The 144,179-nt window shown below is 46.3% G+C and overlaps 2 protein-coding genes across 5 annotated transcripts; both read left to right on the forward strand.

Annotated features, from left to right (window-relative positions):
• Window positions 1-8,618: 8,618 nt before the first annotated feature.
• LOC137426430 (AP-4 complex subunit sigma-1-like) lies at window positions 8,619-49,675 on the forward strand. 4 transcript variants are annotated; one of them, XR_013623692.1, is made up of 5 exons: window positions 8,619-8,868; window positions 14,656-14,742; window positions 21,108-21,176; window positions 49,020-49,156; window positions 49,508-49,675. XR_013623692.1 is itself a non-coding variant. In XM_068114966.2 (5 exons), exons 1-5 carry the CDS (start codon window positions 8,731-8,733, stop codon window positions 48,210-48,212), a joined length of 438 nt encoding a protein of 145 aa, XP_067971067.1. In that variant the 5' UTR covers window positions 8,619-8,730; the 3' UTR covers window positions 48,213-48,550. The 4 variants fall into 4 exon arrangements, 3 of the variants coding, with proteins under 3 accessions (XP_067971067.1, XP_078635573.1, XP_078635574.1); XM_068114966.2 differs by lacking the exons at window positions 49,020-49,156; window positions 49,508-49,675 and adding exons at window positions 30,831-30,842; window positions 48,081-48,550; XM_078779447.1 differs by lacking the exons at window positions 49,020-49,156; window positions 49,508-49,675 and adding an exon at window positions 48,948-49,013.
• Window positions 49,020-104,381, forward strand: LOC144892464 (ribitol 5-phosphate transferase FKRP-like). Its single transcript, XM_078779446.1, is given in 6 exon segments — window positions 49,020-49,156; window positions 67,445-67,543; window positions 77,590-77,696; window positions 77,698-77,782; window positions 84,904-85,219; window positions 103,872-104,381. Coding segments are annotated over 6 exon segments (1,038 nt in total). The 5' UTR covers window positions 49,020-49,063; the 3' UTR covers window positions 104,210-104,381.
• The last annotated feature ends 39,798 nt before the right edge of the window (window positions 104,382-144,179 follow it).

A 144,179-nucleotide genomic window follows, 5' to 3' on the forward strand; every position in this document is an offset into this window, starting at 1 on the left:
TACAGACGGACAAACACTGTTCTAGACGGCTTTGCCCGATGCGTTACGCTGTAAAAACCAAGGCTAATTCCTTACTTCCGTGGTTACACCGCTTATCTTTGATTCATGAACCATACACCGCTTCAATCCATTAACTTTCCATCACGACATTGGGATTAAAGTGTTATGGTTATATTTACTATAATAATATTATTATTATTACGAAAACGATACTACTGAAACGATACACGACTGTATTAAGAAACCTGGGCTTCATTTGTATATTGCGGTCCGAAAGGTGAGGCATGGAGCCTAAGGCCTATACGTTAATTTATTAATCAATTATTATACGTTAATTAATCAATTATTAATCATTCGAACCGTATTGTTGGAAGAGCCGTAACGCCGATGCTTTCGATACTTCATGGTCATTTTAACAATCGGTTTGTTTGTGTTTCACACTGAATGAAAAACGTAAAGGTAGGGCATGGCAATTGTGATATATGACAGGTTCGCCGATATGTTCGGCCTGAACGAAATTGGAATAAAAATGGCGGAGTGTGCGAAGTCAGCCGCCGTACCGCCGTAATGACATCAGACGTAATGACATCACCCTGTCATGTGACCAGATCCTCAGCTCAGATTGGTATACGTTTGAGGGGACATACATACATACTGTTATGAATTTGGTAATGCAACATCTAGAGCTAGGTAGATCTGAATAGGTAGGTATTCGGCTGTCGTGACAGGGACTCTACATGTAATAAGTTATTGATGTTCAGGCGGTTGTCGGGGTAAGATGTATGAGTGTGGATCTACCTGGAGATTCGAGTGTTAAATAGTGAGGGATTAAAGGTAACGCCCCTGTGAGTATCACCTAGTAATCAAACCTTTGTCCTTTATGGCACTGCAAACCACATAAACATTAGTTAGGTCCTTAGTGCAACATTAAATAATTCCCTTTCCCTGACATTGACTTCGTAATAAATGGGCACCACCAGGCCAAGAACACCGCCACAATTGGCCGCCACCGTGTACACCTCAAAAGGCCTACAAACCTGGCCGGCACGTGTTATGCCAGGACCGCGGGGTCACGGACGGGAGATGTCAGGAGTCGCATGCCGCAGAGGGCGTGACCTGGGCGAGTTGGGAGGCTTTGATTGGCTGAGGAGTGCGCCAATGTGACGTCATCGGCCACCAATATAGGCGACGGTCGGACGCCATTTCGACACACGGACACACACGTCGATGAGCGATCAAGTCGGAAGTTCGAGTGGAGTCCAGAGTTGAGAGAGTTGAGTCGCAGAGTTCGTTGTTACAGTTCCGTACCAGAGTTCGTGGCAGTTGGCACAGGACACGGTTCGTTGCACAGTTCGTCGGAGTTGGCACAGGACACGGTTCGTTGAACATTCGTGACCACAGCTCGTTGCAGTTGGCAGTTGGCACTCGGTTTTGGTTGCTTCGTGCAGCCCTGCGGTGGACCGTTGGAGCAAAGGAGCTCGTGGTGTGTGTGGGCCGTTGGACCGACGAGGCCTGGTGGCGCTTGGAGGCGGACGCAGAGGGCCGTGGAACTTGGAGCGAGGTGTGCGATCGGGCCGAAAGGAGCGGTGTTGGACGGCAGCCACAAAGACGACGAAAGACCAGATAAGCCCGAATCCGCGTACATTTTGAACGACGTGACGTGTTCTTTTCGTAATTAATCTCCCTCGTTTTGTGTTTGATATCAGTCGTGTGGGGACGTCCCGATTTAGTTATTAGTATTACCGGCGCGTGTTTTTTTCACTGTTATTACTTTTCAATAATAAATCCTTATATTATTTTCTGTACATATTTGAACGCAGTTTCCTGGGTGTTTCATTTTAATAGATAAGGCTGTGGAGCTCGTTGCGTCTGGCCTCCCGCGCGTTTAACTTTGTGTTGAGCTTGAATCCGCCATTGAGTTTTCGCCTCGGGAGTGTAAAGTCTCGCAATCGGTCATCCGTGTTACCCTACGGTGTTCACCAAGGGTAGTCACGCGACAAGTGGTGTCAGGAGTGGGATTTGAACCCGTCGGACAAATTTTTTGTCCGCGGCGAGACATCGACACGGTCGGACAAATTTTTTTGTCCGCGGGGTGACATCGACACGGTCGGGCGTACATTGCGCCCGACGTTCGAACGCAAAATTGTTATAGTTGAGGCGGAGAAATTTGATAATCAATTGGGCAAACGGAGCGCGATATCGCGTCTTCGTCAAATTTAAATTGTTTCAGGAATTATTAAAATAAATACGCGCGCGGGGAACGACCTTCCGAAAAGCGGATGTCGGAGGTCGACGAAATGGAGGTGCGTAGTGAGGCCTCCGTCAGCGTCGGGAGTGAGACGGAAATAAGGGAAATGGAGGATAGCGTTGGAACTTCCCCCGCCGGAGAGACGGCTCCTATAACTTACCAGACCATATTCAATCTATTGAAGGCCCACTATGAAGGAATGAAGGGAATGAGTGATCGATTGGAGGGACACATTGAAGGAATGGGAAATAAAATTGATGGGTTAAAAGGGGAACTGAATGCCCAGAGTGATAAAATTAAAGGATTGAAAGGGGAATGTTTCCCACATTCTGGCCTGGTTGTTTATCGGGACCGTGTGGATGTCACAACACCCCAACCGGGGGATGAATTTGGAATTGTGCAGCACCAGGGCGGTGGTGCGGAGCAAGAGGGGGTAGAGTTTTTGGGGGTCCGTGCAATGGAGCCGGACCAGGTATTTATTGGGGATATTGATCAAAGCCTGGCGGGGCCAGGAATGATTTGTAATAATGAGGATGATTTGATCCAGCGGCTGGAGACCTGTGACAGTCCCATGGAGGTAGAGCTTGTTCAGGCCCAAAGGAGCCTGGGTGATGAGGTGAGTTGGTCCGAGGAGGTGGTTGGAATGACCGAGGGGACGCTCATTGTACACTGCTATTTGGAAACAGAGGCTCCAAAATTGGACAACCAGTTGGGGGAGTGTGTTGGCTCCGGGCTGGATTTGGATCTTGGAGGATCGGGAGATAGAGCTTCTGGAGATTTGGTCCCTGTAGGGAATTTGGATCAACTGCAGGGAGGGGCAGAACAACCGGTGGTAGAGGTTGTTCCCTGCAGCTGCGGTTTGGCAGTGGGAATGAAAATTTGTAAAAGAAAATTTAAAATAAAATTACAATGGGAAATTGATTTGGAGCAGCCATGGTGGGGATTGGTCCCCGGGCTGCGGGATCTGGACATGGAGAGGTCATGGGTGATGGCCTCGGGCCAAAGTTGCCCCTTTCAAAATTTGGGTATGCCAGCCAGCTGGGGGGCTGTGATGGCGAGATTTGGACGTGGGGTCCAGCCTTGGGTGTCGAGGTACGACCTGGGTCCCACGGGGGGTCTGGTGGAGTGTGGCGTCCCTTGTCCGTCGGGGCGCCGTCCGAGCTGGTGGCTCGGGCCGGCAGGGTCACCGGACCCTGGTGGGGGTTAAGACCTCCAGGGAGGTCCGAGGTGGTTTCTCAAGCCTGGGATGGCAAATATTGAGGACCACTAGGGGAAGGTGTTGTGGGTCGCGCTTTGGTGGTGGCACTGCGGACGGCCAACTTGGGACTGATGTGGTGACCACCCGGGCATGCGGCCTGGCACTCTCCTCCAGGGACTCTGGGACAACCAGCATGTGGTGACCTGGCATGGTGGTTGGTCTATGGACGCGGGTCAAACCGAATGGACAGGGATGGAGATAGCCTGCCGGACAACCATTGGGGCATCTGTGGAACGTGATGGTGTGAGTGACCTTCCACAGATGCTCCGTTGTGATTTATGGACTCTCGGGTTGGGAAGAGAGCCATGGGGATGTGAATCGGGAGATGTGTAACGCGCCGAGCATATGGGCCATGCTCGGCTGGCATGTGTATGGCAAAGCATCCTTCTTTGGTGAGGTGAGTGAAATGTGACAAATGGTTGGCATGGGTAATCTGTGGGTTAGATGGAAATTTAAGGGTGGATTTTGAAATGCCATGGTGGACACTGTATAGTGACGCCATTATTGATCCAGGTGTGTAGACCAAAGTGTTGGAGGCTGTGATGAAATTAATAGGGTAGCAAGACACAGCTTTCAACTGGTTGCGGGGGCAACTGTGCTGATATTTGGGACGCGGGATGATGGGGATGTAGTTGTGTAGCCTGAGGGTCAACGTGGTGCTGTGCGTGTCCGAGGTGTGTGGACCATGTCTTCTGGGTGGGTCTCCTGGTGGAGCATGGCTGTTGACTGGACCTTGGTGTGGTCAAGTGTGGGTGAGCACTGGGGGGCTGCAGTTCTGTAGTCGGACTGGGGGATGATGGGGAGGTGCAGGGGACGTGGCTGTAGGGATGCCACGCACTGCGACCGTGCCCCCCAGGGCCGAGGTTGTGTGTGCGGTAGTGTGTGTTGTGGCAGCAAGTGCTCACCACATTGGCCAGCTGGGGCTGCTGCAGCTGTGTTCCTCGCAGGGGGGCCGAAGGATGGATGGTGGGTCGCACCCTTATGGACACTCATGGGCCATGTTGGCGTTTTGACTGCTCACCTTGTCCCGGTGACCCTTGCACGGTAGAGGTGCAGAGCTGTCGTGGCCACAGGTAGTTGTGTAGTGATGATCACCGTTGGATGCGGATCCACATACCTGCCAGTGTAGTGGGGACAAAAGAGAAATTTGGAAGTATTTGGTAGGCCCAATGTGAAATTTTGGGATTGTGAAGGGTGGATGACGCTCTTGGACCTGACCAACCTGCAACTACCTGCACTTGAGGTGAGTGTTTTGAGGAGTACTGTCCCAGGCTTCAGGATTTGCTTTGGGAAATTGGGGACATGTAATTTGGAGTTGGGAGGTGAGAGCGAGTGATGACATGGCCGGTGAGGGGATGGAATGGGAGCCACAGTGTCTTGTGGGTGGCGTATGTTTTTGTATTGTGGTTAGGTGTGTTGATGTGGTCGTGAGAGTGGAACCTGGAGAGTGAGTGATGATTATTGGAGATAATGAGGGGCGATAAATTGTGCTTTTTGGAAATGTGCTAATGGAAATGTGTAAGGATTCAATGATTCGAACTGTGAATGGGATTTCACATTGGCAGGCCATGGCAAGCCTTGTAACACCTTTTACACCATCTATGAATTGTACTGAATTGTGCTGAGTTGTGTGGAGAATTGAATGGCAGCGGGGGAGGAAGTGTGTTTTGGGGACCATGGGTGGGGAAGGTGTGTGTCCGCAGGTACAGAGCAAGCTCTGAGGAGCGATGCCTGCGGGCCCCCCTCTGCGGCAATTACCCCTGGCAGCCGGTGGTAACTGGAAATTGGAGCTCGTCGGTGGAGGGTCTGGTTGGGCGCCGCGGGGTGAGGAAGTCCCCCGGTGACCCGTGTTGCTGCGTGAAAGCAGGAGGCAAAGGAGCCTGGTGTGTGTGGAGACCCTCACCGGCGAGGTAACGGCGGAAAGGGGCTGTTGGGCTGTCACGGGGCCAAGAGGTAAAGGGGGGGGGGCAATGAACTTGTAAGTCGGTTGACTTGTTTTTGGGACTGCGGGCACCACAGCCTGATGCGCCCCCACCATCTTTTTGTGCGGTACCTCCCCGCTGCCTAGTTGAGGAACGCACACACACGTGAATGACATCAATGCCATGGTCCTGCAGGGGGGTGTATTGAAGAAGAACCTTATTGATTTTTGAAATGCCTTGATGACCTATGGAATGAGAATGAGTGGTTAAGGGGTCTGTGTTGCATGAATGTGGGCGAAATCCACCGAGCCGTGTCACTCACCTGTAACATCTGGACAGGGCCCGTGGAAATTTAGGGGGATGCATTGGGGATGGCCCCGCAGGTAAGGTTGAGTCTTGTGGCATCCACCGGGGGACGCGGTCTGTAGACCGGGGTATGTACAAAGGTTAGAGTTTTGAGTTTTGGAAAGATGGTTAAGTTTTGTGGTTAAGTTAGTGTTGTGTGTTGTTGTTTCCTCCCTCCACAGGAACAACGAAGAAGATGTACATACTTGCATGATGGTTAAGGGGTTCAGCATGTTAAGGAAGTGTAGGTAGGTAGTCCGACTCACTTCCCACAGCCCTTCCTGATTTATTTCATAGGTTAATTAAGTGTGTGACAGTAAGTGTTAAGGCTGGAATGGTAGAGCCTGCGGTGAACCTTGCAGGAGCTACGGTTCCAGGGGGGGGGGGCTGTGTTATGAATTTGGTAATGCAACATCTAGAGCTAGGTAGATCTGAATAGGTAGGTATTCGGCTGTCGTGACAGGGACTCTACATGTAATAAGTTATTGATGTTCAGGCGGTTGTCGGGGTAAGATGTATGAGTGTGGATCTACCTGGAGATTCGAGTGTTAAATAGTGAGGGATTAAAGGTAACGCCCCTGTGAGTATCACCTAGTAATCAAACCTTTGTCCTTTATGGCACTGCAAACCACATAAACATTAGTTAGGTCCTTAGTGCAACATTAAATAATTCCCTTTCCCTGACATTGACTTCGTAATAAATGGGCACCACCAGGCCAAGAACACCGCCACAATTGGCCGCCACCGTGTACACCTCAAAAGGCCTACAAACCTGGCCGGCACGTGTTATGCCAGGACCGCGGGGTCACGGACGGGAGATGTCAGGAGTCGCATGCCGCAGAGGGCGTGACCTGGGCGAGTTGGGAGGCTTTGATTGGCTGAGGAGTGCGCCAATGTGACGTCATCGGCCACCAATATAGGCGACGGTCGGACGCCATTTCGACACACGGACACACACGTCGATGAGCGATCAAGTCGGAAGTTCGAGTGGAGTCCAGAGTTGAGAGAGTTGAGTCGCAGAGTTCGTTGTTACAGTTCCGTACCAGAGTTCGTGGCAGTTGGCACAGGACACGGTTCGTTGCACAGTTCGTCGGAGTTGGCACAGGACACGGTTCGTTGAACATTCGTGACCACAGCTCGTTGCAGTTGGCAGTTGGCACTCGGTTTTGGTTGCTTCGTGCAGCCCTGCGGTGGACCGTTGGAGCAAAGGAGCTCGTGGTGTGTGTGGGCCGTTGGACCGACGAGGCCTGGTGGCGCTTGGAGGCGGACGCAGAGGGCCGTGGAACTTGGAGCGAGGTGTGCGATCGGGCCGAAAGGAGCGGTGTTGGACGGCAGCCACAAAGACGACGAAAGACCAGATAAGCCCGAATCCGCGTACATTTTGAACGACGTGACGTGTTCTTTTCGTAATTAATCTCCCTCGTTTTGTGTTTGATATCAGTCGTGTGGGGACGTCCCGATTTAGTTATTAGTATTACCGGCGCGTGTTTTTTTCACTGTTATTACTTTTCAATAATAAATCCTTATATTATTTTCTGTACATATTTGAACGCAGTTTCCTGGGTGTTTCATTTTAATAGATAAGGCTGTGGAGCTCGTTGCGTCTGGCCTCCCGCGCGTTTAACTTTGTGTTGAGCTTGAATCCGCCATTGAGTTTTCGCCTCGGGAGTGTAAAGTCTCGCAATCGGTCATCCGTGTTACCCTACGGTGTTCACCAAGGGTAGTCACGCGACAATACATATGGACGGAAAAACACTGTTCTGGACGGCTTTGCCCTATGGGCTACGCCGTAAAAAGTGAGGCTGTCAATGTTATTTGACTTTATAGGTCAAAGTTATGGTGATAGTGACAATTTTCATCATACCTGAAAGGCTACTGCCTGACGCCTTCTTGTTACTTTCAAAAATCGAAGATTTTCCAAGTATATTGGTTGGTCTTGTGCGATATTCAGTCTGTTTGTTTTGTCTGTTTGTCTTTTTGTCTGTCTGTCTGTATGTCAATCACCTACAGGTCACAATTTTAAACCAATCTTTACGAAAATTCACCAAATGGTAGAGTAGGCCATAAGGAAGAAGCCTATTGATTTTGAGGTCAAAAGGTCAACATAGGCCAAAGGTCAATAAACTTGTCAATTTTTTTTAATCCTCAATTTTCATCCAATTAACTTGAAATTTGAAGAACATTTGCATATCAGGTCATTTGATTTAACCACCAATTATTATTGAGGCCAACATTGGCCAAAGGTCAACAAATTAAGTGGAATTTTTTAAATTTTCATCCCAATGACTTGGCTGTAAAGGGTGTTTTTGATTAATTGATTATTCGATTAATTATTTAATTATTCGATTAATTACTGAATTTTCAAAAAAGTTACAGATTCGGATGAAACAGTGGTGGTTTAGGTATTCTATTAGCCAACTGATTAAGAAATTAATTATTTTTCGATTATTATTTATTTATTTTAATTACACAATTAATCAATCAATTATTATTTATTGATTCTCTACATTTTCGTCATACCTGACAGGCGACCTACCTCGGTCTAAACTCTGTTTACATCGGATAGGGTATCAGTATCAGTGTCACTCTGCAGAGCCTTGCGAGCGGTGTAAGGCACCCACATGTTGGAACACCTCTTTATACAACGCCATTTGGATCACTGTACGAGAGACATTTTTCCACTGTACGATGACTTGGTTTATATGCCTACTGTACCATAAGCACCCTTGGACCTCGACTTGCAAAATAGGTTTTAAAATTCGTCAAATAAATGGCTCAAACGATACAAAACCTGCCGGAACCTGCGTTTATTTAGCGCGTGGCGTATATAGAGCCTAACAGCCATGCTCAATAGATGAGGAGGAGGAAGAAGAAGAAGAAGAAGTATATAATTACGTGAGGGTTGATGTTGATTTTGTGGCCTAAATTCCATTTCAGTAGCGCTCGATTTTATTAATATGATGAAGTTTTGGTTTGTAGTAAATCGACAAGGACAGACGAGATTGACTCGGTATTTTGAATTTGTGGAGGAGAACAAGCGAGCGGCTTTGGAGAAAGACGTTGTCACTGTGTGCTTGGCTCGGCCTCCCAGGCAGGTAAAAAGCGTTGTTTACCTGTTCGCTGATTCGGTTATTTATTAATTTATTTAAATCACGGTTACTTTATTTTTGTAAAAGGAAACGGTTATTGTATTTGCGTAACTTTTGTCTAACGTAGAACAAGCTTGCGGAATGCTGTCATTGAAAGTACCTGTTTTTGCAGCTCTCGTTACCTTTTATTATTCTTTGCTTCCCTTTCACAACCTGAACGTTTTGTTTGATACACCAAACCAAGACAAACTAGAACGGGCACTCGGTAGAGCGCATACCTTCGCCGCAGCTACTGTTCTGTACTTGGCATGGGAGTGTAGGGAACAGAACAGTGAACAGTTTGGTGCTGATTTCATGCAAATCGGATAAGAATTGACCGAGTTATGACAAAAAACGCACATTTTGCAAGGTCGTGACCCCCCCTGACCTTTGACCCCCAACCGCTAACAAGGGTAATGTCTTCACTGGGTCATGTCGTATATCACAAGATCGGGCATTGAATTCTGAACATTTTGGCATTAGTTGCATGCCAATTGGATAAAAATTGACCGCGCTATGGTAAAAATACGATTTTGACCTTTTCGTGACCTTGACCTTGACCTTTGACCCGATTGCTCCCAAAATCTAATCAAATGTGTCCCGTATAATAACCAATCATCCCACCAAATTTCATGCAATTCGGTTGAATACTTTTTGAGTTATGCGAATAACATACACACACACACACACACACACAGACATACAAATAAATACACAGCGATCAAAACATAACCTTCCGCTTTTGCGAAGGTAACAAGTGAATCCTCTTGGATTGCGCTGAGGTTCGGGCATGGAATTTCGAGCCTCGATCTTGTATACAAAAATAATAATAATAATAATAAGAACCTTGGGCCGAATCTCGCGCTTCACCAGTGCGCGTGCGCGAATTAACGTCACGTCGGCAGCGAGAAGGGGTTCCCCAACACGAACCAATCAGGAACTGCCACGTCACACTTATATGATCTCAGAATTCCTGTGACAGGAATTCGCGTTACACTGGCTGGAAGTCATTCGCTAGAGGCGCTTCCTCAGCGCTAATAATCTCTTCATTCCTCACTTACGTTTCAACACTGCTCCTCTTCCACCCTGCAGCTCTTCCACCCTGCAGCTCTTCCACCCTGCAGCTCTTCCACCCTGCAGCTCTTCCACCCTGCAGCTCTTCCACCCTGCAAATCTCCCACCCTGCAGCTCTTCCACCCTGCAGCTCTTCCACCCTGCAGCTCTTCCACCCTGCAAATCTTCCACCCTGCAAATCTCCCACCCTGCAAATCTTCCACCCTGCAAATCTTCCACCCTGCAGCTCTTCCACCCTGCAGCTCTTCCACCCTGCAGCTCTTCCACCCTGCAGCTCTTCCACCCTGCAAATCTTCCACCCTGCAAATCTTCCACCCTGCAAATCTCCCACCCTGCAAATCTCCCACCCTGCAAATCTTCCACCCTGCAGCTCTTCCACCCTGCAGCTCTTCCACCCTGCAGCTCTTCCACCCTGCAGCTCTTCCACCCTGCAAATCTTCCACCCTGCAAATCTCCCACCCTTTTTTTTTTTTTTTTTTTTTGTATACAAGATCGAGGCTCGTGAAAGAGCGAACATTAATCACACAGAAAGTCAAACCGACACATAAAACATATAACATCGGGAGCGGTAGACAAGATGGGGAGAGAGGGGGAAGGACACAAACACAACATTTGAGAGCAGGGACCGAGAGACATGGAGACATCGAGAGATCTGACAGAGCGCGAGGGCTTTGGGGGGGGGGGGGGGGGCATGGGAAGGGGGCGGTGGGAGAGGTATAAAACATATGGACACTGCCAGGACTTCCAGGAAAGAAGTTGGAATTTCAAACAAGGTGGATCTGGGGTGAATTAGCGGGGGTAGAAAAGATCAAGGTTTTGGATGGGGGAAGATAAGAGATGGTGGTGAACAGCTGTTTTAAAGACCTGGAGGGAGGAGTGGGATTGAAGGGAGTGAGGGAGTTTGTTCCAGAGGCGGGAGAAAAGAGGAATGAAAGAGTGAAGGTGAGCAGAGAGCCGAGATTTCGGCAGTTTAACCATCAGAGGGTTGCTGGCAGATCTTGTGCGACCTGTAGGAATATTTGGGGGACAGAGCACAGAGAGAGCTGGGGGTGCAAGGCCGGAGAGGAGTCGGTAGAAGACAGAAAGACCACCTACCTGCCTGCGGTGAGTGAGTGAAAGGCCCTCAAAGATAGCTTCATCGCGGGAGATTCCAATAATTCTGAAAGCTTTGGTTTCAACAGCGTGAAGCCGAGCTAGGTGTGAGGCAGGAGCACCGGCCCATAGGGGAGAACAGTATTCCATTGAGCTGCGGATGAAAGCCTTGTATGTGGTGAGGAGCTTAGGTGTGCCGAGGAAGGACTTCGCACGACGGAGGATGCCCAGTCGGCGACTGGCTTTGGAGGCCAGCTTGGAAATGTGGTTTTCCCAAGAAAGATCATGGCAGATAGTGAGACCCAAAATCTTGAGCGACAGAACTTCTTGGAGAGGATTGTTGAGAAAGTAGATGGGAGGGTTGTCCAGTCGATCTTTTCGGAGAGACATAGTAAGAGTGTGAGATTTGTCAGGATTGAAAGACATGTTCCACTTGTTTGACCAGTCTGTGATTTTGTCCAGGTCTTCAGAGAGTGAGGAGGCAGCAGACTGCCGATCTGAGGGAAGAGGAATGGAGCGGCAGAGAGTGGAGTCATCAGCAAAGAGATAGAGAGGATTTTCGAGAGAGTCAGAGAGATCATTGATGAAGACCAGAAAAAGCACGGGGCCCAGAACACTGCCTTGGGGAACTCCAGCCTGAACAGGAAGAGGAGATGAGAGAAACCCATTCAGGGCCACACGTTGACGACGACTAGAGAGGAAGTCCGCCAGCCATGCGTGGAGATTTCCATGGATACCAAAGGAGGAGAATTTGGTGAGCAGAGCGGGGTGCCAGACCGTGTCGAAGGCACGTGATATGTCGAGGGAGACAGCTCTAATTTCCTGTTTGGCATTGAGGACCTCCATCCATTGTTGAGACAGCAGAAGCAGCATGTCCAGAGTAGAGTGACCTGGTCTGAAACCAAATTGATGATCAGAGATCAAGCCATTGGAGAAGAGGAAAGATTTCATATCCGAAGCAATGATGGATTCCATGACTTTGCTGATAATTGGGAGAAGGCTGATTGGTCTGTAGTTGCTAGGATCTGTTTTTGCACCTTTTTTGTGCAAAGCGGTGATGTTGGCTGATTTCCAAGCAGATGGCAGTTGACCTTGAGCAAAAGAGAGGGTGAAGAGAACAGAGAGAGGGTGAGATAGAGCAGCAGAGCAGGATTTTAGGACCCGTGGGCTGATGCCGTCGGGTCCAGTTGCAGAATCAGAGTCGAGGGTTGACAGAAACTTTTCCACCTTGTCAGGAGGAAAGGACACGGAGTCCAGGAGCAGCAGGGTACGACTGGGTATGGTGGGTACAGAGAGGGATGGGTTTGGGACACAAGATTTAGAGGCAAACACAGAGTTGAGGCATTCAGCTTTTTCATGTGCGGAGTCAGCTGTGTAGCCGTTTGAGGTAAGGGAGGGGATGGAGGGGGAACAAACACCAGAAACGGATTTGACCAGACGCCACCAGGATTTGGAAGAGGGAGACAGATAAGAGAGTTCGGTCTTGAGAACGGAGAGATATTGTTTCCTGGCTCTCCTGAGGGTGGACACACACTTGTTTCGGGCTTTGTGAAAGGAAATGAGATTTCCTTCCGTTGGATTTGCTTTCCAGGAGACGAAGGCAAGTTGTTTCTGGGCAACAGCCTCACCACAAGATTCCGTGTACCATGGACGGGAGGAAGGGTATGACAACTGAAGACGAGATGGGATAAATCTGTGCATGAGAGAGAGCAATTTACTTTGGAAGAATTCCCAGGATGAGTTGATGTCAGAGGTGGTAGAGATGGGAGACCAGTCCAGATGATTGATGGCTGCTTGAAGACCGTGCCAGTTGGCCTGAGTGAAATGCCAGACTCGTCGACGCTGAGCAGGCTCCCTGAGGATGGTCAGAGAGATGTCCACTTTAACAAGGACATGATCAGATGATCCGATCAGAGCAGAAGAAGAGCAGCAGACATTTTCAGGGAAGTTAGTCATAACCAAGTCCAGAAGAGAAGATGTTCCGTTGACTGAGATCCGGGTCGGGAAATTGACAGATTGTGTCAGTCCCAGTGAGTCGCAGAAGTCCTTTGCTGAAGAGCCATGGCTGGTGAGAGAGGTACCCACACCCAGCCAACTGGCATGGTGACAATTGAAATCACCACATATGAGGAAGAGAGAGTTGGGATGAGTAGATAGAAGTTGGTCCATATCATCAGACAGCGAGATGTAGATGGAGTCATCACTGTTTGGTGGACGGTACAACACACATATGAACAAGAGGTGGGAGCGAAGGGGAAGCCGTAGCCAGAGGTATTCCTGGGGGTGAGGTGGAGAGAGTGCAGTGCAGGGCGAGTGAGGAAGAGAGTTTTTGATAAAGATAGCAACCCCGCCTCCAGGACGAGGCTCAGGTCTATCATACCGGAGGAGGGAGTAGCCCGGGAGAGATACTATGGAATCAGAGACATCATAAAGGAGGAAAGTTTCTGTTAAGCAGATCACGTCTGGTTTGACAGAAGCAACCTGTATGGAGAGATCAGTTAAGTTAAGAGATCACCCTGCAAATCTTCCACCCTGCAAATCTTCCACCCTGCAAATCTTCCACCCTGCAGTTCTTCCACCCTGCAAATCTTCCACCCTGCAGCTCTTCCACCCTGCAAATCTTCCACCCTGCAAATCTTCCACCCTGCAAATCTCCCACCCTGCAAATCTCCCACCCTGCAAATCTCCCACCCTGCAAATCTCCCACCCTGCAAATCTTCCACCCTGCAGCTCTTCCACCCTGCAGCTCTTCCACCCTGCAGCTCTTCCACCCTGCAGCTCTTCCACCCTGCAGCTCTTCCACCCTGCAAATCTTCCACCCTGCAAATCTCCCACCCTGCAAATCTTCCACCCTGCAAATCTTCCACCCTGCAAACCTTCCACCCTGCAGTTCTTCCACCCTGCAAATCTTCCACCCTGCAGCTCTTCCACCCTGCAGCTCTTCCACCCTGCAGCTCTTCCACCCTGCAGCTCTTCCACCCTGCAGCTCTTCCACCCTGCAGCTCTTCCACCCTGCAGCTCTTCCACCCTGCAAATCTTCCACCCTGCAAATCTTCCACCCTGCAAATCTTCCACCCTGCAAATCTTTCATCCTGCAAATCTTTCATCCTGCAAATCTTTCATCCTGCAAATCTTTCATCCTGCAAATCTTCCACCCTGCAGCTCTGATGGAAATACCAATATTTGCTGCGATGGCTAATCTATGGGGGAAGAAAAAAAAATGGATTTTTGGGAGAACCTGCTCTCCGTGCAGGGATAACCACGTCGCGTGTTTGCATTTGCAGTTTTCACACATGTATCTATGTACCCATAAAAAAACAAAAAACAAATAAAAACACTTTTTTGGGGCCCACAAACACTCCCGGGAGTTGCCCGAATCCACCGTAGTGAATATATTAGCCAATTTTTTTTTCGATATCCTCTCCACCTCTTTTCTCCTTCCTTTCCATGCCTAATTTTCTGATTTAATGTGTTAAATTGCTCCTTGTGTTTATTATTATTTTTGGCCAATTATGATGCCTGCCTGTTTTTCGTGCAATTTTTGGTGGGACCGTGAAATGATTTTGTTTTTCACATCTTCTCTTTCAGTGTTCGTTTGTGGAATACAAAGATTTTCGTCTAATTTTTCGCTGCTACGCCTCTGTTGTTTGCATTGTTGGCATCGATGAAGACGAGGTCTGACCACACACAGGACTAACATTTGTTGCAATATTCACGTCGGGCTTCTTCAGTTTGTTATCAGTCACATGTTTTCGGCCTGCTCTCTCAATGGGATGAATCACTTTAAAATTCTAGTATCCAGTATCTTCAACAAGATATAAAACCAACTTGTCTGTGATGACAGTGATAGTCCCATAGACTCAGTTTATCATGGGAGATTGAAATTAACTTGAATGCCTTTGTTTCCATGGCAACAATCTGAGCAAAGTATGAGGCAGGGGCACCAGCCCAGAGTGGAGAGTAGTAGCCCATCATGCTGCGGATGAAGGATTTATAGGTGGATAAGAGTTCAGGTGTGCCAAGGATGGATGGCAGAGGATGCCCAGTCAGCAGCTGGCTTTGGAGACCAACTTGTAAATGTGGCTTACCCAAGAAGGATCATGGCTGATAGTGAGACCCAGGAGTTTGAGTGATTGAACTTCTTCAATAGGATTATTTATGAAGTATAACGGAGGTTTTTTGCCAGACGATCCTTGGAGAAAGAGAAATATTTATCAGGATTGAAAGATCCTGGTGTTGGGCTAGCGGCTAGGGTGCCGGCTTAGGATCCTAGGATCCTGGGTTCGAATCCCGGTCGATCGCTGAATTAACGCCAGGGGGGTTGACTCAGCCTGTCATCCTTCCGAGGTCGGCTAATTGAGTACCAGTTCACTGGTAATTCCCTGTTTGTCGTTAAAGGCGGCAAAAAGGGTTGGCGTCAGGAAGGGCATCCGGCCGTAAAACATTGCTTCAAATAGGGGACCGAAAAACAACAACAACCATGGTTCCCGAAAAAGGCCAACCCCCGCTTTGCGGGGAAAAATGGCCTCTAAAGGTGGTTTTTTTTATTTTTATTGAAAGACCTATTCCAAGTGTTTGACCAGCTTATGATTCTATCAAGGTCTGAAGAGAGGGAAGAGGCTTCTGCCTGCCTATCTGAAGAATGGGGCATGTTGTGACAAAGGGTGAAGTCATCAGTAAATAGATAGAAGATTATTTTGTTACAATTCTGAGTTATTCAGTTTCATTTTTGGAAACAAATTTGGCCAAAAATTTCTGAAATCCAGTTTTCCTTTCACCAAATGGGAATTGATGCTTTCAGTTGTATGTTGTACGTTGATGTTTCAGTTGTAATTAAAGGAAGATGGAAAAGATATATGGAAATGCTGTTGAATACAGAGAATGAATGGGATGGCAACATAGAGAGTAACCCAGTTTTAGCACTAGCAGAGAAGATAACTGAGAAGGAAGTTGAGGAAGCGATAAAAGCAATAAAATAAAATAAAAACACCTTTAGAGGCCATTTTTCCCCGCAAGCGGGGGTTGGCCTTTTTCGGGAACCGTGGTTGTTGTTGTTTTTCGGTCCCCTTTTTGAAGCAATGTTTTACGGCCGGATGCCCTTCCTGACGCCAACCCTTTTTGCCGCCTTTAACGACAAACAGGGAATTACCAGTGAACTGGTCCTCAATTAGCCGACCTCCGAAGGATGACAGGCTGAGTCAACCCCCCTGGCGTTAATTCAGCGATCGACCGGGATTCAAACCCAGGATCCTAGGATCCTAAGCCGGCACCCTAGCCGCTAGCCCAACACCAGGGTTTGGGAACCAAGCGATAAAAGCAATGAAGAGTAGAAAAGCGGGAGGGCTGACGGGAGTTGTGGGAGATATGTTGAAGGCAGCAGGAAGTTGGGGTGTGAAGAGAATGACAGAGATCTGTAATCTGGTGGTGAAAGAAGGCCGCATTCCAGTGGATTGGGAACTGAGTACCCTCGTCCCTCTATACAAGGGGAAAGATGACCCTCTGGAGTGTGGCTCGTACCGAGCGATAAAGTTATTGGAGCATGGAATGAAGGTATTTGGAAAGGGTGTTGGAGAGGAGGATAAGGAAGAAGGTGAAGATCGTCGAAATGCAGTTTGGATTTATGCCAGGAAGAGGAACGACAGATGCGCTCTTTATTGTGAGGCAGTTGCAGGAGAAGTACATGGAGAGGAGGAGGAAGAAGTTGTTTCTTGGGTTTGTTGATCTGGAGAAAGCATTCGATAGGGTTCCACGCAAAGTATTGACATGGGCATTGAGGAAGTTAGGAGTGGAGGAATGGTTGATCAGAGTAGTGATGGCAATGTACAAAAGAGCGCGCACAGCTGTAAGGGCGAAGGACGGGAACAGTGGTGAGTTTGAGGTGAAGGAGGGAATGCATCAGGGGTCGGTACTAAGTCCACTACTATTTGTAGCTGTGATGGAGGTGCTGGCTCAGAACGTAAAGGAGGGTTTACCGTGGGAGTTGTTGAATGCAGATGATCTGGTGTTGATTGCAGAAAGTATGGATGGACTGAAAGAAAATATGAACAAGTGGAAGGAATGTATGGAGACAAAAGGTCTGAACGTGAATATCAGAAAGACGAAGGTGATGGCAAGTGGTAAAGCATGTGGTGAGGTGGAAAGAACTGGGAAGTGGCCATGTGCTGTATGCAGGAAGGGTGTCGGAGTGAACTCCATTCAATGTACAATGTGCGCTGAGTGGGTTCATCAAAAATGTAGTGGTCTGAGAGGGTCATGAACCAGTGTGGCAGCTACATTCAAATGTAAGGTGTGCACAGAGGGAGCTGCAGATGGAGGAAATGTTGAGTTGGATCTTGGAGACGGCGTGAAGCTGGAAGGTGTGAAAACATTTTGCTACCTCGGAGACATGCTGAATGGAGAAGGTGGATCAGACTCGGCAACGGTTGCTCGAGTGAGCTGTGCATGGAAGAAGTTTGGGGAACTGAGTGGCGTGCTGATGATGAGGGGAGTGTCGTTGAAGCTGAAGGGAAAGGTGTATGCTGCATGTGTGAGAAGTGTTGTGATTTATGGGAGCGAGCCATGGGTAATGAACGTAGAGCAGCAACGAAGGCTGGAAAGGGTGGAAATGCGAATGGTTCGGTGGATGTGCGGAGTATCGTTGAGAGAGAGGAAGACAAATGATGAATTGCGAAAGATGATGGGAATAGAGCCTGTGATTGATGCTGTGAAGAGGAACAGGTTGAGATGGTTTGGTCATGTGTTGAGGAAGGATGAAAGTGACTGGTTGAGAAGAGTGATGGAAATGAATATAGAAGGCAGTAGAGGACGGGGAAGACCGAGAAAGACTTGGCTAAAGATGGTGGAAGAAGAAATGCGGGCAAGGAGGTTAACAAGGAGAGATGCAGAAAATAGGGCAAAATGGAGAAGATTGTCATGGGGACCGCAAGGCTAACCCCCCCTCTAGCAGGGAAAATGGCCTTTAAAATGCATGTTGTGTTGTGTTGTAGTTGTACGAATTCATAAATCTGCTAACAGTGAATTGCAGTCATATAAATGTGGCATTATAAGAACATTAACCGAGTTTTAGTATTCCTTTGAGTTAAGCATTAGAGGATTTGTGTAATAATATCCAGATGGAAAGAAATAGATTTTCAGCTGTTTTATAATACCGTATCGAATATACAAAGAAGAATGTTTGTTTGTTCGTTTATGCATTTGGACCCAAAGGAAGCAGTGAAACCTAACTTTGCATGGCCTCCTCTTTCATCCAGAGAAATGTCGAGCACTATATTCTGATTTAAAAAGATTGATCCCAGATAAAACTAGATTATTGGCCTTTAAGCCTTGATCGGGTGTTGTGCTTGTACACTGCCTGGGTTTTTCTCTGGGAGCGATCAAGTAATATGTATTGTGAAGATCTTATGTTGAGGTTTTTGTCATTTGTTGTCATCAACACAAATTTAATTGTTATAGTGTTTATACGTGTGCCTGTTGTGAAAAAGATTTCTTGACAGGTTTATTATAACACCTTCGTGGTCAGGCCTCGAGTGAGTATGTTGTTTATGCACTTCCTGGCTTTTTCCTGGGAGCGATCTATTAATATGTTTTATGAAGATCGTATGTTGAAGTTGTGATTTTTATTTTATTTTATTTTTTTAAATAAAATTAACAAAAAGAAGGGAAAGTGGTCCAATAGCATTTTGGAACGCCCACGATCAGTAATTCGTATGAAACCATAAAGCCAACATTCCCCAATTTATCATGCTGGAAATATTTAAAATACATATTTCATTGAATTGCTCAGGCAATGCCAGGTACTTCAGCTAGTATGGAATAAAGGAAAATTTTGGAAATAAAGGGACTACTAAATTTGAAGTAAGTGGAAGCAGAGGTCAGGTGCCAATCCAAAGTTTCACTGTTTGGGCGTTGAGGCCTTTTAACGCCTATTTCTAATGTTGACATGAGAATTAAGTTGGTAGTGGAATTGTCTTGACAAAAGAATACACAAGACACCCCTTGGTGCTGTCATAAATAAACCTGGTTTTCCTTGTTGTGAAGGTGTTCTTTAGAAATAAACTACTGTGAGTGGGGATGTATTTTAGGATAGTAGCACAAGAAAATTAGTAAGAGTAGGCCATTGGAAACTGCGCTGCAGCCTCCTGATTGTGTCCAGTAAGTGGTATATGTGTACTGTACTGTTTCCATAGTGTTGGCATCTGGTTGTTTCCCTAAACCTGCTGAGTAACACAGTGCTGGCTGGTTTTGCTATGTTAAAGAGAAGAAGAAAAAAGATATTTAGACTTTCATATGCATTTTAAAAAATGAATTGCAAAGCAGGTCCTTGATTTTTTTTCTCCCCGCCCCCACTCCCCTTCCCAGAGAAAACTTTTGACCCATTAGATTTATAATTGGAATCCTGTCGGCTTAAAAATTGCAGATCCGACTGTGCAGCAGATTTCAGCATTTTTTCTTTTTTGTGCTGAAACTTAATTGATCCAAATTTTAAGTGGTAGAAAGATAAAGCGAGCCAGATAAGTGAGTTTTTGCGGATGTTTTCTCAACAAATATAAAGCTTGTAAAAACTGGAACGGCACCTGGAGAGCACAGTCTCGCCTTGCGTGTTCATGCTGAACAAAAATACTATCGTTAACTGAGCACGCTACTATTATGGGCCACTGCTATTGTGGCCCGTATACCCGTATCAACTATTATGTCAGTTTCTTGGCATTGGTTATGAACGTCATAAATATAATTCTTCACTCACATCTTCTTCTTCACTCACTTCACGCTAACCCCCGCTCTAGCAGGGAAAATGGCCTTAAAATGCATGTTGTTGTTGTGTTGTGTACTCACATCGGGTCATAGATCAGATATATGACGTTTCCGATTTTTCGGATAAAGATTTGAATTCAACCAATTTTGGCTGTAATATCACTTCACTGATGACATCATCGTCGTCACCCTATGTATCCCATGGGGAGTTGATGACATTAGAAAATGTCCAATTTTTTCCCTTTAATCCAATATGGAATTTTTTATTTTTTATTTTCCTTTAATCCATACCATGTGACCTATGATGTCAGAGTTAGCAATAAAATATTCTCCATGGGGAGTCCCTCCTATGTTTAAAGTTTTCATATGATGCTGTTTTTGTATTATACAATATGGAGATTTTTGTAACAAATCTATTTTAGATTTTAACAAGTGTACAGAATCTAGATATATGTTATAGACTGGCTATTCTTTTGTACGTGCATCTTGTCCTCCAATACTCATTCATTGTGTGACACCCCCTACTCTGATATGTCTTTTATTTAATTTTTTTTGCTATGCTCCTTCATTCAGTTACTTGACTCCCTCTACTGGATTGTAAACACATGCGCACATTTCTTTCTTTACCAATGTGCAGGTACTTTTCAAAAGTGTAGAGAGACCCTGTGTCCTTGGCTTCAATGGGTTATATTACGACATTAACTTATTGCTACCGCCCACCGATGTTGGACAGAGGTTATGTTTTTCACCTCTGTCTGTTTGTCTTTGTGTGCAGGATATCTCAAAACGTTGTGGACGGATTCGGACGATACTTGGTGGACACGTTGGTTGTGTCACAAAGACGAATTGATTCAATTTTGGTGAAGATCCGAATTCGGATCCAGAAACTATAATTTTTTAAGTGATAGGACTAAAAACGATATCTAGCACGATATCTCAAAAAGTTTATGGATGGATTCGGACGAAACTTGGTGGACAGATTGGGTGTGTGACAAGGAGGAATTGATTTGATTTTGGTGAAGATCCGAAACTGGATCCGGCCTATCAGTGATATACAAATTGTAAACTAATCGGCCTGGTGGAGGTGTGCGCTCTACCGAGTGTTGTTCTAGTTGGTCATATCATGACAGGCGGCTCACAGTTGGTGTAATTGCAGAAGTGTTAATGTTTTAGCACTTTAACAATGACAACTATTGAGTTAACCAATTCTTCAGATGTCATTGATTTGCATGTATTAATTATTTGTAATGCAAACTTTTCTTTACTTCTGATGCATTTTTGTTTTTCAGAATGAACTGGCAATTTATGAACTGATTCAAAACTTTGTTGAAACGCTGGACAAGTACTTCAACCGTGTGGTGAGTGCTTTGATGTTGTGGCATTGCCTTGTTTGTTATGATACTGTTATGAATTTGGTAATGCAACATCTAGAGCTAGGTAGATCTGAATAGGTAGGTATTCGGCTGTCGTGACAGGGACTCTACATGTAATAAGTTATTGATGTTCAGGCGGTTGTCGGGGTAAGATGTATGAGTGTGGATCTACCTGGAGGTCCGAGTGTTAAATAGTGAGGGATTAAAGGTAACGCCCCTGTGAGTATCACCTAGTAATCAAACCTTTGTCCTTTATGGCACTGCAAACCACATAAACATTAGTTAGGTCCTTAGCGCAACATTAAATAATCCCCTTTCCCTGACAAGGACTTCGTATTAAATTGACAGGAAACCAGGTCAAAAACACCGCCACGGCTGGCCGCCACCGTGTACACCTCCAAAGGCCTACAAACCTGGCCGGCACGTGTTATGCCAGGACCGCAGGGTCGCGTAACGGGGGAGATGTCAGGAGTCGCGGGAGGCTTTGATTGGCTGAGGAGTGCGCAATGTGACGTCATCGGCCACCAATATAGGCGACGGTCGGACGCCATTTCAGTTGTTGAGTTGAGTTCGTGGCAGGCACTGGGAGACGCAGGCAGGCACCAGAGAGTTGAGCGGTGGTGGAGAGTTGGAGAGGACACGCCATTCCAGTCGCAGTTCGAGTGCAGTTCGGGTTGTAGGGAGTCGCAGGAGACACACGAGAGCACACCCAGTTGGCACTGAGCAGTTCGTTGGCACTTGGCTGCCAGCACTCCCGCGTCGAGTCGAGTGGAGTTGAAAGGAGTCCTTCCTGTCCCTGGTCAAGTGGAGCCGCTGGCCTGCGTCGGACGCGTGGTGCTTGGAGCGAGGGGCCTCGTGGTGTGCGATCGGGCCGGAAGGAGCGGTGCTGGACACCAACAATACAAGACGACAAAGACAGATAAGCCCGATCTCCGCGTATATTTTGAACGACGGGACGTGTTATTTTCGTGATTAATCTCCCTCGTTTGTGTTTGCTGTCAGTCGTGTGGGGACGTCCCGATTTAGGTTTATTAGAATTATTAGATTTACCGGCGGGCTTTTTCACTGGCTTTACTTTTCCTAATAAACCCTTATATTACTTTTTGTACATAATATCTGAACGCAGTTTTCCTGGGTGTTTGATTTTAATAGATAAGGTTGCGGAGCCTTCGCTGCGCCCCGCCATTCCGCGCGTTGGTGTTGAACTTGAGTCCGCCATTGAGTGTTCGCCTCGGGAGTTAAAGTCTCGCAAATCGGTCATCCGTAACTGTGGTGTTAATCACGGTTACGCGACAAGTGGTGTCAGGAGTGTAGGATTTGAACCCGTCGGACAAATTTTTTGTCCGCGGCGAGACATCGACACGGTCGGACAAATTTTTTTGTCCGCGGGGAGACATCGACACGGTCGGGCGTACATTGCGCCCGACGTTCGAACGCAAAATTTTTATAGTCGAGGCGGAGAAATTTAATAATCAATCGGGCAAACGGAGCGCGATATCGCGTCTTCGTCAAATTTAAATTGTTTCAGGAATTATTAAAATAAATACGCGCGCGGGAAACAATCTTCCGGAAAGCGGATGTCGGAAATTGATGAGATGGAAGTACGCAGCGAGGCCTCCGTCAGCGTCGGGAGTGAGCCGGAAATAGGGGAATTAGATGCAGAGGTGAGCCTTGGAACCTCCCTCGTCCCGAGCACCAACTTATCCCCCTCCCCCACCGGGGAGTCGGGAGCAGTAGGAACGGCCCCGACAACCGACCAGATGTTGGGTCAATTGCTTCGAAAAATTGACGGGCTGGAAAATAAAATGAGTAAGGAATGTAGGGAAGGAATGAAGGGAATGAGTGATCGATTGGAGGAACAAATGGGACAAATGAAAAGTGGGTTGGGAAATAAAATTGATGGGTTAAAAGGGGAACTGAATGCCCAGAGTGATAAAATTGAAGGATTAAAGGAGGGATTGAAAGAACAAATCAAAGGGATGGTCAGCAAAATCGATGGATTGGAGGGAAAAATGGAGGTGATGAATGAACAAATGAATGAACAAGGGAATGAAATAAAGGAAAGGAATGAACAATTGGAAGGAAAAATTGGGGAAATGGCACAGCAGCTGGGGGAACGAATTGATGGCATAGAAGGGAGAGTGCAAAACCAAATTACGGACAGACTGGGGAAATTTGAGGGTAAAGTAGAAACTCAAATGGGGGCACAGGAGAAGCCAAAGGTGGCAAAAATTGAATCGGAACGGGGGGAAGCTAGATTGGGAACAGGAGAGAGTACGGCCCATGCAGATGTGCACGGGGCTCAGGAGCCGGGAATGGCAAAATTGGGAATTGCACAGGGAATGGCAATTGAAGTAAATGGGGAGACCGCAGGTCCACAGGTGGATGGGGAATGTCCACAGGTGGATGGGGAATGTCCACAGGTGGATGGGGAATGTGTACAGGTAGAGGGGGAATGCCTGCAGGTAAACGTGGAGAGTCCACAGGTGAGCGGGGAAGGAAATTTGGAATGTGAGAGTTGTAATGGGGAATGTTTCCCACATTCTGGCCTGGTTGTTTATCGGGACCGTGTGGATGTCACAACACCCCAACCGGGGGATGAATTTGGAATTGTGCAGCACCAGGGCGGTGGTGCGGAGCAAGAGGGGGTAGAGTTTTTGGGGGTCCATGCGATAGAGCCGGACCGGGTATTTATTGGGGATATTGATCAAAGCCTGGCGGGGCCAGGAATGATTTCTAATGATGAGGATGATTTGATCCAGCGGCTGGAGACCTGTGACAGTCCCATGGAGGTAGAGCTTGTTCAGGCCCAAAGGAGTCTGGGGGAAGAGGTGAGTTGGTCCGAGGAGGTGGTTGGAATGACCGAGGGGACGCTCACTGTACACTGCTATTTGGAAACAGAGGCTCCAAAATTGGACAACCAGTTGGGGGAGTGTGTTGGCTCCGGGCTGGATTTGGATCTTGGAGGATCGGGAGATAGAGCTTCTGGAGATTTGGTCCCTGTAGGGAATTTGGATCAACTGCAGGGAGGGGCAGAACAACCGGTGGTAGAGGTTGTTCCCTGCAGCTGCGGAATGGCAGTGGGAATGAAAATTTGTAAAATAAAATTACAATGGGAAATTGATTTGGAGCAGCCATGGTTTGGATTGGTCCCCGGGCTGCGGGATCTGGATATGGAGAGGTCATGGGTGATGGCCTCGGGCAAAAGTTGCCCCTTTCAAAATTTGGGTATGCCAGCCAGCTGGGGGGCTGTGATGGCGAGATTTGGACGTGGGGTCCAGCCTTGGGTGTCGAGGTACGACCTGGGTCCCACGGGGGTCTGGTGGAGTGTGGCGTCCCTTGTCCGTCGGGGCGCCGTCCGAGCTGGTGGCTCGGGCCGGCAGGGTCACCGGACCCTGGTGGGGGTTAAGACCTCCAGAGGGGTCCGAGGTGGTTTCTCAAGTCTGGGTTGGCATTTATTGAGGACCACTAGGGGGAGGTGTTGTGGGTCGCGCTTTGGTGGTGGCACTGCGGACGGCCAACTTGGGACTGATGTGGTGACCACCCGGGCATGCGGCCTGGCACTCTCCTCCAGGGACTCTGGGACAACCAGCATGTGGTGACCTGGCATGGTGGTTGGTCTATGGACGCGGGTCAAACCGAATGGACAGGGATGGAGATAGCCTGCCGGACAACCATTGGGGCATCTGTGGAACGTGATGGTGTGAGTGACCTTCCACAGATGCTCCGTTGTGATTTATGGACTCTCGGGTTGGGAAGAGAGCCATGGGGATGTGAATCGGGAGATGTGTAACGCGCCGAGCATATGGGCCATGCTCGGCTGGCATGTGTATGGCAAAGCATCCTTCTTTGGTGAGGTGAGTGAAATGTGACAAATGGTTGGCATGGGTAATCTGTGGGTTAGATGCAAATTTAAGGGTGGATTTTGAAATGCCATGGTGGACACTGTACAGTGACGCCATTATTGATCCAGGTGTGTAGACCAAAGTGTTGGAGGCTGTGATTAAATTAATAGGGTAGCAAGACACAGCTTTCAACTGGTTGCGGGGGCAACTGTGCTGATATTTGGGACGCGGGATGATGGGGATGTAGTTGTGTAGCCTGAGGGTCAACGTGGTGCTGTGCGTGTCCGAGGTGTGTGGACCATGTCTTCTGGGTGGGTCTCCTGGTGGAGCATGGCTGTTGACTGGACCTTGGTGTGGTCAAGTGTGGGTGAGCACTGGGGGGGCTGCAGTTCTGTAGTCGGACTGGGGGATGATGGGGAGGTGCAGGGGACGTGGCTGTAGGGATGCCACGCACTGCGACCGTGCCCCCCAGGGCCGAGGTTGTGTGTGCGGTAGTGTGTGTTGTGGCAGCAAGTGCTCACCACATTGGCCAGCTGGGGCTGCTGCAGCTGTGTTCCTCGCAGGGGGGCCGAAGGATGGATGGTGGGTCGCACCCTTATGGACGCTCATGGGCCATGTTGGCGTTTTGACTGCTCACCTTGTCCCGGTGACCCTTGCACGGTAGAGGTGCAGAGCTGTCATGGCCACAGGTAGTTGTGTAGTGATGATCACCGTTGGATGCGGATCCACATACCTGCCAGTGTAGTGGGGACAAAAGAGAAATTTGGAAGTATTTGGTAGGCCCAATGTGAAATTTTGGGAATTGTATGGGTGGATGGCACCTTTGAACCTGACCAACCTGCAACTACCTGCACTTGAGGTGAGTGTTTTAAGGAGTACTGTCCCAGGCTTCAGGACTTGCTTTGGAAATTGGGGACATGTAAATTGGAGTTGGGAGGCGGGTGAGAGTGATGACATGGCCGGTGAGGGGATGGAATGGGAGCCACAGTGTCTTGTGGGTGGCGTATGTTTTTGTATTGTGGTTACGTGTTTTGATGTGGTCGTGAGAGTGGAACCTGGAGAGTGTGTGATGATTATTGGAGATAATGAGGGGCGATACTTGTGCTTTTGGAAATGTGTGATGGTTTAAATGTGAACTGGGGAGGGGGATTTCACATGTGGCAGGCCATGGCAAGCCTCGTAACACCTTTTACACCATCTATGGAATTGTACTGAATTGTGCTGAGTTGTGTGGAGAATTGAATGGCAGCGGGGGAGGAAGTGTGTTTTGGGGACCATGGGTGGGGAAGGTGTGTGTGTCCGCAGGTACAGAGCAAGCTCTGAGGAGCGATGCCTGCGGGCCCCCCTCTGCGGCAATTACCCCTGGCAGCCGGTGGTAACTGGAAATTGGAGCTCGTCGGTGGAGGGTCTGGTTGGGCGCCGCGGGGTGAGGAAGTCCCCCGGTGACCCGTGTTGCTGCGCGAAAGCAGGAGGCAAAGGAGCCTGGTGTGTGTGGAGACCCTCACCGGCGAGGTAACGGCGGAAAGGGGCTGTTGGGCTGTCATGGGGCCAAGAGGTAAAGGGGGGGGGGCAATGAACTTGTAAGTCGGTTGACTTGTTTTTGGGACTGCGGGCACCACAGCCTGATGCGCCCCCACCATCTTTTTGTGCGGTACCTCCCCGCTGCCTAGTTGAGGAATGCACACACACGTGAATGACATCAATGCCATGGTCCTGCAGGGGGGTGTATTGAAGAAGAACCTTATTGATTTTTGAAATGCCTTGATGACCTATGGAATGAGAATGAGTGGTTAAGGGGTCGGTGTTGCATGAATGTGGGCGAAATCCACCGAGCCGTGTCACTCACCTGTAACATCTGGACAGGGCCCGTGGAAATTTAGTGGGATGCATTGGGGATGGCCCCGCAGGTAAGGTTGTGTCTTGTGGCATCCACCGGGGGACGCGGTCTGTAGACCGGGGTATGTACAAAGGTTAGAGTTTTGAGTTCGGAAAGATGGTTAAGTTTTGTGGTTAAGTTAGTGTTGTGTGTTGTTGTTTCCTCCCTCCACAGGAACAACGAAGAAGATGTACATACTTGCATGATGGTTAAGGGGTTCAGCATGTTAAGGAAGTGTAGGTAGGTAGTCCGACTCACTTCCCACAGCCCTTCCTGATTTATTTCGTAGGTTAATTAAGTGTGTGACAGTAAGTGTTAAGGCTGGAATGGTAGCCCTGCGGTGAACCTTGCAGGAGCTACGGTTCCAGGGGGGGGGCTGTGTTATGAATTTGGTAATGCAACATCTAGAGCTAGGTAGATCTGAATAGGTAGGTATTCGGCTGTCGTGACAGGGACTCTACATGTAATAAGTTATTGATGTTCAGGCGGTTGTCGGGGTAAGATGTATGAGTGTGGATCTACCTGGAGGTCCGAGTGTTAAATAGTGAGGGATTAAAGGTAACGCCCCTGTGAGTATCACCTAGTAATCAAACCTTTGTCCTTTATGGCACTGCAAACCACATAAACATTAGTTAGGTCCTTAGCGCAACATTAAATAATCCCCTTTCCCTGACAAGGACTTCGTATTAAATTGACAGGAAACCAGGTCAAAAACACCGCCACGGCTGGCCGCCACCGTGTACACCTCCAAAGGCCTACAAACCTGGCCGGCACGTGTTATGCCAGGACCGCAGGGTCGCGTAACGGGGGAGATGTCAGGAGTCGCGGGAGGCTTTGATTGGCTGAGGAGTGCGCAATGTGACGTCATCGGCCACCAATATAGGCGACGGTCGGACGCCATTTCAGTTGTTGAGTTGAGTTCGTGGCAGGCACTGGGAGACGCAGGCAGGCACCAGAGAGTTGAGCGGTGGTGGAGAGTTGGAGAGGACACGCCATTCCAGTCGCAGTTCGAGTGCAGTTCGGGTTGTAGGGAGTCGCAGGAGACACACGAGAGCACACCCAGTTGGCACTGAGCAGTTCGTTGGCACTTGGCTGCCAGCACTCCCGCGTCGAGTCGAGTGGAGTTGAAAGGAGTCCTTCCTGTCCCTGGTCAAGTGGAGCCGCTGGCCTGCGTCGGACGCGTGGTGCTTGGAGCGAGGGGCCTCGTGGTGTGCGATCGGGCCGGAAGGAGCGGTGCTGGACACCAACAATACAAGACGACAAAGACAGATAAGCCCGATCTCCGCGTATATTTTGAACGACGGGACGTGTTATTTTCGTGATTAATCTCCCTCGTTTGTGTTTGCTGTCAGTCGTGTGGGGACGTCCCGATTTAGGTTTATTAGAATTATTAGATTTACCGGCGGGCTTTTTCACTGGCTTTACTTTTCCTAATAAACCCTTATATTACTTTTTGTACATAATATCTGAACGCAGTTTTCCTGGGTGTTTGATTTTAATAGATAAGGTTGCGGAGCCTTCGCTGCGCCCCGCCATTCCGCGCGTTGGTGTTGAACTTGAGTCCGCCATTGAGTGTTCGCCTCGGGAGTTAAAGTCTCGCAAATCGGTCATCCGTAACTGTGGTGTTAATCACGGTTACGCGACAATACCTTCCAGTTGATTTGAAATTGGACATGCTGAATGATTAATTTGCGTACTTTTCTTGTTATCCTTGATTATGTAGTGTGTGTTGTGAATGATTAATTTGCGTACTTTTCTTGTTATCCTTGATTATGTAGTGTATGTTGTGAATGATTAATTTGCGTACTTTTCTTGTTATCCTTGATTATGTAGTGTGTGTTGTGAATGATTAATTTGCGTACTTTTCTTGTTATCCTTGATTATGTAGTGTATGCTGTGAATGATTAATTTGCGTACTTTTCTTGTTATCCTTGATTATGTAGTGTGTGTTGTGAATGATTTATTTGCGTACTTTTCTTGTTATCCTTGATTATGTAGTGTGTGTTGTGAATGATTTATTTGCGTACTTTTCTTGTTATCCTTGATTATGTAGTGTATGCTGTGAATGATTAATTTGCGTACTTTTCTTGTTATCCTTGATTATGTAGTGTATGCTGTGAATGATTAATTTGCGTACTTTTCTTGTTATCCTTGATTATGTAGTGTGTGTTGTGAATGATTTATTTGCGTACTTTTCTTGTTATCCTTGATTATGTAGTGTGTGTTGTGAATGATTAATTTGCGTACTTTTCTTGTTATCCTTGATTATGTAGTGTGTGTTGTGAATGATTGATTTGCGTACTTTTCTTGTTATCCTTGATTATGTAGTGTATGTTGTGAATGATTAATTTGCGTACTTTTCTTGTTATCCTTGATTATGTAGTGTATGTTGTGAATGATTAATTTGCGTACTTTTCTTGTTATCCTTGATTATGTAGTGTATGTTGTGAATGATTGATTTGCGTACTTTTCTTGTTATCCTTGATTATGTCGTGTGTGTTGTGAATGATTAATTTGCATACTTTTCTTGTTATCCTTGATTATGTAGTGTATGTTGTGAATGATTAATTTGCCTGCTTTTCTTGTTATCCTTGATTATGTAGTGTATGTTGTGAATGATAAATTTGCATACTTTTCTTGTTATCCTTGATTATGTAGTGTATGTTGTGAATGATGAATTTGCGTACTTTTCTTGTTATCCTTGATTATGTAGTGTGTGTTGTGAATGATTAATTTGCGTACTTTTCTTGTTATCCTTGATTATGTAGTGTATGCTGTGAATGATTAATTTTGCCTGCTTTTCTTGTTATCCTTGATTATGTAGTGTGTGTGTTGTGATTGATTAAGTTTGCCTGCTTTTCTTGTTATCCTTGATTATGTAGTGTGTGTTGTGATTGATTTTGCCTGCTTTTCTTGTTATCCTTGATTATGTAGTGTGTGTTGTGATTGATTGATTTTGCCTGCTTTTCTTGTTATCCTTGATTATGTAGTGTGTGTTGTGATTGATTGATTTTGCCTGCTTTTATTGTTATCCTTGATTAATGATTATGTAGTGTGTGTTGTGATTGATTTTGCCTGCTTTTCTTGTTATCCTTGATTAATGATTATGTCATGTGTGTTGTGATTGATCGATTTTGCCTGCTTTTCTTGTTATCCTTGATTAATGATTATGTCATGTGTGTTGTGATTGATCGATTTTGCCTGCTTTTCTTGTTATCCTTGATTATGTAGTGTGTGTTGTGATTGATTGATTTTGCCTGCTTTTCTTGTTATCCTTGATTATGTAGTGTGTGTTGTGATTGATTAAGTTTGCCTGCTTTTCTTGTTATCCTTGATTATGTAGTGTGTGTTGTGATTGATTTTGCCTGCTTTTCTTGTTATCCTTGATTATGTAGTGTGTGTTGTGATTGATTGATTTTGCCTGCTTTTCTTGTTATCCTTGATTATGTAGTGTGTGTTGTGATTGATTGATTTTGCCTGCTTTTCTTGTTATCCTTGATTATGTAGTGTGTGTTGTGATTGATTGATTTTGCCTGCTTTTCTTGTTATCCTTGATTAATGATTATGTAGTGTGTGTTGTGATTGATTGATTTTGCCTGCTTTTCTTGTTATCCTTGATTATGTAGTGTGTGTTGTGATTGATTTTGCCTGCTTTTCTTGTTATCCTTGATTATGTAGTGTGTGTTGTGATTGATTGATTTTGCCTGCTTTTCTTGTTATCCTTGATTATGTAGTGTGTGTTGTGATTGATTGATTTTGCCTGCTTTTCTTGTTATCCTTGATTATGTAGTGTGTGTTGTGATTGATTGATTTTGCCTGCTTTTCTTGTTATCCTTGATTAATGATTATGTAGTGTGTGTTGTGATTGATTGATTTTGCCTGCTTTTCTTGTCAACCAAAATTACTCCCCTCCCGCAGTGCGAACTTGATGTATCCTTCATCGAGATAATCTGGTCTGGAGAAACTAGAGGGTCTGGCAGCTTATGTGTTTCAGGACTGACTGGTGTTTTTGAAATGGATTGATAGAACAATGCTAACTAAGAGAGATACATTTATGAGACATTTAATTATAAGTCAAGTGAGGGAAGAGGTGTTGGTAAAATTGTAAATAAGAATGGGAGGAGGAGAGCACATTATGGGAAAGTAAGGGAGTGATGAAGTGTAAGGGAAGGAAGGAATTAATTTAATTAAGTAATTTGAATGAATGAATGATCGTTTTAAGGCCATTTTCCCCGCTAGAGTGGGGGTTAGCCTTGCGGGCCCCATGACAGTCATGGTTCCCTGTTTGAGGCAATGTTTTTATGACCGGATGCCCTTCCTGACGCCAACCCTTAGGCGCCTCTTACGATGCGCAGGGATACGGTGTACCTATTCTAAACCGGGTTACACACCGTGATCATTCATCCCAGCAAGCTGGTACTCAATTTGCCGACCTCGGAAGGATGACAGGCTGAGTCAACTCCCCTGGCGTTAATTTAATTAATTTAATTAAGTAAATTAAGTAATTTAATAAATTAAGTAAGGGAAGGAAAGTTAGGGAAGGAAAGTAAGGGAAGGAATTCTTTTTGAAAGAGAGAGCTTTGAGGGGATAGAAGAGAAGAGACTTGCATAAGCATATAACGGACAGGAAGTGGGGGGGGGTTGGGGGGGGGGGAAGGGGAGGGCAGGGGCAGAGCGAGCAATCCATATTTTTTGCGTAATTAACAGTTGCTTCTGAAGGACATTATAGCTTAAGTTATTTACAAGCTGAGGTATAATGGATACCTAGATAGCAGACAACATTCTGATTGGTGTTTAGTATTCTTCTGTTTCTTGAGTTTTCAGGGTAATGTAAAGTTTTCGTACCAAGGTCACTGCAGTATAATGTGTTACGCTGTGGGCTGTAGTGAGCAACAGGACCTGCTCTGTCTACCTGTGAATGGCTCGCAGAGTTTGTCTTTTAATGCCATTTGTAATACTTTATTTGATAGTGTGTGCGTGTGAAGGAGCGGTGCTCCCACGTCGATCGGAAGAATGGATGCGAGAGGGGGCATGCCCGGGCGTCCCGGACGCGGCCTGGCAGGGCGTGGCCGGGCGTGCCCGGGCTTCCCGGCCGAGGCCTGGCAAGTTGAGCGCGGGCCTGCCCGGGCATACTGGACGAGCCCGGCATGGTGATCGCTCCACGTCCTTGGTAGGTGCAAGGCGATTGTGAAAACCCAGCGGTAGCCGCTACACACGTCCCCCCAGAATCGACTTGCACCGGCAGGGTCAATTTGAGGGGGGTCCTGATGACCCGGCCGAAGCGACCCCTGGCGGGTCGTGGGGGGGGGGGGGGGTCCGGTGTGGTGGTGGGCGGTCGAGTGGGGGGCACCGTGGACGGGGGGCGGCCTCGCCGCGGCGGAAGGGCCAACCGTGGCGGTTGGTCGATGTCCACGTGCGCCGGCTTGAGGCGGTCCACCACAATCCGGTCCGACCTGCCGCCGATGTCGATGACGAACGACTTGTCGTCCCGTCGCAGGACCCGGAAGGGCCCGTCGTACGGCGGCCGAAGTGGCCCCCGATGTGCGTCATGACGCACAAAAACATACTCCGCTGTGCGAAGTGCTGGGGGGACGTAGGACTGGGGGTCACCGTGGTGGGATGTTGGCACGGGGGCAAACCGTCGGGTGGCCTCCTGGAGGTCCGAGCGCTGGCGAGCTGCGGACCAGGGACTGGTAGCGTCGGGCACGAACTCGCCCGGGACGCGTAGCGCCTGGCCGTAGACAAGCTCGACGGTGGATGCCCGGAGGTCCTCCTTGGGGGCCGTGCAGAGGCCCAAAAGGACCCACGGCAGCCGGTCGGCCCAACCGCCGCCCTGAAGGCCGGCCATGAGCGCGGCCTTCATGGAGCGGTGGAATCGCTCGCACAACCCGTTGGCTTGGGGGTGGTAGGCCGTAGTACGGTGGAGCTTGACCCCCAGGTTGCGGGCGACCGCGCCCCACAGCTCGGAGGTGAACTGTGGTCCGCGGTCTGACAAGATGTCCGCCGGTGCGCCGAAGCGGGCGACCCAGGTGGCGATGAAAGCCTGCGCCACGTCGGCGGTGGTGGTGGAGACGAGGGGAACGGCCTCCGGCCACCTGGTGGTCCTGTCCACCATGGTGAGCAGGTGTGTGAACCCCCGTGACGGGGGGAGGGGGCCCACCAGATACACGTTGACGTGGTCGAAACGTCGTTCGGGCATGGTGAAAGGTGCCAGCGGGGCCTGGGTGTGTCGGTGGACCTTGGCCTGTTGGCAGGCTGTGCAGGTGCTGGTCCAATCGCGGACGTCCTGTCGAAGGCCGTGCCAGACGAATCGCGCCGACACCAGCTTCTGGGAAGCTTTCCGGCCCGGGTGGGAAAGGCCGTGGAGGGAGGCGAAGATGCGGCGTTGCCAGGTAACGGGCACGATGGGGCGAGGCTGGCCTTGGGAGACGTCGCAGAGCAGGACAGTGTCCGCGAAGGGGATGTCGGCCAGGCGGAGGCCCGTGTCCGCCGCCCGGAGGGCTTGCACCGTGGTGTCGGTGGTTTGGTCCGCCCCCATAAGCGCGAAGTCCACGCCGAGGTGGACCGCGTTCGCGCTGGCCCGAGAAAGACAGTCGGCCACGGCGTTGTTTTTGCCGGCGACGTGCCGGATGTCCGTGGTAAACTCCGACACGGCGGAGAGGTGGCGCTGTTGGCGGGCCGACCACGGCTCCGTGACCCTGGCCATTGCGTAAACCAACAGCTTGTGGTTGACGAACGCCGTGAAGGGTCGGCCCTCCAGGAGGTGGCGGAAATGGCGAACGGCCAGGTGTAGACCGAGGAGCTCACGGTCAAACGTACTGTATTTGAGCTCGTTCGGCCGGAGGTGCCGGCTGAAAAAAGCGAGTGGCTGCCAAACCCCGTTCACCCATTGCTCATGTACGGCGCCCACCGCGTAGTCGGAGGCATCCGTGGTGAGGGCGATGGGAGCGTTGAGCACCGGGTGAGCGAGCAGTGTTGCGTCGGCGAGGGCCCGCTTTGAGCTTTGGAAGGCCGCGTCCATTGCTGTGGACCAGACGATGTCGTGCTTGGCCGGCTTGCCCCGGAGGGCTTCGTAGAGGGGCCGCATGAGTTGAGCATCGCGGGGCACGAAGCGGTGATAGAAATTCACCATTCCCAGGAATTCCTGCAGGGCCTTTATGGAGCGGGGATGCGGAAACGTGGTGATGGCCTCGACCTTGGTTGGCAGCGGCACGGCCCCGTTCTTGGTGATGTGGTGGCCCAAAAAATCAACGGCCGTCGTGCCGAAGTGGCATTTGGCCGGGTTGATGATGAGGCCGTGCTCGCTGAGGCGCCCGAACAGTGTTCGGAGGTGGAGGAGGTGCTCGGCCCGGGACGTGCTGGTGACGAGGATGTCGTCCAGGTAAACGAAGAGGAACGGCAGGTCACGCAGCACGCCGTCCATCAAGCGCTGGAACGCCTGAGCCGCGTTCTTGAGACCAAACGGCATCCGTAGGAATTCGAATAAGCCGTACGGCGTGATGACTGCCGTTTTAGGGACGTCGGCCGCCCTGACAGGTACCTGGTGATATCCCCGTATGAGGTCGATTTTTGAAAAAATGACCCGTCCCGCCAGACGGGCGGAGAAGTCTTGGATGTGCGGGATCGGATACCTGTCGGGGGTGGTAGCGTCGTTAAGACGGCGGTAGTCGCCACATGGGCGCCAGCCGCCCCCTGGCTTTGGGACGATGTGTAGTGGCGAAGCCCACGCGCTATCGGAGCGCCGCACGATGCCGAGGTGTTCTAAAGTGTCGAACTCGGCTTTGGCCATGGCGAGCTTGGCTGGGTCGAGGCGGCGGGCTCTGGCGTAGACCGGCGGGCCCGTGGTTGGTATGTGGTGCTCCATCCCATGTCGTACTGCGACGGCCGAAAACGTCGGCCGCGTGAGGGCCGGGAACTCCGTGAGCAGGCGAGCAAACTCGTTCGCCGCCGGGAGGGCGCATGCCAGCTCGGTCGGAGCGGAGCTGCTCAATGTGCATACCAGGGAGCTGAAGGTTTCGGCGTTGATTAGGTGATGCCGTTGGACGTCCACCAGCAGTCCGTGTGCGCAGAGGAAGTCGGCGCCTAGCAGAGCCATGGGCACGTTTGCGGTTACAAACGTCCAAGTAAAGCGTTGGCCGCCGAAGCAGAGGGTGACGTTGCGCGGGCCGAAGGTGCGGATGGCCGCTCCGTTGGCCGCAACCAAGGAGGGGCCGCAAACTGTGGACTGCCTGTCCTGGTCAGGCGGGAATGACGCTCAGTTGGGCGCCGGTGTCGCACAGGAAGCGCCGTCCGGACGCTTTGTCCGTGATGAACAGTAAGTTGCCCGTGTGGCCAGCGCTCATCGCTGGTAATGAACGCCGGCCCGGCCGTTTCCCGGCCTGCCGAAGGTGCACGGGGGTCGGCATGTCCGGGCCTTCTGTCCGAACCTGGCATGATAGTAACACCACGCTTGGTCAGGTGGAGGCCCCGGTCGTCGTGCTGGAGGTGGTCGGCTCGGCGTAGCGGTCGCCGATTGCGTCGGCAGTTCGGTCGTCGACCGTGCCGGGTGCTCGGGCGCCATGGGTGTTGCGTCGGACGGCGGTGGGCCCCAGGTCGCTGCTGCAATGCGTTGGCCTGCCGCGGAGATCTTGTCGGCTTCCCTGGCGAGGGCACGGGGATCCGTGATCGTCATGCTTGCCAGGGCGAGGCGTACCGGGCTAGGCAGCTGATGGAGGAACAGCTCCCGGAACAGGCATGCCGGAGAAGCGAAAGTGCTCGCCGAGCAGCGAAAGCATGTTGTCCATTCGCTCGGACGGGCGCGTGTCGCCGAGCTCGGGCAGGTCGAGCAGGCGCCGTGCGCGTTCCGCCGATGGGAGGGCGAAAGCGTCGAGGAGGAGCTTTTTAATCGCGCCGTATTTGTCAGCGGCTGGCGGGCTCTCGAGGAGGCTCAGGGCGCGGGCCGCGGTGGCTGAACCGAGCGCTGCTACCACATGGTGGAAGCGGGTGTCGTCGGCCGTGATGCCTCACAGGGCGAACAGGGAGTCCGCCCGGGCGAACCAAACCGCCGCGTGAGCCTCCCAGAAGGTAGGCAGTTTAAGGGCAACTGCCGTGTCCATGTCGGTAGGTCACCAATGAAGGAGCGGTGCTCCCACGTCGATCGGAAGAATGGACGCGAGAGGGGGCGTGGCCCGGCGTCCCGGACGCGGCCTGGCAAGTCGAGAGCGGGCGTGCCCGGGCGTCCTGGACGAGCCCGGCATGGTGATCTCTCCGCGTCCTTGGTAGGTGCAAGGCGATTGTGAAAACCCAGCGGTAGCCGCTACACGTGACACTTTTGAACATCTGTGGGCAATTTTACATTTAAGATTTGCTTTCTTCGTGGTAGAGATTTGAAGTTTTCTTCTTTTGCAAGATGACAGTTTTATATGATAATTTGTTACATTGAAAACAAAGTCTTTATTGTGAAGTAATATAGTGTAGCGACCCATGGGTCCCCCAAGCAAGACCGGCATCAGAATCTCCTTGCTCCAGCCAGTGACGTCACCGGCGGGGATCCCCGGCGCCAGAGTGGCTGGTCACGTGACCGCCAAAGCGTGCCGCGCGTGCGGGTATAATGAGCTACACCTGTGGATCACGTGACCACCGAAGCACGCCTCGCTTGAGAGGCGTGGCTTTCGGTTTCGGTTTGGGTTTTTGGTTTTGCTTTATAAGGCAGCCCGATAAACAGGCTTTTTAGTGTTCCCGAGTTGGTTTTACGAATAAACATCTTCTCGGACGAGTTTGTGCCTTGCCATCCTTTTATCCGTATTCTGCTGGAGTCCGGACTCCTTCACTGGTGACCCCGAATTTGCAACACGGCAATGGACACCGCAGTGTCCCTCAAGCTGCCCACCTTCTGGGAAGCACATGCCGCCGTTTGGTTCGTGCAGGCGGACTCCCAGTTCGCCCTGCGTGGCATCACGTAGGACGCCACCCGCTACCATTACGTGGTCGCCGCGCTCGGCTCCGCGACCGCCGCCCGCTGCCTGAGCTTCCTCCAGTACCCGCCCGCTGACGGCAAGTACGACGCCATCAAGGCACTTCTGCTGGGCGCGTTCGCCCTTTCCCCGGCTGAGCGCGCACGACGCCTGCTCGACCTACCGGAGCTCGGCGATACGCGCCCGTCCGAGCACATGGACTACATGCTCGCGTTGCTCGGCGAGCACCCCTTGGATTTCCTGTTTCAGGAGCTCTTTCTTCGCCAGCTCCCGGCCCCGGTACGGGTCGCCCTGGCAGGTACGACCATCGTAAACCCCCGCGACCTCGCCAAGGAGGCCGACAAGATCGCTTCGGCAAGCCAGCTCGCCGAAGCGGCGAGCCAGCTCGTCGGGGTGGCGGCCGGGAGCCTTCCCGCCCGACGCCCGCGACGCAGTCTCCTTCCCGGAGACCGCCGGGCCGGCACGACTGGCAGCGGCGACGCCGCGTCGCCCGGTCCCAACGCGTCGACCGGAGCCCCCGCCGGACCCGGCCTGGTGCTATTTCCATGCCAGGTTTGGGCGGCAGGCCCGATCATGCCGACCCCCGTGCACGTTCGACCCCGGGAAACGGGCGAGCCGGCGATCCCTCCCAGCAATGAACGCCGGCCGTTCCGGAAACCTGCTGTTCATCGCGGACCGAGCGTCGGGGCGGCGCTTCCTCTGCGACACCGGCGCCCAGCTGAGCGTCATTCCCGCTTCGGCGGAGGACAGGCGGGCCGCCGTCTGCGGCCCCCCCATTGGTCGCGGCCAACGGCTCCGCCATCCGTACTTTTGGCCCACGCACCGTCGCCCGCCGCTTCGGCAGCCAGCTCTTTCACTGGGAGTTCGTGACGGCGGACATCCCCATGGCTTTGCTCGGGGCCGATTTCTTGTGCGCCCACGGGCTGCTGGTAGACGTGAAACGCCGGCGTCTCGTCAACGCCGAGACTTTCAGCTCCCTGGCGTGCGCCTTGAGCCGGGCCGCACCCACCGAGTTTTCCTGCGCCCTCCCATTGGCGGACGACTTCGCACGTCTCCTCGCGGAGTTCCCGGCCCTCACGCGGCCGACGTTTTCGGCCATCGCGGTGAGGCACGGCATCGAGCATCACATCCCCACTACGGGCCCGCCGGTGTACGCCCGGGCTCGCCGTCTCGACCCCGCTAAACTCGCCGTCGCCAAGGCCGAGTTCACGGCGCTGGAGCGCCTCGGCATCGTACGGCGCTCCGGCAGCGCCTGGGCCTCGCCGTTGCACATCGTCCCGAAGCCGGGGGGCGGATGGCGGCCATGCGGCGACTACCGCCGCCTCAACGATGCCACTACCCCCGACAGGTACCCCGTCCCGCACATCCAGGATTTTTCCGCCCGGTTGGCGGGGCGGACCATTTTTTCTAAAGTGGACCTGATTCGGGGGTACCAACAGGTGCCAGTCTGCCCGGCCGACATCCCAAAGACGGCCGTGATCACACCTTTCGGCCGCTTTGAGTTCCTCTGGATGCCCTTCGGCCTCAAAAACGCGGCGCAGGCGTTCCAGCGCCTGATGGACGGCGTGCTGCGCGACCTGCCGTTCCTCTTCACCTACCTGGACGACATCCTCGTCGCCAGCACGTCCAGAGCCGAGCACCTCCTCCACCTCCGGACGCTCTTCGGCCGCCTCAGCGAGCACGGCTTGATTGTCAACCCGGCCAAATGTCACTTTGGTGCGGCGACGATCGACTTTTTGGGCCACCGCATCACCCGGCACGGCGCTGTGCCGCTGCCGGCCAAAGTCGAGGCCATCGCCGCTTTCCCGCGCCCCCGCTCCGTCAAGGCGCTGCAGGAGTTCCTCGGGATGGTGAACTTCTACCACCGCTTCGTGCCCCGAGCGGCGCAACTCATGCGGCCCTTGTACGCCGCCCTCCGAGGCCAGCCGGCGAAGCACGACGTCGTCTGGTCCACGGACATGGACGCGGCTTTTGCGGGCGCGAAACGGGCCTTCGCCAACGCCACGCTGCTGGCCCACCCGGTACCCCATGACCCCATCGCCCTCACCACGGACGCCTCCGACTACGCCGTGGGCGCGGTCCATGAGCAATGGGTGAACGGGGCCTGGCAGCCGCTCGCGTTCTTCAGCCGGCAACTCCTGCCCAACGAGCTGAAGTACAGCATGTTCGACCGCGAGCTCCTCGGGCTGTACCTGGCCGTCCGCCATTTTCACCACCTCCTGGAGGGCCGCCCATTCACGGCCTTTGTCGACCACAAGCCATTGATTTTCGCAATGGCCAAGGTCACGGAGCCGTGGTCGGCCCGCCAGCAGCGCCACCTCTCCGCCGTGTCGGAATACACCACGGACATCCGGCACGTCGCCGGGAAAGACAACACCGTGGCCGACTGCCTTTCTCGGGCCAGCTCCAACGCCGTCCACCTCGGCGTGGATTTCGCCCTGATGGCGACGGACCAGACCACCGACGGCACGGTGCAGGCGCTCAAGGTGGCAGACACGGGCCTCCGCTTGGCTGACGTCCCCTTCGCGGGCACTGTCCTGCTTTGCGACGTCTCCCAGGGCCGACCGCGCCCCGTCGTGCCTGTCTCTTGGCGGCGCCGCATTTTCGCTTCCCTCCACGACCTCTCGCACCCAGGCCGGAAGGCGTCCCAGAAGCTGGTGTCGGCACGCTTCGTCTGGCACGGGTTGCGACGGGACGTCCGCGACTCGGCCAACGCCTGCACAGCCTGCCAGCGGGCCAAGGTCCACCGTCACACCCTCCCGAGTGGCGTTTCGACCACGTCCACGTGAACCTGGTGGGTCCCCTGCCCCCATCGCGGGGGTTCACCCACCTGCTCACCATGGTGGACAGGACCACCAGGTGGCCGGAGGCCGTGCCCCTCACCTCCACCACCACCGCCGACGTGGCGCAGGCGTTCATCGCCACCTGGGTCGCGCGCTTCGGCGCACTGGCGGACATCTCGTCCGACCGCGGCCCACAGTTCACGTCCGAACTTTGGGGCGCGGTCGCCCGCTCGTTGGGAGTCACTCTGCACCGCACCACGGCCTACCACCCCCAAGCCAACGGGTTGTGTGAGCGGTTTCACCGCTCCATGAAGGCCGCACTCATGGCCGGCCTCCAGGACGACGGGTGGGCCGACCGGCTCCCGTGGGTCCTTTTGGGCCTCCGCACGGCCCCCAAGGAGGACCTCCAGGCGTCCACCGCCGAGCTGGTGTACGGCCAGACTCTCCACGTCCCTGGCGAGTTCGTGCCCGACGCCACCAGCCCCTGGTCTGCCGCGCGCCAGTGCACGGACTTCCAGGAGGCTGCCCAACGTTTCGCCCCGGTGCCAACGTCCCCCCAGCACTCCGCACGGCGGAGTACGTCTTTGTGCGCCACGATGCGCACCGGGGGCCGCTCCGGCCACCTTACGACGGACCCTGCCGTGTCCTACGCCGGGACAACAAGTCCTTCATCGTCAGCATCGGCGGCCGGGCGGACCGGATCTCACTGGACCGCCTCAAACCGGCCCATATGGACGTCGGCCAGCCGTCACGGCTGGCTCTGCCACCGCGGCGTGGCCGCCCCCCGTCCACTACACCCCCCGTCCGACCATCCACCACCACACCGGACCCCCCCCCCCCCCCGCGACTGGCCAGGGGTCGTTTCGGTCGGGTCATCCGGACCCCCCTCAGGTTGACCTCCCTGGACCAAGTCCATTCTGGGGGGGCATGTGTAGCGACCCATGGGTCCCCCAAGCAAGACAGGCATCAGAATCTCTTTGCTTCAGCCGGTGACGTCACCGGCGGGGATTGCCGGCGCCAGAGTGGCTGGTCACGTGACCGCCAAAGCGTGCCGCGCGTGCGGGTATAATGAGCTACACCTGTGGATCACGTGACCACCGAAGCACGCCTCGCTTGAGAGCTTGAGGCTTTCGGTTTCGGTTTGGGTTTTTGGTTTTGCTTTATAAGGCAGCCCGATAAACAGGCTTTTTAGTGTTCCCGAGTTGGTTTTACGAATAAACATCTTCTCGGACGAGTTTGTGCCTTGCCATCCTTTTATCCGTATTCTGCTGGAGTCCGGACTCCTTCAATAGTAAGCTTACACGTGTATCCAGTGATCAGGAAGTTCTAAGCTACATCACTTCATGCAGTTTATTACCTCCGTCACCGAAGGCGGATGGAGGTTGTGTTTTCACCCCTGTCCAGTAGCGGACTGGGTCTTAAAACCGGCCCGGGCATCCTTCACCTAGGTCGGCCCATTATTCATTTATATGGTGCTTATCTGAGAAAATAGACGAAATGCTTGAAAAAAACAAAAACAAATAAAATCCACTAAAAATTACATTTATTTTCAGTAACACAAGCACATGTCATGTCTAAGAGAGTAGGTGCCTGCGCAGTTTGCTGCTTCTGGCAGCCACACCATCAATGACATCCTTAGTTTCAAGTTTGGCCAGGATCCCTTTTTCCACAGACGTCAACATGAACGCCTCAAGATGTTCTTGTGTCATTGTACTTCGCAGACGGCTTTTGATTCTCTTCAAAGCAGAGAAAGACCATTCACATGCCACTTGACACAAGCAGCGTTAGCAGCAGCTTGTAGGCAAGCCCAATGCTCTTGTAGGCATCAGTGAAGAGGTTCAACTTGAGGAGCACCTTGTAGCAGCAGAGAGGACAGGCTTTACATGACTTACATGTACTTGGCAGAGTCTTCCTGTCCTGTTCAGACTCACTGTTCTCCTGCACTGTATAAGCATCTGCTGCTGATAGTTTCAGTGTTGACCCTTGTTCTCCAAGGCTTTGCAGTTCTATTCGTAGTTGTTCCGCAGTGACACCATCATCAAATCTCAGCAAATGTTTATGCAGCTCTTCCATAGCTCCCGATGGCACTTGATCAAAGTTCCTTGGGTGGAGAAGTGAGAGATCAGCATACAATGTTGATGTTGCTGATCTGTCAAACCGCTGCTCAATGCTGCTCACAATAGTGTCCACTATTCGGTTGTTCACTTCAATGCGATACTTCTTTACTGGGTCAGAAGCTGATGTAGCCTCATCTATGAACAGTTCGTCATCAATGCGTTTGTGCCGTCTTTGCCGTTTTATAGGAAGGGACTCTTCCATAACAAGATTTACATCCATTTCATCCAGCTGGTCATTAGCCCATTGAACAAACTTTGCAGCTGCATCATGACAAGCTTGGAAGTCATCCCATAGCATCTGCATATTCTCTAGCAATTCATCCACCATGCGGTGCACAGTCAGCAGATCCAATTGCACAGTTTGTAGATACTTGGAGAGCGCTGTAGTGCAGGAGAATACTTGCAGATATACTTGTGCAGTCAGAATTGTTTCAAACTGCAGGAGACTGGCAATGTATCCCTGCACCTTGGCCTTAACAGCTGCTTGGATCTGGTCAGCAACTAGTATGGCATTAAGAGTGGTGATAACTTCCATGAAAAACGCTCCAGTTGGGTTGTTGAATGAACCAAAAACCTTCTTCAAGGCGGCATCCATTGACCACCATCTAGTTTCTCCGATAGTTCCCATTCGTTTCACAGTAGTGGAGTGTCGACTCCAGATGTTCATTCGCTGATAAGATTCCCGAAAGAACACTGCAATGTCATTCATTAGTGAGAACAGTGATGCGCTAGTGACCACAACACTTGTAGCTTCGGTCACAACGAGATTTAACACATGTGCGTGGCACCAAACATGGATCTGCATTGGAGCTTCCTTTGATAGCAGAGTACTGAAACCTTTGTAGCGCCCCTGCATGTTTGCTGGACCATCAGTTGAGTTTCCAACACAGTTCTTGAGGCCAAGATTCAGTCCTAACAAGACTTCAGAAACAAGTTGCACAAAAGCTCCACCAGTAGATTCCTCACATTTCACCACACTCACTAATCTTTCTTGGATAGTGCCAGTGCTATCAACATATCGAAGAACAACAGAGCACTGGTCTTGTGTTGAGATGTCTTGAGTGGTATCAATTTCCACAGCAAACATGTCTGTTACTTCTTCAGAAATCCACTGACTTATCTTATCCCGGATAACTGTGATAACATAATTCACTGTAGTTTTAGACAGCAAAGTTACCAAGGAGCCTCGACCTCGTGAACTCTTTGCCTTCTCATGTTGCTTCTTGCTGTTCTGGACAACGTGAAAGAGATGATCGGCTGTGCAGGAATCGTACTTCCGAAGTAGTTTTACAACTTCCAGAAATGTACCATGGTCGATCTCCTCATTGTCAAGTGTGTATGCTGCTTCTTCATTACTTCCTCTGTAGCTCAGTCCCCTCTTACCAATGAGTTTGACCACATCCACAACTCTTTCCATCACTCGTCGTCTCTTTCTAACCTCATCATGATGGCTACGTGTGAGCAGGTGAGAAACGCTGGACTGTTGTCGATCTACCAGGTATGCTGCAGAGCATCTCAAATGAAAAGAAGAGCGTTCATGTTCTTCAACACGTGTATGTACATGTCGCCAGTCAGTCATTCCCTCGATGAACGTGGACCAGTCTGAGGTGCTGGAAAACGCCAAGCACACTGAACAGTGAAGAGAATGATTGTCCTTGTTGTATGACAACCACCATCTGTTTGTACCATCTTTTCACATGAAACACCTCTTGACCACTCGGTTGTCAGTTTTTTGATTAGGGTGGTAATTCCAAAACAGCAAACAATCTTCATCTCTACATGGTTTATTAAAGTAGTTAATCGAGGGGTATCCCTCCTCTGCAAGTGTAGCAGCTGCAGCAGGTACATCTCTCTCAGCTGACCGCACCTGTTCGTGTTCACGAATTTGCACAAATTCTGCCGATTCAGCTGCCAATTGGTCATCTACTGATTCAGCTGCCAATTGATCATCGACCAATTCAGCTGCTGATGGTCCAGCTACCGATTCAGTATCCTTATCCCCGTGTTCACTGACTTCACCAGGCCCAGTATTAGTACTCTTGAACAGATCCAAACGGTTTGTGCACTTTGAAGCACTATCTGACAGTTTCTTTTTCTTTCGATCACACTCCTTCTCAGCACCTCCTTTTCTTCTCTTCTGGTTTGCTTTATCCATTGTTGGTTACAGATGCAGATGCTGGAAAAAAAATTTTTTGCATCGCAAGTCAGTTCGTGACATTGTTATCAATACTAGATCAGTAGTCAGTAGACCTATCTAAACTTACTTGGCCTATCGGCTCAAAATCCTTTTTACTGTTGATTTGGTAGTTTTTACAATGAAGGAAACATGTATCGGGAGTACATACGACATAGCGATTGTGAATGTAACAGCTCTGAGGCGTCTTTCGCTTCGCATCGCAGTGACAGTGAGCACCAACATGGCGGCTGTAAGACTAAAATCTGGCTTCAAACCCCTCACCTCACAGCCCACAGCCTTCAACCAGACATATTAACACGCTCCTCCCCCTTCATTCCCGTTCTTTAAAGCAAAGCGGTATAAATTGTTGTGTCGCCCTTATATATGACGAGCAACGGTACCCGCCCTAAGGGCGGGGCTTCAATTAGGAGGCGCGATTTATTTTAACATCAGTTAAATATCACACGCAAATCATCAAAATCTAAACAGTGTTTTTAGAATTTCAATAAAAAAACCACATCACTGTTCATATCGGTAAATATTATTCCATTGTAGCGGTTACCGGAAGCATACACAATCACCTTGCACCGGCCGATGACGCAACCGGCGAGCGGTTACTTGTCCGGACTCGCCCGGGCGTGTCCAGACTTGCCTTTCCCGGGCGAACACTTGACTTGCATACCATGCCCCATTGAGAGGCGTGGCTTACCTATTTGCATACCCCGCCTGAGAGGCGTAGCTTTTGTGTGTTGAACTTTACTTATAAATTGCCGCCCGTTCGATCGGCTGATTCAGTGCTTTGGAGTTCGTTTGAGTGAGCTGGGAATAAATAGCTCAGTGAAACTTCATTCCTGGCGTCGTCCATTTTGTCCGGTTTTATCGTGCGAGCACAGCTGCCACACCATCGTGTTTCAAATCGTGATTAGTGATATCAACTGTACGCTTTTCTTTAGGAAAAAAAATGGAATGATTTTGTACGGTACCTCTTCTTCAGCTTAGAACTTCAGGATACACGACATTGCTGATAAAAGTTCCTTTTCTCTCTTTGAAGTTCTTGGCAAACATTTTGATATTGTCACTGCTGCCAACGCGACGCCATGGCATTATTCATAACATTCATTCATCGAATGATTATTAAACATTATTCTTACGTTCATTAAACGTTCATTAAACGTTCATTAAACGATTACGAAAATAAAAACGAAAAAGCATTACGAAATTACGTTCACACTGTCACATCAAACACTACCGTGAACACAAAAGTCACAAACATCGTCACAAACGTTACGTTACGTAATTCAAACCGTGAACACATCGAATATTGGAGAGCCCATTGCGCAAACGATTTGTTTTCTCTGGTACGTGTTACTGGGCGGGTACGTTGCTAGTAATTATAATGAGGCGTCAGGGGCGACCTTTTGAACTTTTCATATTTAGCGGGGAACCCCCGGGGATGGAGGCAGAGCCAGAAGTTTTCCGTGACAAATTTTTTTTCAGCAGTTTTTTTATCCAGCCCAGCGGCCCATTTTTTACCCAGCGGTCCCAGCCCACCGGGCATTGCCCAAATGCCCTATGGCCAGTCCGCCCATGCCCCTGTCTGTGTCTGTTGTTTATCTGTGAGCTGGGTATCTCAAAAAAGTTGTGGACGGATTCAGATGAAATTTGGTGGACAGGTTGGGTGTGTAACAAGGACGAAATGATTAGATTTTGGTGAAGAGGCAAATCTGGATGTAGATATAGATACGATAAATTGAATAGACCTGTGTAATATGAAATGTAGATATAGATATGAGAATTCATCATTGAGAGAAGGGGAGGGAGTGGAGGGGGGTGGGGGAATTGGAGGAGAGACAGAGGGGTAGGGAAGAGGGAGAGGGGTAGGGAAGAGGGAGAGGGGTTATAGAGAGAGAGGGGCAACGGTGGGGAGAGGGGCAACGGTGGGGAGAGGGGGAAGGGTGGGGAGAGGGGGTAGGGGTGGGGGGAGGGGCAGGGTTGGAGAGGGGGAGGGGTGGGGAAAGGGAGAGGGGTGGGGAGAGGGAGAGGGGCAACGGTGGGGAGGGAGGGGCAGGGGTGGGGAGAGAGAGAGGGGCAACGGTGGGGAGAGGGGGAAGGGCAGGGTTGGAGAGGGGGAGGGGTGGGGAGAGAGAGAAGGGCAGGGTTGGAGAGGGGGAGGGGTGGGGAGAGAGAGAGGGGCAGGGTTGGAGAGGGGGAGGGGTGGGGAGAGGGAGAGGGGTGGGGAGAGGGAGAGGGGCAACGGTGGGGAGGGAGGGGCAGGGGTGGGGAGAGAGAGAGGGGCAACGGTGGGAGAGGGGGAAGGGTGGGGAGAGGGGGTAGGGGTGGGGGGAGGGGCAGGGTTGGAGAGGGGGAGGGGTGGGGAGGGAGGGGCAGGGGTGGGGAGAGGGAGAGGGGCAGGGGTGGGGAGAGGGGCAGGGGTGGGGAGAGGGGCAGGGGTGGGGGGAGAGGGACAGGGGTGGGGAGAGAGGGGCAGGGGTGGGGAGAGAGGGGCAGGGGTGGGGAGAGAGGGGCAGGGGTGGGGAGAGAGGGAGAGGGGTGGGGAGAGAGGGAGAGGGGTGAGGAGAGAGGGAGAGGGGTGAGGGAGAAAGAGGTGGGGGAAAGAGAAAGAGAGAGAGCAAGGATGGTTAGGGGGTGGGTTAGCAAAGAGAACGTGTTGAAAGTGTATAAAGTTTCACTTATGGGATGTGGGTGTGTAGGGGATGCCTAACGTGAAATGACCACTACTTTGCAGGATTTGGATGCTAATTTGGAAATGCTATCAAGCCACAAAACCCTTGGAGAAGCATATTTAAACAGGCAGAGAGAGATAGGGCAACATAGGTCAAGTTTCTTTTGTTTTTTTTCCTTTTCTATTTATGCCTTTTAACATGCTGACACACTTTAGTTGTCACACAAATCCTTTTGGAAACTAGGTCGCACTGACCTATCCTGATCCGATTTTCCTTAGTATTTTCATCCCTGTTCTTACCTTCAAATGTGTTCTGTTCTAGAAGAATAAAAATTTTAAAAAACCACCTTTAGAGGCCATTTTTCCCCGCCAAGCGGGGGTTGGCCTTTTTCGGGGACCGTGGTTGTTGTTGTTTTTCGGTCCCCTTTTTGAAGCAATGTTTTACGGCCGGATGCCCTTCCTGCCGCCAACCGTTTTTGTCGCCTTTTACGACAAACAGGGAATTACCAGTGAACTGGTACTCAATTAGCCGACCTCGGAAGGATGACAGGCTGAGTCAACCCCCCTGGCGTTAATTCAGCGATCGACCGGGATTCGAACCCAGGATCCTAGGATCCTATGCCGGCACCCTAGCCGCCAGCCCAACACCAGGGCTTGTTCTAGAAGTGTTCTAGAAGAATGAATGAGTGAATGATCGTTTTAAGGCCATTTTCCCCGCTAGAGCAGGGGTTACCCATCACCCATTCCAATCTGTTCTAGAAGCCTTTGTGCAAACTAGATCACACTGACCTAAGTAAAGCTGGATCTATTTGACCCATTTCCTTAATTAGGTCACTGACGTCATTTGACCTACTTAGCCCTATTATTGTCTGCTCCTTTAACGTGTTGATACAACTTGGTGTTTGTCGGAATGAATTAGTCATTGTCCCCTGCCCCTCCAACAAGGTCGGTCATTCAACAAGATCCAAGGGTCATTGAAATGAGCTCGGTCAGACTGACCGATCATTCGTCCATGTACTTTGCACGCGATATTTCAAAAAGCATTGAACATTTAGCTTTTGTATTGCAGATATCTATTCCTCATGACATTATCTCAACCTGATTAGATCACAGCTGTGATTGGTTGAATTATGTTGCCAGGGCAACCATCTTGGTAACTTGGCTTGTATTTGTGATATTTCAAAACCCATTCAAGATTTAGCTTTCATATTACACAGGTCTATTAATGCCACCCAAAAGGCGGGGGGCGTAGAGTATCAGCTCATTGTACTTCAAATAGAAACACCTTGTAGATACTGTATTAATAATATGTTGTTGTCGTTGTCATCACCCATTCCAATTAGTATGCTTTGCAAGTTGGCCAGAAATTGGTACTTCGTTCTAGTACTAGGAGGTGGTATGTAAAAAAAAAAAATACATTCATGGTGTCTGGTGCAGTTCTTGACATGATCCAAAGATATTATTCCACTTGGATAAAGTGCACGTGATCCTGGAGGAAACGGTGATGGGTGGCCAAGTGCTGGAAACGAACAATGCACGCATCCTCTCATTATTGCACCAGATGGATCAAACCTCGAGAGAGAAGTGACATGCGTAAAACACACCAACATCTGACATTCTGCACATGCGTCAGAAATGCCTAAATTACTATCAGTTGAAAGTTAAAAATACAAATTATTATCCTGTGCTATAAAAATTGGACACGATGTCCAGTGAAATCTACAAAGTGAGTCAAGATCTCTAATTTCTTGACATTTGAAAGTCTTACTTTCTCCATCGCAGTATAATATCTCAATTTTCTTTCATACGTTATTGTGCGATCGTCTCAACACCGTTAAGTAGTGAAGGAATTGTGCTCGTAATGTTATATTCCACATGACTCTTCCCCAATTTTTTTTCTGCTATAAAGGTCAATCCTTGAAGAAATGTTTTTTGTTTTTTTTAAATTGGTATGCTCTGAGAAAGTGGTGATTTCTGGAGTGGCCTGAGACTATTACAAGCGTGAGGCTGTCCAGATTGCAATGGATTCTGTTCATTGCCATTGCTGTAAACCTTGCTGTAATGTATTCTATAAGTGGAAAGCACAATAAGGATGGCCATGCTGGAACTCTAGGTGCATGGTTTCCATACTGCGGCCCATCTAAGACTGTTATTGGAACTACTCTTGTGTTGCGTGAATTTGAAGACTTTGCCAATGGTGTACCAGACACTGCGGCTTCCTTCCTTCGTGCTCGTCCTGGAGGCTCTGTGCTTGTGGTCTCGGATAAACTTCCGTACCCACCTTTGCGACTTCCCCAGCCTGGCACTTCTCTTTCATGTCTAGATGGCTTACCTGGCACGTCTAGCTGCCAATCATGGCCAGAACTGCTGTTGACCTCTGCATTTGTGCTGCTAGCTCCAGATGGAGTGCACGTCACCGCAGCTGCACAGCTGGAATAGATGGAGCAGATGCTACAACACTTAGGTGGAAGAGTGTTTGCTGTGGCTGCTCCTGTCTTATCTGAGCGGCCAGGACACTGCATACACCTTAAGGTCAGTCCTCGTATTTTTGGCTTTGCTTTGGCAATCTCATGATTTCCCCTCTCCCCCCACCCCCCCCCCCCCCCCCACTCCACCCCACCCATGCCACTTTGCCAGTAGGCCCCTATGTCTCCCATACATCTTTTGTCACCTCTCTTCTTTATTTTTTACTTGTACACCGTCCCTTTCCTTCTGTGATGCTCTTGTCCCTGTCATCCTTCCTTGCTGATACATTGACCCCTCCCTGCCCCCCCCCCCTCATTTTGCTTGCTTATGAACCTCAACTCTCACTTTTTTTTTTGGTAATATGCCTCTGTAATTCTTCCTTGTTTATCCATTGTCTGAATTTTTCCTTCCTTATAGCCGGTGAAGCTGGTGTTGTGAATGAACGCGTACGTATTATGTTGAAAAGCCAGATTTTGCTGAATCCTTTGAGAATTTCGAAGCTTTGACGCACCAAATCGCTCCATGGAGGCCGGCATCTTGCGGATGCGGAAGTATGCATAAAAAATTGCGAAAAAGTTCAATCGGGTGTTTGTTTCACCCGTCTTTTTTTGATTCACAATCTTATGCACCTCTAATTTGTAATTAAAATACTTTAAGACCAACCTCGTTCCCGGGCCCGCACGGGCGGGTCCTGGTTATCTTCAGCGAAAATCGTCACCCAACACCGGAACCAATGAGATTCGAGCATTTGAAAGCATATTTCAAAAAAGCTTATCACACGTTTCAGAGGCTGAAAACGGCATCAAATATTCTAAAATTGACGAAGAATTATTTTTTAGAAATCTCTGGCCGTAGGGGATAGTTTTTCACAGCCGGAAATATCCGAAGTTGAGACGGAATTCACCGAATTAATCAAGAAGGAAATTTTATGAATTTTAATCTCATCCAGAATGCAAATGATGTCATTTTGAACGAGGTACGGTACCTACTACACCTACCTACTACCAACTACCTAACCTACTGATGCCATAGTGATGGGTAAAATAGTGGCAAGAGGCTTTGGCTTCACCGGCTCATTGCGGCTTTGCAGTAGGGTACAAGTATATACTCCCTTTATCTATTTCTAGATCTACCCCCAATAATCCAATATTTCTTATATACACAAAGAATTAAGTTAAGCACCCCCCCCCGTTTTTTTACAACCTCGCACATTACAAGTTTGTTGTCGTCAAAACAGTGTAATATACCCATGATATTGCTATATTTTCTGGAGAAGTGATATTATGGTCACATAAAAACATAACAATCATGCCGTTTTCAATATTTTATTCTGAATAATTTAAGGTGAAATTTTTTGGGAATTTTAGGCATATTTTCACCTCAATTTAAGTATGGAGCTATAGGTCCATCACGGACAGTGTGGATGACGTTTATGTTTTCTAACGTACAGTCATTGTTCTGAGAAGACCTCTAGCGATCTTTGCGTCAATAACGTGTGTAGGACCCACGTGATCGGATCACTGACTCAACCCTACGTCTCATAGACCCTGTAAGCCGTCGTATGCGTTGCTGTGGCAGGTTGAACCCCCTCGAGCACGTTTGGGACATGTTGGGACGACAAATTGCGAAGATGGTCCCTCCAATAGCCAATCTGGATGAATTGGAACGTGCATTACATCGGGAATGGAACAACCTGCCACAGCAACGCATACGACGGCTTACAGGGTCTATGAGACGTAGGGTTGAGTCAGTGATCCGATCACGTGGGTCCTACACACGTTATTGACGCAAAGATCGCTAGAGGTCTTCTCAGAACAATGACTGTACGTTAGAAAACATAAACGTCATCCACACTGTCCGTGATGGACCTATAGCTCCATACTTAAATTGAGGTGAAAATATGCCTAAAATTCCCAAAAAATTTCACCTTAAATTATTCAGAATAAAATATTGAAAACGGCATGGTTGTTATGTTTTTATGTGACCATAATATCACTTCTCCAGAAAATATAGCAATATCATGGGTATATTACACTGTTTTGACGACAACAAACTTGTAATGTGCGAGGTTGTAAAAAAACGGGGGGGGGTGCTTAACTTAATTCTTTGTGTATATATGCACCCTTTTCACCTTAATTTTTACGGCGTATCCCATCGGGCAGAGCCGTCTAGAACCGTGTTTGTCCGTATGTACTATGTATGTATGTATGTATGTATGCATGTATGTCCCCTCAAACGTATACCAATCAGAGCTGAGAATATGGTCACATGACAGGGTGATGTGATTACGTCTGATGTCATTACGGTGGTGCTGCAGCTGACTCTCCATGCACCGCCATTTTGATTTATATGCCGAACATATCGTCGAACCTGTCATATATCACAATCTCCATGCTCTACCTTACGTTTTTCATTCAGTGAAACACAAACAAACCGATTGTTAAAATGACCATCAAATATCGAAAGCATCGGTGTTACGGCTCTTCCAACGACACGTATGTATAGGCCTTAGGCGTTATGACTCACCGTCCGCTTCGGACAAATTAAATCCAAGTTTCTTCATACAGTGGTATCGTTTCGGTAGTATCGTTTTCGTAATAATAATAATATTATAGTAAATATAACCATAACACTTTAATCCCAATGTCATGAATGGAAAGTTAATGGATTGAAGTAAGGAATTCACCTTGGTTTTTAAACAATAATATAATTTTCGTAATAATAACATAACGTTCTTATTATAGTAAATCTAATCATAACACTAATCCCTTAGTAGTGACTGCAACGATACTGGAGGTTAAATATTTATCCTATATATATATTAAAGTAGCGGAAGTTTTGTGTCCGGCCTTCATGCTACGTCATAATACCTATATGATGTCATTACGGCCGACGTAAACACCCGCTCACTTTGAGAGTGGCAGGAAAGGTCATTCCTCTTTGGGGTAGATAGATTACAGTCTCTCTGTGATCGGGTCTCAAGAACATTGGGTGTGTGTTCATTTACCAAGGTTCTTGTGGAGAGATCGGCAAGTGGCTTAAGCATTTGAGCAAGCACTCCATTCAAAACCCTTAAGGAACGGCTGGCTTGGCAAGCACTAGCTAGCTGCTTGGTAAATGAGCACACCCTCCTACCCTTGTGGGGTATATAAATTACAGTAGATCTTTGCTCAGTTCTGTAAGTAGAACATACCTCATGGATGTCGGGATTCCTCCAAATTTATTTATTTAATGTTATAAACAGCATTAGTGACTGTTTGAAAAGCTAATCATGTGTGTTTGTGGTTTATAATATTTTACAAGCCCGGCTACGCCACTGTTAGATTTTTGGTCTTGTTGTTTTAAAAACAGAGTTTATGTTCATGAACGAGTGAGGTGACAGGGAAAACAGGCAGCATACTGACAGTGGGGCAGTGAAATATTAGGTGGGTGATACAAGCAATGGAATAAACAAGAAGACGTCATGCGTAGCACGATACTTGCAAAATACGCCCCCCCCCCTCCCTCCACAAGAAAAAAAATTCCATTGATACAGCAAATTGTCCATTTCATCAAGAATTCAGTGACCAGATATGCAAGTCCTTTTAAAATTTCAAGTCAATTGGATGAGAATTGAGGATTTTAGAAATTTGGCCTATGTTGACCTCAAAGATACTTAGTGGTTGAATTCAGTGACCAGATATGCAAGTCTTCTTCAAATTTCAAGTCAATTGGATGAAAATTGAGGATTTTAGAAATTTGGCCTATGTTGACCATTTGGCCTATGTTGACCTCAAAGATACTTAGTGGTTGAATTCAGTGACCAGATATGCAAGTCTTCTTCAAATTTCAAGTCAATTGGATGAAAATTGAGGATTTTAGAAATTTGGCCTATGTTGACCATTTGGCCTATGTTGACCTCAAAGATACTTAGTGGTTGAATTCAGTGACCAGATATGCAAGTCTTCTTCAAATTTCAAGTCAATTGGATGAGAATTGAGGATTTTAGAAATTTGGCCTATGTTGACCATTTGGCCTATGTTGACCTCAAAGATACTTAGTGGTTGAATTCAGTGACCAGATATGCAAGTCTTCTTCAAATTTCAAGTCAATTGGATGAAAATTGAGGATTTTAGAAATTTGGCCTATGTTGACCATTTAGCCTATGTTGACCTCAAAAATACTTGGTGGTTGAATTCAGTGACCAGATATGCAAGTGGTCTTCAAATTTCAAGTCAATCGGATGAAAATTGAGGATTTTAGAAATTTAGCAATGTTGGTGACCTTTGGCCTATGTTGACCTTTTGACCTATTGACCCCAAAAACAATAGGCTTCTGGCATTTGACCAACTCTACCATTTGGTGAAGTTTGGTTGAAAATTGTGACCTGTAGGCCGGTGACAAACAAACAGACAAGCAAACAAACAAACAGACAGAACCACAAACACAACCGACCAATATACTTGAAAAATCTTCGATTTTGCAGGTAATAAACAGAAAACGAGGTGAGGAGTGGATGAAACTCAGCAATCTGCAAGTAAGTAAGAAGGATGGTGCTGTAATACTTGCTTAAAGCCCTGGAGGGAAGGTTAGGATTGAACCATTTCTGGTTTGCAAACGGGAGAAAAGATGAACAGATGAGTGGAGGTGGGCCCGGGTTTTGTGAGATAACCAGGAAGAGATTGCTGGTAGAGCTGGGGATAATTGAGAGCTGAGACTGAAGAGGGTGCAAGACCAGTGGAGAGGTGCTCGAAAAAGAGGCCTACAACCTCTCCCTATAAGGGGGGAGGTGTGATGGAGGAGCTTGTGTTGTGCTTGTGCTTTAATGCAGGAGATGCCCACATTGTCGAGAGCTTTAATTCCACAGAATCCTTCCTCAAGAGGCAGTTGTGACGGGGGAGCATCAGCCCATAGGGAGGAACATTATTCCAATGAGCTATGGACAAAGGCTTTGTACGATGTTGAATAGTTCTGTTTTTTGTTTTTTTTCCCCAAGGATTGACTTGGAACAACAGACAGTGCCTAATCTGTGACTGGCTTTGGAGGCCAACTTTGCTAGAGGGTCAGAACAGGAAATGGCTTAGCTGATGTTTCAAGCGTAAAAGTTCACGATGCTTCACCAGCTCCAGTGGTTAACCTCTTCCAGTGGCTTGCTGTGGAAACGGATGGATAAATTTGATGATTCTTCTGGAGCAACAGTGTGAGACCGAGTGATTTGCCAAGGTTGAAAGACGCGTTCCATTTGTCAGAACAGCATCTAATTTCATTCCAAATGAGCAGAGTGCCGCAGTGAATTTGTCACACTCGTATCGAGATGAATCCCCATCTTTGAGATAGGTAGATAGTGGGGATTCAGCTGTTTGGAACATGGAAACCACGACGGTGTTGGTGCTGATAAAATCTAAAATAATAAAAGGCAATGTGTGTCGGTGTATCAGTGCGTCTCCTCCATAACTCCAAAACCATGAAAACTAGTGGTCCCAAACTTTGCATTTACATTAAGGGAACACGAAGGAAGTGCATGAATGAAAACTGGATGTTTGGGTAAATGATTGTACTCACTCATTTTTTGAAGATGATTAATGGGAGTGCACTCTACATGCTGCTTTTGCAAGCCAAGGCGATACAGGAGACCGCGCTTTGTTTATATTTTTTACGTACATTACCCGATGGCCTCACACCCTCATTTTAACTCACCTTTTCCTCCCTCCTTTCTCTCCCCCTCCCCTTCTCTGTCTCCCCCTCTGTTAATATTCCTGTCAACGAAGCGACGTTGCCTTGCCCAGCAATGCCGGGTACCTTTGCTCGTTACAAATAAGACAGTTATGCATTAAGATGAATACAGAAAAGAAGTTCAAAAGATACAAAATGGACCTTTGCATAGCTAGGAGAAGCAGGAAGGAAGGAGAGGGGAGGTTCGCAACTACAAGAAAGCAACGGAAGGGCAGGCATAAGTCGGGACGGAGCATGGGCGAATGATGTTTGATGGATCTGCTTTTTTGTCGAGTGCTGCAGTAAACGGTTATCATGAGCGTGATTGCACTCACAGCTGACACTCACAACTAGTGGAGGAAAGGCAGGATAGGTGCCACAGCCAAGCCAAGTGCCAAGATACAAGGTGCCACAGCCAAGCCAAGTGCCAAGTGCCAAGATTTGTTCTTGGCCAAGACAGCCAAGTGCCAAGATATACCTCAAGAGATCATTTTACCCTTTGGAAAAAGGCTTATGGGTGGTCACTGAAGCAAATTTGGTTTTCAATGTTCCAGAGTTTGAATCAAGTGTGCATAAAGCTTCAGATGGTGGGAATTGACTGTTATGAAACATTGTTTTTGCAGCCATAAAAATAAGTTGCCAGAAGTCTCCACCTGTTTGTTTTTTAGGCGTTTTGTTTTCCTCAAGAGCAAAGCATGGTTAAATTGACAGTTTTAGTAGGAAGGGCATGGTTAAATTGACAGTTTTAGTAGGAAGGGCATGGTTAAATTGACAGTTTTAGTAGGAAGGGCATGGTTAAATTGACAGTTTTAGTAGGAAGGGCATGGTTAAATTGACAGTTTTAATAGGAAGGGCATGGTTAAATTGACAGTTTTAGTAGGATGGGCATGGTTAAATTGACAGTTTTAGTAGGAAGGGCATGGTTAAATTGACAGTTTTAGTAGGAAGGGCATGGTTAAATTGACAGTTTTAGTAGGAAGGGCATGGTTAAATTGACAGTTTTAGTAGGAAGGGCATGGTTAAATTGACAGTTTTAGTAGGAAGGGCATGGTTAAATTGACAGTTTTAGTAGGAAGGGCATGGTTAAATTGACAGTTTTAGTAGGAAGGGCATGGTTAAATTGACAGTTTTAGTAGGAAGGGCATGGTTAAATTGACAGTCTGGCAGCAGGCCAGCAATTGAAATCACCAGTAAGAGAATAAATACAGAGAGACCAGAGAGAGGATATATATATATTGTTGCGGAACCCAACGTCGGCCTCTGTACCCCTTATCGAGGGGGGATTAATCCCCTCGTCTATAACTGACCGACGTGGTCCCGAAGTTGCACAGCTACCCCCGAAGAGGCAGGTGCACAACCTCGTTCGTACCGCGGACAGATGTTAATTGCCGAGCGGTTTAGCAACCGCGGCACGAACCATTAACAAGCGACTAGACCCGATTCCTAAACGTTGGCCAAATCGTGCCACAGGTATTCAATGAGGGAAAAGACAAGGACGAAACGGATGTAAAGGAAAGAAGAACAAAGGTAGGAAATACAAATATGATTTATTACTAATATGTACACAATTAAAGAAACCAAGGAGAAGGAAGGATAATAAAATAAATACAGAAGGATGGAAGAACCAGAAGGACACAGTGCAAATATTAGCTTACCTACTGCAGTCTTACTTAAACCCAGGGATGAGACAAAAGACAGACTACAAGCACACTTACACGGGGGATGATGACAGGAATGGCAGGAGGTGGATGGCTGGAGGGAGAGGAAGGTTCAGCTGGAACCGGAGCACGGTCGGGCCGGGAGTGAGCAGCCGCCGCTCTTTCTCGATCGGCGCGTTCAGCAGCCGCCGTTCCTTCGTGGCCACGGTCGAAACTGCCGTCAAAGCCCCGAAGCTGCGGTCGTTCAAAGCTGCGATGGTTCCAAGGCTGCGTGGTGGATTCAAAGCTGCGTGGTGGAGTCAAAGCTCATCTCTCTTGTGGGGGGCGTTGCGTGACGGGTTCTCTCTCTGACGCATCTCTCGCAATCCTTCCCCACCCCCTTTTATAAGGCCCGTCGCGATCAAGCCGTGCCACGCCCGTGATGGTGTCTCACCAGCCCTGATTGGCTGATGGGGGCTTGCTGGGCTCCACCTTCTCATGACGAGTGGAGGGCAACGCCCTTCTTCCCCGAGACGGAGCACATGGCCAATGGCGGCAAATGCTGAAAACCGCCCAATGCAGTTGGCAACGGAGGCTTTGGGAATGGGGGCTTTGGGAATGGAAGGGAGCTACCTTATGTCATTTGGTGCAATGCAGTGTCAACTAGTGGGAACAGAGCCTTCAACTACATAGAATAAGGAGATAACTACTTAAGAGGGAAATCTATGATTTGCTACGTGATTGTATATGGAGTAACTAAGGAGGACGACCTTTGACCTTTACACACAACACGGAGGGTGATATTTACACACAAAAAAACACAATTTTCAAATCCACAACAATATATATATATATATATATATATATATATATATATATATATATACAGACTTGGCATTTAATATGGAATATTTTTTTTGTGGGGGTGAACTTACCTTTCAAGATGACTTAGAACCAAAAGTTCATTGAAATTATGTTGAAATTTTTCTAGATTTTGTTAATGTGACCTTTAAAAGAAACAAAAACCACATTTGACATTTCGAAGCAAATAAATTGATCCTTGAAAGTGATGTAAACTGATATCGAACTCAATTCACGGACAGTACTGTGTTAAACTTCTGTGCGTTTTCCTTAAGTATCTCTTTATTTTGCACATTAGCCCAATTTTTTTTAACAAAAACAAAAGTTAAATCACGACTGGGATTACGGACAGTAAAATTACAGTTCAGTACTTCGTGTAACCCCCACGAGCATTCAGGAGAGCATGTACACGTCGAGGCATGCTGTTCACGAGATTTGCCAAGGTTTGGACAGGAATCGCTTGCCATGCAGTGACAATAGCCTGCTGCAATTCACGCACAGAGGCAGGCTGCTGGTCCAAGTTGTCGATTTGACGCGTTAATTCTGCCCACAAGTTCTCCATCGGATTCATATCCGGGGACATGGCAGGCCACTCCATATGCTCTACACCACGGTCAACAAGAAAGTGTTGGATCATGCGAGCACGATGAGGCCGTGAATTGTCATCTTGGAAGACATAGTTTCCTCGAAAGGCTGCACGAACAAATGGAAGCAATGTTTCTTCCAGAATGGCCCTGTGCTTGAACTGGTTCAGGTTTCCATTCAGAACAACCAGGTCAGTTTTGCCCGCTGCATGAAAAGCAGCCCAAACGGTCACCCCACCACCTCCAGCTTGGACTCTTGGCACTCTACAATCTTCGTTGTAGGCTTCATGCACTTGTCTGCGCACTCGGACGTGGCCATATTGATGATAGACCAGAAATCTAGACTTGTCACTGAAGATCACGTGATTCCAGTGTCCTGGCTGCCATTGACGGTGCTCTCTGGCCCACTGCAATTGGCGCTGGCGGTGTTGTCTGGTCAGACGTGGCTTTCTCAGGGGACGCCTGGCACGATAGCCTGCTTGAACCAGTCGTTGGTTGACTAGCCTTCTGGACACAGGCACATTTGTCAGTTGCTGCCACTCTGCCCTAAGGCGATTAGCTGACTTGGTACGGCCATTGCGGACTAACCGGTGCAGCTGGCGATCATCCCTCCTTGTGGTTCTGCGGGGACGTCCTGACCTCGGTATTGGAGTAGGGACACCCCTCTGAGCATTTCGTTTCAGGATCTTTGACACCTGACCTTGAGTGATGCCATACTGCCGAGCAATAGCACACTGTTTCATGCCGGAATTTCGTAAAGCCACCACTAAATGACAAACAGCATTGTCGAGTTGACGGACCATCTCCAGGGGAAGCGGCAATAACTTTTGTAGACGTGCAGCAGTTGTTTTCCACTAATACAGAACGCAACAACCCTTATATACCCGATTGTGAAGCCAATCGTCAAATGTACCTGACCGTACATTTTGTCACGCCACCTGTGATATAATCCTGTTATTGACTTCTTGCTGCGACAGACAATCGGTGACATGGTTCTTTTGACAAAGAAATCACCAAAGCGTAAAAGAAACTCACCAGATTGATATACTGAGTTCAGAAAGTAAACCCAAGTCAAGAAAAAAAAAAAAGCCATATTAAATGCCAAGTCTGTGTATATATATATATATATATATATATATATATATATATATATATATATATATATATATATATATATATATATTGTTGCGGATCTCTCGAAGCCCGTCGACGTTCGGGGGGGAGGGGGGGGGGTTAAACCCCCTTTCCCCCTCGTGTCCACGAGGCCGAGCCGCCACTCCCATAGCGGGCGTGGGAAAGGATATCGGGTCGATTCCACACGTACCTTTGGTACCCACGCTGCCACGAGAACGGGGACTGAACATCGAATACGCCGAGCAGTTTGCGTATCACGTGACTCGTGCCATTACTTTTATTGAACCCAATTCGAGCGGTTTTATTCGTGCGATGCTAGGCCAATAGATGGAAAGGACGGGAACGATCAAATAGGAGAAAGAACACAGGTTTATTTATAAATGTACAATGATCCGGATAAAAGGGAAGGGACATAGAGCAGATGCTCAACAGTCTTAACTAAATCCCAGACACGGGCCCACTCACTCATGCTGGGGGAAAAGGAGGAAGAACAGTTCGCTCTCCAAACGCGCCTTGACGCCGGTCGCTCCCGGACAGCTCACCCGGCGTGGTCCTCCGATGTTCACGGCATGTATGCTGGAAGCGCAGGCAAGGAGGTCGCGCGTCTGTGGCCCGGAATGGATCGTCTCCACAAGCGCGATTAATACAGCCGCAGAGCGCAGGGCACGGGGAGAGTTCGTGTGCAGCGACTATAACAAGCAAGGCACTTTACTCGTGCTGCGACAATGTCTCTTTCTCACTGCGCTCACAACGGTGTCAAACCACGAACTCGGGCATGAACAAGCTCTGTCTCTCTCTCGCTCTTGTCTGACACTCCGACTCTTACCTCTGCTGCGGGGGCTCGGGGCAGGGTCTTATATGGCCCCTCCCTAGCCTTACCCGAATGTTCCAAGCCCCTCCCCTCGCTGCCGTTGTGAGCCACTCCCCTTGGGCTCCGATTGGCTGCTCGCGGCTTACCGGCCACTCCCCCCTGCAGCTCCTCCCTTCGGGCCTTGCCAGACTTGTTCCAGGCCTAGCACTTGGTATTTCAGCTCAAAGAACACCTAACTCACTGGCCTGCTCAACGCAAACTACGAGGGGGGTTATCTTTATTCACAAAACCGTAACAATATATATATATATATATATATGCACTAGTGGGGTCACCCGTGGAGGATGGGGGAATCATTGGTAAGGTAAGGATGGGGGAAGATCATCGGTAAGGATGGGGGAATGACACGAGCATGGGGCACTGCCTGCTTGAAGCCCTGGAGGTAAGTGTAGTGGAAGATCAATCAATTCCACAACTTTGTCCCGTAGGTAGGTTTAATGACAATCTGATCTCTGGCAACATCCTGTAGAATACAATCATGCATTACATATATGAGGATCATGGCATCATATAGGAAGGATCAATAATGTCAGTCAATGCAAGCGAGCCTAGATTATCTGCATATACGCACCATCCGAGTCTACATGTCATCTATCTATAATTCCAGTAATCTCTGTATGTGTGTTTGTTTGTTTGTTTGTTTGTTTGTCTGTGACCGCTGTTTCTCGACAACCACGGGTCCGATATACTTTAAACTTGCCAGGTATATTGCTGGGGACCCGAGGATGTGCCTTTTCAAGGTTTCATATTAATCGGACAATTACTTACCGAGCTATGTCCAAAAAACGATTCAACCAATCAGAGAGCAGCGAGCTATCGCGTGTGCCGAACGTGGCGAACACACTCTGCCTCGGACGGCACATTTGAGAGCGTATTCATTTATTTCACGTTGGCAAACTATGTTGGCGTTAAACTATGTTTTAAAACTAATTAAAACTACTATCTATAATTCCACGGGTCCGATAAAAAACACCGTACTCGCAAGCCGTTCGCTTTGGACCAAACCATTTCATGTAAATAGAGGGGGGGGGATTGTCACCGTACTCGCAAGCCGTTCGCTTTGGACCAAACCATTTCATGTAAATAGAGGGGGGGGGATATAATTTTATATATATATATAGTACGGGCATGCCCTAGTAGATTAAATGTCACAGGAGTGGCCCGGAGCCACAGTCGTCCGAGTTCCTAGAGACGCCTCTCAGTGGTTCAAGCGAGCATCACACCTGGGTTCAACTTGGATACATTTTCATTACATTCTCCCCGCCGTTAGAACTACACTGCCTCTAGGCAGGAATCAAGCATGCGACAGCATTAGCAGAGTAGCGATGTCAGTCTATGTCAGTCGGTCCATCCGTAGCGGTCAGGGTGGCGAATTGCCCTGCCAGCACGGGTCCGGAAACTACCGGGTACTACATCCCCAAGCCCGGAGTCCCCCGCATCGGAGTAGCCGCTGGAGGCAGGCGTCGGAGGGGGCACCACAGTGCCTTCAGGCAGGGGTGTATTTGGCGACGGGAGGGACGGCAGATGCTCCATAGGCGGAGCCCCGGGAGAGTCCATAGACTCGTAAATCGGTTCGTCGATGTCCCCGTAAGGGTCGATGGCCCCGCAAGGGGCAAGATGGCGTACGGAGACAGTAGACTCGCGTCCATCTCCCATCATCACGCGAGCATGCTCGGGATTAGCCTGGAGTACCTGCACCTTATCCACTAGGGGTTCGTACTTGCTCGTGCGAACTGCGCATTTGAGGTAGGCCGGCCCCGGCTCAGCGAGCCAACTAGGTAAAGATCGGATACTACCCGAGCTCCTTGGGTGATGAAACATCCGTTCGTGAGGAGTCTGGTTGGTGGCCATACATAGTAAAGCCCTGATTGAGTTCAGCGCCGCAGGTAATGACCAAGCCCATTTATCGAGGCCCCGGCCGAGGGTCCTAAGGCTTAGCGTGACGGCCCTCCATATAATCCCATTAAAGCGTTCGACCTGCCCATTCGCCTGTGGTCTATACGGGGTGGTATAGCTAGAAGCGACATTATGCTGAAGTAAGAAGCTCCTCACTTCCTGGGACAGGAACACCGCACTTCGATCAGTATGCACGTAGGCCGGATTCCCAAACATTGAAAACAAGTTCTGCAGGCACCGTATAACTGTGGCGGCCGTCATATCTGCGCACGTGAAAGCGAAAGGGAAGCGCGAGTACTCATCAACGATAGTGAGCAGATAACGAGAGTTACTCGACACCGGCAGCGACCCTTTGAAATCCATCGCCAATCGCTCCCACGGTCTAGTAGCCCTGACCAGCGTCCCCATGGGAGGGTTGAAAAACGCGGTTTGAGTTCCGCACATACAGCACAGTCGCGACAGACCCGGCGAACGTCCTCAACCGAGTACGGCAGATTACGACTACACACAAAATGAGCGAAACGCGCCACCCCAGGATGACACATAGTGTCGTGCAAAGCGCGCAGACCCTCCAAAGATATGAGACCCGCACACGTAGCCGGCCGCAATAAGGCGTCGGCAACCAGGTTATCCCTCCCCGGGCGATATTTGATGGTGTAGCAGAAGTCGGCGAGTTCGATACGCCAGCGAGTGATTTTCTCATTCTTAATGCGTTGAGCATGTAAGGTGTCGTACATAAACACAACGCTCTGTTGGTCCGTGATGATTTGGAAGCATCGTCCGAGCAAGTAGGGACGCCGAATCGACTCGACGATCGCGTACGCCTCCTTTTCGACAGACGAATGCCTCCGCTCCGCGGAGGTGAGAGTCCACGAAAAGAAAGCCACAGGGCGCCCCCCCCTGGGAGAGAGTCGCTGCTATCGCATGATCCGAGGCATCACTTTCCAAAACGAAAGATTTGTTCTCGTCAATCGTCGCCACAGCAGCCCCAGCGATGTCGGACTGAAGGCCCCGAAAAGCAGCCATGGCGGCAGGGCTCATGGGGAACGCTTCGCAGGCCACAAGTGGGCAGAGTTTCGCGGAGAAATTTTGCACCCACTTAGAATAATGGGCGAACAGCCCGAGAGCACGCTTCAGCGAAGCTCGATCGCAGGGCGGGGCCATATCGAGAAAGGGTCGCAGACGCTCCTTATCTGGAGCAACAGAGCCATGGGTCACGGTGTACCCCAGAAGATCTATCGTGCGCACGGAGTAACGACACTTTGCCTCATTCATGGTTCGGCGATACCTCTGCGCGACCTCGAGGAAGAGTTTCAGATTTGCATCATGATGCCCCTGGTCATGCCCGCAAACCGTAAGATTGTCCAGATATACAAAGATGTCGGTCAAGTTCTCCTTAGCGATGAGGTCGTCCATAGCCCTCTGAAAACAAGAGACCCCGTTCGTGACCCCAAAAGGTAGCCGGGTGAACTGGTATAGCCTTTGACACGATTCAAACGCGGTATAGATGTGGTCGGCCCCGGAGATGGGGATTTGATGATACGCACTACGCAGATCGAGAGTGCTATAGACCGAGTACTGGGCCACCTGTTGAACCAGGGCGTCCATCCCCGGAAGGGGGTAGGCGTCCAGCTGTGTAAATCGATTAATCGTCTGCGAATAGTCGATTACCATGCGTTTGCGATGCGCCTCACTTCGTACCACCAAGACCTGGGCCCGCCACGGCGACCGACTCGGTTCTATGATACCTTCCTTTAAGAGCTGGGCCGTTTCTTCCGCAATGAATTGCGCGTCAGCTCGTGAGTAGCGCCGCAATTTTACCGCTACAGGTGTGCAGTCCGTGGTCATATTGGGGAACAGCGACAGCGGCTCAATTTCCATCCCTGCAAGAGCGCACACAGCAAGCGTATCAGTACCACCAAATTCCATTTCCAACCGTCCATGTCGCTTAAGAAAATCATGTCCTCGCAAAATATCGGCACATAATGCTGGTAAGACCATGAGATGCACATCTGGAAATATTCGTCCCTTTATCACAAGCTTCAATCGACATTCCCCTTTTGTGCTGAGCCTAAGCCCTTGAGAGGCCATAAAGATCCGACGTCTTGTCCCAAGGATCGGCCATCCATGTTTTTGCACCAGTCGATGATCGACATAACTATCTGTAGACCCCGTATTGATTAAAGCCCGAGCAAAAATTCCCTCGATCATAAGTGGGATAATGGCCTGAGCCAGGCCAGGTGTTCTGCAGGTATCGGGCCATCCGGGCGAGACGTTCGCGCCTCGCGTGTAGATCCAACACCAGCTAAAGTTCTCTGTTCGTTCGAGCAGCCTCCGGATGGCGCTCGTGTCACGCGCGGAGTCTCAAAGCCATCATGAGACGTTCGGATACCGGCCAAGGACGGTCGCTCCGCGTTCGGTCGTGCTTGCGCCATTTGTTTTGTCGGCCCGATGTATCTCACCAAGGTCGAGCGCGCAGCCAGGGGCCCACGAGGAGGTGCGACTCTCATCAAAGTTGGGTGAGGCGCCCCGCTCTGTGCTCGGCCCTTTTGCTCGGCGATAAGCACATTCATCGTCGAGCGAGTTCGTTTGCCCCGCGCAGCTTTTCGGCAAACTTTTGCAAAGTTCCCCTTGGTCGAACACAAATGACATATCGCTTAACAAGCCGAGCACACTGACCTGGGATGTTGTCGATTCCCGCAGAAGTAACACGTAGCGTTTCGTCCGGGCTTTGGTCCCGCAGCTGCGGCTGCCATCAAGCCTGGATCTGGGTCCTCCTTGGAAGAGGCCAGGCATTCCGGCAGTGATATCGAGTCTGCTCCCGTGTCCTCGGCGGTAGCTCTCTCTGGTCGGGCTTGACGAGACGTCCCCGCAGTGACGCGCGTGTGGTCATACGCGTCAGATTGTTCCCGAGCCTGAGTGTCGACGTGAGCTAGCCGTAAAGCTTCCGTGAGCATCAAGTCCTCAGCTTCAAGAAGCCTTTGTCTAACGGTTGAGGAGCTGAGCCCCGAGACAAAAGAATCGCGTACAAGGTCATCTTGTACTTGCTCATGTGTGCGTACCTCCGGAGCACTATCGGCGAGCAGACGTCGCAGCTCTTGTGCGAAATGATCCAGCGTCTCCGTGGGCTGTTGGTTCTGCGTTGCGAGCAGATGCCGGGAATAAACCACACTTCGTTTCTTGATGTAAATTCGTTTCAGCTCTGTCACAGCTGCATCGAATGTCATACACTGTTCGATTCCCCGGTAAATGCTATGATGTACTTTCGTCTGGAGTACTTCTAATTTCGTTTCATCAGTGACAGCGGTGTCCTGGGCTTTGAATTGATTGTCCAAAATCTTTAGCCAATGCGTCAGCTCCGAGCCCGAATCCGCTGCTTGCAGGTCGGCTGCAAATAGCGGCACCTGAATCATCCTGTGTCCTGCCATGTCGTCCTCGTTCGCCTCTTGTTCTCGAGTGGACAGCGAGATAGATTGTCATTAATTGTAGTAGAAAATCAATCAATTCCACAACTTTGTCCCGTAGGTAGGTTTAATGACAATCTGATCTCTGGCAACATCCTGTTGAATACAATCATGCAATATATATATATATCAGGATCATGGCATCATATAGGAAGGATCAATAATGTCAGTCAATGCAAGCGAGCCTAGATTATCTGCTTATACGCACCATCCGTGTCTACATGTCATAGATTAAATGTCGCAGGAGTGGCCCGGAGCCACAGTCGTCCAAGTTCTTATAGACGCCTCTCAATGGTTCAAGCGAGCATCACACCTGGGTTCAACTTGGATACATTTTCATTACATTAAGAGTGGGAAAGAATGGTTTCTGGTTGGTGTTTCCAACGACAGGAAAATAAAGGCACAAAGGTGGGAGGTTACCTTGGTCTGAATTTTGCAAGATTAACCAGGAGGGTGTTACTGGAATAACTCATCCACTGTGTTGTTGCTGGGTCGGGTCGGGGGACCACCAACCTTTCTGCGATTTGAAAGCAACAGGCTCTGTTCTTCGGCCTCATCTTCGGAGATTCCAAAAATGCTGAGAGCTTTAGTTGCCACAACTCTGGCTTGAGGTAGGAAAGTTTCTAAAATTCCAAACTCCCTCAATGATGAAATCTTGGAAAATCTCTCCTTACCGAGGACAACAATTCATTGTGTTAGTTTCACAAAATAGTTGCTGCAATCTGCTGACAATAGTTCAATTAATTATCACAACTAGAACGGCACTCAGTAGAGTGCATACCTCTGCCTGGTGAACAGTTTACGTTTTCTATCCCACTGATAGGCCGGATCTGGATTCGGACCTGAACCAAAATCTAATCGGTTTGTTCTTGTCACCGAACTAACTGCTCCACCAAGTTTATTCACAACTCGTCCATAACGTTTTTAAACATCATATTATATATCGCTTTTCATCCGATCTCTCAATGGTGAAGAATCACTTAAAAATTAAATAATTATTGGAGCCGAATCCATATTCAGATCTTCACCAAAATCGAAACGATTAGTTCTGGTCACACACCCAAGCAGTCCAACAGGTTTCGTCCAAATCCGTCCACAACTTTTTGAGATATCCTGCTATATATCATTTTTGGGCATATCACTCAATGGTGAAGAAACACAAAAAATTCCAGTAGCCGGATCCGAATCTGGATCTTCACCAAAATCTAACCATTTCGTCCTTGTCACTTACGCTACATCTCTGCCAAATTTCGTCTGAATCCGTCCACAACTTTTTGAGATATCTTGTTCACAAACGACAAACAAACAAACAAACAAACAGACAGACAGGGGTGAAAACCAAAATATTCCTACAGGTCGCACAAGATCTGCCTGCAACCCTCTTATGGTTAAACTGCCAAAATCAAGACTCTCTGCTCACCTTCACTCCTTCATTCCTCTTTTCTCCCACCTCTGGAACAAACTCCCTCACTCTCTTCAATCCCACTCTTCCCTCCAGGTCTTTAAAGCAGCTGTTCACCACCATCTCTTATCTTCCCCCATCCAAAACCTTGATCTTTTCTACCCCTGCTAATTTCACCCCAAATCCACTTTGAAATACCAACTTCTTTCCTGGAAGTCCTTGCAGTGTCCTTGTGTTTTATCCTTCTCCCACCCCCCACCCCATTCCACGCCCCTCCCCCCAAGCCCTCTTTCTCCCACAGATCTCCCGATGTCCCTGCTCTCAAATGTTGTGTTTGTGCTTCCCCTTCTCTCCCCCATCTTGTCTACCGCTACCCTTATTATATGTTTTGTGTGTCTGATTTTTTTTGTGTGATAAATGTTAGCTCTTTCACGAGCCTCGATGCTGTATACAAAAAAATACAAAAAAACAACCTCCATCCACCTTTGGTGGAGGTAATTAGATTCGGACAATGGAGGTAATTAGATTGGTCTTGTCCTCGCACATTGATCTTATCCATTTGGTCCCCCACATCACACTGCAGGACTTTATCATTTGAGGAATACATGTTGTTACATTGTGAATCTTAATAGCTCGTTTTCTACTTGTATCCGAATTTTGTTTTACCAAAACTCTGTGTTTCAGTTGTGTGATTTTTTTCCCTTTCCCATCATGAAAGTGTTTTAGGATGATGCTGAACTTCACCTACCCCCTTTCACTTTTCTAGAAGCCCTACATTTTAAACTCTGAATTTGATTATTAATTTGTCTGCAAGGTAAAGGTGCGAGAGTTGACAACCGAATACAGAGAGGCTGCTGGAGTCTTGGATTGTGAGGCTATAGATGGTGACGCTGTAGTCCTCCTACGAACTCAGGTACTGCTTGAAAAAATCTGAAGAGAAGTAGAGCATATAACGACGGGCTCACTCACGAAACATCGCTTCACCTTCATCCTCACAGCAGTTAGCACACACCTGTTAACATTTGGTTGAGCAAGTTTGTCAGCATAGAATATGAATCTGTGCATTTGACTCTGTTTCGTTCTGGGTTTTTCCTACTGACACATTTCCAAGTCCGTTTCTCATGCTATTGCAATTTGTGCCATTGCAATGGAATCGATGTAAATGGTTTCATAATACTTTACATGTATCTTCTAGTAGGGTGGCTTAGCAAAATTACCGTTACACGGTGGACAAAATCACCAAATTTGGCATGAACACTCCTAATGACCTATTAATCAATATTAGCCGAGGAGCCCTCGCGAATTTTTACGCGTATTCGTGTAAAACCAAAAAATCCAAAATGGCCGCCATCCAGTAATTAAAAACATTTTCCGGGTTATATAAGTCATGGATAGCAAAAATTGGTATCAAAATATAAATTTTTAGGACACTGAATGTGTATTTTGATATTACAATATCACCAGTAAATTTAAAGGGACATTCAGTGATTTCATGTGAAGGGCGCCCTCAATGTTAGGGGGGGGGGAAAGCTTTTGGCTTGAATACATTGCTTATAACTCCAGGTCATCAATTATTGCGAATGATAAGCTGTAAACATTGTACCCTGGAAATACAACATTATCATTAGGAGTGCAAAATATCGAGCCCAAGAATTGGGCGTGTCGCTTATTGGATGTCACGCCTACCATTACAATCAGTATCCACTATAAACCAATGAGAGGTTTAGATTAAGACTTAATTAAGATTAAGTCTCTGGTACTGCATATTGATATAGCTTTATATATTACAATACTCCTGGTCTAAAAAAAACCTCCCAGTCCCACTTGGGATGAGGGGAATTTGTAGCCACACAATCATGAAACTTATAACCACTATATCATAGTCTATGTCTATATCTATAATTATATCATATATAATTGACCTCAGTCATCAACTTTTAAAGAAAATAATTTTAAAAAATTGAGTGTACAAGTACTTTGGTCATTCAGTAGTGAGCATGGGGGATTTCTGTTGAACAAAAGTATATTATAATGTTCAGTGTGCAATGTGCAAATCCTTACTTTCTCAGTAATCTAGACATCTGCAATGTTCTTATTTACTTGTCTATTTAATACATGGGCAAACACAACGTTTTGAGCAGACAAGATTGGCATTGCCACATTTGCATGTGGTACAGTCTCCTTTGCAACCACATTTGATTAGTTCTCTGCATGCTCTGGAAACCTCTGGCATTGATATCCAAACTGGTACCCATACATCTGACACCTTGGTCCATGCAAATGTCTGTGGAGAAGGAACCACTTGCTGTGTCTGTGTGCTGGTTGTCCAGATTCCGGCTTGGTACAATGCCCGCCGGGCATGTTGAAGAAGAGCATCCTGTGTGGGTGGTATTCTGTCCATTGATCGATTCTTCTGGCAGAAGAGTTCCTGTCTTGCTTCATTGACGGAGCTCAAGGGACTTGTTCTATCATACAAGATGATGATTAGTCTCTCGATCTTCTGGAAGTGATCAGCGTCTGTATAAAGAAGCTCAAAGGGGTGACGAGCCAGATACACAAATGTTTCTGTGATGTCTTCATAGGCTTGCCAAGCCTGCCAGGCTGACTTCTTGCCCTTACCTTGGAAGGCTGATGTGGTATCACATCCAGAAAGGGCATGAAATACTGGTAGAGCTTGTGATCTTGTTTCCCCAAGTCTGTCACATATGGCATTGATACTGTAAAATCTGTAATTCTTACCCATTCCAAAGGCAACCCAGATGTCTACCAATGGCTGAGTGACCATGAGATCATAAAATGTACCAATAAGTATGACTACAACGTCTGTGTCAACAGTGCGCACTTTAATAGTCTTCATATCTTGCTCTAGTGCATGCACGATGTGCACTATGACCCTCGTATCTGCTTCCTCATGGTTGCAGTTCAGCATGGCGTTGATGGTGCCTGTGGATACTACAGATTCACCTGATGTGATGTACACGGATTTGCCTGATGGAAAGGTAAACTCGGCAACCTTGGACGTCAGAAAGGCAAATAGGCTTCCTTCAACATATTTCGCATTCCTTCTTTGAAAACAATAACCGTGTTTCTACCATCGTTCTGTTCCTGTGCCTCTGGGAAGTGTTCCAGCAGTTGACGCTTCAGCCTAGTCTTGTTGACTTCTTTGTGGATACCCATGTCCTGAAGACGATTCACATAGAGTGAATGAATCTCTGAAAGCTTAAAGAGGAAAGTCCCAGAGTCTACAGCTATCTCAATGTAGCTTGTCAGCTCTACAAACACTCTAGACTCATTCACTTTTTCATTTACATTTGGTGATTCCCGACTCGACTTTCTGACGAGACTGCGGTAACGATTTCGCAGATGGGTCAGGCATTTTAAATGATACTTTGCTTCCATCGCAATCAAATCTCCTCCAACAATTCGAGCAAGAAGCTGTGTGTCATGTAGCTCTGTGATCATACATCGTATATTGGTATCAGCATCATATGTTAAAACTTGAGAGAGCTCACCGTCCTCGTGTCCTTTGTCACAGAAGATGCACTTTGCTGTGTTTATCGTTTGGCGCTTACTTGATCTCCTTTGAGACTCGACAGTGTTGGGGACACCCCTTTTCTTTGCTTGCGTCCTTGTCAACTTGGAATTGTTATATTTCAAATGGCAAGATTTATGCCAAGATGCATGGTGGGTTACAAAATCTGCAGCAGTAACATCACTGCCAAAGTAGATGTTAGTTGGAAGTGCATCAATGTCTCTGAACTGTTCTACATTTGTCAAAAATGATGTATAAGCATCTGTCATGTCACGACTTGCTATAGGATTCTGCAAAGGGCATTTCAAAGGTTCAGATGTGTGTTGCTGACAAATGATACAACAATTCCAATCTAGATCCATCTTGTATACGGGCTCGTCTCTCTTGGCACGATGTCTGAATCCAATCCGTACCAGCAGTTTCCTTGGCTTTCAATCGGTGCTCTGAAATTGAGAAAAAAGTATATATTATTCACATTAAAATAATATCAATATAAATAACTTAAGTTGAGTTTGGCAAAAATATAAATTTTACTCACAAGTAATATTAATCCAGCTTTAATTTAGCATTCACAATGGATGTCCTATAATACTTTCCATATGGAAAATTTATTGTGATAACAAAGAGAAAAAAAACACATAATCAATCACATTTATTTTCAAGTCAAGATAGGACATCTGATTTTTTGTTTTCACTAATGATGTCCTATAATGTCTTCCGTAGTTTTAAAAATGGCCTGGGCAACAGCATTGTTTAACAGTTGCTTTTTATTATATTTGATTTATACGTATTAACCATTATCATGGGTAAAGTTAATAAGTGCTATATAATGCAGTATAAAAATATCTAATTAGCCAGAATTTTCTAAATTCCTGATATAGTGCACATTGTGTTGATTATTTTGCATAGGCCATTATTTATAGGAGTGTTTAAGCTTGTCTAATTATGCTGATTGTTACCAAATGTACATAAACACATACTTCTGTTTAGCTAAAAAAAACCTGACTTGATCACTGAAGTTCTGTAATTAAAGATAATAACTTGAAAAGTTGCTTACTTACCATAAAATATGTAGATTGTTAACAAAGGATCGTCGAGATCTCGCGAGATCACGGCGAGGTCACGTCTTTTCGAAGCTGCTCCATGCGCTCACGCTTTCGAAGCTAAGTGATATTTCTCAATCGTGTTTTTGTCGAGACTGTATCTTTCCTTCGGTGTATGTACCTATAGCGTATCTTTTGGAAAATTTTCGGTGCTAATTTTTCGTACATGTATACACAATCGTCGGTTAATGGTATCGAGTATTCTGCGGCCTAGTACTCGTAGGCTTGGACTACCGTACCGTCTCCGACCTTGTGGTTTGTTTTCCTCTCAGCGATTCGTCGAATGCGCTGAAATTATTTTCGTTCACTGTTTCGTCCCAGTCGTTCACCCCGTACCTCCTTGTTTAATATCTGTACTCACAAAAAAAAAAAAAAAACCCCCCAAAAAACTATTTCCTTCCCAGGTCTTATTCGTTTATTTGTTCTTTTTGTTAGTTCGTTCTTCGTTCGCGATCACGCGGTTAGAAATGTATAATCTCTCCCCTGAACAACTATTTTCTCTCATATATTATAACACCCTTTTCTTCTTTTCCTACAAAAGGATGCTTTCGTCTTGCTCACCAAATCTATTCATTCCAAAAAATATATATAATACCATCTCTTACAGTTCCTCCTTTCTACATTCCCTCAACTATCCAGAACTCCATCCCTCCTCCAGTGTCCTCAAACGTATTTTTGACTCGAAGGTCTCAAACTCATTTTGCAAAAAATGTTCGTTTCCCATGAATCGTACACTTTTCAAAATCCAATCTCACCCCTCCCCTCCAAATCCTCCCCATCACCCATCCCTTTCAAATCTCCCCCCTTGCCCCTTCCCTCCCCTCCCTCCTAAACTCCCCCCACACCCCTCCCCTCCGAGACTCTCCCTCGCTCCTCCCCTCCTAGACTCCCCTCACACCCCTCCTCCTCAAAGCATCCTCCCTGCTTCTTCCTCCTTCCAACTTTCACCTTCATGTCCCCAAACCTTCTGCCTTGCTCTCCCCCCTCCTCAAATAACACCTCACTGTGCCTCACCCAATCTCCATCAAACCTTTTGTCCGCCCCATTCTTCCCTTTCTCCAAGCTATTCTGAAATCTCTGACACACCTTCAACAGCTCTCCCTACCTCTTCCTCCTCTTCCACATCTTACCCTACCCCTCCCCCCCCCCTGTTCTGGACCCGATGCTCCCCCTTCCTCTTCATTAACGGTATGGACCTCAAACATCCGGGGCCTTCGCTCAAACTTGACTGACCTCTCCATACAGGTTACTTCTGACAAACCAGATGTGATCTGCTTAACAGAAACTTTCCTCCTTCATGATGTCTCTGATGCCTTGGTATCTCTCCCAGGTTACTCCCTCCTCCGGTATGATAGACCTGAGCCTCGTCCTGGAGGTGGGGTTGCTATCTTTATAAAAAACTCTCTTCCTCACTCGCCCTCCACTGCCCTCTCTCCACCTCACCCCCAGGAATACCTTTGGCTACGGCTTCCCCTTCGCTCCCACCTTTTGTTCATATGTGTGTTGTACCGTCCACCAACCAGCGATGACTCCATCTACATCTCACTGTCTGATAATATGGACCAACTTCTATCTACCCATCCCAACTCTCTCTTCCTCATATGTGGTGATTTCAATTGTCACCATGCCAGTTGGCTGGGTGTGGGTACCTCTCTCACCAGCCATGGCTCTTCAGCAAAGGAATTCTGCGACTCACTGGGACTGACACAATCTGTCAATTTCCCGACCCGGATCTCAGTCAACGGAGCATCTTCTCTTCTGGATTTGGTTATGACAAACTTCCCTGAAAATGTCTGCTGCTCTTCTTCTGCTCCAATCGGCTCATCTGATCATGTGCTTGTCAAAGTGGACATCTCTCTGACCATTCTCAGAGAGCCTCCTCAGCGTCGACGAGTCTGGCATTTCACTCAGGCCAACTGGCACGGTCTTCAAGCAGCCATCAATCATCTGGACTGGTCTCCCATCTCTACCGCCTCTGACATCAACTCATCCTGGGAATTCTTTCAAAGTAAATTGCTCTCTCTCATGCACAGATTTATACCATCTCGTCTTCAGTTGTCATACCCTTCCTCCCGTCCATGGTACACGGAATCTTGTGGTGAGGCTGTTGCCCTGAAACAACTTGCTTTCGTCTCCTGGAAAGCAAATCCAACGGAAGGAAATCTCATTTCCTTTCACAAAGCCCGAAACAAGTGTGTGTCCACCCTCAGGAGAGCCAGGAAACAATATCTCACCATTCTCAAGACCGAACTCTCTTATCTGTCTCCCTCTTCCAAATCCTGGTGGCGTCTGGTCAAATCTGTTTCTGGTGTTTGTTCCCCCTCCATCCCCTCCCTCACCTCAAACGGCTTAACGGCTGACTCCGCACGTGAAAAAGCTGAATGCCTCAACTCTGTGTTTGCCTCTAAATCTTGTGTCCCAAACCCATCCCTCTCTGTACCCACCGTACCCAGTCGTACCCAGCTGCTCCTGGACTCTGTGTCCTTTCCTCCTGACAAGGTGGAAAAGTTTCTGGCAACCCTCGACTCTGATTCTGCAACTGGTCCTGACGGCATCAGCCCACGGGTCCTAAAATCATGTTCTTCTGCACTTTCACTCTCTCTTTCTGTTCTCTTCACCCTCTCTTTTGCTCAAGGTCATCTGCCATCTGCTTGGAAATCAGCCAACATCACCGCTTTGCACAAAAAAGGTGCAAAAACAGATCCCAGCAACTACAGACCAATCAGCCTTCTCCCAATTATCAGCAAAGTCATGGAATCCATCATTGCTTCAGATATTAAATCTTTCCTCTTCTCCAATGGCTTGATCTCTGATCATCAATTTGGTTTCAGACCTGGTCACTCTACTCTGGACATGCTGCTTCTGCTTTCTCAACAATGGATGGAGGTCCTCAACGCCAAACAGGAAATTAGAGCTGTCTCCCTTGACATTTCACGTGCCTTCGATACGGTCTGGCACCCTGCTCTGCTCTCCAAACTCTCCTCCTTTGGTATCCATGGAAATCTCCACGCATGGCTGGCGGACTTCCTCTCTGGTCGTAGTCAACGTGTGGCCCTGAATGGGTTTCTCTCATCTCCTCTTCCTGTTCAGGCTGGAGTTCCCCAAGGTAGTGTTCTGGGCCCTGTGCTTTTTCTGGTCTTCATCAATGATCTCTCTGACTCTCTTGAAAATCCTCTCTATCTCTTTGCTGACGACTCTACTCTCTGTCGCTCCATTCCTCATCCCTCAGATCGGCAGTCTGCAGCCTCCTCACTCTCTGCAGACCTGGACAAAATCACAGACTGGTCAAACAAGTGGAACATGTCTTTCAATCCTGACAAATCTCACACTCTTACAATGTCTCTCCGAAAGGACCGACTGGACAACCCTCCCATCTACTTTCTCAACAATCCTCTCCAAGAAGTTCTGTCGCTCAAGCTTTTGGGTCTCACTATCTGCCATGATCTTTCTTGGGAAAACCACATTTCCAAGCTGGCCTCCAAAGCCAGTCGCCGACTGGGCATCCTCCGTCGTGCGAAGTCCTTCCTTGGCACACCTGAGCTCCTCACCACATACAAGGCTTTCATCCGCAGCTCAATGGAATACTGTTCCCCCCTCTGGGCTGGTGCTCCTGCCTCACACCTTGCTCGGCTTCACGCTGTTGAGGCCAAAGCTTTCAGAATCATTGGAATCTCCTGCGATGTAGTCAACGCCGAGGGCCTTTCACTCACTCACCGCAGGCAGGTTGGTGGTCTTTCTGTCTTCTACCGACTCCTCTCCGGCCTTGCTCCCCCAGCTCTCTCTGTGCTCTGTCCCCCCAATATTCCTTCAGGTCGCACAAGATCTGCCTGCAACCCTCTTCTGGTTAAACTGCCAAAGTCTAGGCTCTCTGCTCACCTTCACTCTTTCATTCCCCTTTTCTCCCGCCTCTGGAACAAACTCCCCCACTCCCTTCAATCCCACTCCTCCCTCCAGGTCTTTAAAACAGCTGTTCACCACCATCTCTTATCTTCCCCCATCGAAAACCTTGATCTTTTCTACCCCCGGTAATTCACCCCAGAGTCCTTGCAGTGTTCATATGTTTTAATCCTCTCCCACCTCCCCCCAAGTCCTCCCGATGTCCCTGTTCTCAAATGTTGTGTTTGTGTCCTTCCCCCTCTCTTTTGTGTCCTTCCCCCTCTCTCACCATCTTGTCTACCGCTCCCCTTGTTTTTTTGTGTTTTGTGTGTCGGTTTGTCTTTTTGTGTGATTAATGTTAGCTCTTTCACGAGCCTCGATCTTGTATACAAAAGGAGGCCAGAAAACTTTCCACCAATACATGTGCTTAGCAGTATAGTAAAGACAGCCTGTAGTCACAATGTCGCCCTCTAAATTAGGTATATAACTACGGATACCCACAAGGGTCACATTAAGGTTAGGATAAAAGCATAATTAAAGCATTCACATTATTTCCATGTTCAAACCCTTGTCTCAAGAATGCACTATCTTGAGAAAAAATAGTTTAGATCACTTTTAAATTCAATTAGTTTGGATGTTGCAGTCAATATTATGTAGTTTGATTTCTTTGATCTTTAGACCTACGGGAAATAAACAACCATGTTGTCCATATGTGGTAGGTTATTTGTGTATCTTTTTTAAAAATAGGGCTTCAATAAAAATATTCTGGTATAATATAATCATACTTTGGTACAATTTAGCCATCGTATGACCGCTAAAAACCAAGGAAATTGCTATTTCAGCATAAATGGCGGCCATTTTGGATTTTTATGTTTTACTTTAATATTTCAGGAGGGTGACCGAACATGTTGAGGACATGGTTCTGATATTTAAGTAATATTTTGATACAATTTGGCTTTCCTCTAACAACTACAACCCAAGAAAATTGGTATTTTATCATGAATGGCAGCCATCTTGGATTTGTTTGTGTTACCATGGTTACGTACATATTTCGAGAGGGCTCCTCGGCTAAAATCAACTGATATACCCTAAGGAAGCCTCACACCAAAAATGGCGCTTTTGTCCGCCCGGTAACGGTAATCTTGAAAATTGACCCCAAGCCACCCCGCTATTCATTGATTTCCATAAACGGATAAAAAGTCATGGGTTCATGTTACGTATCCTTTATGTTGAAGCTATCAGGGTTGTTTATTATTATTATTATTATTATTATTATTTTTTGTATACAAGATCGAGGCTCTTGTAAGAGCAAACATCAAAAAAAAAAAAAAATAGCACCGCAAAGCCGGCATAACCCCTCAGCCCATGCATGGTGGAGACAAATTTCAAGATGGCTGCCGTGGCGGCCATATTAAAAATCGCAGCGTGCCCATTTTCAAAAGGAACCTTCCTCTACTCAACCCCAACACACACTGTAAAAATGGATTTAATCGGACAAGCCGTTCTGCTTGAAATTGACGGAAACCAATTTCAAGATGGCTGCCGTGGCGGCCATATTGAAAATCGCAGCACGCCCATGAACCTTCCTCTACTCAACCCCAACACACACTGCAAAAATGGATTTAATCGGACAAGCCGTTCTCCTCAAAATTGACGGAAACCAATTTCAAGATGGCTGCCGTGGCGGCCATATTGAAAATCGCCGCGCGCCCATTTTCGTAAGGCACCTTCCTCTACCCAACCCCAACACACACTGCAAAAATGAATTTAATCGGACGAGCCATTCTGCTCGAAATTGACGGAAACCAATTTCAAGATGGCTGCCGTGGCGGCCATATTGAAAATCGCAGCACGCCCATGAACCTTCCTCTACTCAACCCCAACACACACTGTAAAAATGGATTTAATCGAACAAGCCGTTCTGCTCGAAATTGACGGAAACCAAAAGTTGACGGACACCCGGATGGCTGCCGTGGCGGCCATATTGAAAATCGCAGCGCGCCCATTTTGGAAAGGAACCTTCCTCTACTCAACCCCAACACACACTGCATAAATGGATTTAATCGGACAAGCCGTTCTCCTTGAAATTGACGGAAACCAAAAGTTGACGGACGCCCGGATGACGCCCATGACGAGAATACCCCTTAGCCCAATTTGGGCTGAGGGGTGAAAAAGCACACACAAACCATACAATGCAGGGAGTGGGAGACAAGACGGGGAGAGAGAGGGAAGCACACAAGTACAACAGCAGAGAATCAGGGACAACGGAAGATCTGTGGGAGGGAGAGGGCTTGGGAGGAGGAGGCAAGGGGAAGGGAGGGGGGGGGGGGGGGGAGGGGTGGGAGAGGTATAAAACACATGGACACTGGACAAATTTACATTTGTATTTTGTAATTATCTCAGCTTTAAATAAAAGGATGTCATTCTTTTTTGCCTTCCCTTTCCCAGGATTTGTTGAACCTGACTCAACCTTGGCCTCACTCTTCGGCACTATTTCTGCAGACAGCGATGCGTGGAATGCGTGTGCGCCTCCTTCCAGACGTGATTTTTGCTGAACACTGTGCCACATTTTCGTTTCAAAGCAGAGGCCCTGCATCGAGAACGCTTGCACAAGATGCATCAGAGCCTTGGCATTCACCTGGTATGAAGGGTGGCTGATAACATCTCGAGCACAAATAGGATGCAAATATTTATAATGCAAATTGTGCAATATGATGTCATAAAGGAATGCTCTACCAAATCTGTGTGGTGTTCGGCAGATGTGCCTGACCTGTGCTAGTTTTCAGATTTCTGCTTTCTTTCCTCAAAATTGCTTTGATCGAAATATATTTTTCAGTTAATACAAAAAGCAACATCAACTAGAGTTTAAAACCTAACGGAGTTCATGGATCATAAATAAATGTTGCCCGAGGCTAATATGCTCTTTCCTGTTTGATTTGGAATCGATGTGATAGGGCTCAGGATGAGATATCCACCCAGAAGTTTGTAACCACAATCCAGGTGATTACCGCCAACACAAACCAACAGTTGTGCTATTAAACCACGTGGTGACCTTTACTCTCGTACTGGCAGCAAGCGGTGAGGTCAGTCAGTGTTTGGCATAGTCTTGAACTACACTGGTTATTACCCTGCGCTCGCGAAGCGAAAAGCAGGGTTAGGCATTTGGCTGTGTCCCGTACTGCATGCGTGTCCATTTTAAAAATTCATTTTTTCGGCAAACATTGCCCCGATTGACACAAAATTTGTACCATAGGAGCGCCTCCTCTTGTAGAATGTTTTTTTCTTTTTTTGTATACAAGATCGAGGCTCGTGTAGGAGCTAACATTAATCACAAAAACACAAACTGACACATAAAACATATGACAAGGGTGTGGGAGACAAGATGGGGGGAGAGAGGGAGGACACACAAGTACAACATTTGAGAGCAGGGACATCGGGAGATCTGTGGGAGGGAGAGGGCTTGGGGGGGAGGAGGCATGGGAATGGGGGAGGGGTGGGAGAGGTATAAAACACATGGACACTGCTAGGACTTCCAGGAAAGAAGTCGGTATTTCAAAAAAGTGGATCTGGGGTGATTTAACGTGGGTAGAAAATATCAAGGTTTTGGATGGGAGAAGATAAGAGATGGTGGTGAACAGCTGTTTTAAAGATCTGGAGGGAGGAGTTGGATTGAAGAAAGTGGGGGAGTTTGTTCCAGAGGTGGGAGAAAAGAGGAATGAAAGAGTGGAGGTGAATAGAGAGTCTTGATTTTGGCAGTTTAACTATAAGAGGGTTGCAGGCAGATCTTGTGTGACCTGTAGGACTATTTGGGGGACAGAGCACAGACGTAGCTGGGGGAGATAGGCCGAAGAGGAGTCGGTAGAAGACATAAAGACCACCAACCTGCCTGCGATGACTGAGTGAGAGGCCCTTGGAGTTAGCTTCATCGCGGGAGATTCCAATGATTCTGAAAGCCTTTGTTTCAACAGCGTGAAGACGAGCTAGGTGTGAGGCAGGAGCACCAGCCCAGAGGGGAGAACAGTATTCCATTGAGAACAGTATTCCTTTGAGAACAGTATTCCTTTGAGAACAGTATTCCTTTGAGAACAGTATTCCAGCTTGGAAATGTGGTTTTCCCAGGAAAGATCATGGCAGATAGTGAGACCCAAAAGCTTGAGTGACAGAACTTCTTGGAGAGGATTGTTGAGAAAGTAGATGGGAGGGTTGTCCAGTCGGTCTTTTCGGAGAGACATAGTAAGAGTGTGAGATTTGTCAGGATTGAAAGACATGTTCCACTCGTTTGACCAGTCTGTGATTTTGTCCAGGGCTGCAGAGAGTGAGGAGGCTGCAGACTGCCGATCTGAGGGTTGAGGAATGGAGCGGCAGAGGGTTTCTGGACCAATCACTGTTGATTCTTGCTGAAATACTCGTTACCTCCACCACCGAAGGTTATGTTTTCACCCCTGTCTGTCTGTGATCAAGATATCTCAAAAAGTTGTAGACGGTTTCGGACGGAATTTGGCAGAGAGGTTGGGTGTGTGACAAGGAAGAATTGATTCAATTTTGGTGAAGATCCGAATGCCATCTGGATGCGAGTTTTTAAGTTTCTCAAAGTGATTATTCACCATTGGGTGATATTTCACAAAGTTGTGGACGGATTATGACAAAACAAGGTGAATGAGTTGGTTAGGTGACAACAAGCCAATTCGATGTTTGTCACGTCCGGATCCAAATCCGCCCTATCACTGGGATACAAAACGTAAACTGTTCAGCCTGGCAGAGGTGTGTGCTCTACCGAGTGCCGTTCTAGTTGTATCTGTATGAAGTGTTTTTCCATGGTTAAATATATTCAGTCAGGCTTCAATAACTGCTTCCTTTGTCCTTCCTATTCAGGTCTTCCTAGTCTTTTTGGGCAGTTTTTAATCGGGCGAATGTCTGACCGAATTGTTGTGGTTGGCTTGAACAGCCACGTACCTCCTCATGATGTTTTGACTCGGTCATACACCCATTGGTTGCTTCAGCTACATGTGTCCAATTGGTTTTAAATGCTTATCTGCAGCTGGAACCCAATAACCTTTGAACTTGAAATTCTTCGATGTGCGGTGACCAATGAGAAAGAGGGATGACCATGCAGTGACGTTTTAATTGTACAGCTCTGATTGGCCAACGTTTAGTTCAGCTGGGCATTCTCTGGAGTAAGAGCTCCGTGTGCTGTGTTGTTGTGGGCAACTTTGAGAAGCAAAGAGCTAAGTGTCAATTGTGGGTCCCTACTTTGTTCAATTGGGTGCAGATCTCCCCACAATTGGGTGCAGATCTCCCCAGAATTGGGTGCATATCACCCACGAAGTGCCGATCTCCGCACTGCTCGGCATGAGTCCGGGAATAACGGATTTGTGCTGTGCGACAGCAAAGCTCTGGAGAGTCATGCCCATCTGAGTTCTGCCCAAGAATTCATCTGTATCCATCCTGAATTACTTTTCCTTTCCCTTCACCCTCTTGTCCCTGTATGTAACAATTTGTCTGATCAGGCATAGAGTGAAGATAGGCGAAAGTTTGTGCGAAGGGCGTTAGATGGGCACGCTTGCTTTTCGGATCTTGTGATTTTGTTTTATGACCTCTACCCTGATAAATGTGTTTCTGTATTTTCAATTATTTGTTTCATCTAGCTCACTTCTGTTCGTCCATGCATGGGTAAATTGAGGTTAGTCTGATGGACATGAGCATCGATATTGCCTTCACACAGCTGGCGTGCCAAACTCCCATTGGCCCGATTGTTTCACATCAACGAATGCCGTAATTATTAAATTAAAGTGTAAATCTTCACTTCCAGAATCGCTTAGTTTATTCCTGGGAATAACAATTATGGTGTGACAGAGGTTCTCATAAAATCTTTATTTTATTGTTTTTCTTTACAGTCGTGAGGCTCATGGAAAAGCAAGGTAAAACTGACAATGGGACAAACGTCGAGGGGATGAACAAACAAAAAGAAGATGGGGAATAGGGGAGAAAACACTAAAACTAGCAAGTAAGGTAGTCGAGTGAGAAAATGTTAATGGGTGTATAATAAAGGTCATGGGACAGAATCTGGGATGACCAGAGCTGGCGGTGTACTGCCTGCTTAGAGCTCTGGAGTGAAGAATGAGACGGAACAGCCTCAGGAAGCGAGGAATATAAGTCGAGGTTTGCATAATCATCATCATTACTCCGAATCCAGCACAGGGACATCGAGCCACCCACTCCATCCTGTCAAATGCATACTGCCACAACTGTTGTGCATGTGTCTTGTGGTCTATCTCAAGATGATGTACCCAGTTGCTGCCGAGGCGGCCTCTGATCCATTTCAAGTCTGGACCGGGGTTGGTTTCTCCGCCGACGTCGATGCTTAATTTGAGGGCAATTTGTGCAGATGTGTTGTCTAGCAGTCTCCGAGGGTGCCCAAAAAGGGAGTGGCGCCTATGCGGAATGGTGTTGTGGAATGTCATCGAGACCGGTGCTGTGTGATATTGTCGTGTTGGTGACAAAGTCAAACCATTGGACTCCAAGGATGACACTTGCACCTCATGTGGAGGGCCTGGAGCTTTTGTCCATTCTCTATGATCAACGGCCAGGTTTCAGACACATACAGGAGCATTTGCAATATACAGGTAGTGTCTACTCTGAGATTTGTTGATAGACTAAGTCGTGTATTTTGCCACACATGGTTCAGCTGACCAAAAGTTGATGAGGCAGAGCCCATACATCAGTGAATGACAGGTGAGGAATAGCCCGTAGAGTCTACATCACATCCACGGTATCTGGACCACTCCGCTGCTGCAATGGTCTGGCCCGCGACGATGACTGGTGTCGGAGGTGGGCCGGGACCTATGTTTTCAACCTTGGTTTTTCGCCAGGAAATGTGCATTCCCATTTTCCCCACCTCTTCCTCAAACCTCTAACGACGTTGGCCATTGGTCGGGCATTCCTAGGAACAACGCCGCATCATCATCATAGTCAAGATCCGTAAAGAGTGCACCGCCAAAAGTTATTCCAAGGTCTCCTTTACACTGGCTCAGTATCCAGTCGATGGCACAACAAAATAGAGCTGGAGCGAGGATGCAGCCTTGGCGGCCACCCAAAGTGGTGAGGAAAAGATCCGGAGACGTCACTTCCGATGTGTACCCTTGATGGAGTGCTCTCGTGCAGCTGCCAGATGAGATGGAGCAAAAATGAAAGAATTCCAAGGCCTTCCACAGAGTGCTCCGATCCATTGGGTCAAAGGCGGCCTTGATATAGATGCATGGGTGAAACTCCTTCCATGTGGCATGGAACTCCGTATTTTTGTACGACCCATACGGAGGTTTCTTTATTTTCGTGCTGATTAACTCTGTAAATTTGTGTCAGTTTTCTGGGTACAAAAGTTTGCAATGTATGTGATCAGATGTCCGTCAGGCAGAAGAATGTCTGTCTACGTCAGTAAATTTCAGAAATAACGTCCATTGTTAGAGTTTCATGTCACCATTCCCTCTTATGAACTCCAAGGGAAATACCAAAGTGCCGTCTTTACATTACACAAAGTAAAGATGTAATTCTGCTGTACACAAATACAAAATCAGATAATGTCTGTTGGTTTGTGAGCACATCGATACGAGACCAATACATTTTAACTCAAGGGGAAGAAGGAGATGGAGGCATGTTGTTGTTGGTTTTTTTTTGGGGGGGGGGGGGGGGGTTGGTGGAGTTCCATTGGAGATATCTGATGTGGAATATGATACACCAAAATGAAATGATCGTCATGATCTCCTGAGTTCATTAGGATAATTAATTACAAATATTCCGGAAGAATTCCCATGTTTCTAAACCCACGCCATGTTAAGGTGTATAGAGCACAGCATGGCTTTATGATTACAAAACAAAACAAAAATGAGAACATTGTGACAAATAATTTTTTCATTGATACAAATAATATGAACAATAATATAATAGTAGTATCATTTGGCAATAATAATAACAAACGTATAATCCTCCAACCATGGCCCAAGAATATCTGGATTTGGTGAAAGGTGAGCTAATGCTCAAGCACTGCAGCAGGTAGGCATGTTACAAGGCCGTGAAGACCAATGAAAATTTGGACCAAGGGGTCCTCTAGTGTATCAAAAGTCCTAGAAAGGTATGTGGTATTCAGTATTCATTTCATTTATTATAATAAAATGCTGTACTAACTGAAAATAATTTTCCCAACAATGCATGCTCAGGTGAAATAAAAAATTAACTTTTTTTATTTGCATAGTTTATTTGTTACAATTTGGACAAGATCACCCCCAAAATGCATATTTTGACAATTTATAAAAAAAATTTCCAGGGGAAAATACCTCCGGACATCCCTACAAAGAAAGTTTTTTTTTGTTTTTTTTTGAAAGGTTCTGCAGTTTCAGCCATGCAGGTAAAGGCAACGCAAAGCGGTCTTGCAAAGTCACGATAGAGTTCAGACAAAAGCCTGAGGATGAGCACAGCATCCACAAGTAGACCTTCGTGAAGCCGGACTGTTGTGGGTGGCGTCGACGTAAAGGTTCCAGGTGAACAAGTTTGACTAAACACATTTCCAGGGACTGACAACAGTGAAATGGGTCGATAACTGCTGCATTGATTGCAGGGTCTCTTCCTTTTGTACAATGAAAAAAGGAGTCCATCCCTCAGCTGTTAGGGTTGTTAGGGTTGTGGACTGTACCTGAGGCCCATACCTTATGGAAGGGTTCATGGAAATCGCTGGCCAGGCTGATCAGGACCTCTGCACACTTGAGTAGCTCTGGGGGAATGCTGTCCAACCCCTAGGCACGGCCATTCCCTAGTCAAAATATGATCGATCTGAGGTTTGCAGCCAGCCTGAATTTTCGAAATTTAACCAGGAGTGGGGTACTGGAAGAAGGCATGATTTATGGGGGTATATATGGGGGGTCTGAGTACTGAGGGAGTAGAGGCAGCAGTATTGAAGAAAGGTCCCCAGAATGGGCGGTAGAAAACAGAGACCACTGCCCTGTCTTCGATGTGAGAGTGACGGACCTTGTGCTTCAGTTTCATTGTGGGAAAATCCAATAATTCTGTCAGCTTTATATTCAACATAATCCAGGAGAGACGGATGTGATGCTGAGGTACCAGCCCATAGTGGAAACTGCTCCATTGAGCTCAGGTGTAACCCTTTGCCAGTAACTTTCTTCTTCTTGTTAATCTCTCAAAATCCAGACTCACCTTAACGTCTGTGGAACCAACTTCCCGAGTCTATTCAGTCCCATTCTTTATCCAGAACTTCAGGACAACTGTTGACCATTATCTCGGGTCATCTCCCATCCATACTCATGATTTGTTCTCCACCAAATGACCCCATTCCCAAGTACTCCTTTTCCAGGTTATTGTGCTTTCCCCATTCTCCCTCACTTGTTTTGTTTGTGAGTTGTTCCTTTTTTTTGTTCCTTTTCCTGCTTCATCCCCCTTTCTCCTTCCTCTTGCTATGTTTCATTCAGCTTATGTGCAGCCTGTTCACCCTATGTATCCTTCTTTCCCTTCCTTTGATCTCGCTCTCACTTTTATTCTGCTTGAGCTCTTCCATTGGCCTTGATCACGTATCCGCAAAAAAAGGGCAAAGGCATGACATTTTAAAAGTTACGTGCATACTGCACAACAAGAAGTGTGTGTTTGTGTGTTTGTTTGTGTTTTCATTTTTTGCTTCAAGACTCGGTATAAATGCACGTCGTAGGTGTGTCCAGGAGGATGAAGATTGAAGATAGCAGTGAACTTCTGTCTTTCTTACAGGTGAATGGAGCAGATGGACGTGAACATTGGTATGGTTGTTCAAAGGTGACGGCACGCTGTTTTGGTACCGTGCTGGATGACATGCCATCGTATTTGTATGCTGGGCGATGGACCCCGCCATGTTGCCTGCATGCACTCCGTAGCACGACGCATCATGTGATTGCACAGCTTGAAGCAGCTGGTGTACATTATTGGCTTGAAGGTGGCAGCCTTCTGGGTGCTGCACGACATGGTGACATCATACCTTGGGACTATGATGTTGATGTAGGCATCTACCTTGAGGATGTGAAGAAGCATTTACTATTGCAGCGTGCAGGTATGCATTCTTTAACTACTTTCTTTGTGGTTATAGTCCTGGCAGTAAATGAAAAGTATTGTCATTGTTGTGGAGGGATGATTATAGATAAGCATGCAGAAAGAAATGAAATTCAGCGCTGTCCTGAAATACTTCTTAAAATACTTTTCTTACTTCCAAAAAAAAAGGAACTATATATATATATATATATATATATATATATATATATATATATATATATATATATATATATGTATATATATATATATATATAATATATATATATATATATATATATGTATATAATTATGTATATACAGACTTGGCATTTAATATGGAATATTTTTTTTGTGGGGGTGAACTTACTTTTCAAGATGTCTTAGAACCAAAAGTTCATTGGAATTATGTTGAAATTATTCTAGATTTTGTTAATGTGACCTTTAAAAGAAACAAAAACCACATTTGACATTTCGAAACAAATAAATTGATCCTTGAAAGTGATGTAAACTGATATCGAACTCAATTCATGGACAGTACTGTGTTAAACTTCTGTGCGTTTTCCAGAAGTATCTCTTTATTTTGCACATTAGCCAAAATTATTTTTTAACAAAAACAAAAGTTAAATTACGACTGGGATTACGGACAGTAAAATTACAGTTCAGTACTTCGTGTAACCCCCACGAGCATTCAGGAGAGCACGTACACGTTGAGGCATGCTGTTCATGAGATTTGCCAAGGTTTGGACAGGAATCGCTTGCCATGCAGTGACAATAGCCTGCTGCAATTCACGCACAGAGGTTGGCTGCTGGTCCAAGTGGTCGATTTGACGCGTTAATTCTGCCCACAAGTTCTCTATCGGATTCATATCCGGGGACATGGCAGGCCACTCCATATGCTCTACACCACGGTCAGCAAGAAAGTGTTGGATCATGCGAGCACGATGAGGCCGTGCATTGTCATCTCGGAAGACAAAGTTTCCTCGAAAGGCTGCACGAGCAAATGGAAGCAATGTTTCTTCCAGAATGGCCCTGTACTTGAACTGGTTCAGGTTTCCATTCAGAACAACCAGGTCAGTTTTGCCCTCTGCATGAAAAGCAGCCCAAACGGTCACCCCACCACCTCCAGCTTGGACTCTTGGCACTATACAATCTTCGTTGTAGGCTTCATGCACTTGTCTGCACACTTGGACGTGGCCATCCTGACGATAGACCAGAAATCTCGACTCGTCACTGAAGATCACATGATTCGAGTGTCCTGGCTGCCATTGACGGTGCTCTCTGGCCCACTGCAATCGGCGCTGGCTGTGTTGTCTGGTCAGGCGTGGCTTTCTCAGGGGACGCCTGGCACGATAGCCTGCTTGAACCAGTCGTTGGTTGACTCGCCTTCTGGATACAGGCACATTTGTCAGTTGCTGCCACTCAGCCCTAAGCCGATTAGCTGACTTGGTATGGCCATTGCGGACTAACCGGTGCAGCTGGCGATCATCCCTCCTTGTGGTTCTGTGGGGACGTCCTTGCCTCGGTATTGGAGTAGGGACACCCCTCTGAGCATTTCGTTTCAGGATCTTTGACACCTGACCTTGAGTGATGCCATACTGCCGAGCAATAGCACGCTCTTTCATGCCGTAATTTCGTAAAGCCACCACTCCATGACAAACAGCATTGTCGAGTTGACGGACCATCTCCAGAGGAAGCGGCGATAACTTTTGGAGACGTGCAGCAGTTGTTTTCCACTAATACAGAACGCAACAACCCTTGTATACCCGACTGTGAAGCCAATCGTCAAATGCACCTGTCCGTACATTTTGCCACGCCACCTGTGATATAATCCTGTTGTTGACTTCTTGCTGCGACAGACAATCAGTGACATGGTTCTTTTAACAAATAAATCACCAAAGTGTGAAAGAAACTCACCAGATTGATATACTGAGTTAAGAAAATAAACCCAAGTCAAGAAAAAAAAATATATTCCATATTAAATGCCAAGTCTGTATATAATATATGTATGTATATATAATATATTGTTACAGAAACGGAGTACGGCTCTCCCCCTTAGCAAGAGGTGGTTAGCCCCTTGTCTTGTTAAGCTGACCGTCTCCGCTCCTGAAGCTACCCCGCTCCCTCGTGGGGTGGGATTGCCCGAAGCGATTGGTCAAGGGATTGCCGTATGCCTCTGGCAATCCCTCCACAAGGCAGGTGGGCAACTTCGTTCGAGACCACGGGCAAGATGTGATTTGCCGAGCGGTTTTTAGCAGCCCGCGGTTCGAACCATTAGCAAAGACTAACCCGATCCTAAACGTTGGCCAAATCGTGCCACAGGTGTTCAATGTGGAAACCTCTAAAGCGACCGAATGTGAAGAAGCAAAAGGGGTAAAGAAAGAACACAGGGATTTATTAATTATTTACACACAACCAAAGCAAGAGAAGAAAAGAAATGTAATTTACAGGGAAAAATAGAAGACACAGTGCAGTTATTAACTTATACAAGCTTACTTATACCCAGGACAATACAGACAGAACGAACTCACTCACACGAATAGGGAATTGCAGATTGGATTGGCTGGAGGGAGAGGAAGATGGGACCACAGGGCTGGAAGGTTTGGCAGGGCGGCACAGCAAGCAGGTCCTCTCCGGGCTGGAAGCGAGCAAGGCGGCGGCAGGCACACGTATTTTCGTTGCACGCGGCAGGGGCTGGTTGTCGCTGCATGCCTCTGGCTCCCTCGGTCATCTCCTGGGTGGGGCTTCCCTCTACGGGTTATATAGCCACGCCCTACCAAGCCGTGCCCACCGAGTCCTGGTTGGGCACAAGGGCTTCCTGGCTCCACCTCCTGAAGACGATGGGCCGGCCACGCCCTTCTCCCCCGAGTTGACCGCGTGCGTAATGGAGTTTTGGGGTGAAGAAAACAGCCCAATGCAACGGTGGCGAACGCCGCAGAAAACAGCCCAATGCAACGGTGGTGAACGCTGCAGAAAACAGCCCAATGCAACGGTGGTGAACGCCGCAGAAAACAGCCCAATGTTACTGGCACTTTGAAGAGATGATTTGGGGGAAACTTAAAAAAGGGAACTATCTTATTTCATTTGGTGCAATGCAAGGTCAATTAATGGGAAACAGAGCCTTAAACTAACATAGAATAAGAAATAACTACAGAGAGGTTATATGGTTCTCCACGTGTGTGCGATGGACTAACTAAAAGGTCGACCTTTGATCTTTACACAATTGGAGGTGTTTACAAGGATTACTATTACAATTTACAGAGGGTGATATTCCCTTGACCCTTGACGGGAATCCCTTGACCAATCGCTTCGGGCAATCCCACCCCACGAGGGAGCGGGGTAGCTTCAGGAGCGGAGACGGTCAGCTTAACAAGACAAGGGGCTAACCACCTCTTGCTAAGGGGGAGAGCCGTACTCCGTTTCCGTAACAATATATTATATATACATACATATATTATATACAGACTTGGCATTTAATATGGAAATTTTTTTTTTTCTTGCCTTGGGTTTACTTTCTGAACTCAGTATATCAATCTGGTGAGTTTCCTTTACCCTTCGGTGATGTCTTTGTTGAAAGAACCATGTCACTGATTGTCTTTCGCAGCAAGAAGTCAATAACAGGATTATATTTAGGATTTCCGTTTCCGGTCCGATCGTGAGAGGACGCTGGCGTCACTTGCTCGCCGCTTCTCTGACTGGACCATTGTCCGTATCTTGCTTTCCTGGTGGTCGTGGCGGATTTTTGGCCATTGAGTCTGCCCTCTGCACGGTCCCGGCTCTGCTCTGCTGCTCCTGGCTTCACCTGCTCGGCTCCTTCGCTGTTTCCTCGGGCTCACTCTCGTGGGTTGTGCCCCTTGTTTGCAGCGGCGGTGGTGGCGGTTTGCCGCCGTGATCTTGATTAGCGGCGGCGGTCGTTTGCCGCTGCATTTGCCGCTTTGCCTCCTCAACCTTGGCCTCGTGCTCGTCTCTTCGCTCCTGTCTGCCCTCTGCATGGTCCCGGCTCTGCTCCTGGCTTCACCTGCTCGGCTCCTTCGCTGTTTCCTCGGGCCCACTCCCGTGGGTTGTGACGATTGTTTCGCCTCCTCACCCTTGGCCTCGTGCTCGTCCCTTCGCTCCTGCTGGCATGGCTCTGCGGTACTCCGCCACAAGGCTTCTCCTGCTTAAAACCCGCTCCACCCCATCATGCATCTCTGCAATCAAATCGAATGGACTCCTGTGTCGACCCAGGTACATTCACCGTGGCTCCGGTCGTAAGTTTGTTTATTTACAATCAGGTCACTCCATCCCCATCCTCTGGTCGGCTCAGCGCACTCCCACTCATCGTCCCAACACACCTGGTCACAACAACGCACAAAATCGCACCTCCTGCCTGCGAACCCTGGCCAAATCACCTGGATTCATACCCGCCGTACAAAACAACATCAAGCTCACCCTGTTCAATACCCGGTCCCTCAACAACAAATGCCTCATCCTGAACGACTACATCCTGGAAAATAAACTGGACTTTCTCTGTCTCACTGAGACCTGGCAACAACCACTGGACTACGACACGCTCAACCTCACCACACCCAATGGATATTCTTACATCAATAAACCACGCTCGGAGGGCCGAGGTGGTGGAATTGCCGTTATTCACCGACAAGACATCAAGACCAACCTCATCTCCATCTCATCTGCTCCATCATTTGAACACCTGGCTTTTAAACTCTCTGGTCACACACAGTCAGTCATGGCTGTTGTCTACCGCCCTCCCAAACCACACCCATCATTCCTGTCTGACTTCTCCTACTTTCTGACCCAGCTATGTTCCCTCTCCCCCTCAATCTTCCTCCTTGGTGATTTCAATATCCACATGGACTTCACTGACTCCACGCTAACCACTGACTTCACTGATTTACTCACCTGCTTTAACCTCACTCAACATGTCAACTTTCCTACCCATAACCGTGGTCACATTTTGGACCTTGTCTGCTCTACTGGACTAATTTTGCACCATCTCTCTGGCTCCGACCTCACTCTCTCTGACCACCTAGCCATCACTCTGACCATCAACATCCCCACCCCAGCACCAAGGCATTATCGCACTATCAACTTCCGTAAGCTAAACGCTCTTTCACCTACCTCATTCTCATCGACCCTCTGAAAAAATGTCCACTTCTCCCTTCGTTGACCTCCACACCCCTTCTGACCTCACTGACTACTACAACCACACTCTCTCCTCCTGCCTTGACCAACTTGCGCCTATAAAAACCAAAACAGTTTCTTTCACCCATTCTGCTCCCTGGTTTACCCCTGAACTCCGCCTGATGAAAACTCGTGCTCGCCAACTTGAAAGACTCCGCAATAAAACAGGTCTCACAGTTCACTCCCAGGCCTACAAGGACCACATACAACACTATAAAGATGCCCTCTCCCGCGCCCGCTCCGCCTACTACTCTCAAATTATCCACTCTGGCTCCGGAAACCCAAAAGCACTCTTCTCTACAATAAACAAACTCCTCAGCCCCCTGAACACCACCACCCAGTCATTCACAATAGACAACTGCATCTCCTTCCTTTCATTTCATTCCAACGCAAAATTGAAAACATCTACAACAGCTTGACCACCGCCACACCCGCTCCCCCTCAAACCACCTGCCCCCCCTTATCCTGCCATCCCCTGTCTCAATTCTACCCAGTCTCCCCTACTGACCTCTCTGAACTCCTCATCGGAATGAAAACTGCCACCTGCACTCTTGACCCCATCCCCTCCAGCTTTGTCAAGGCCTCCCTTCCTGCTCTCTCTCCACTTATCATTGCAACAATAAACTCCTCCCTGTCTACAGGCATCGTCCCACCATCCCTCAAAATTGCTGCTGTTACCCCCATTCTGAAAAAACCTGGACTAAACCCTGACACCCTAAATAACTTCAGACCCATCTCCAACCTACCCTTTCTGTCAAAGGTTTTGGAACGCGCTGTAGCCACTCAACTCAAACATCACCTCTCTGCCAATAACCTGTATAGTGGGGCAGATATGTAACAAAAATTGCACGAGATGTTCACATCCGGCAGAAAGTTTGAAATTTTGCATACAGGGGTATTTTGACATGCTGAGTTCAAAAATTGGCGGATCCAAGAGGTCTGACCAATGGACAGGCCGCCATCTTGAATTCCAATATGGCTGCCAAGACGAAATGTTGATAATCCCTATCTTGGGTTCTAAATGACCTGTGGTGCTCAAATTTTGTACACAAGGGTATGTTGACATGCTGAGTTCAATAAGGCAATAATTTGAAATGTCTGACAAATGGTATGGCCGCCATTTTGAATTCCAATATGGCCGCCAAGACGAAATGTTGAAAATCCCGGGTTCTTTGCAAAAGCAATACCAATTCAATGGATCCCTAGTTGACAAATCATATAACAAGTCAAAGAGCTCATTTCAAAGTATATTTCGTACCAGTTGGCAGCCGTAACATGCTGCAAGCTTTTTTCCATCCGTTTTACTTCTCCTACTGCTCATCTCGGAAGCATTGTCCAGAGCAGAAACATAGTTCTGTGCATGGTAGATTAGCAGCAGCACATTTGCAATTTCCAGCACACCGTTTTTTACACTTGCACTTGATCAGCTCTCGGCACCCTTTTGACGCCTCTGGCATTACTGTCCAAAATGGATGCCAGACATCATCTGCATTTTTAGCCCATCCCCAATCTGCAGGTGAAGGCAGCTCTGGGTTAGCAATTTGGGACTGTCCCCAGATGTGACCGGCCTGAAAGACTGCCCTCTTCACATGTTGACGCAGTGCCTCTTTTGTCGGTGGAATATTTTCCGATTGCCGATTTCCCTGAGCAAACAGCTGCTTGCGTGCTTCATTCACTTTCTTCAGAGGGGAAGTTCTACTGTACAGAACAACGAAGAACCTCTCTATGTTGTCCATGTCATCATCTGTTACTTCCGCTGGTGCATGTGAGAGATGATTGAAGACCTCCCCCAAGTTTGGCATGGAATTCCATATGCTCCACACAGTCTTTTTGCCAATCCCACATATGGCAGAAACAGTATCGCATCCGGAAACAGTATGCAGGAATAGAAGCCCCCATGAGCGTTCAGGGCCAATGTGAGTCGCAATAGTGTGAGCAGCAATGTGCCTGAAATAGTTTCCATGTCCAAATGCCAACCACATTGCACAACCGTCCATAATGCTTGCCATTGCGATAGCCAACACAACCACATCCGTGTCTGTTGCATGAATGACGATACTTCTGTACCCCTGCTGATATGCATGCCAAGCATGTAGCATCATTCGTGAATCAGCCTCTTCATGCGTACATGGTTGAATTTGAGAAACATCAGAAGGGGGCTTTGATTTAACCTCTTCTTCTAAGGTTGTAAGAAGTGTTTTTCCCTCTGGAATAGGCATCGTTTGCAGGGAATCAGCAAGGAAACTGAATAATGTCTTTTTGTTGGAATCTACACGAAGGAAGCTGCTCCAGTTTCGTGGCACGGATGTCTGTTCAGTCACATGGAGTGGTATGCCAGTGCCACGACCAAGCCTGGTGCCTGGAGGACACACTTGGAGTGGATGGACCTTTTGGTTTTCTTGGAATGGGATTATTAGTTGGAAATGTTTCAGGAGGCACATCACTGTAAGATGCAGGAAGGGCGGCTATGGTTTTGGAGCGCTGTTTGTTCTCATTCTCAGTGACATTCTCATGATTTCGAATGCTGCCACTTTTGTCATGTGAAACATGTTGTGTCAGTGATAACGTGGTTCCATGAAATGAACTTTGTGCTGATGCTGATGATGGGTTGTGATCTATGTTGTCTAGGTTGCCTGTTGTGAATATTCCACTTCGCAATTTTGTTGGACACACAACGCCGTCATGTTTGTATATTTCTATGACTCTGTTGGCCTCATCTGTGGATACCTCCAGTACGCGATCATAGGAAACACACAAACCATGTTGAAAAAGAACGTCAACGAGATCCCGTTTCCTTGTTTTGCTATGAATGAGAAGACCCAGGTAAAGTGGCAGTGATGTTTCACGTTTCAAATTGTGACGTACTGCTGTAGTTTCCAACCTTCCTCGTTTCATAGTGTTGAATGTTACAAGTTGAGTTAAGGATTGCACAGAGACGCCTCCCTTGTTGTTTGCGTTTTGTTTTTGTATGTTTGTACCAGCAAGAATCATTTCCATCAACGCTGCCAATGATGGTGGTGAGTTGTTATATGATTCGTTAACTAGGGATCCATTGAATTGGTATTGCTTTTGCAAAATATCTTTGCGCACAATCTGGGCAGCTCTCATGAGAATGACCGCGTCGTTGTCAGAGCTTTGTCTACAAGCATGCAATAAAGCTTCACCAATGTCCTCTTTGAATGACAGTGCCACTTCATGGTTGCTCTTATGTGCCTCAAGTTGCGGAAGGTGTCTGAGAAGCTTGTCCTTAAGGTGAGTTGAATTAATCCTCTTTGAGATATCACCTCCCAGTTGTGCCAGACGTTCTGTATAAAGCTTTGTGAGATCGGCTAACTTGAAAGTGTAACTGTCATCTGTACACTTCATTTCTTCCAAATAGGCTATCAATTCGGCCAAAGCTACTGATTCTGGTGGCATATTTTCACTTGAACTGGCTTCCTCATTCTTTCTTACAAATGATCTGTATCGAGTGTGGAGAACAGTCATGCACTTCTTGTGATAAACAGCATCTGATGCCGTCATATCACCTACAGACAATCTAGCCAGGAGTTTTGTATCCCTCAATTCTGTTGCCATCAATCGAACATTGGAATCTACATTTTTTGTTGCCGCTCTGTGGACTATTTCTTCATTACTGATAATGCTATCACAAAAGAAACATGTGCTAGCAGTACTCTGTTCAACGGATGGAGATTTGAAACTTGTTCTGAGTCTTTTCTTAACAGGCGAGTAAGTTTCTTCACCAAGTTTAAGGTCTGAACTTTGCTTTCTTTCCCTTGATTCAGCCCTGGCCACACGAGAGCTGCTGCACTGCACATAACAGTTTTTGTGCCATTTGGCAGCATGCGCAGCTAGGGTTTCTGCAATACCGCAACCATCATCTAGTCGGGAAATGTTTATCCCGCAAGGCAAGGCACCTAAATCATTCAATGCCTTGAGATTTTGAGCAAGATTCTCGTAGACGTCTAGACACGACTGATTGCTGCCCTTACGTGCATCTCTTAGTGGTTCATTTTCAGAACATTTCTGGCAAAGAGCGCAAATGTTCCAGTCTGTTGGCATTGGAATTGTTGACGATGTTTTCTTTGATTTCGACATTGGATCTGAAAGAGAAAAAACATAAAAAAAATAAATTATTGGAATGTCATGTGAATGTTCAGTTCCGGCAGAAAGTGTTAAATTTCACATACAGGGGTATTTTGGGGCGCTGAATTTCCCAAATTTCTACTGCCTTCGACAAAATTACAAACCCATCAGTAGATTTGAGATGCAACAATTTTCCAGTTATCATAATAATGCTCAAATGATTTAACATTATGACATTACCGTACACTGTGCTATTAAAGCAATGAAAACATCGATGTTTGTCTTGGCGGCCATATTGGAATTTAAAATGGCGGCCATACCGTTTGTCAGACATTTCAAATTATTGCATTATTGAACTCAGCATGTCAACATACCCTTGTGTACCAAATTTCAGCACCACAGGTCATTTAGAACCCAAGATAGGGAATTTCAACATTTCGTCTTGGCGGCCATATTGGAATTCAAGATGGCGGCCGGTCCATTGGTTAGATCTCTTGGATCCGCCAATTTTTGAAATCAGCGCCCCAAAATACCCCTGTATGTGAAATTTCACACTTTCTGCCGGAAATGAACATCTTTTTCACATATCTGCCCCACTAGTATGAAACATTCCAATCCGGATTCCGCTCCAACCACAGTACTGAAACTGCTCTCCTCAAAATCACCAACGACCTTCTCCTCTCCTCTGACGCTGGCAACCTCAACATTCTCATCCTCCTCGACCTCAGCGCCGCCTTTGACACCATCGATCACACCATCCTCCTCACCCGACTTGAAACCACCTTTAACATTACCGGCACTGCCCTCTCTTGGATTAAATCATACCTCTCTGACAGACGTCAGTTCATCTCCATCAATAACTGCAAATCCCCCACTGCTCCCCTCCCCCAAGGTGTCCCCCAAGGTTCAGTTCTTGGCCCCCTCCTCTTCATCCTTTACCTGTCCCCCCTCGGTCACTTAAACCGCCGTCATGGTCTCCAATTCCACTGCTTCGCTGATGACATCCAGCTTTTCATCTCCACCAAGTCCATCTCCACCGCCACCCACTCTACCCTGATAAACTGCATCACTGAAATAAAATCCTGGCTTCAAATCCACTTCCTCAAACTTAACTGTGATAAATCTGAAATAATCATCATTGGCCCAAAAACGCTCACCAAGTCCACCCATAACTTTGTCCTCAACATCGACGGTTTCCCAGTATCCACCTCCCCTCACATCCGGAATCTTGGCATCATCTTTGACCAAACCCTCTCCTTCGACAAATACACCAAACAGATCACAAAGACAGCCTTCTTTCACCTGAAAAACATCGCCCGTCTCCGTCCATCCCTCTCCTCCGTGGCTGCAGAAACCCTCATCCACGCCTTCATCACTTTCCGTCTGGACTACTGCAATAGCCTCCTTTATGGTTCACCCTCAACAATCACCAATAAACTCCAATACATTCAGAACTCCGCTGCCCGTCTACTCACCCATTCCCGGACCCGTGACCACATCACCCCCGTCCTTTACAAGCTTCACTGGCTCCCCATCTCCCAGAGAATCCAGTACAAAATCCTCCTCTTGACCTACAAAGCCCTCCATAACCTGGCCCCATCCTACCTGGCTGACCTCATCTCCAGACACACTCCCACCCGCAACCTCCGCTCTGCTGGTACCAACCTCCTGACCCCCCCCATCCGGACCAAATTTAGATCCTGGGGGGACAGGGCCTTCTCCATCGCTGCTCCCACCCTCTGGAACTCGCTACCTCACACCATCAGAGACTCCTCCTCACTCACCACATTCAAAACTTCACTCAAGACCCACCTGTTCAACACTGCATTCAACATTTAACCCACAGCATCTAACCCCTGACTATCTCCTCTCCTTCTCCCTCCTTTGTGCTTTGAATATTTCCCTATTGATTCTTCTTTTTTTGCAATTGTTTTTATGTTTTGCTATGCATTATGTTTTGCACTCTGTCAAAGCGTCTTTGGGCTTCCTGAAAAGCGCTATATAAAATAAATGCATTATTATTATTATTATTATTATATCACAGGTGGCGTGACAAAATGTAAGGACAGATACAGTTGACGATTGGCTTCACAATCGGGTATATAAGGGTTGTTGCGTTCTGTATTAGTGGAAAACAACTGCTGCACGCCTACAAAAGTTATTGCCGCTTTCTCTGGAGATGGTCCGTCAACTTGACAATGCTGTTTGTCATGGAGTGGTGGCTTTACGAAATTCTGGCATGAAACAGCGTGCTATTGCTCGGCAGTATGGCATCACTCAAGGTCAGGTGTCAAAGATCCTGAAACGAAATTCTCAGAGGGGTGTCCCTACTCCAATACCGAGGCCAGGACGTCCACGCAGAACTACAAGGAGAGATGATCGCCAGCTGCACCGGTTAGTCTGCAATGGCCGTACCAAGTCAGCTAATCGGCTTAGGGCTGAGTGTCAGCAACTGACAAATGTTCCTGTATCCAGAAGGCTAATCAACCAACGACTGGTTCAAGCAGGCTATCGTGCCAGGCGTCCCCTGAGAAAGCCACGCCTGACCAGACAACACAGCCAGCGCTGATTGCAGTGGGCCAGAGAGCACCGTCAATGGCAGCCAGGACACTGGAATCACGTGACTTTCAGTGACGAGTCGAGATTTCTGGTCTATCGTCAAGATTGCCGCGTCCGAGTGCGCAGACAAGTGCATGAAGCCCACAACGAAGATTGTATAGTGCCAAGAGTCCAAGCTGGAGGTGGTGGGGTGACCGTTTGGGCTGCTTTTCATGCAGGGGGCAAAACTGACCTGGTTGTTCTGAATGGAAACCTGAACCAGTTCAAGTACAGGGTCATTCTGGAAGAAACATTGCTTCCATTTGCTCGTGCAGCCTTTCGAGGAAACTTTGTCTTCCAAGATGACAATGCACGGCCTCATCGTGCTCACATGATCCAACACTTTCTTGCTGACCGTGGTGTAGAGCATACGGAGTGGCCTGCCATGTCCCCGGATATGAATCTGATCGAGAACTTGTGGGCAGAATTAACGCGTCAAATCGACAACTTGGACCAGCAGCCTACCTCTGTGCGTGAATTACAGCAGACTATTGTCACTGCATGGCAAGCGATTCCTGTCCAAACCTTGGCAAATCTCGTGAACAGCATGCCTCGACGTGGACGTGCTCTCCTGAATGCTCGTGGGGGTTACACGAAGTACTGAACTGTAATTTTACTGTCCGTAATCCCAGTCATAATTTAGCTTTTGTTTTTGTTGAAATTTTTTTTGGCTAATGTGCAAAATAAAGAGATACTTCTGGAAAACGTACAGAAGTTTAACACAGTACTGTCCGTGATTTGAGTTCGATATAAGTTTACATCACTTTCAAGGATCAATTTATTTGCTTCGAAATGTCAAATGTGGTTTTTGTTTCTTTTAAAGGTCACATTAACAAAATATAGAATAATTTCAACATAATTCCAATGGACTTTTGGTTCTAAGTCATCTTGAAAAGTAAGTTCACCCCCACAAAAAAAATATTCCATATTAAATGCCAAGTCTATATATATGTATATGTGTGTATATGAAAGATTTGTGCAAGAGATGCGGCATATCGGATATGGAAAAACTCTTCTTCCTGACTCGCATTCAACATTCATATCCACCAGAAATCATTGCAAATATGTTATTCGTGAGGCGAGGCATTCCTTTATCCAAAATAAATGTGACAACCTCTCATCTTCCACTAAGATCTTTCTGGTCCTCAGCTAAAAGTATCTCCAACAACTTCTGTCACTCTACCTTTCCTTTACTGTCTGGTAATGCTATAGCTGCCTCTCCGACTGATAAAGCAACTCTTTTTGGTTCTCTTTTCTCCTCTAATTCCACACTGGATGACTCTAACATTCCATCTCCCTCTGAAGCACCCCTTACCAATCCTATGCCCCTCCCTATAATCTCTTTCCATGCAGTCACAAAAGTACTCCCCTCTCGGGACACAAGCAAGGCGTACGGACAATATGGCATTCCTCCTCATGTCTTGAAGGAGTGTGCTTCAGAACTTGTACCTGTGCTTGCTTGTTTGTTTATTGTTTGTTTATTTTTTGTTTATAAACCCAAACTTTTCCTCTTTCCTGGAAACATGCCTTAGTACAGCCTATTTTAAAGAAGGGTGATCGTTCAAACGCTTCCAACTACCATCCTATTACTCTGACTTCTCCTCTTTCCAAAGTCTTTAAATGTCTTCTCATTTCCCATTTCCTCAAGCATCTTGAATCTCACAGTCTTCTATCTGACCATCAAGATGGCTTTCGCAAGGTAAGATCTACAGGTGATATCCTTTCTTACATTACGAATGGCTGGGCCTCTTCTCTGAGAGACTTTGGGGAATACTTTGTTGTCGGCCTTGATATCTCAAAAGCCTTTGCCCCCATTACTGTAGACCCTATTACTGTAGTCATGTAATGGGTACCAGGAAGTAAGCACCACACCAACTATTGACCAACAGGAAATACCTACCACACTTTAACCTGCCTGTGGTGCACAAAACAGTTCTGGGAACAGCCATTTAAAAAAGGCTCTTCTTGCTAAACAGTTGCATCAGCAGCTCCACTTAGTCATGAGCTTAGGAGAGCGACAGCTCCCTACGTCTCCATAGGATTGTACTGTAGCCAATTCCAGGACGACAATTTAGATCAGTCCACCGCATTTAGACCAGACCAGAGGGAACATCTACAAGACACATTTTTGGGCTTGTTGGCCTTCCTCATGAACACACACATCAAACACAAACATCTTAACCCCAAAGGGCCAGATTGTATGGTCATGCAATAGGACCTCCTCAGTAGGAGTAGGTTCCCTTGTGAAGATGCCTTTTTTAATATAAAAAGGTAAAACAAATGTTAAAACAGAACTTGGGACGTGTACTTCAACCCCATGGCCAAAGTACACAGTCCAACAAGTCTGTTCCATGAGCATACACATACACCCCAGCCCAAAGGCTGAAGTACATTGTCAATGAAACACAATCCTAACTCCCAAAGGTCAGAATGCATGGTCATACAATTAGACCACTCCTCAATTGGAGTAGGTCCTCATGACTTGAGTAAAGAGTTGAAGCTCCTCCCTGGAGTGAACTAGTCCAGCCCAACAAGACATTAAGTCGACATTGACATTTATCAGACCCCAATACTGTAGTGGGCAGTTATTAATTACCTCCTCCACCAAAGGTGGGTGGAAATTCTGTTTTCACCGCTGTCTGTCTGTCTGTTTGTGAACATGATATCTCAAAAGGTTGTGAATGGATTTGGACGAAATTTGGTGGAGAGGTTGAGTGTGTAACAAGGGCGAAATGATTAGATTTTGGTGAAGATCCAGATCTGGATACTCTAATTTTAAGTGATTCTTCAGCATTGAGTAACAGGGCCAAAAATGATACAAAGCAGGATATCTCAAAGTTGTGGATTTATTTGGTCAAAACTTGGTGGACAGGCTGGATATCTGACGAGGACAAATTGATTCTATTTTGGGGAAGATCTGAATACAGATCCAGATACGATAAAAAATTTTTTTACCTCCGGGCTGTGCTGTCTGGAACAGCGTTTGGCTGTCTGGAACAGCGTTTGGCTGTCTGGAACAGCGTTTGGCTGTCTGTGTATGATGTACATAGAGTCACGTGAAAAAGTAAGTACACCCTATGTCAGGTTTTGACTTTTTCAACATATTTCAACATACAGCTATTTGATCTTCATTTCAACAATATTGATAGATAAAGGTGATATAATATAACAAATATCATGAAACATTTACATTTTGTAGTCCATTGTATAATTTAAATAAACATAAATGCAAATTTCGCATGTGTAAAAAGCAAGTACACCCTTGGCTCTAATAGGTGGTATTGCCCCCTTTGGCAGAAACAACCTCAAGTAGGCGTTTCTTATAACTGTCTTCCAGTCTCTGACATCGACTGGGAGAAATTTTTGCCCACTCCTCCATGCAGAATTATTTCAGCTGTGCGATGTTTGAGGGGTTTCTTGCATGCATAGCTCGTTTCAAATCCCCCCACAACATCTCGATGGGATTTAGATCCGGGCTTTGACTTGGCCATTCCAGAACCCTCCATTTCTTTCTTTTCAGCCATTCCTTGGTGGATTTACTGGTATGTTTAGGGTCATTGTTATGTTGCAAGGTCCATCTTCGGTTGAGCTTCAACTTTCCGACAGATGGTCTCACATTATCCTCAAGCACCCTCTGGTACAATGAAGAATTCATAGTGGATTCTCTGATGGTGAGCTGCCCAGGCCCTGATGCAGCAAAGCTGCCCCAAACCATAATATTTCCACCACCATGTTTTACAGTTGGTATCAGGTTCTTGTAGTCAAATGCTGTCTTTGGTTTTCGCCAAACATGTCTTCTGGTACTGTGGCCAAATAGCTCTACCTTTGACTCATCTGTCCAGAGCACATTGTTCCAGAAGTGCTGGTCTTTGCCGAGGTGTTCATTGGCAAACTTTCGTCTTGCCCTGATGTTCTTTCTGGACAGCAAAGGTTTCCTCCTGGCACACCTCCCATGTAGATCAAATTTGTGCAGCCTCTTTCTAATGGCAGACTCGTGCACTTTGTCATCAACAGTGGCAAGAGCTACCTGTAGGTCCCGTGATGACATTCTGGGGTTCTTAGAGACTTCTTTCAGCATCTTGCGGTCTGCTCTCGGGCTGAACTTGCTGGGGCGGCCTGGCCTGAACAAGATAGCAGTTGTTTGGAATCTTCTCCACTTGTAGGTGATCTTCCGGACAGTCGAATGATTGATTTCAAATTGTTTGGAGATCTTTTTAAATCCCTTCCCAGACTCGTAGGCATCTATAACCTTCTTTCTGAAGGCCCCAGAGAGCTATTTTGATCTAGGCATGGTGACGCCGCACACTTCAACAACAAAGAGCAAACCAAACTAAATGTCTGAGGTTTAAATAAGACAGGTTCCTCCAAGATCCTCTCTAACGATGTTCTAATCATTTGCACCTGAGCTGGTGCACCTGATTCTAATTTTAGGTATTTGAAGTAGTGATAAATGTAGGGGTGTACTTACTTTTTGCACATGCGAAATTTGCATTTATGTTTATTTAAATTATACAATGGACTACAAAATGTAAATGTTTCATGATATTTGTTATATTATATCACCTTTATCTATCAATATTGTTGAAATGAAGATCAAATAGCTGTATGTTGAAATATGTTGAAAAAGTCAAAACTTGACACGGGGTGTACTTACTTTTTCACGTGACTGTATGTATGTATGTATGTATGTATGTATGTATGTATGTATGTATGTATGTATGTATGTCCCTTCCACTGGCATTTTGTGGGTTTATTCCCTTTAAAATTCACTTTATCTGCAACCATTGGTCTAATTGACACAAAGTTTCACCAGAGGAGCACTTCCTCCTGTAGAAAATTTTAATCATAATTATGATGACATAGGTCACGTGGTACGGCGCCATCTTGGAAAAACCGAAAAACTTTGCAACTCTATCTTCAAAATTGCTCCATGGAAAAATTGAAAGGTGGCTCATTTTAAAGTACCCTTTTAAAGTACATGGGGAACGATGTATGTTAATGATGTCAGAGGTGCCTTCATTATGACATCATAAATCGACAAGTACAAAACCTGATCCGATCAGTATGAAATTTCTTGAGCATTATCTAGGGATAAATTTGTTGAGAAAAAAAATTGGATGTCATCGGTCACGTGGATCGGCAGCCATGTTTTTACGGCATAGCCCATAGGGCAATGCCATTTGGTCTGGAACAGTGTTTGTCTGTCCGTCCGGTGTATGTATGTCCCTCACAAACATCCACCAATCAGAGATGAGGATCCGCTCACATGACAGGGTGACAGCAGATCCAAGCCTGGCTAAGCCGTTGTTAGAGTACATCGGTCTTGTTAATTTTTAAGTGATTCTTCACCATTGAATGATAGGACTAAAAACTATATATATATATCATGATATTTCACACAGTTGTGGACAGATTATAACAAAACTAGGTGGTTGAGTTGGTTAGGCGACAATAACAAGCCGATTATATTTTGGTTCAAGTCCGAATATAGATCTGGCCTATCGGTGTAGGATACAAAACGTAAACTGTTCAGCCTGGCGGAAGGATGTGCTCTATCGAGTGCTGTTCTAGTTTATGTTGTGTTGCTGAGGGTGCAATAATTTCCTGTTTGCTTTGTACCATTTTGCCTTTTACTGGATTACTGGATTTTGAGACGTAAAGCGTAGCTTATGTGCCCCTCATGTCTTAAACTTAACAGTGTCTTAAACTCTAATATCGGGGTTAAACTTCAAGGGATGGTCAAATCAATGCTTCTCAAGGGCAGACTTAAACTGATTTAACGTGCCAGACTCGATCACATGACTAGGAAGAGAATTTCAATTATTTATACAAAGGACAGAAAAGGCACACTCTCTGATTTAAGTCTTAAAATAAAACTCATTCAGCTTGAGTGAATGCCCTCTTGTCCTGGTCGACTCCTCTATTGTGAAAAACTTCTTATAGTCCACATTATCCAATTCTCTGAAAATTAAAAAAATATCTTTGCTCTACTTCATCTTTATGCAAGAGTGGTTAGACCAAGTGCCCTCATCTTTTTTTTTTATGTTGGAGGCTCCAGGCACGGATTGTATAGCCCTCATCAAGGCCTTAATTAAATAAAAGAGAAGAAAAGTGTATGATGAAAAGTATATGATGTTTGTTTGTGAGAGAGACTGAATCTGGCCCGGTAGATGTAGTCTGTGTGAGACAGAAAGTAAGACCAGCAATCCTGATACGGAGAGTGTAAGATGGTTCCGGGCACCACTTTAACGCTCCTAAGTCAGGATGGCAGTACCACCCTGGGCGGGTGCTGTCTACAACCTACTACCTAGAAAAGGTCTATCTGGATACTCCATTCTACGAAGTTCTGGTAACCATCTAGTAGTTCTTTGTTGCACCTTCTCGAGGCAATCTTCATCTTTCTTGTAAAAAGGTGAGCAAACTATATTGCAGTACTCCAGTGTTGGTCATACAATGGCTTTGGATAATAGTACAAGCCCCTTTATATCTAATGCCGAAAAAGATCTCCTAATGATTCCGAGCCTACAATTGGCTTTCTCAGCAGCATCTGCAATATGGCAACTAAAAGATTAGCTTGAGTGAAGAGCACCCCTAAGTCCTTCTCCTTCCTTTCTGACTTGATTTATCTGCTTTCACTCACCTTGCCCATGGTCTCTTTTCTCTGTCTCTTTTCCTCTGTGGGTTTAATTAAATGATCATGTGTAACTTTATTAAGTTGTGGGTGCAAAGGGCTTTAAACATTTTTGATCAGTGGTGCAGCTGAGCATGATCCAAAGTCAATGCCCTCTGTTTTGCCTTCTGTCCCTTAGCATCGAATGCAGTGGAAGATGAGCAAGGCTTTCTGTGGGAGAAGGCAAGAGAGGGTGATTTTTACAGTGTTCACTACAGCCACACAAATCGTCTCCATGTTGACCTCTGGCCATTCTACCCCCACAATGGCCTAATGATCCGAGAGTCCTGGATGAAAGGCCATCCCCAAGATCGAGCCTTTCCCAAGAGTTTCCTGGTGCCCCTTGACAAGCTCGGATTCGCTGGCATTCAAGCGAACGTGCCCAACAACCATCGCCAGTTCCTTGAGCTGAAGTTTGGACGGGGTGTTATTGAGAATCCCCAGTTTCCCAACCCTGCCAAACTGCGATTTTTCTGACAGTTTTATGATTTTTTTAGTTAAAAGATTTGCAGGTTGAGGAAATATTTTCGGTATTTTTCCATTTGGTTCCCCTCGTGTGAGCAAGCTAAAAGTGTTCAAAATGATGAAGGAACTATAAAGATTGCTTCATACCTCTTTGTCTCTCTCTCTCTCTCTCTCTCTCTCTCTCTCTCTCTCTCTCTCTCTCTCTCTCTCTCTCTCTCTCTCTCTATCTCTATCTCTATCTCTATCTCTATCTCTATATCTCTCTATCTCTATCTCTATATCTCTATATCTCTATATCTCTCTATCTCTATCTCTATCTCTATCTCTATCTCTATATCTCTCTATCTATCTCTATCTCTATCTCTATCTCTATCTCTATATCTCTATATCTCTCTATCTCTCTCTCTATAATCTCTCTATCTCTCTATCTCTCTATCTCTCTCTCTATAATCTCTCTATCTCTCTATCTCTTTATCTCTCTATCTCTATCTCCATCTCTATCTCTCTCTATCTCTCTCTCTATCTCTCTATCTCTATATCTCTCTATCTGATAATATGGACCAACTTCTATCTACTCATCCCAACTCTCTCTTCCTCATATGTGGTGATTTCAACTGTCATCATGCCAGTTGGCTGGGTGTGGGTACCTCTCTCACCAGCCATGGCTCCTCAGCAAAGGACTTCTGCGACTCACTGGGACTGACACAATCTGTCAATTTCCCTGACCCGGATCTCAGTCAACGGAACATCTTCTCTTCTGGACTTGGTTATGACTAACTTCCCTGAAAATGTCTGCTGCTCTTCTTCTGCTCCAATCGGATCATCTGATCATGTCCTTGTTAAAGTGGACATCTCTCTGACCATCCTCAGGGAGCCTGCTCAGCGTCGACGAGTCTGGCATTTCACTCAGGCCAACTGGCACGGTCTTCAAGCAGCCATCAATCATCTGGACTGGTCTCCCATCTCTACCACCTCTGACATCAACTCATCCTGGGAATTCTTCCAAAGTACATTGCTCTCTCTCATGCACAGATTTATCCCATCTCGTCTTCAGTTGTCATACCCTTCCTCCCGTCCATGGTACACGGAATCTTGGGGTGAGGCTGTTGCCCAGAAACAACTTGCCTTCGTCTCCTGGAAAGCAAATCCAACGGAAGGAAATCTCATTTCCTTTCACAAAGCCCGAAACAAGTGTGTGTCCACCCTCAGGAGAGCCAGGAAACAATATCTCTCCGTTCTCAAGACCGAACTCTCTTATCTGTCTCCCTCTTCCAAATCCTGGTGGCGTCTGGTCAAATCCGTTTCTGGTGTTTGTTCCCCCTCCATCCCCTCCCTTACCTCAAACGGCTACACAGCTGACTCCGCACGTGAAAAAGCTGAATGCCTCAACTCTGTGTTTGCCTCTAAATCTTGTGTCCCAAACCCATCCCTCTCTGTACCCACCATACCCAGTCGTACCCTGCTGCTCCTGGACTCCGTGTCCTTTCCTCCTGACAAGGTGGAAAAGTTTCTGTCAACCCTCGACTCTGATTCTGCAACTGGACCCGACGGCATCAGTCCACGGGTCCTAAAATCCTGCTCTGCCGCTCTATCTCACCCTCTCTCTGTTCTCTTCACCCTCTCTTTTGCTCAAGGTCAACTGCCATCTGCTTGGAAATCAGCCAACATCACCGCTTTGCACAAAAAAGGTGCAAAAACAGATCCTAGCAACTACAGACCAATCAGCCTTCTCCCAATTATCAGCAAAGTCATGGAATCCATCATTGCTTCGGATATGAAATCTTTCCTCTTCTCCAATGGCTTGATCTCTGATCATCAATTTGGTTTCAGACCAGGTCACTCTACTCTGGACATGCTGCTTCTGCTGTCTCAACAATGGATGGAGGTCCTCAATGCCAAACAGGAAATTAGAGCTGTCTCCCTCGACATATCACGTGCCTTCGACACGGTCTGGCACCCCGCTCTGCTCACCAAACTCTCCTCCTTTGGTATCCATGGAAATCTCCATGCATGGCTGGCGGACTTCCTCTCTAGTCGTCGTCAACGTGTGGCCCTGAATGGGTTTCTCTCATCTCCTCTTCCTGTTCAGGCTGGAGTTCCCCAAGGCAGTGTTCTGGGCCCCGTGCTTTTTCTGGTCTTCATCAATGATCTCTCTGACTCTCTTGAAAATCCTCTCTATCTCTTTGCTGATGACTCCACTCTCTGCCGCTCCATTCCTCTTCCCTCAGATCGGCAGTCTGCAGCCTCCTCACTCTCTGAAGACTTGGACAAAATCACAGACTGGTCAAACAAGTGGAACATGTCTTTCAATCCTGACAAATCTCACACTCTTACTATGTCTCTCCGAAAAGATCGACTGGACAACCCTCCCATCTACTTTCTCAACAATCCTCTCCAAGAAGTTCTGTCGCTCAAGCTTTTGGGTCTCACTATCTGCCATGATCTTTCTTGGGAAAACCACATTTCCAAGCTGGCCTCCAAAGGCAGTCGCCGACTGGGCATCCTCCGTCGTGCGAAGTCCTTCCTCGGCACACCTGAGCTCCTCACCACATACAAGGCTTTCATCCGCAGCTCAGTGGAATACTGTTCTCCCCTATGGGCCCGGTGCTCCTGCCTCACACCTAGCTCGGCTTCACGCTGTTGAAACCAAAGCTTTCAGAATTATTGGAATCTCCCGCGATGAAGCTATCTCTGAGGGCCTTTCACTCACTCACCGCAGGCAGGTAGGTGGTCTTTCTGTCTTCTACCGACTCCTCTCCGGCCTTGCACCCCCAGCTCTCTCTGTGCTCTGTCCCCCAAATATTCCTGCAGGTCGCACAAGATCTGCCAGCAACCCTCTGATGGTTAAACTGCCGAAATCTCGGCTCTCTGCTCACCTTCACTCTTTCATTCCTCTTTTCTCCCGCCTCTGGAACAAACTCCCTCACTCCCTTCAATCCCACCCCTCCCTCCAGGTCTTTAAAACAGCTGTTCACCACCATCTCTTATCTTCCCCCATCCAAAACCTTGATCTTTTCTACCCCCGCTAATTCACCCCAGATCCACCTTGTTTGAAATTCCAACTTCTTTCCTGGAAGTCCTGGCAGTGTCCATATGTTTTATACCTCTCCCACCGCCCCCTTCCCATGCGCCCCCCCCCCCCCAAAGCCCTCGCCCTCTCTCAGATCTCTCGATGTCTCCATGTCTCTCGGTCCCTGCTCTCAAATGTTGTGTTTGTGTCCTTCCCCCTCTCTCCCCATCTTGTCTACCGCTCCCGATGTTATATGTTTTATGTGTCGGTTTGTCTTTCTGTGTGATTAATGTTCGCTCTTTCACGAGCCTCGATCTTGTATACAAAAAAAAAAAAAAAAAAGTCTCGCTATCTCTCTATCTCTCTATCTCTCTATCTCTCTATCTCTATCTGTATGTATGTCTGTCTGTCTCTTTGTATGTCTGTCTTTATTTCTTTGTCTCTTTATTTCTCGGTCTCTTTATTTCTCCGTCTCTTTATTTCTCTGTCTCTTTATTTGTCTGTCTCTATATTTGTCTGTCTCTATATTTGTCTGTCTCTATATTTGTCTGTCTCTATATTTGTCTGTCTCTATATTTGTATGTCTGTCTCTTTATATCTATGTCTGTCTCTTTATATCTATGTCTGTCTCTTTATATCTATGTCTGTCTCTTTATATCTATGTCTGTCTCTTTATATCTATGTCTGTCTCTTTATATCTATGTCTGTCTCTTTATATCTATGTCTGTCTCTTTATATCTATGTCTGTCTCTTTATATCTATGTCTGTCTCTTTATATCTATGTCTGTCTCTTTATATCTATGTCTGTCTCTTTATATCTATGTCTGTCTCTTTATATCTATGTCTGTCTCTTTATATCTATGTCTGTCTCTTTATATCTATGTCTGTCTCTTTATATCTATGTCTGTCTCTTTATATCTATGTCTGTCTCTTTATATCTATGTCTGTCTCTTTATATCTATGTCTGTCTCTTTATATCTATGTCTGTCTCTTTATATCTATGTCTGTCTCTTTATATCTATGCCTGTCTTTTTATATCTATGTCTGTCTCTTTATATCTCTGTCTCTTTTTCTCTGTCTCTTTTGCTCTGTCTGTCCCTTTTGCTCTGTCTGTCCCTTTTGCTCTGTCTGTCCCTTTTGCTCTGTCTGTCCCTTTTGCTCTGTCTGTCCCTTTGTCTCTGTCTGTCCCTTTGTCTCTGTCTGTCCCTTTGTCTCTGTCTGTCCCTTTGTCTCTGTCTGTCCCTTTGTCTCTTTCTGTCCCTTTGTCTCTGTCTGTCTCGTTGTCGCTGTCTGTCTCGTTGTCGCTGTCTGTCTCGTTGTCGCTGTCTGTCTCGTTGTCGCTGTCTGTTTCGTTGGCGCTGTCTGTCTCGTTGTCGCTGTCTGTCTCGTTGTCGCTGTCTGTCTCGTTGTCGCTGTCTGTCTCGTTGTCGCTGTCTGTCTCGTTGTCGCTGTCTGTCTCGTTGTCGCTGTCTGTCTCGTTGTCGCTGTCTGTCTCGTTGTCGCTGTCTGTCTCGTTGTCGCTGTCTGTCTCGTTGTCGCTGTCTGTCTCGTTGTCGCTGTCTGTCTCGTTGTCGCTGTCTGTCTGGTTGTCGCTGTCTGTCTCGTTGTCGCTGTCTGTCTCGTCGCTGTCTGTCTCGTCGCTGTCTCTTTATCTCTGTGTCTCTATCTCTGTCTGTCTCTATCTCTGTCTGTCTCTATCTCTGTCTGTCTCTATCTCTGTCTGTCTCTATCTCTGTCTGTCTCTATCTCTGTCTGTCTCTATCTCTGTCTGTCTCTATCTCTGTCTGTCTCTATCTCTGTCTGTCTCTATCTCTGTCTGTCTTGTTGTTTCTGTCTTTCTCTTTATCTCTGTCTCATTGTCTCTGTCTTTTTGTCTCTGTATGTCTCTTTATCTTTGTCTGTCTCTTTGTCTTTGTCTCTCTCTCCCCCCCCCCCCCCCCCACTCCCCACTCCCCACTCTCCCCCCTCTCTATGTTTAACTCTCTATCTTTGACAGATACTCTCTGTATGTTTTGACATTTCTGACAGACAGGTACTTGGGAGGGAGACAGCACGGTTGCATTAGCCGACTCTTTTCTCTCTTATTGGTCTTGATCTTTTATTGTTGTTGTTTTGTTTTTTTTTCAAATAAACTTGCACTTTTCGCCTTTGTTGAACCTTATTTTTGGTTTTTAGTTTTGCACAAGATGGTAATTGAATACAGTCAAAGCATTGCGTTGAGGCATTCCTATGTAAGCACAGTCTGTCCTGCATCCCACCAGAAGCCATTCAAACGGACGAATTTATCTTCACGATTGGGGGGTGAATATTCGTGCTGCATCCCTGGTGGGGGTTAACAACATTGTGGTGTTCGTGCGGCAGGTACACTTTGTAGATATCGCTGTGGAAAATGGGATATTTTATGGAGCTGACCATTTTGTTCCGGTTTCATCAATGGACACCGGCTGTTAAGATACATTTAACCAATGCTGTCCTTGTGTTTTCCTGTGTTGAACAATTTTTTTACAAGTTAACCAAGTTGGTACCATTGTATCTCATATCATTACGGTTCCTCTATGTAATACCAGAAATGACAAGCTTAAACATCTAGTTGTTTAGGCGTTTGTGTTTATATGGTGTTAAAGCCTGGTGTTACCTAGCTTGTTGCATACCTCATTCAGTGGCTGATCATGAGTATAATTTTTTGTGCTCCCCTTATCCCTGCTCTTGGTTTTTTCTATTGTTTTTATCCTGTTTATTCTATTTTTTCTGATATTGCAGAAAATTATGTGTGCGTCTCCGATCATGCAGAGGGTTAGAACGGAACACCATGGTGCGGTTAACAATGGTTGTGATGTTAGTACAGCCTCCAAATGTGTAATTAGTGACGAAAATGATATTGGAGAGAGACTGCGATCTCCCAAAGGAATGATCTGTGATGAAGAAGAGTTTGTGTGTGTTCTCTTAAAAACAATGTGAAACGGTCTTTTTTTAAATGCTGAAGAGTTGGTACCTTCAGCTGTTGGTCAGGTGTTGGTAGTGCAGCGAGATGGGACTTCAAATCACTTGGATGGCCTTTTTGCAACGTGAGCAAAGTGATGAGATGTATTAGTTGAATGCAAGTCCTCACCACTTGCTCACGTTGAATATCAAAATTTTATGGATTCGGACGAGCCAAGGCATCATTTGAGATCAAATAACAGATCATCTTGGTGGATGCAAGCTTATCAGTAAGACACAACATATATCTATATTATAAAAGGAGACGTGACGGTCTGTCTGTCTGTCTGTCTGTCTGTTTGTCATGTTATAACTTTAGAACGGATTAACGGATTTCAATAAATCCAACACTGATGGATTCGGGTAACTCCCGGGAGTGTTTGTGATACAATTTTTATTTAAAAAAAATAAATCTTTATGGGTACATGGACACGCGTGTCAAAACTGCAAATGCCAACACGTGACGTTGGTTATCCCTGCACGGAAAGTAGAATCTCCCAGGAATCTTTTTTTTTTTCTTCCCCCATAGATTAACCATCGCAGCAAAGATTGATATTTACATGAGCGAAGCAAAGGGTCTTATATTCTAGTGGCTTTACAAAAGGGAAACCATGCACCACAAATCTCTTGGAAGATCGAGAAACTATTACCAAACAAATTGACGAATGTATCCCAGTTGATGTGGTATATATGGGCATGGCAAAGCTTTTCATAGTTGCAAACGGCTCATTGCCAAAATTGCAGTGCGTGGAGTGGGTGGCAAAATTATACAGTCGATGAAGGCATGATTATCAGGTTGGAGACAGAGTAATGAATTACTCATGATGCCAAATCAAGATGGTCATATGCTACAAGCTCAGATAGTACAAGGATCAGTGCTTGGGCTGCTATGCTTCCTGATCTAGAGGAAAATTTGCTTGAGAAGACTGGGATCATCAAATTTGGGATGACACCAAAGTATCACGCAAGGTATGGGATGAAGGAAGAATTTCAAACCTATAAAAAAGACATCAACTGCCTCCAGACATGGGCTGCGAAATGGCAAATTAAATTAAACTTGCACAAATGTGGATTAATGCACGTTCGAAGCCACATCCCAGACCACGTACACAAGATAAGGAATTCTCAACTCCATTGATGGAAAAGGAGAAATATCGGAATATTGATTCACAAGTCTCAAAACCTCGTCTCGATTTGTCTCAGCAGCCAAGAAGGTCAACGGTCCTTAGTATGATACTGTTGCGGGGAAGTGAATACGTGGTAATGGATGTAAAGCAGACTTCTTATATCATTAGTACACGCTCATTGTGAAATGTCAGTTTCTGAGCAATGGTTTCTGTGTAAAATGATAGAACACGTGTCGAAGTTTATTCAGGAGATTATAATTGTGACTCCTTCCCACCGTAATGTGTCTACAAGCTTCTGCACCATTCTCGGTCATTACGTCTAAATCATTCCCTTTGTAATGTCTATTTGTTTTCTTTTAAAGCGAATTGCCAATAACCAGCTCCGTGAGCCCAGCAAATCCTCCCTAAAGGACGACGAGTACACCGAGTACTGTACTCGAGATGAAGTACTCAAGGTGAAGTACTCGAGATGAAGTACTCAAGATGACGAGTACTCAAGACCAAAGCAAACGGGTGTATGATAAGGACGAATTTATTCGATTTTGGTGAAGATCTGGATATGAGGATTTTTTTAAGTGATAGGGCCAAAGTGATGTACAGCAGGCCATCTCAAGTAATGGATGGGTTGTAACAAAACTTGATGGATGAATTAGTTAAGTGACAAGAAGAGGCAGATTCGTTTTTGGTCGAAGATCAAGATCTGGCCTATCAGTGGGATACAAAACATAAACTGTTCAGACTGGTGGAGGTATGCGCTCTACCGAGTGATGTTGTAGTTATCTCCGCCACCAAAGGTGTATGCAGGTTGTTTTCACCCCTGTCTGTCTGTCTGTTTGTTTTTCTGTCCGTTTGTGAACAAGATATCTCAAAAAGTTGTGGACGGATTCAGACGAAATGTGGCAGAGATGTAGCGTATGTGACAAGGACGAAATGATTAGATTTTGGTGAAGATCCGGATCCGGATCCAGCTATTAGAATTCTGAAAGTGAATCTTCACCGTTGGTCGATAGGGGCAAAAACGATACAAAGCAGGACATCTCAAAAAGTTGTGGACAGATGATTTTGATTAAATGTGATTCTGTATTGTGATTTTCTGGTCTAATCTAGGATACAAAACGGAAACTGTTCACCTGGCGTAGGTATGCTCTCTACTGAGTGCCGTTCTAGTTTTACCTTTTAATTAGTGCAATTTTAACTTTTTGCCTCCTATTTAATGAGTAATTTTTAACCTTTTACCTCTTATTTAATGTCATTTGGAAACTTTTTTTAAACCTTGTATTCAATGTGTAATTTTATGTAACTAGGGCATGCCCGTACTATATATATATCTAAAATTATATCCCCCCCCCCTCTATTTACATGAAATGGTTTGGTCCATTCGCAAAGCCAAAGCGAACGGCTTGCGAGTACGGTAGAACCCCCCCCCCCCTCTATTTACATGAAATGGTTTGGTCCATTCGCAAAGCCAAAGCGAACGGCGAACGGCTAAATCGCCATAGCTCGGTAGCTCGCTGCTCTCTGATTGGTCGAATCGTTTTTTGGACATAGCTCGGTAACTACTTGTCCGATTAATATGAAACCTTGAAAAGGCACATCCTCGGGTCCCCAGCAATATACCTGGCAAGTTTCAAGTATATCGGACCGGTAGTTGTCGAGAAACAGCGGTCGCATACACACAGAGATTACTGGAATTATAGATAGATGTGTAAATGTGTGTGTGTAATGTGTAAATTCAATGTGTAAATTAATGTAATGATGGAAAACGTGAAAGATGAGGAAGTTGTTGTGGTAGGAGGAGACCTAAATGGACATGTGGGAAGGAGTATGGATGGTTTTGAGGGAGTTCATGGGGGTTACGGATATGGTGTGAGAAATGGAGAAGGTGAAAGGATTTTGGAGTTTGCTGATGGAGCTGATTTGTAATACTCATTTCCAGAAAGAGGATAATAAGCTTGTTACATACACATCAGGTGGGTCGACGACAACCGTTGACTACCTGATGGTGCGTAGGCGAGATGGGGGGCACCTCCGGGACACAAAGGTGATCCTGGGGGAGGAGGCTGTTTCACAGCACCACTTGGTTGTCTGCGACATAAGGGTGAAAGTGCGAGGAGAGCTCGGCGGGTGAAGTACCAACCGAGAATGAAGGTCTGGAGGTTGAAAGAGGTGACAGTGAGGGAGGCATTAAAAGAGACACCGAGTAGTGTAGAGGATGATGTGGTTGAGCTTGAAAGTGGTTGGATGTCAATGAAAGCTAGTCTGTTGGGAGCCGTTGGTGAGGTATGTGGATGGACAAAAGGACCACCGAGGCACTCGGAAACACGGTGGTGGGATGATGAAGTTGGAAAGAAGATTGATGAGAAGAGGAAGAAGTTCAAGGAGTGGCAGAAGGCCAAGGGTATGGGGGCAGAAAAGGCAGAGCATGAAAGTTATAAGGCAGCCAAGAAGGCTGCAAAGAAAGAGGTAGCAAAGGCACAGGAGGCATGCAGGAAAATGTTCGGAGAACGCTTGGATTTGGAAGAGGGTCAGAGGGCGGTATTCAGGATTGCAAAGCAGATAGCGAAAGAGAGGTGTGATGTGATGGGGGTGAGTTACTTGAAGGATAAAGTGAGACAAATCGTTGTGGACCCAGATGGAATTAAAGGAAGATGGAAGAGATATATGGAAATACTGTTGAATGCAGAGAATGAATGGGATGGCAACACAGAGAGTAACCCCGTTTTAGGACCGGCAGAGAAGATAACCGAGAAGGAAGTTGAGGAAGCGATAAAAGCAATGAAGAGTAGAAAAGCGGGAGGGCCAACGGGAGTTGTGGGGGATATGTTGAAGGCACCGGGAAATTGGGGTGTGAAGAGAATGACAGATCTGCAATCTGGTGGTGAAAGAAGGCCGCATTCCAGTGGATTGGGAACTAAGTACCCTCGTCCCTCTATACAAGGGGAAAGGTGACCCTCTGGAGTGTGGCTCGTATCGAGCGAGAACGTTATTGGAGCATGGAATGAAGGTATTGGAAAGGGTGGAGGAGAGGAGGATAAGGAAGAAAGTGAAGATTGACGAAATGCAGTTTGGATTTATGCCAGGAAGAGGAATGACAGATGTGCTTTTTATTGTGAGGCAGTTGCAGGAGAAGTACATGGAGAAGAGGAAGAAGTTGTTTCTTGGGTTTGTTGATCTGGAGAAAGCATTTGATCGGGTTCCACGTGAAGTAGTGACATGGGCATTGAGGAAGTTAGGAGTGGAGGAATGGTTGATCAGAGTCGTGATGGCTATGCACAAAAGAGCGCGCACAGCCGTAAGGACGAAGGGCGGGAACAGTGGTGAGTTTGAGGTGAAGGTGGGAGTGCATCAGGGGTTGGTAATAAGTCCACTACTATTTGTAGCTGTGATGGAGGTGCTGGCTCGGAACGTAAAGGAGGGTTTACCGTTGGAGTTGTATGCAGATGATCTGGTGTTGATTGCAAAAAGTATGGATGGACTGAAGGAGAAGATGAACAAGTGGAAGGAATGTATGGAGACAAAAGGTCTGAAGGTGAATATCGGAAAGATGAAGGTGATGGCAAGTGGTAAAGCATGTGGTGAGGTGGAAAGAACTGGGAAGTTGCCGTGTGCTGTGTGCAGGAGGGGTGTCGGAGTTAATTCCATTCGATGTACAATGTGCGCTGAGTGGGTTCTGTTGTAAAAATCAGATCTACAACATTGTCCCAATAGTGAGTTTAATTCAGAATCTATCTCGAGCAACACCTGCAAGAAATCAACAAGCATCATATCAGTATTCAGTAATCATAGAAGTAATGATGGATTTGCAATTAGCACAAGCAAGCCTGGAACATCTAGTAATACGCACCATCTGAGTATGCACTACACCACACAGAATAAATGTCACAGGAATGATCGGAGTGCTGCCCGTCCGAGTTCTTATGGGAGCCTCTCAGTGGTCAGAGGCAGCATAGCACCTGGGTTCAACTTAGACACAATTTCATTACTTTCTCCCCTATGTTAAAACTTCACCACCTCTAGGCGGAAATCAAGCTAGCAAAGCATAGCAGCAGAGTAATCAGTTAGCAACTGTCCATGTCAGTCAGTCCAACCACAGCGGTCGGGGCGGCGAATTTCTCTCCCGGCGCGTGTCCGATAGACACCGGATACGACATCCCCAAGGCCGGAATCCTCCGCATCGGAATGTCCGCCTAAATTGGGTGACGGCGGTGGCCCCACAAAGCCATCCAGATCAGGTGCATGTGGCGATGGGGTAGCCGGTAGATTATCCATTGTCGGATCAACTGTACTGTAAGCCGGCTCGTCAATATCCCCGCATCGGGCCAGATGGCGCACCGAGACTGTAGACGCCCGTCCGTTGGGCAACAGTACACGAGCGTGCTCGGGGTTGGTTTGGAGAATACGCACCTCGTCAACGAGCGGGTCATATTTACTTGAGCGAACCGCGCGTTTGAGGAAGGCCGGTCCGGGCTCAGCAAGCCGGCCCGGCAGAGGACATGTACCGCCCGAACGACGCGAGTAACAAAACATACAGTGGTGGGGAGTTTGATTAGTATCAGTGCACAATAAAGTCCTGATTGTACTTAACGCCCCTGGTAGCGACCAAGCCTATCGGTCCAGTCCGAGTCCGTGGGACTTAAGGCTCAGAGTAACGGCTCTCCATATGATGCCATTAAATCGTTCCACCTGTTCGTTCGCCTGTGGCCTTTACGGAGTAGTATAGCTAGAAGTTTCTCACATCCTGGGACAAGAACACCGCGCCTCGATCGGTGTGCACATCGGCCGGATTCCCAAACATAGAAAACAAGTTCTGCAAACACCGGATAACCGTAGCAGCAGACATATCGCCACACGGGAAAGCAAAAGGGAATCTAGAGAACTCGTCAACTATCGTGATTAGATAACGAGAACTACTCGAAGCCGGCAGTGGCCCTTTGAAGTCCATTGCCAACCTCTCCCATGGCTGAGTGGCCTGGACCAGCGAACCCATCCGAAGGTTGTCGAAGCGAGGTTTGAGTTCAGCGCAAACAGAACAAGTGCGACAGAGCCGACGAATATCCTCAATGGAATAGGGCAAGTTACAACTGCGCACATAATGAGCTAAACGCGTCACGCCGGGATGGCACAAGGTGTCATGAAGGATGCGCAGATCCTCAAAGGAGGTGAGACTCGCACACACTGCAGGCCGTGATAAAGCATCTGCAACGAGGTTATCCCTTCCCGGGCGATATTTGATAGTGTAACAGAAATCGGCTAGCTCAGTCCACCAGCGAGTGATTTTCTCATTCTTAATGCGTTGAGCATGTTGCGTGTCGTATATGAAGGCAACACTGTTGATCCGTGATGATTCAAAAACATCGACCAAGCAAATATGGACGCCAACGCCTGATCGACTCGATGATGGCATACGCCTCCTTTTCGACAGACGAGTGTCTTCGTTCCGCAGAGGAGAGAGTCCTTGAAAAGGCGGCCACTGGTCACCCCCTTTGAGAGTGTAGCAGATATCGCATGGTCTGACGCATCGCTTTCCAAAACAAAGGACTTGTTTTCGTCAATCGTCGACACAACGGCGCCAGCTATGTCGGACTTCAGGCCATGGAAAGCGGCCTCAGCAGCGTGAGTCATGGGGAACGCATTGCAATCCACAAGTGGACGAAGCTTCTCGGAAAAATTTTGAACCCACTTAGAGTAATGAGCAAACAGCCCAAGAGCGCGCTTCAAAGAAGCACGATCGTGGGGTGGGGCCATGTTCAGCAAGAGTCGCAGACACTCCTTATCTGGAGCGATAGAGCCGTGGGTCACGGTGTACCCCAGGAGATCTATCGTTCAAGCAAAATAGCGACATTTAGCCTCGTTCATAATCAGTCGATACTTGTGCGCAACCTCGAGGAAGCACTTCAGATTAGCATCATGACGTTCTTTGTCGTACCCACAAACCGTGAGATTATCTAGATAAACAAAGACATCGGTTAAATTCTCCTTAGCAATGAAGTCATCCATGGCCCTTTGGAAGCACGAACCCCATTTGTGACCCCGAAAGGCAGCCGGGTGAACTGGTACAACCTCTGTCTGGATTCAAACCCAGTGTAGATGCGATCTGCCTCGGAGATTGGAATCTCATGATACGCGCTACATATATCTCGATTGCTATATACCGAGTACTGTGCCACCTGTCGTACCAGAGAATCCATTCCCGGGAGTGAGTCGGCGTCAAATCGATCCGCCTATTCCATTGAGGATATTCGTCGGCTCTGTCACACTTGTTCCGTTTGCGCTGAACTCAAACCTCGCTTCCACAACCCGCAGGCCGTTAAGTTCGATCAGGACTTTATTGTGCACCACTACTAATCAAACTCCCCACGACCGTATGTTTCGTTTTTTTTTGGTATACTGAATCGAGGGTCATCAAAGAGCTAACATTTACTTCACAAACAAATCAACCAGACGAACAAAATATATAAAAAGAGGGAGCGGAAGCCAAGATGGGTAGAGAAGAGGAAGCACACAAACACAACATTTGAGAGCAGGGAGATGTGTGGGAGGGGAGAGGGCTTGGGGCGAGGAGGCGTGGGAAGGGGGGTGGGGGGGTGGGAGAAGTATAAAACACAAGGACACCAAGGACTTCCAGGACAGAAGTTTGTATTTCAAAAAAGTGGAATTAGGGTGAAATTAGCGGGGGTAGAAAAGATCAAGGTTTTGGATGGGGGAAGATAAGAGATGGTGGTGAACAGCTGTTTTAAAGACCTGGAGGGTGGAGTGGGATTGAAGAGAGTGAGGGAGTTTGTTCCAGAGGTGGGAGAAAAGAGGAATGAAGGAGTGAAGGTGAGCAGAGAGTCTTGATTTTGGCAGTTTAACCATAAGAGGGATGCAGGCAGATCTTGTGCGACCTGCACTTCCTTCTACATTCTTCCTTCTACGACTTCCTTCTTCATTCATTTCCATCACTTCTCAACCAGTCACTTTCATCCTTTCTCAACACATGACCAAACAATCTCAAACTGACGTCGTTTGGACGGTACCCGTCCTCTGCCGGGCTGGCTTTCTGAGCCCGGACCGGCCTTCCTCAAACGCACGGTTCGCTCAAGTAAATATGACCCGCTCGTTGACAAGGTGCGTAGTCTCCAAACCAATCCTGAGCACGCTCGTGTAGTTTTGCCCAACGGAACGGGAGTCTACAGTCCCGGTGCGCCATCTTGCCCCATGCGGGGATATTGACGAGCCGGCTTGTGGTACAGTTGATCCGACAATGGAGAATCTACCGGCTACCCCATCACCACATGCACCCGATCTGGATGGCTTTGTGGGGCCACCGCCGTCACCCGATTTAGGCGGACATTCCGGCCTCGGGGATGTGGTATCCGGTATCTATCGGACACGCGCCGGGAGAGAAATTTGCCGCCCCGACCGCTATGGTTGGACTGACTGACATGGACCATTGCTAACTGATTACTCTGCTGCTATGCTTTGCTAGCTTGATTTCCACCTAGAGGTGGTGAAGTTTTAACGTAGGGGAGAATATAATGAAAGTGTCTAAGTTGAACCCAGGTGCTATGCTGCCTCTGACCACTGAGAGGCTCCCATAAGAACTCGGACAGACAGCGCTCCGATCATTCCTGTGACATTTAAACTGTGTGGTGTAGTGCATACTCAGATGGTGCGTATTACTAGATGTTCCAGGCTTGCTTGTACGAATTGCAAATCCATCATTACTTCTATGATTACTGAAAACTGATAGGATGCTTGTTGATTTCTTGCAGGTGGTGCTAGAGATCGATTCTGAATTAAACTCACTATTGGGACAATGTTGTCGATGTGATTTTTACAACAATTAATTCAAAATCGATTTCATTACAGGTTCATGAAAAATGTAGTGGTCTGAGAGGGTCATTAACCAGTGTGGCAGCTACATTAAAATGTAAGGTGTGCACAGAGGGAGCTGCAGATGGAGGAAATGTTGAGTTGGATCTTGGAGACGGCGTGAAGCTGGAAGGTGTGAAAACATTTTGCTACCTCGGAGACATGCTGAATGGAGAAGGTGGATCAGACTCGGCAACGGTTGCTCGAGTGAGATGTGCATGGAAGAAGTTTCGGGAACTGAGTGGCGTGCTGATGAGGAGGAGAGTGTCGCTGAAGCTGAAGGGAAAGGTGTATGCTGCATGTGTGAGAAGTGTTATGATTTATGGGAGCGAGACATGGGTAATGAACGTAGAGCAGCAACGAAGGCTGGAAAGGGTGGAAATGCGAATGGTTCGATGGATGTGCGGAGTATCGTTGAGAGAGAGGAAGACAAATGATGAATTGCGAAAGATGATGGGAATATTGCCTGTGATTGATGCTGTGAAGAGGAACAGGTTGAGATGGTTTGGTCATGTATTGAGAAAGGATGAAAGTGACTGGTTGAGAAGAGTGATGGAAGTTAATGTAGAAGGAAGTAGAGGACGGGGAAGACCGAGAAAGACTTGGCTAAAGATGGTGGAAGAAGAAATGCGGGCAAGGGGGTTAACAAGGAGAGATGCAGAAAATAGGGCAAAATGGAGATGATTGTCATGGGGACCGCAAGTCTAACCCCCGCTCTAGCAGGGAACATGGCCTTAAAATGCATGTTGTTGTTGTTTGTTGGGTCATACTAATCGGAAAAATGTCGCCATTTTTTTCTGTGGACCTTTAGTGACCTTGACTCAAGGTCAAAGTTCAAACATCATTACTGTGACCATACTTCATTCAAAGTATATCGACCTTGGTACCAAAATGGGGCAAATTTCACAAGGAACATTGATTATGACATTTGTTTTGTCATTTGCCCTCTCAGATGTTTGCAATATGCAAATTAATAAGCAAATGCCCTAATTAGAGAAAAAATATATGCATAATCAACATATAGTCTTCACCATACACGTAAATCCCATCACTTCGCATTATTATTGAATGCCAATCATTAGTTACCATTTCAAATGTGTTCTGCTGGATCCTAAACTGGAAAAATATGTTGCTTATTGTTTTCTGTTGACATGTTCTTGATATTAACTGACCTTTGACATGTACTTGACTTTACTTTACTTACCTTGACCCAAGGTGAAATGTCAAACGTCATTTTAACCATGTGATGCGATCAAGCAAAATAAGTCGGATGTCTGGAATATTGATTTTTGGATTCAAGTTTCCAATGCTTTTTCTAATACTGTTAATTCATCATGCTCATTTGCTCATGTTGGTTGGGTTTTCAGCCATTGTTAGTATTTTTAACATTTAATTTGTTGCCTAAAAACACAAAATTGATTCTGGCAGATGTCCAAATCACTTTGCTTGTTCGCGAGCGAGCTCTTTCGCGAGCAATTCAGTTCGCGAGCGATTCATCCCCTCACGATTCGGCTCCAAAGGTCGAATTTCAGACTACACAGTTGACAAAAAGACAACCTAAGATTTTTCTAGGTCTTTCTTTCATTGTCTAAGTCGAGCACATTTGAACTTAGAAGAACAAATTTTCTCAGACAGCAACAAAGGCATCCTTAAATTTTTATTATTTAAAAATGATGAATATCTGATGAAAAGAGAAGATAGAAAGACATTGAAACTAAATAATGATTTGACTTTATAGTCAGTTGTTAGCATTTAAGAACCAGATACATTGGTATATTTACATAACTACAATAAAGTCTTGCCATTGACACAATACCATCATATCATATGCATCACGTACATTAACCTGAATGCGGATGTTGTAATCTCCTACATCGTTCCTAATGACACAGGACTGTTTCTGTCATCTCAGTGGTTCATTGTACAGTTTAAATAACTGGCCATGCAAATAAACACAGTCAAGTCCAACCCTTTTTTTAATCACAATGTTGGGGGGAGGGAGGTGGATACTTTCCAAATGATCCCTTGCTTGGAGCATACACATTAAAATAATCTCTTGTGTATTGCAAAATCCCATTCTTCCCTCCAGGTCTTCAAGACAGATGTTGACAACCACCTCGGATCATCTCCAATCCGAAACCATGATCTTTTCTACCCTCGGTAACCCCTCTACCCTCAAGCCCTCCTCCTTCCAAATTTCCAGTTTTCCCTCCTGAGTGTATATAAATCATAATCATAGTTTGACACCATGATACAGACTCGGTGGCATAATAGAGTGCCCAATCTGATGAGTCTGGGAGGTCGAAGGTTCAAAACTCGGCCGAGTCGTACAGAGCCCTGAAAGAAGGAAAAAGGCCTGCTCAGCTGTTGTATGCTGTGTATTGTGTAATGTAAGATCAGTTCTTTATAGTCAAGTTTTTCCTCCAATAAGTAATAAATCTCTTGCAACCTGTGGTAAATGTCTTTAGACTCTGCTTGGTCAAGCACATAGATATTCACCTTCAACAGTTTCCTTCTGTTTCCATTTTGTCCACCGTATACATCCTCTCCTGCCCTCATTCCTCCCCACACATTGTTTGTCCAAGTCTGCCTATATTGTGTCCTTCAACTCTGCTGTTGGTGTCCCCCCTCTCTCAACTGTTCCTTTTGTTTTGTTGCATCCTGATCCGTTTCGTGTTCTAGCTCTTCCATGAGCCTTGACTGCATTAGATATCCTTTGCAGAGCTTTTTTAAAACTCTGCACATGAATCAATGACTCAAAACAAAGGTAAAACTGGCTTTTGGGGTGTAAAACCAAGTTCTTTCCTCATTCTTTTTATAAGTGTACATTCTGTAGAATGGGGCTGTTGTAAAAGAACATCAGCTTTCACTGTTAATGTTTCCTGAATTACTACAATTGTTACGGTCTGAAGCACACCAAGCCAAGCCTTCAATCACACTGTCTTTATTTATTATCACACGAAAATCTCTTCCGACACATAAAACCAAGAAGGGAGAAAAGAGGGAAAAACCCGAATAGGCCAGTCCAAGAGTAGGCCGGTCCAAGAGTAGGCCGGTCCAAGAGTAGGCCGGTCCAAGAGTAGGCCCCAGGGCAGGCCCAGCTCGAGAGGGTAGGAGTAGGCATGTCCACAAGTTCGATCAACGTCACCCTTCAGGTGGAGAGATTGCAGCTGGATACTCCACAAACCCCGAAAAAGCACTGCCATAAGCCCTCCTCCAAAATGGCCACACTCCTCTGAATCACCTTCCTGGCCACTCCCCTGCCCCACAGCCAATCATAGGCTTTATACACATGGACCAAACCACTTGGTCTAACTCACAGGGGGGTGTGGGGGAAGGAAGAAGAAAAAGGTCACAAACCGTAACACAATTCTCTTTTAGGGGCCACCGCCCTCATTTATATTTCAATTGGCAATACACAATTCCATTGATTACGATTTATATACAGGGTTAGTCAAAAAAGAAGTATACACATTCTAAAATTTATTTTATACATACGATTGAACATATGACGATGTGCTTTATATACAGTGCCTTCAGAAAGTATTCACTCTTTGACTTTTGAAAATGAAAAGCTGAAATGTCTTGTCAATAGGTATTGTTACGTTTGTGGGGGTAGGTGAAGAAATACCTAAGGAAAGTCAGGAATGTGTAGGTTTTAGTGTGGATCGTGTGACGCTAAGAAGAAGCCATCTCAATGTACATAAGCAGGGTAAATGTTCAGGTTAAGAGTGTTTGCATGTCGCCATAAGAAAGGTGGTTTGAGCTAATTAATTATAGGGCTTATGGTTAATAATCCCCAGTATGAATTGCCTCCCTGTGATTTTTCCCAAATGTTCTTATAAAACTCAGCCGGCCAGGAGATGGGCTCCATTAGCCAACCACGCCGCCAGGTCTGACAGAAACAGCATTTGCCAATCGGCAAGTATATCCCGACGTCATCCAAACATTCCCGAACAGAGATTAGACCCCCCCCCCTCCCCCCCCAATGACTCATGGTGGGGAGGCCACGCCCCGAGCTTCATGAATGGTTAAGAAGCCATGGAGTGATGAACAGAGCTCGGTGATTGGACAGAGTGCAACGTCAGCGGTGGAACATTCAAGAGCTGAAGGAAAAAGACGCCGTCTCGCCATCTTGGTTTCTCTTTGCCCTGGCGTTCGTTGGAGGCGGTCACATTCTTCTCTTTGTCCTGGCGATCGTTGGAGATGGTCGCATTCTTCTCTTCCGATCCTGGCGTTCGTTTGAAGCGGTCGCATTCGTCTCTTCTGGTCATGGCGTTTGTTGGAGGCAGTCACATTCGTCTCTTCTGGTCATGGTGTTCATTGGAGGCGGTCACGTTCTTCTTTGTCCTGGCGTTCGTTTGTGGCGGTCGCATTCTTGTCTTTGTCCTGGCATTCGTTGGAGGCGGTCACATTCCTCTCTTCTGGTCCTGGTGTTCGTTGGAGGCGGTCGCATTTTCTCTTGTTCTGGCTCTCTGCTTGAGTGGCCGCTGTTGTCTCGAGTGCGCTGGTGAGGCGATGTGTCGGAGCTTTGGAAGTTTTGCAGTGTTGGGGGAGGGTGTGTTGTTAACTGTGGTGCTTTTCGGGGGAGGAGAGAGCCGCGTCTCGCTTGGCGGTTGAAGTGAGGAAGGGCTGGTTGGCTGCTTGTTCACGTCTGGGTGTTTTCGGCGTCATTTGTTGGTGCGCTTCCCGCGCGGTGGTTTGGAGGCGACGAACGCCAACCCCCCTTGTTGAGACCAGAGTTAAGTGCCGGCCGGCAGGAACATCATTTATTTTTACTTAATCTTTCCCCTTGTTTGTATACGAGTCTGAGTGGAGACGTCTCAAATTAGGAAATAGGTTTTTTACCTCACCTTCATTTTAATTGCTTTGCATTTATTTTCATTAAATCATTATTTGTTGAATTTTACTTTTCTTGTCTTGTTTCGTTTCTTTGTTTGTGGGTTCGGATTAACCCAGTATCGGCCGTCCGATCAGGTAAGGCTTCGGTCCCAGCCCCGCATGCACCAGAAATAATCCCGCCAAGTTTGGGCATACGCCTCAGTTAAATCTCCTTTCGATCATCCGTCACCCAGGGTTCTTAACCCCGAGGACACGATAGTATTCACCCCTTTGCTATGACACTCCAAATTGAGCTAATATAAAAAAGGAATGATGGTTTTAAGGCCGTTTTCCCCGCTAGAGCGGGGGTTAGCCTTGCGGGCCCCATGACAATCATGGTTCCCTGTTTGAGGCAATGTTTTTATGGCCAGATGCCCTTCCTGACGCCAACCCTTGGTCACGCTCTTACGATGCGCAGGGACACAGTGTACCTATTCTAAACCGGGGTACACACCAGGATCATTCATCCCAGCAAGCTGGTACTCAAATTTGCCGACCTCGGAAGGATGACAGGCTGAGTCAACCCCCCTGGCGTTAATTCAACGATCGACCAGGATTCGAACTCAGGATCCTCGGATTCCAAGCCGGCACCCTAACCGCTAAGCCAACACCAGCTAATGTGCATCCAATTTCCTTTGAACATCCTTGAGACGTTTATACAACTTGGTTGGAGTCCACCTGTGGCCAATTCAATTGATTGGACATGATTTAGAAAGAATCACCTTGCTATATGAGGTCACACAGTTGACAGCGCATGCCAGAGCAGAAACTCGACCATAAAATCCAAGGAACTGTCCATAGAACTCCGAGATAGAATTGTGAGGAGGCCTAGATATAGGGAAGGGCATAAAACAATTTCAAGAATGTTGAAAGTTCCCAAGAGCACAGTGAGCTCTATCATTAGGAATTGGAAAAATATGGAACTACCCAGATTGTTCCGAGAGCTGGCTGTCCGACTAAACTGAGCAACCGGGCAAGAAGGACCTTGGTCAAGAAGGTCACCAAAAACCCAGTGACCACTCTGACAGAACTACAGAGTTCCTTGGCTGAGATGGGAGAACCTGCCAGAAGGACAACAGTCTCTGCAGCACTTCACAAATCTAGGCTTTATGCGAGAGTGGCCAGATGGAAGTCACTCATGAGAAAAAGCTACATGGCAGCATGCTTGGAGTTTGCAAAAAGACATGTGAAAGACTCAGAGCATGAGGCAAAAGATTCTGTGGTCTGAGACGAAAATTGAACTCTCTGGCCTGAATGCAAAGCTTTACGTCTAGTGGAAACCGAGCACAGCTCATCACCCATCTGACACCCTCCCTACCATGAAGCATGGTGTTGGTAGCATCATGCTATGGGAATGCTTTTCAGTGGCAAGGACTGGGAGCCTTGTTAGAGGGAACAATGAATGGAGCCAAATACATGCAAATCCTTGAGGAGAACCTGCTTCAGAGTGCAAAAGACCTTAGACTGCGGCAAAGATTTACATTCCAACAGTACAATGACCCCAAGCATACAACCAAAGCAACATTAGAATGGCTTCAGAACAAGAACGTGAAAGTCCTTGAGTGGCCCAGTCAAAGCCCAGACTTGAATCCCATTGAGAATCTGTAGAAAGACTTGAAGCTTGCTGTTTAATGATGCTCCCCATTCAACTTGACAGAGCTTGAGCAAATCTGCAAGGAAGAATGGGAGAAACTCCCCAAATCCAGATGTGGGTAAAGCTGATACAAGACATACCCAAGAAGAATCGAAGCTGTAATTGCTGCCAAAGGCACTTATACGAAGTATTGACTCAGGGGGTTGAATACTTATGTAAATTAGATATTCCTGTAGTTGGTTTTAAATTATTTTGTAAAGATTTCTAAAAAAAAAATAATTCCACTGACATCATGGGGTCATCAGTGACAAAACAAATCTAAATTTAATCAATTTTAAATCCCCAAGATTTACATTCCAAACAACAAAATGTGAAAAACTCAAGGGGTGTGAATACTTTCTGAATGCACTGCAGACTAAATGGAGATATTTTAAAATTGTTTTCACAACTTACAGGCTCTCAATATGAGACACATCGAGGCAATAATCCAGTTATTCCCATACTTGGAAATGGTGCAAAACACTAACTTTAGGTGAAGCCCATTAAAGGTCGATGACAACGTGGATTTTGAGAGCCCCACACGGATTTTGTGGTGGTTGATCTTCCCACCTAAGTGGAAAGTTGCTTCTTCGAAGAAAATTAACCTTTTTGCAAACCCTTCATCCTCAAGTCACTCTTGCATTTTGCAGCAGATATCGTAACAAATGACTGTCACTGGTCTTCAAGGCTTGCCATAACTCCAACTTCCACAGTTCATGCCAAACTGTGACCTGTGTAATATGTAGCAGTAGCTCGCTCACGTCTTGCTTTGTTTACCGAATTCACTGCACAGCCTTCTCCGAAGTCTGAAGGTGTCTGGTGCTCTTTCTCTTGCAGAGACAACCTGTACCTTTGAACTGTTTGTAGCAGTCATAGATGGACTTCCTGTTTGTGAGGTTCTTTTCATAACATGTCCGAAAATGTCGTTGTGCACTTGTCTCTGAATTTGTCAAACAAAAGGTCAAAAGGACAAGGTCACCTAAAATCGTAAGTTTTTTGTACTTTCCTGTTCGCTATTTTCATCGTATTTAGCATACGGAAGAAGAGGTCTGAATACAAAGCGGATGCGGATGGCCTTTGTATTTTCAAAAGCTTTCTAGTTTCTATTGTTGTCAGGTTTAATATTCTCAGTCCAACCTCATATGGAAGTCCTCTGATACTTTGGATGAGTTAGGTGACCTCACTTGTACTTTTTCCACGACACATTTATCCTTCTCCAGGTGGGCACTCCAAACAAGATACAATGGTGAAGGTTTGAACGACCAAGGGATTGAAAATTTTGGTGCATCACAAAATTTTCATTTCTGTATGAAAAATGTAACAGTGATGTAACGGATGACTGTCGGTGGACCCGAGGTCAAATCCTCCACCCAAAAGCTCACCAATTTAGCGGCATCTTGTCTATAGAGTCCTACAACATCCGCTGGGAGGAAATGTGAACAAAAACGTGAAACAGAAACTCGAATGAGATGTGTCACCTACGGCAATTTCCACAATAATTAGGATTTGGGGTCGAGCAAACACCGAGGGAAAGTAAATACGAGGTAAAAAGTTAAAATTACACATGACATACAAGGTTAAACGTTAAATTACACATTAAAAACAAGCTTAAAAAGATAAAATTACACATTAAATAGGAGGTAAAAAGTTAAAATAACACATTAAATATGAGGTTACACGTTAAAATTACACATTAAAAACAAGCTTAAAAAGATAAAATTACACATTAAATAGGAGGTAAAAAGTTAAAATAACACATTAAATACGAGGTTACACGTTAAAATTACACATTAAATACGAGGTTAAAAAGATAAAATTACACATTAAATAGGAGGTAAAAAGTTAAAATTGCACATTAAATACGAGGTTACACGTTAAAATTACACATTAAATACGAGGTTAAAAGGATAAAATTGCACATTAAATAGGAGGTAAAAAGTTAAAATTGCACATTAAATACGAGGTTACACGTTAAATTACACATTAAATAGGAGGTAAAAAGTTAAAATAACACATTAAATACGAGGTTACATGTTAAATTACACATTAAAAACAAGCTTAAAAAGATAAAATTACACATTAAATAGGAGGTAAAAAGTTAAAATAACACATTAAATACGAGGTTACACGATAAAATTACACATTAAATACGAGGTTAAAAGGATAAAATTACACATTAAATAGGAGGTAAAAAGTTAAAATAACACATTAAATACGAGGTTACACGTCAAATTACACATTAAAAACAAGCTTAAAAAGATAAAATTACACATTAAATAGGAGGTAAAAAGTTAAAATAACACATTAAATACGAGGTTACACGTTAAAATTACACATTAAATACGAGGTTAAAAGGATATAATTACACATTAAATACGAGGTTAAAAGGATATAATTACACATTAAATAGGAGGTAAAAAGTTAAAATTGCACATTAAATACGAGGTAAAAAGTTAAAATTACACATTAAATAGGAGGTAAAAAGTTAAAATTGCACATTAAATAGGAGGTAAAAAGTTAAAATAACACATTAAATACGAGGTTACACGTTAAAATTACACATTAAATACGAGGTTAAAAGGATAAAATTACACATTAAATAGGAGGTAAAAAGTTAAAATAACACATTAAATACGAGGTTACACGTTAAAATTACACATTAAATACGAGGTTAAAAGGATAAAATTACACATTAAATAGGAGGTAAAAAGTTAAAATAACACATTAAATACGAGGTTACACGTTAAAATTACACATTAAATACGAGGTTAAAAGGATATAATTACACATTAAATAGGAGGTAAAAAGTTAAAATTGCACATTAAATACGAGGTAAAAAGTTAAAATTACACATTAAATAGGAGGTAAAAAGTTAAAATTGCACATTAAATAGGAGGTAAAAAGTTAAAATAACACATTAAATACGAGGTTACACGTTAAAATTACACATTAAATACGAGGTTAAAAGGATAAAATTACACATTAAATAGGAGGTAAAAAGTTAAAATAACACATTAAATACGAGGTTACACGTTAAAATTACACATTAAATACGAGGTTAAAAGGATAAAATTACACATTAAATAGGAGGTAAAAAGTTAAAATAACACATTAAATACGAGGTTACACGTTAAAATTACAGATTAAATACGAGGTAAAAAGGATAAAATTACACATTAAATAGGAGGTTAAAAGGATAAAATTACACATTAAATACGAGGTTAAAAGGATAAAATTGCACATTAAATACGAGGTTAAAAGGATAAAATTACACATTAAATACGAGGTTAAAAGGATAAAATTGCACATTAAATACGAGGTTAAAAGGATAAAATTACACATTAAATAGGAGGTTAAAAGGATAAAATTGCACATTAAATAGGAGGTAAAAAGATAAAATTGCACATGAAATAGGAGGTAAAAAGTTAAAATTGCACATTAAATAGGAGGTAAAAAGTTAAAATTACACATGAAATAGGAGGTAAAAAGATAAAATTACACATGAAATAGGAGGTAAAAAGATAAAATTTCACATGAAATAGGAGGTAAAAAGTTAAAATTGCACATTAAATAGGAGGTAAAAAGTTAAAATTACACATGAAATAGGAGGTAAAAAGATAAAATTTCACATTCAATGCAAGGTTTAAAAAGTTAATATTACACATTAAATACAAGGTTAAAAAGATAAAATTGCACATTAAATAGGAGGTAAAAAGTTAAAATAACACATTAAATACGAGGTTACACATTAAAATTACACGTTAAATACGAGGTTAAAAAGTTAAAATGACACATTAAATAGGAGGTAAAAAGTTAAAATTGCACATTAAATAGGAGGTAAAAAGTTAAAATTGCACATTAAATGGGAGGTAAAAAGTTAAAATAACACATTAAATACGAGGTTACACGTTAAAATAACACATTAAATACGAGGTTAAAAGGATAAAATTACACATTAAATAGGAGGTAAAAAGTTAAAATTGCACATTAAATAGGAGGTAAAAAGTTTAAATTGCACATTAAATAGGAGGTAAAAAGTTAAAATTACACATGAAATAGGAGGTAAAAAGATAAAATTACACATGAAATAGGAGGTAAAAAGATAAAATTTCACATGAAATAGGAGGTAAAAAGTTAAAATTGCACATTAAATAGGAGGTAAAAATTTAAAATTACACATGAAATAGGAGGTAAAAAGGTAAAATTTCACATTCAATGCAAGGTTACACATTAAAATTACACATTAAATACGAGGTTAAAAGGATAAAATTACACATTAAATAGGAGGTAAAAAGTTAAAATTGCACATTAAATAGGAGGTAAAAAGTTAAAATTACACATTAAATAGGAGGTAAAAAGTTAAAATAACACATTAAATACGAGGTTACACGTTAAAATTACACATTAAATACGAGGTTAAAAGGATAAAATGACACATTAAATAGGAGGTAAAAAGTTAAAATTGCACATTAAATAGGAGGTAAAAAGTTAAAATTGCACATTAAATAGGAGGTAAAAAGTTAAAATAACACATTAAATACGAGGTTACACGTTAAAATAACACATTAAATACGAGGTTAAAAGGATAAAATTACACATTAAATAGGAGGTAAAAAGTTAAAATAACACATTAAATACGAGGTTACACGTTAAAATTACACATTAAATACGAGGTAAAAAGTTAAAATTGCACATTAAATACGAGGTTAAAAGGATAAAATTACACATTAAATAGGAGGTAAAAAGTTAAAATTGCACATTAAATACGAGGTAAAAAGATAAAATTGCACATTAAATAGGAGGTAAAAAGTTAAAATTGCACATTAAATAGGAGGTAAAAAGTTAAAATTGCAAATTAAATAGGAGGTAAAAAGATAAAATTTCACATTCAATGCAAGGTTAAAAAAGTTAATATTACACATTAAATACAAGGTTAAAAAGATAAAATTGCACATTAAATAGGAGGTAAAAAAGTTAAAATAACACATTAAATACGAGGTTACACGTTAAAATTACACATTAAATACGAGGTAAAAAGTTAAAATTGCACATTAAATACGAGGTTAAAAGGATAAAATTACACATTAAATAGGAGGTAAAAAGTTAAAATTGCACATTAAATAGGAGGTAAAAAGATAAAATTGCACATGAAATAGGAGGTAAAAAGTTAAAATTGCACATTAAATAGGAGGTAAAAAGATAAAATTTCACATTCAATGCAAGGTTAAAAAAGTTAATATTACACATTAAATACAAGGTTAAAAAGATAAAATTGCACATTAAATAGGAGGTAAAAAGTTAAAATAACACATTAAATACGAGGTTACACGTTAAAATTACACGTTAAATACGAGGTTAAAAAGATAAAATTACACATGAAATAGGAGGTAAAAAGATAAAATTACACATTAAATACGAGGTTACACGTTAAAATTACACATTAAATACGAGGTTAAAAGGATATAATTACACATTAAATAGGAGGTAAAAAGTTAAAATTGCACATTAAATACGAGGTAAAAAGTTAAAATTACACATTAAATAGGAGGTAAAAAGTTAAAATTGCACATTAAATAGGAGGTAAAAAGTTAAAATAACACATTAAATAGGAGGTTACACGTTAAAATTACACATTAAATACGAGGTTAAAAGGATAAAATTACACATTAAATAGGAGGTAAAAAGTTAAAATAACACATTAAATACGAGGTTACACGTTAAAATTACACATTAAATACGAGGTTAAAAGGATAAAATTACACATTAAATAGGAGGTAAAAAGTTAAAATAACACATTAAATACGAGGTTACACGTTAAAATTACACATTAAATACGAGGTAAAAAGGATAAAATTACACATTAAATAGGAGGTTAAAAGGATAAAATTACACATTAAATACGAGGTTAAAAGGATAAAATTGCACATTAAATACGAGGTTAAAAGGATAAAATTACACATTAAATACGAGGTTAAAAGGATAAAATTGCACATTAAATACGAGGTTAAAAGGATAAAATTACACATTAAATAGGAGGTTAAAAGGATAAAATTGCACATTAAATAGAAGGTAAAAAGATAAAATTGCACATGAAATAGGAGGTAAAAAGTTAAAATTGCACATTAAATAGGAGGTAAAAAGTTAAAATTACACATGAAATAGGAGGTAAAAAGATAAAATTACACATGAAATAGGAGGTAAAAAGATAAAATTTCACATGAAATAGGAGGTAAAAAGTTAAAATTGCACATTAAATAGGAGGTAAAAAGTTAAAATTACACATGAAATAGGAGGTAAAAAGATAAAATTTCACATTCAATGCAAGGTTTAAAAAGTTAATATTACACATTAAATACAAGGTTAAAAAGATAAAATTGCACATTAAATAGGAGGTAAAAAGTTAAAATAACACATTAAATACGAGGTTACACGTTAAAATTACACGTTAAATACGAGGTTAAAAAGTTAAAATGACACATTAAATAGGAGGTAAAAAGTTAAAATTGCACATTAAATAGGAGGTAAAAAGTTAAAATTGCACATTAAATGGGAGGTAAAAAGTTAAAATAACACATTAAATACGAGGTTACACGTTAAAATAACACATTAAATACGAGGTTAAAAGGATAAAATTACACATTAAATAGGAGGTAAAAAGTTAAAATTGCACATTAAATAGGAGGTAAAAAGTTTAAATTGCACATTAAATAGGAGGTAAAAAGTTAAAATTACACATGAAATAGGAGGTAAAAAGATAAAATTACACATGAAATAGGAGGTAAAAAGATAAAATTTCACATGAAATAGGAGGTAAAAAGTTAAAATTGCACATTAAATAGGAGGTAAAAATTTAAAATTACACATGAAATAGGAGGTAAAAAGGTAAAATTTCACATTCAATGCAAGGTTAAAAAAGTTAATATTACACATTAAATACAAGGTTAAAAAGATAAAATTGCACATTAAATAGGAGGTAAAAAGTTAAAATAACACATTAAATACGAGGTTACACGTTAAAATTACACGTTAAATACGAGGTTAAAAGGATAAAATTACACATTAAATAGGAGGTAAAAAGTTAAAATTGCACATTAAATAGGAGGTAAAAAGTTAAAATTACACATTAAATAGGAGCTAAAAAGTTAAAATAACACATTAAATACGAGGTTACACGTTAAAATTACACATTAAATACGAGGTTAAAAGGATAAAATGACACATTAAATAGGAGGTAAAAAGTTAAAATTGCACATTAAATAGGAGGTAAAAAGTTAAAATTGCACATTAAATAGGAGGTAAAAAGTTAAAATAACACATTAAATACGAGGTTACACGTTAAAATAACACATTAAATACGAGGTTAAAAGGATAAAATTACACATTAAATAGGAGGTAAAAAGTTAAAATAACACATTAAATACGAGGTTACACGTTAAAATTACACATTAAATACGAGGTAAAAAGTTAAAATTGCACATTAAATACGAGGTTAAAAGGATAAAATTACACATTAAATAGGAGGTAAAAAGTTAAAATTGCACATTAAATACGAGGTAAAAAGATAAAATTGCACATTAAATAGGAGGTAAAAAGTTAAAATTGCACATTAAATAGGAGGTAAAAAGTTAAAATTGCAAATTAAATAGGAGGTAAAAAGATAAAATTTCACATTCAATGCAAGGTTAAAAAAGTTAATATTACACATTAAATACAAGGTTAAAAAGATAAAATTGCACATTAAATAGGAGGTAAAAAAGTTAAAATAACACATTAAATACGAGGTTACACGTTAAAATTACACATTAAATACGAGGTAAAAAGTTAAAATTGCACATTAAATACGAGGTTAAAAGGATAAAATTACACATTAAATAGGAGGTAAAAAGTTAAAATTGCACATTAAATAGGAGGTAAAAAGATAAAATTGCACATGAAATAGGAGGTAAAAAGTTAAAATTGCACATTAAATAGGAGGTAAAAAGATAAAATTTCACATTCAATGCAAGGTTAAAAAAGTTAATATTACACATTAAATACAAGGTTAAAAAGATAAAATTGCACATTAAATAGGAGGTAAAAAGTTAAAATAACACATTAAATACGAGGTTACACGTTAAAATTACACGTTAAATACGAGGTTAAAAAGATAAAATTACACATGAAATAGGAGGTAAAAAGATAAAATTACACATGAAATAGGAGGTAAAAAGATAAAATTTCACATGAAATAGGAGGTAAAAAGTTAAAATTGCACATTAAATAGGAGGTAAAAATTTAAAATTACACATGAAATAGGAGGTAAAAAGGTAAAATTTCACATTCAATGCAAGGTTAAAAAAGTTAATATTACACATTAAATACAAGGTTAAAAAGATAAAATTGCACATTAAATAGGAGGTAAAAAGTTAAAATAACACATTAAATACGAGGTTACACGTTAAAATTACACGTTAAATACGAGGTTAAAAAGTTAAAATTACACATTAAATAGGAGGTAAAAAGTTAAAATAACATATTAAATACGAGGTTACACATTAAAATTACACATTAAATACGAGGTTAAAAGGATAAAATTACACATTAAATAGGAGGTAAAAAGTTAAAATTGCACATTAAATAGGAGGTAAAAAGTTAAAATTACACATTAAATAGGAGGTAAAAAGTTAAAATAACACATTAAATACGAGGTTACACTTTAAAATTACACATTAAATACGAGGTTAAAAGGATAAAATACCACATTAAATAGGAGGTAAAAAGTTAAAATTGCACATTAAATAGGAGGTAAAAAGTTAAAATTGCACATTAAATAGGAGGTAAAAAGTTAAAATTGCACATTAAATAGGAGGTAAAAAGATAAAATTGCACATTAAATACGAGGTTAAAAAGATAAAATTACACATTAAATAGGAGGTAAAAAGTTAATATTACACATTAAATTCAAGGTTAAAAAGACAAATTACACATTAAATAGGAGGTAAAAAGTTAAAATAACACATTAAATACGAGGTTATACGTTAAAATTACACATAAAATACGAGGTAAAAAAGATAAAATTACACATTAAATAGGAGGTAAAAAGTTAAAATAACACATTAAATACGAGGTTACATGTTAAAATTGCACATAAAATACGAGGTAAAAAAGATAAAATTCCACATTAAATAGGAGGTAAAAAGTTAAAATTGCACATTAAATAGGAGGTAAAAAGATAAAATTGCACATTAAATGCAAGGTTAAAAAAGTTAATATTACACATTAAATACAAGGTTAAAAAGATAAATTTACACATTAAATAGGAGGTAAAATCTTAAAATCGCACATGAAATAGGAGGTAAAAAGTTAAAATTGCACATTAAATACAAGCTTAAAAAGATAAAATTCCACATTAAATAGGAAGTAAAAAGTTAAAATTGCACATTAAATAGGAGGTAAAAAGATAAAATTGCACATTAAATGCAAGGTTAAAAAAGTGATCATGACACATTAAATACAAGGTTAAAAAGATAACATTCCACATTAAACAGGAGGTAAAAAGTTAAAATTGCACATTAAATAGGAGGTAAAAAGATAAAATTGCACATTAAATACAAGGTTAAAAAGATAAAATTCCACATTAAACAGGAGGTAAAAAGTTAAAATCGCACATGAAATAGGAGGTAAAAAGTTAAAATTGCACATTAGATACAAGCTTAAAAAGATAAAATTCCACATTAAATAGGAAGTAAAAAGTTAAAATTGCACATTAAATAGGAGGTAAAAAGATAAAATTGCACATTAAATGCAAGGTTAAAAAAGTTAATATGACACATTAAATACAAGGTTAAAAAGATAAAATTCCACATTAAACAGGAGGTAAAAAGTTAAAATTGCACATTAAATAGGAGGTAAAAAGATAAAATTGCACATTAAATACAAGCTTAAAAAGATAAAATTCCACATTAAATAGGAGTGAAAAAGTTAAAATTGCACATTAAATAGGAGGAAAAAAGATAAAATTACACATTAAATAGGAGGTAAAGGGTTAAAATTCCACATTAAATAGGAGGTAAAAAGTTAAAATTGCACATTAAATACAAGGTTCAAAAAGTTAATATTACACATTAAATACAAGGTTAAAAAAGTTAATATTGTCACACATCTCCAATTAACACCAGAGTTGCGGAGGCCGATTATGAGGCTTTAACTCCGGAGGGGAAAACTCAATAGCGGATTTCAAAACCAAAGCGCGCAGGATGGAGGGGAACGACAAGAGCCCTGCGGCCTTATCTATTAAAATCAAACAGGAAACTGCGTTCAGGTATATACAGAAAATAATACAACGATTTATTAAATGAAAAGCAAGGACAGGGAAATACGCGCCGGTAATGAACTATTCTAAATCGGGATCCCGCACTCCAGACCTCAAATACAAAACCGGGGATTATAAATTACGAAAGAAACACGTCTTTTGGTGCAAAATGTACGCGGAACTCCGGCTTATCTGTCTTTGTCATCTTCTTGTAACACGGCCCCGCTCGACCGCCACTAGGCCTTCTCCGACCCCCTCTGAGCACTACAGCAACGCAAAGGCCTGAGCCAACGCCCACTCCGTTCGCACACGAGGCTCCAAAGCAGGACAGCAAGCTCCCCTCGCGCTCTGAACTCGTCTTCAGGATCTCCGATCTTGAACTGCCTGAACTTTGTTATGGTGCTCGTCACCCAACTTCCAACTGCTCCGTTCCGAACTGCCTGTGCACCCGAACTGCTGACTCAATGGCGCTCGGCAACTGCTCGTACGAACTGCACTAATATCAACTCTCACTCCGGACTCCACTCAATTCAACTCCTCCGGCACACGTACACACGAATCTCCTGGTACAGTCAACTGAAGTGAACTCTCTACTCAGGTCGGGGCTCTGCTCTCATCTCTCCAGGCTCATCCGAACTCCACTGCTGAAAATGGCGTCCGACCCTCAATAATATCTCCGGCCGATGACGTCACATTGGCGCACTGCTCTGCCAATCAGAGCCTCCCACGACTCGCCGGCTCGTCCAGGTCACGCCCATTGCGTCGCTCCAACTCTCCCCACTCCTGCTCCTCGGTCATAGCACGTGCTATGCGAGGTGGGTAGGCCTTTCGGAGGTGTAAATGGTGGCGGCCAATTGTGGCGGTGTTACAGCCCGATTTCTTCCTAAGTCATGTCAGGGGGGGGGGGGGGGGGTGGAAAGGCGTCATTTAGTGTTGTACTAAAGGTCCTAACTAATGTTTATGTGGTCTGCAGTGCCATAGTGGACAAAGGTTTGACTACTAGGTGAGACATACAAGGGCTATACTCATTATTCCCTAACTAACTATCACACGAATCTCCTGGTAGATTCACAATTATACACCTTAACCGACAAAACGCCTAAACATGGACTTATTACAGGGAGTGTTCCTTATCGCGACATCTCGAAGCATGTTACCTACTCAGATCTACCTGGCTCTAGATATTGCTTTACCCACCAGACATAACAATATTACACATTAAATACAATAGTGGGGCAACTTAGCATAACAATTGTGCATTTTGTGAGGAAAGCACCAAATTTGGCACACTAGTAGACTATCCTATTATGAACAGATTTGGATATTGGGCCATCTCAAATTCAGCCCCTGATGGCTGTGGCAGCCATTTTCCAAAATGACACCTTCAGCTTGTTCCGACGAATTGCATCATCAATTGGCTTGGTCCTTTCCACCAGGCATTCTCTGGTGAAAGCCTGGAACTGCTCTTGGCCAACTTCTTCACATTCCTGACAGTCTCAACTGCAGCAGGACCTGCAATTTCCTTTGTGTCAAGGACAACCAGATCCATGCTCTCTTCCTCAAAGGGGTTGCCAAGCTCTTCTATGACGCTGACAAGGGCACGGACATCCTTGGTGAAAGAGGTCTGCACACTTGGTGTCTGGTCGTGATGACGTGTGTCCTCTCGCCTCCCCCAGTGTTGATGGCCATCTTGGAACTCTTCTATGGCCCTGGCAACTTCTGGCCCGGCAATCATCCAACGCCGCAGGGCACTTGGGTTGTCAGTGAGGCCGACTGCTCCATCATCTCCTTTGATGCAGGCGTTATTCTGTTCATGCGCCTGGTCGATTGGGATCGAAGAGAACACCTTCTTCGTCTTCTGTACAGTGAAGTTGCCAGCCCTGAATTCTCTGGCTACATCTGGGTGCTTCATTGGGAGTGCAACCATGTCCCTCAGGTGAACAGGGACCCACCTGGCATAGCGTCTGTGGTCTAAGGCATGGAACCATGGGACCAGTTCCGTCAGGGCATCAAGGTACATCGTGAATGAAGCCTGCCGCAGAGAACGCACGTAGACCAGTACCAACATCTCTAGTTCCAGCACAGTTGCCCAGTACTGAAAGTTGGGAATGTCTTCTCCTCTCTGGTGACACCAGTCTTCGAACTCAGGCAGGTCTTCTGCAGCATCAGCATATGTCATACAGTGGCGTTCATACGCACGGTGTTGCAGGATGTGCAGTGCCGCTGCAGTGATTTGATGAGCTCTTCTTGTGCGGGTGACGTGGGCAGCTCGCAGGAAGGAGTCGGCCGTCCCTGGCGTTGCAATCTCAGCTTGCAAATCGGCAAATCTTGCAAAAATCAAATCTCTGAATCTGAGATGGCCCAATATCCAGATCTTTTCATAATATGATAGTCTACTAGTGTGCCAAATTTGGTGCTTTCCTCACAAAATGCACAATTGTTATGCTATATTTAGCTTAGCTGCCGGACTACAAGATAAAAAGTTTTGAAAAAAACTGTACATTAAATAAATACAATGTAAGAAAGTTTAAATTAAAGAATTTTTTTTAAAGAATGGCAGACGTTCAAAACAGGTTGATGGATTTTGTGGGAAGATTAAATAATGTATTAATGAAACGTAGCTGGGAGCAACGGAGGGAATATTCAATATTGTCACCACCATGAGTCATGACTCTGTATATGTCTCCTTGGGAGACCGGACAGGATCGCATAAATCTCCTCTGGTCATCACCTTTGCTCGGTATACATATTCTTGGGAGACCTGGACAGGATCGGATAAATCGCTTTTTCTTTTGAGACAACTGTGTTGACTTGGAGCTTCCAGGTAAGATCCCTGGGAATGGCCGAGCCCAGATATTTGTAATGGTCAGTGATTTCGAGAGTTTCAGAACCCATCGTGTCTGGTTTGGGGGGTTGGGGGGGGGGGGGGGGTGGGGAATCTAGAACCAGTTAGGGTCATCAATTTACAATTATTAACATTGAGGTTCATCTTATTAATTACGGTTATAAGAGGGCATGACATGGTCTCCCGAGTAAGGTGATGACAGCAGAAGAGATAGACAGGTTAATTTTTTTGGAATTAGATCAGTACCTAGAACCTAGAAGCATTGGAGATAGAGGGGTGCAGGGATATTGGAAGAACTTGTTAGCAGCTTCACCCTGTGTGTGGATGGGTGATGGTTTCTGGGGTTGGTGTAGCACTGGCAGGATGGGCCAAATGGCCTTCTGCACCAAAGGGGTGTGTGTGTGTGTGTGTGTGTGTGTGTGTGTGTGTGTGTGTGTGTGTGTGTGTGTGTGTGTGTGTGTGTCTCTCCTTGATGTCTCAACATCTTTCCGATGACTTCATATTCGCGTACGTGATTAATAAAATAACTTGGAACTCATAAAATGGGATTAACAAACCGTCATCCCGGGATTGGCTCAACGTCTCCAAAAAGATTTAAACTTCAAAAGAAACCACATCACGTGATTCACGCCTCCAGCTCGCAGGGGCCTTGGAATGTTTTGATTGGATAAATGAGATAAACGGAGGTGTCAAGTGAACCAAATTTAGGGTCGTCCACAAAATACATACGCTTTTGGGGTGATTGGTCGTTTTCCTATGCGTCACGGGAGGGGAGGATGCTACGGTCACGTGACACCATCGAGCTATATTATCCAATAGGGAACTCCTCATCTACACTTTAAAAGATCGAGGAGCATTCTGGGAAAGGAGGGGTCATGCGAAGCATCATCGGGACGTATTTTGTGTACGGCCCCTTAAAAAAAAACCCTTATGGTGAAATTAAATACTGTATTAATATAAATGTCTGATCTGAAGACAGAATAAAATTTGGGAGAAAGAAGAATCTCTGCAGTAGGAGGAGCAAGAGGATGTTGCAGTTGCCCTGGCAACGGCCGCCGGTTTGTTTCCTGGCGTGTGAGGATCGAGCAGGTGTGCGATTAAAGGTGAGATGATTATAATGGCGATTTGTATGATGGCGATACACATCATGGGGTGAAGGATTCGAATACTTATGATATTTAAATCTGATCTTTACCACGTGTGAGCGTTAATAAATTAAGAATGCAATCACATTGTGTTTTATTGTTGTGTTTAAATGCATGTACAATGTTAAAGCGCGGCGTTACGCGCGCTGCTTGCGAGCAAGGAGGAAGCGGACAAGCGGTATTACTTATAAGCGTCTTTATTTCAGGAGCTCACTGTAACACTGGCGCGCTCCGGGCTGCGCGCCCGGTATATATCATGAGGCCACGCCTACCCCTCGGGCGTGGCCACCGCCCACTTGGTGCGCGGAATGATGTCACCACGCCAGTGGGCTTTTGTGTCCGCCACACGCGCCCCCCCAGAATTCCCACGCACCTGGAGGGCCAGTTTGCGGGGCAGACGAATGACCCGGCCGAAGCGCCCCCTGGCGATCGGCGGCGTCCGGGGTGCAGGGATGCCAGGTGGGATGCCCCTGGCTGCCCCTGGGATGGGTGTAGGACCGGGGGGCGGCGTGGCGGCGGGGCTGGGCGGTGCCGGGGGTGCGCCCGCAGGGGGGCGGCCCCGACGTGGGGGTCGGGCCACTGGCGGTGGATGGTCCACGTCGAGGTGGGCCGGCTTGAGGCGGTCTACCGAAACGCGATCAGGAGTACCGCCGATGTCCAGGGTGAAGTGCTTCGCCCCGGTCTCCAGCACGCGGAAAGGCCCGTCGTACGGGGGCCGCAGTGGTGTCCGGTGGGCATCGTGGCGGACAAAGACGTACTCCGCCGTGCGAAGCCCCGGGGCGACGTGCGTCGGTGGGTGCCCGTGGCATGCCGTTGGCACCGGGGCGAACCTCTGGGCGGTCTCTTGCAGAGCGGAGCGCTGCTGTGCCGCGGACCATGGTGCCGTGGAGTCGGGGAGGAACTCGCCCGGCACCCGCAGCGGTTGCCCGAAGACCAACTCCGCCGCGGATGCGCGCAGGTCCTCCTTGGGCGCCGTCCGGAGGCCCAGCAGGACCCAGGGGAGCCTGTCGACCCAGCCGCCATCACGGAGGGTGGCCGGAGCGCGGCCTTCAATGAGCGGTGAAATCGCTCACACAGGCCGTTAGCCTGGGGGTGGTAGGCCGTGGTTCGGTGCAGCCGGACCCCGAGCCCCTGCGCGACCGCCCCCCAGAGCTCCGAGGTGAACTGGGGGCCGCGGTCGGACGAGATGTCTGAGGGGGCGCCGAACCGGGCGACCCAGGTGGCGATGAAAGCCTGCGCGACATCGGCCGCCGTTGTCGACGCCAAGGGCACGGCCTCCGGCCACCGGGTGGTGCGGTCCACCATGGTGAGGACGTAGGTGAAACCCCGCGAGGGGGGCAGAGGTCCCACCAGGTCCACGTGGACGTGGTCAAACCGGCGTTCCGGCACCGTGAACGGGGCCAACGGGGCCTGGGTGTGCCGGTGCACCTTGGCGCGCTGGCACGCGAGGCACGTCCTGGCCCAGCCGCGGACGGCCTTCCGGAGGCCATGCCAGACGAACTTGTCGGCGATCAGCCTTTGGGAGGCCCTCGCGCCCGGGTGGGACAGGCCGTGGATGGCGTCAAACACCTGGCGCTGCCAGCCCACGGGCACGATGGGGCGAGGACGCCCGAGGGAGACGTCGCACAAGAGGGCCGCGCCCGCGCCGTCGAACGCCACCTCAGTGACGCGGAGGCCCGTGACGGCGGTCCACAAGGCCTGGACGTCGGGGTCAGCGGCCTGGTCCGCTGCCATCTGGGCATAGTCGATGCCGAGGTGGACTGCGTGGGCGACGGCCCGGGAAAGGCAATCCGCCACCGGGTTGTCCTTCCCCGCGACGTGCTGGATGTCCGTCGTGTACTCGGACACGGCCGAGAGGTGACGCTGCTGCCGGGCCGACCATGGCTCGGCGACCTTGCCCATCGCGAAGATCAGCGGCTTGTGGTCGACGAAGGCAGTGAACGCACGGCCCTCGAGCAGATGGCGGAAGTGCCTGACCGCCAAGTGAAGCACGAGCAACTCGCGGTCGAAGGTACTGTAACGGCGTTCGGGTGGGCGAAGCTGCCGGCTAAAGAACGCCAGCGGTTGCCAAGCTCCACTCACCCATTGCTCGTGCACCGCGCCCACCGCGTAGTCCGAGGCATCGGTGGTGAGGGCGATCGGTGCATCGGGCGCCGGGTGCGCGAGCATGGTGGCGTTAGCCAAGGCGAGCTTCGCGCCCGTGAACGCCGTGTCCATCTGCTCGGTCCAGGTAACGTCGCCTTTGCCCGGCTTACCTCGGAGAGCTTCGTGCAGGGGGCGCAGGAGCTGGGCGATACGGGGCAGGAACCGATGGTAAAAGTTCACCATGCCCAGGAACTCCTGCAGCCCTCTGATCGTGCGGGGGCGCGGAAACCCCTTCACCGCCTCCACCTTGGCCGGCAGGGGGACGGCTCCGTGCCTGGTGACACGGTGCCCCAGAAAATCGATTATGGTGGCGCCGAACCGGCACTTTGCGGGGTTCACAATCAGGCCATGCTGGCCCAGGCGTTCGAAGAGCGTGCGGAGGTGGCGTAGGTGCTCTTCGCGGGACGCGCTGGCGACGAGGATATCGTCCAGGTAGACGTAGACAAAATCCAAGTCACGCAGGACGCTGTCCATCAGTCGCTGGAACGCCTGAGCCGCATTCTTCAGACCGAAGGGCATGCGCAGGAACTCGAAGAGTCCGAATGGCGTGATGACCGCCGTCTTCGGGACGTCCTCCGGCCTGACGGGGACCTGATGGTAGCCGCGTATGAGGTCCACCTTCGAGAAGAAGGACATGCCCGCCAAACGGGCGGAAAAGTCCTGAATGTGGGGGACGGGGTAGCGGTCGGGAGTCGTGGCGTCATTGAGACGGCGATAGTCCCCGCACGGTCGCCATCCCCCGCCGGGCTTCGGCACGATGTGCAGCGGCGACGCCCAAGCGCTCTCTGAGCGCCGAACGATGCCGAGTCGCTCCAGGGTAGCAAACACCGCTTTTGCCACCGCCAGCTTCGTCGGCTCGAGGCGGCGTGCCTGGGCGTAGACCGGTGGCCCGACGGTGGGGATGTGATGGGCCACCCCGTGCTTGACGGCCCCCGCCGAGAAGGTGGGCCGCGTGAGGGCCGGGAAGCCGGCGAGGAGGCGGGTGAATGCGTCCGCTGCCGGAAGCGTACAGACCAACGTGGCAGGAACCGAACCGTTCGGCAAGCCGCTTGGCAAGCCGCTCGTTGAGCTGGGCAACGCACAAGCGAGCGAGCTGAACATCTCGGCCTGGACAAGACGTCTGCGCTTGACGTCGACCAGGAGCCCATTAGCGCACAGGAAGTCCGCGCCAAGCAGTGCCATGGGCACGTCGGCGGTGACGAACGTCCATCGGAAAACCTGCCCTCCGAACCGCAGAGAGAGGCAGCGTTTTCCGTACGTACGGATGGGCGTCCCGTTCGCGGCAAGCAGCGCGGGGTCCCCACCCGCGGCGTGCTTGTCTGACGTGCCGGCGGGAACGACACTCACCTGCGCTCCCGTGTCGCACAGGTAACGGCGCCCGGAGAAGGTGTCCGTTATGAACAGCAGGCTGCTTGAACGGCCGGCGCTCATCGCCACTATTGAGCGCCGGCCCAGGCGTTTCCCGACCTGTTGAAGGAGCATGGCGGATGACACTGCCGAGCTTCGTGGCCGAACTTGGCGTGGAACCAGCACCAGGTGGTGGAGCTGGAGGAGTGCGGCTGGCTCCGCCAGGCCGGTGGAGTTGGCGGGTTTCCCCGCGGTGGCGGTTTTCGCCGCGGCGGTGGGCGGGGCGTGGCGGCGGTCACGAGGTGCGTATCAGCATGCTGCGTATGCTGTATAAGCTGATGCTGTGGATCAGCAGCATCAGCAGCAGCATCAGCAGCATCAGCCACGAGGGCCGTGACGGCCACGCCGACTCTCGCCCGCGTGTCCGAAGCGGCGAAGTACTTGTCCGCCTCAGCTGCCAATGCTCGGGGTTCCGTTAGCCCGGTCCCGGCCAACACGAGGCGAACCTGCGCTGGAAGTTGGCGACGGAAAAGTGCCCGGAATAGAGAACCGGGGGCTTCGTCGCCCAACAGTGACAGCATATGGTCCATTCGGACCGACGGGCGCGTGTCACCAAGCTCGGGGAGATCCAGGAGGCAGTCGGCCCGTGCATCGTCCGTGAGGCCGAACGTGGCTAGGAGTAGCCGCTTGAGTGCCTCGTACTTGTGGCCGTCCGGTGGGTGGCG

This window comes from Myxine glutinosa, chromosome 5 (assembly GCF_964187855.1).
Source record: "Myxine glutinosa chromosome 5, kmMyxGlut1.1, whole genome shotgun sequence".
NCBI classification, from domain to species: Eukaryota; Metazoa; Chordata; class Myxini; order Myxiniformes; family Myxinidae; genus Myxine; species Myxine glutinosa.

Coding starts and splice junctions, on each gene's coding strand:
- LOC137426430 (XM_068114966.2), top strand. CDS start 8,731: ATGATGAAGTTTTGGTTTGTAGTAAATCGACAAGGACAGACGAGATTG. Junction 8,869..14,655: donor TGGCTCGGCCTCCCAGGCAG/GTAAAAAGCGTT, acceptor CTTCTCTTTCAG/TGTTCGTTTGTGGAATACAA. Junction 14,743..21,107: donor TTGGCATCGATGAAGACGAG/GTCTGACCACAC, acceptor TTTGTTTTTCAG/AATGAACTGGCAATTTATGA.